Genomic DNA, 144,179 nt, shown 5'->3' with positions numbered 1-144,179 from the left:
CTTTTTGCACTGATGTAACCTTCAATCTAGCACAACTCCCAGGACAAAAATTACAATTTTAGCTGCCTGGGGTCATAACAATAATTTTCTTTCCAAACATATTTTAACCTTTGCACTCCTGAAGAAAACTGCACTGTGCTGTGATGTTTATAGAGCTTGTATTTCCCAGACTACAATATTCAAGTCTCTCTTTTTTTGTTACTCAACAGTACGTAAAGTCAGCAAAAAACTGCTGAACATTTCAGCCCATAAATCATAAACAAAAAAATCTTGCTGTGGTCAGTGAATACAAGGTGGGCAGTTCCTATCTACTCAACCAGCCAACCATCCATCTATCTGTCAGGTTTCTATTAAAAATCAAATAAATCAAAAGACACTCTGTCACGGGTAGTAACCTGTGATTTGACTCTGGGATTTTCTAGATAAAGCAAAACCTGTTAGTTCAAGATGTCAACACACACTCAACAAACTGGACTAAGGATAATGAGATGTAAATACTTTATTCAATAATTCAGAGATTCTTTTACACACCCTCCACAAGTGAGTGATAGAAAAGCTCCATCATTTTCCTTCACACATGCAATTATCTTTAGCTTCCTTAAGAAAGTGTTGTGCTGTTCATCCTGTTCAGCCAGGCACTCCTACTCCTCCATCACATCAACACTCCTGTTGCAGGTTGTGTTGCCAACCTTTTTCTTCTGAAGTCAATCATCATCTCTCTGTGGTGTTTTCCACATTGACAGGCAGATGATTCTTCCCTAACTACATCTGCTCAGGCCTTGTACTTCTCCTACTCATCACTAATGTATCCAGCCTCTCTCCACAACGGTTAAACTATTTCTGTAAGTGGCATGACCCAGAGCTGTACTGAAAGTCTGAGGTGACCAAGGTGACCAGGGATGGGAACAGCCCCATCCCCTGTGGAGCTCCTGTGGCGCACATCACCAAATCAGACAGCGAACTGTCAGGTAGTCAGTAATCCATGAGATGGTGCATGTGTTTACTGATATCTCATCAGATACACAGCCACCTGTACATCACTCTCAGTGAGATGAAGGAGATGGTGGTTAATTTTCAGAGAAAATTACTACCCATTGCAGCAAGGTTTGGATGTCGATGGTGAATATGTACAAATTTCTGGGTGATCACCTTAACACTCAACCTCTGAAAAAAAGGGCCAAAGTCAGCTCCATCTGCTGTGCAGGCCGAGGTCTTGTTGGGTGTGCAGGACATGACTGAGGAGCTTTTATGATACAGTGATAGCCTCTGCAATCCTTTTTGTGGTTGTCTGCTGGGGGATGTAGCAGTACATAAAGGGACAGGAAATGGCTTAATAGACTGGTGAAGAGAGCCAACTCTGCCCTGGCCAGTCCCTTAGACTCCATATAGAAGCTGGATGAGATGAGGAGCCTGGATAAGACCGTGGAGGCCCTGAGTAGCTCCTTCAGTAGTAGGCTGTTACAGCCACTGGGTATGATGAAGTGCTATTGCAGGTCCCTCATCCTGAAAGCAATCAAACTGTACACTAATAAATATGTAAATTATAAATAATTGCTAAAAAAATACAAGTGCATATACTATCAATCTCACTACACTTTAGGTACAAATAAAAACAATCTCTGTGACATGTCTTCTCTGTATTTTCTAGTAAATTGTATTGTATGTTGTACACAATACAAATCACTCGTATTGTTTTGTTTGTGCATTTTTAGCAATTTTGGCTTTTTGAAAACTACTTTTCTCATTTATTTCTATTTGTTTTTAATGCATCTCTAATTGATTTTTCTTCTCTTGTGGTATAGCAAATGAATTTCCCCAGTGCAGGATTAAAAGTCTTTATCTATCTGTCTAGCTATGTACACTATATTGCCAAAGGTATTAGTTCATCTGCCTTCACACGCATATGAACTTGAGTGACATCCCATTCTTAATCCACAGTGTTTAATATGATCTTGGTCCCCCCTTTGCAGCAATAACAGCTTCAGCTCTTCTGGGAAGGCTTCACACAAGGTTTAGGAGTGTCTTCCCACTAAATACTGGACGTCAGATAGACGTGCAGATCATGTCTATATTGGGTCCGTTTGGACATCTATACGATGTCCAAACTAAGTCCACAATTTGGACGTCCAACTATGACCCAACTTGGATGTCAATATAATGTTCAGCATTTGAACTTTGGACTGAGTAATTTTTCTGGACATCATGTGGACGTCTATGACAGGTGCAAGAAATGTACATGAATATAATAAATGTAATATTTTTTATTTACAAATATCAACACTGTTGTTACCAACATGATACTTATGAATACAGATTATTTATAAACAAACACAATTTATTATGTGTTAGCCTATTGGTTATTATTCAGTACATGTCTATATTTTTTGTTGTTGTTATTTTACATTTTCCTGCTTTTCTTTAACTGGTTTATTTATTTCATTTAATCAACTTATTTGTTGAAACCAGGTTAAAAAGGTCACTTATTAAAATATGTTGAAATATTAAAAACGTTGAAATCCATGTTAAAATAATAAAAAAAAATAATGGTTACAGTATTTAGAAAAGAAACTGAAATTCCTTTTAAAAGGAGTACAATGTGTTTAATAAGTTTAAAAGAGCAGTTGCCTTTTGTGAGAGGACATGAATGTGGTTATGATTGTCAGCAGGACTGAGGGAAGTTGCAGTGCAAAGTATGAGACGTTTGTGCAAGTATGTAGGTATGAACTGGACTAACTTGATCAACATTAATCAAAGAAGGTGATCCTCACCATATAACTGTACTGCAATCAAGACAGAAGCAGATGTCACAACACATTCCAAACAGAGTGGTAGCAGCAAGTACAGACTGAAACACTAACCAAATGTCTCTAGCTGGCTAACAGTGTCGTGTTCTGCTATGTCAGAGTGAATTTTGGGGGTCATATATGTGGCTAGATGTAAAAAAAAAAAGAAAGAAAAAAAAAGAAAAGCAAACTAATGTTAGCTATGTATTAGAAATTCAGAAACTATAAGAGATTTACGTAGATACCATGACATCATCTCTTAGTTTCTAAAGTCCTCTTTTGAAGCTTCAAGAGGAGCATTTTCACTGTCTCTTGGTTGCACAAACATGCTGAGGTCTGGCTGTGACCAAAAAATGAGTGACTGAGGCCATAAATACAGCAGGACAGGGTTACAAGGGTCAAGACAGAAAACCGTTTTCTCTGTAAAAGAGCATCAAATAGCAATCAAATTTTTCAGTCATTTCTGCCTTGGCTTCATTTTTTAGACCCAGAAGTAGCTATCTACTAGCTACCACAGGTTAGCATAGGTTTGCACTTTAAGTATTTGAAAACATAACAGCATTTCTGAATTAGCCATATTTCACACATATGTTGCAAAAGGTAAAATGCTTAAAACTGCAGAAATACATTAGTCTACAATGGCACTTGAATATTTTACTTAACATGAACACACTACTGCATATGCAGCCATAGTAAAGGCCATTACACACAGAACTGCTTGCAAAACAGTGACACAAAATTCCACGTTTTTTTCAGATCGAAACTTATTGTGTTATGTATAAACTTACCAAAGGGTTGCATTTTTGCGGAAAATTTGTTCTCAAAAAACTCAACATCAAGTGATAAGACAGTCCTGATTTTTCTAAACAAGAAGAGGAAGAAACTGAGATTCTGGGTTCATGTATTTCTCACAAGAAGACCGCAGCAGGCCGAATTTCATTGCCTGATCCAGGCGTTGAAGCTGTATCACGAATGCTTTCGTACATATTTCAGGATGTCAGTGGGGCAGTTTGAGCTCTTGTTGGCAGAGCTGGGACCACATCTGAGGAGGCTGAGAAATAATTTCAGAGAGCCCGTTGACCCAGAGCAGCATCTACCTGTGTGCCTGAGGTATTTATTCTTTCCATATCATTGCAAATTCATAACCGCTGTGCTATAGCGCCCTTGTTGCCAAATGTAGTGGTCTAATTGGTCAGATCGGATCCTCTGGATCTATATAAATGCTGCAAATACATCCAGTGAAATTATACTGTTGGTGGGAACAACTGCATTAAGAAAAAATGAATCTGAAAACTATTTTTAACATATGAAACATTGACATACATTTTACATGTCTGGAGTGTAAAGGTATAACGTGTCAGGACACCACAGTGTTCCTATTCCCCCACATCTTATTGCCAGTTGGCACTTTTGTCTTCTGAGATTTGTTTTACAGTTCAAAAAAGTAATTATTTCTAGGTTTTTTTGTTCAAAGTCCAGTCTACTACATGGCCGCTTTGAGACTTTTTATAGTCCTTTTTAAAGTCTTCTGAAACATTTTAAAACATGACGGGAGGGAATTGAACTGTCTCAGACTTTCACAGTTTTTTTCTTTGTGGTTCAAGCTTCAACTTCACACACAACAATCTTTTGTCAATACAGAATCAATAAACAGCAAAGAATTGTTTTCCCCTCCAGTCCACTGTGGGCCAGACTTAATTGTACTCTATATCATACTGATCAGCAAGACAACATGTGGAAGTGGGCAACTAACTATCTCCTTCTATATGAAACAAGCCAATGCAAAACCTACAGATAATAGCTGTAACACAAGCTTAGCAGCAGAAGAAAGAATATCCCAAATAACCCTTGACCTAGGATGTGCTGTGCTGGATGACAAGTCAACCAGCCCTTTCTAACTAATTTCCATATTGAGATTGGATGAAAATGTAGCCACAAATGGGCAACAGAACATTTTATTACCATGAGTAAAGTTCCACAGATCAGATGTCAGCATTCAGATAAATTCTGTTTTAAAGGATTCAAATATTAATTTAACTCTTAGTGTGTTAGTGAATTCTTGCAATAACTGTCCAAATATAAGCAAATTTGAGCAGGTGTCCATGACATCTGCTTGAGCAAGACTGAAATCAGTGAGAGTCACTTTTAAACATCTTGGCATCAAGAGAAAGGATTCTTACGAGTGTTTACAGGACTATCCATTTGAATCTTCGTCTGCAACAAGCAGCTCAGCTCAGTAGAAGAAGTAAAACCAGCTTCTCTTCTTGGATGATGAACCCAGTTCATAAAAGTTTAAATTGGTTTGCCAGCACTGCAGGTTTAAAATTTTAAGAACCTTCACACAAAACTTTTTCTGTATTTTTCTTATAATAAGTAAGTCATGAATCGGGATTTGATAAACATATTTATGTGAGTTCCTGCCCAAATCTAGTTGTGCATATGCTATGAATATTTATACAGCATTAAAATATTTTGCCAGGTCTGGAAACATGGAGTTATCTGTGCATGCGCCTATTATAAACAAGGTAATATGAACTTTTCATTATCCTTTACCATTTGGGTGCAGCTCAAAAAGTTATAAACAGAATATTGATTCGTTATCATCTTTGCCATTTTAGAAATGACAAAGTTACCTTTTCTCACGCAACATTAGTTAATTTGCAGTTGTGATTCTGGCCATCTATTCACTCTCCATTTACCTCTTTTTCAGTCACCATTTGCTTCTCTCAGAGAAAAATGTCTGGTACTTTAGATGCTAAATGATCCAGTGTGTTTAGCTTTTTGCTAGATGTGTCTGCGTGCTCTCAGTTGCTGAACAGGTAATGTACATGTAGGACCCACAGTACTGTTTGACAAATGAATAAACATTAATTTTTAATATTTTAATGCTTAAGTTTTTTTTAAATTAGTGTTTTATTCACCTGCACCCTCGTGTGCTTATTTGCAATAACAACTGTAACTCTTAGTAAGTTAGTTATGATTTCTATGATTGAACCCCGCTCTTTGGGCAGCTTAGACATCCTTTGAGTAGGATGCAGGCACACGTGTTCTTTAGTGCACAGAGACCTTGAAGAGTTTAGCCAGTTTGTATTGATCTGCTTCTGTATTTCCAAGGTTTTCTGAACCCATGCACACCTGGAAGGATCTTTGTGTCTAATAGTACAACATATGGTGGGTTAGTTTAGATTTTTACCTTGAATCATTTGCTTTCAGTTGCTTAAAACAGCCCCATGAGAGCAGCTTAAATAATAAATTTCAGGTTTGTAAAATAATAACTACTAGCTGAAATTTAATGTACTACTCTATAAAGGAACAGTAGTTATCTATTAAATTGAATTTGGTGCTTTGGGTCTCCTTTTTGACCCCTTCATTTGACTGTTTGCACTCTTGCATCATTGAAATGATCAGAAAAAGTATGAGTGAAAGTAAAAGTCCACAAGACTCAGTCATATCTAAGTACACCCTGTAAAAAACTAAGCACACCTCTTGTAGATGCACAGCAACAGCAGCAGCAGCAGCTTGAAGTAATTGTTTTCTTTATGGCTTTGTCAGTCGCTCACATCACTGGAGAGGAATTGTGGCTGTTCTGTATAACATTGCTTGAGTTCGGTTAGGTTTGAGGCATTGATTTGATAAACAGTTACAGTTGTAACTGTTTATCAGACCAGAACTGGTTTAGGTCTGGACGTCAACTGAATCATTGCAAAACAATGACAGCCATTCTGTTGTGAATTTGCTGCTGGATCATTGTCCTGGTACATGACCCAATTTTAGCAGCACTTCACCTGTTGGACAGATGTTCTCACATCTAACTATAGAAAAGATAGATAAAAAGAGGAGTTCCTGGAGGTCAGTGACTGCAAGGTGCTCAAACCAAACCCAAATCATCACCTTTCCATCACCATGCTTGTCAGTTATACGAGGTGTTTGGTAGGAAATGCCCACTCCTGGGACTATTGTGGCATTGTTAACACACACCTGAATGCTCCAGTCCAGAGTGCCAAAACTGCTTTTAGAGAGGAGAGCACATTTGCTGATAATCAGTTAATTTAATGCTTTGAGGAGTATAAGTGGCTGATACTTACACTCCTGTGGAAGCAGTAAATGCATACTTAGTTTTTCACAGGACTGCATACAGTCACAGATATTGCAGTTAAAGTCAGTGTTTGATTGTAATAAACTTTTCATTATTGTGTTGAAATTTATGTGTTTTTCCTTTTACTAGCATTTCATAAGATTGTAACTGTTTATCTACACAGTGACCTAATAGTAATAGTACTACTAGTAATTACTTACTTCTACCACACACACACACACACACACACACACACACAAATGACCACATCACTGCACTCATGCATGTAGTAAATTTGTAATTAGTGATGACCACAAATGCCGGAACAAAATGTTGATACAAATCATCCATTAGTTAATGAGATATTTAACTGTGAACCAAATTTGTGGACCAGCATGCAAACTCCTTTTGCTGCGCTCAGGCAGCTAGTACGATTACAATCTGAAGAAGTGAAGCTTTAAAGATGACATTGGTAATGTGCAGATCATCACGATTACTAACTGAAATAACAGATTAACTTTTGTGAGGGCTTGTGTGTCCTTGAGTTACATTTGCTCTTGCAGAACTTGGAACTCCTAATTTTAGGGTGCTGAAATATACTGAATCGCTTTAAGTGAGGGAGCATTGAATATTGGACATTATATGGATATTGTTAAGCAGACTGACAGTTTTCACAAAGTATTGTAGGGAGCCCAGGAGAGCCATTCACAGATCCCCAGCAAAAAGGCTTTGGCTTGATTATAATACTGTATTATGTAATTCTGCTGCTGGTTATGACTCCATTGAGAGTGAATGCATCCTGCTCTGTGTCTGCTCATGCACAAGTTTGTGCTATGGCATTTAGAAAGAGAACTAATGAAGCCTGTTCTGCAGCTCTCTTACTCTGAATGATTCTGGACAGACCGGAGCTCTGCAGCTTTGGGATCATATAACTCTCACTGTGATAGCTGTGCTTTACAGTTACATTTGTTTTAAATGCATGCATTAATGACTACATGCATCAGTTGTACATGCACAGGGATGGCTGTACTGGCAGGAGTGCTGTGAAGCTACAGTAGTACTCCTGTTATTTGTTGGGTTGGTAACTCATCTGTCATAGACGCACTGCAGCTTTAAAAGGAGGACCTATCCATAGCAGCACAGAGTGAACCACAGCAGAAGACAAACAATAACTTTATCCACTAGACCTTTAAAACAAGTAATGACAGTAAATGCAAGATCTGACTTTCCTGGCAGTGTGTTAAAATACATATATCCCTGATATCCCTGTTTTGGTGTTGTTTCTGCATCATCATCATAACAATGTTGGTGCAGGATCAGCACTGCAACTGTTGTCTGAGCAGTCAGTTAGCATTAGCTAATTAGCTAATGCAATTAAAAACGATCACCAGCAAACCAACATAAATAACCCAAATTTCGCTAAAAGGTTTTCAAACCATAACTTGGAAATATGTTTATTATGTTGTATAAATTAACAAAGATAACATCTGGAATGGGTACATTTGTTTCAGAAGAGATATTTTTTCTTTCGATGTCCTCCACATTCCAAAGCTATTACTTCAGGTGATTGATCATTACTGATCACTATGATAGCAGCAAATAGACTGGAAAACCTATTCCATGGTAATGCAGTGTTATGTGGTAATAGTAATAGTAATGAAACTGGCAGTGATTTTTTCAAATATTATTATTATTGTACATGATTTAAAGTTTTGTATAATCTTATGTTAAAGTCAGACGTTTTTCTAGATGACTGCAAATCCTGTTAATTTTCCCATTATTTCTTTTCCAGCCATTTGTTTCCCTAAATTAATTAGCTTTATTGAGGTAAATTGCCCAGCCTTAGTCACTGTGTGGTGTCTTTTGAGGAGCCATGGGCGAATGGGAAACAGGAAGGAAATTGGAAGTAAAAGCAGGCAGATAAAAAATGAACAATAGAATCCCTGAATGCAATTAAGCAAAAGAATTAGAAGTCTCTGCAGCGAAGAAGAAATGTCCTGCCTCAGTAGATCCTCTCGTTCATGCAGGGAAAAAGAACTTTGGTGTAGAGATAAAGGAAAGCCTTTCATTCCTCGGAGGTGCTCGGAGCTCCTGGTGTCCAAGAAGTGAGGAAAATTTCTGACTTAATTTTCATGCTGTGAGCTCAGTGTGCATGATATTAAGAACACCTTCTTCTCTCAGTGGTGCTATATTTTCCTCTCAAAACAGTAGGTGCTCTTTGAAAAGATGGATTTCACAAGATGTTCCACATGAATGCTACTGAATACTGACCCCTGTGTCTTTCATGTTTTTTTTGCTAAATTTGCTCATGCTGGGTTTCCATCTATAGACATCACATGAATGTCTTTTGAACTATTCCTGGAAAATGTAATCTTTGAGGAATGAGCAATTGTCAAATATGCACATGAATCAGCTCTAATACTGAAATGAGTGAGGATGTTATTATGGTAAGGCATGTAAATTGGAACAGCCCTACACAGCACAGAAAGACACAAAACCTGTCAGCGAACTGTCAGAGCAGGACAATTTTATGTCCTGTATTTATCTTGATTGCCCGACAAATTACCTCTAGAAAATGGAACTGATCACTCTTGGATGTGTTTTCAGACAGAAAAAATCTGTCATGTTGGTGTGATGGATTGATTTAAGATAAAATGTTTATAACCAGCACAGAACAGAAACATATAAGAAAACAATAACTCTCCAGACTTTTTCTTTTTAATCCCGTCATGTTTTAGCTCCTTTATTCTCAGACACAGTCAATACACAGATAAAGGACTCAAAAAGTTCCAGGTGAACTACACAAACAAGAATAAAAACAGACTTCTGGTGGCTTGCCTGCAGTGTGTTTATACAGGATTGCTGTGTACTGTTTGCTGTATGTGCTCTGTATCTGGAGGCTTTTCTAGGTCTGTGCCAAGAAAATATTTTTAATTCTGTGCTAAGTTTTTTTCTTTTATTTGTTTTGGATACTGCATAGAAAGGATAACAGTTTCCTGAGATTAATCACATGAAAAAAAAAGTTTTCACAAGACTGTGCAGTCCTGTCAAAAGCCGAGTGGGTAGGTAGCAGCCATGCGCTGCTAATCAAAGCAGTTGATTAACTGCTCTAGAGCATTCAGGTGCATGTTCCCAAGAGTGGACATACCAGGAAATTTATCAAATGTCAGACTTTGAAATCCTCAGACCACATCAAAATAGCCAAAAACTACATCTCAGACTCTACAGGCTTCAGTTAGTATGTTAAATGTTAAAGGTCATGACAGAAAAATTAGGAAAAGACTGAACAAATGTAGCTTTTTTTGGAAGGGTTGCCAGTTAAAGTCTCTTTTCTCTAAAACAGTAACAAAAAATTGCATCAGAGCAAACCAGAAGATTTCTGGAAAAATTGGACAGATGAGACTAAAGTGGAGATGTTTGACTTTAAAACACAGCACCATGAGAAAACCAAACACCTCCCACCTCCACAGTGGTGGAGGGATGATGATTTAGGCTTGCTTTGCAGTCACAGGTCTTGAGTTGGCCCAGTCAAAAACTATGCTATGGCAGGACCTTAAGTGAGTCAAGCATACTTACTGAATGCCTGCATACCTCAATAAACTGAAGCAATGTTGTAATAAAGAGTGGCCCAAAATTCCTCCACAAAAATGTGAGAGACTGATAAAGTCACACACTACACGACTACTTCAAACTATTGCTGCTTAAGCTATTGAATCATACACTTGGTTTTTCACAGGATTGCATGGGCCCTGTGAAAACTTATTTTTTCACATGAGTATTTATTGTAGCTGATGTAACCATGAACACAGAAAACAAAGGAACCTACTGTGTAATAAAAAATGCAAAATAATGTTTCAGGGCTGCAGAGTAAAAATGAGGCGTTTGGGGAGAAACAGCTTGAAATAATTTAGTTTCTAAATACAGAGCAAACAACAACAACAGCATAAAAAAAGACGTGGCCTGGGGAATGATAGTACTGTAAATAGGAAAAGGATTCACAGAGCAATCAACCGCTGCTGCAGAGGATGCTGTATGTCTGCTGACTAATTAGAAAATGTATGAGTTACATTTAATGTCAAGGTATCCTTTACAAAACGACATGCCTTTTTTTTCCACTAATCATAAACTCGAGACAAATGTTAAGCGCTGAAGGCGGCCGAGAAATAGTCTGTCTTATTCATTAAACGAAATCAAGAGAAAGTTCAAGCACAACTTCTAAAGCAAGCTTTACAAAGTTTTGAGGCGAAACCCATCGTGTCAAATTTACATCTTCGGTTTACACAGTTGCGCACCATCATTAATTCATCTTACTTTCTCTCTCACTTAGCAGATGACACATTTCAAGCAGAGAAGCAGATGTACAAGCTGATTGATGTGATTTGTAGAACAGAAGCATGCCATGCGTGGAGCATTATAGCCTACACTTTTGCATAGTTACTCAGTTGGCGTAGGACAGATGTTGTCAGGAAACAGAGGATGACTTGGCTTCTAAATGATCTCCTCTTGCCTCGCTTTCTTGGTAATTTAGAAATAATGCAAGTGTAATTTGAAAGTGTGAAACTACTGAGCATGAAAGCACCTTTAAATTAATCTCACACTGCTGGACTGCTGGATTGCATACAGTATGTGTGTAAACAAAACACCACCTTCTTTAACACCCTATTCAAACTCAATAAACAAACAGAAACTGATTGATATGCTTCTGTTAAACGCGATGTTCTGTATCTGTGTCTAGAAGTATAGACTCTTACTCTCCGACAAATCAGCTGGTTGTTTCAGGAGGAAGAGTAATTAAGTCTGTCGAGTGCACACTACTTGCTCAGATTTTTAGCCTAAATTATTTAAGAACCAAAATAAAAAAAATATATGTCTGTAGAATCTTAAAATCTTTCAGCTTTGTTATTGAAATTTAAATCTTAACAACAGACTCTTCAGTGGTTTGCCTGTAGCTGCTGCTGCTGGCATGATAAAGCCTGTAAAGCTGTGGCTAGATTAATAATAATAAAATTATCATATTGACATATTGAAGTATGCCACTTCTGATAATGTTCACACTTTAAGGCAAAAACGTTAAATGCAAAAATTTTACATGCTAAACACAGACAAGTTAGCTGTTTTAGATTATAAGCATTGGTGGTGGGTCAGCAGTGACTCACTCAGCTTTGGGCCAACCTCAAATAAAAGTTAAATAAATGTAAAAATGTATTATTCTAGAAGTCTTTAATTCCACAATCGCAGAGGTCTAGAGACCAGTTTGCGACTGACTGACATCTGTTTGTCTGTTTGTTAGCTGTCCACAGTTTTTAATATATATTATTCTCACATTTTGTGTAGATAGCAATAACAGCTCGACCTGACCTAAATTGGTGAAAATCAGGTCAAGGTCACACCAAATGTGAAACACACAACTTTTCATAGATCGTCTTCAAACTTCACAACGCTCTCTGAGTGCTGTTGTTTGAGCTTGTTTTATATCTACAGAACCTGGGCACCTTGCAGTCACTGAGTCAACCATGAACTCCTCTGTGTACCATCTGCATGACGGTTAAAGCTTGGCTGAAACTGGGTCATATGACAGGACAATAATCCCAAGCACAGCAGCAAATCTGCAATGGAATGGCTGAAAAAGAGAAGAATCAAGGTCAAAGTCCAGACCTCAACCTGATTTAAATGCTCTAGCGGGACCTCAAGAAAGCACTTTCTGCAAACCTGAAGCAATGTTGTAAAGACGAGTGGCCAACATTCCTCCACAATGATGTGCGAGACTGATAAAGTCATTTTACTTCAAGTTATTGCTGCTAAATTGAATCATGGGGTGTACTTAGTCTATTTTATTTAATTAACTATACATGCTTCTGAAATAAAATATGTTCGGTATTTAAATGTATTACTTCCCACTCACTAACACAGAAAAAATGTGACAGTTTGTGGCCTGTGAATAAGAAAAAATACATTATACTGACTGTATTAATCACTGTTCATTTTATGGAGTTGCGTATAATGAAGCTAAAGTATTCAATATTTATAAAAAAGTTATTTTCTGAGGCATAGACAACGTTCAGCACAGAATATTTTTGTTGTCATTTAATGCGATGACAAAGTGGTTACCTTTAAAGCTGATGTGTGAGATGCTCAGTGACCTTTATAGGAACAAGGAGGCACATGCACTACATACAGAGACTTGTTTTGTAAATCCTTTTCACATGCTGTGAGCAGTATGATTTGTTGATGCTTCAAGGTGAAAAGACCTTGAAATATCTCAACTCAGATGAAAATCTATTGACTATGACAGAAGATGGCAGAGCGGGATGTTATTAACGATAAATTTACTGATGTGTAATATGTTTGCAAATAGAGCATACAAAATGCTATGAGAGGCAACAACATTAAGACACTCGGGATGATGGTTGTGTAGTGGGGAGGGCTTCAAGAAGGATCTGCCATGGTTCTTAGGAACATCAGACCCCCAGGGGACCTGAGGAGAAAGGAGAGCGAAAAGGGGATGAGGGGGTGGACCACAGAAAACAAGAACAAACGGCAACGCACGTCAGGAAGTACGTCGTTGTAAGAGGAGTGGGTGAGTCTGATCTTGAGCAGCTAAATTATTACTACACAGTGATATGTTTGCTCAACTCACCAGATGCTTTCATTAAGACTATGCTATATTTATCATAAATAGGTTGTTTTATTAATTCTGCAACTCCAAACAGACTGAAAACATTTTAAGGCACTGCACTTATCTAATGAAGTATTAAAACTCTTCTCTCTCATTATTGACATAGCTCATTATATGCAGGGTAGCCACTCAGCACTGCAGGCATTATCAAGCAGAGATACAGCACAGCACTGGGCCTGATCTAGCTAAAAAATAAAAACAGTTTTCATTAAAGAACTGGTTTAGAAAGCACTTAAAAATTAAAGAAATTTCTATTAGAATATGTCCAATAAATAAATAGATGGCTCAAAAAGCCACTGTCTAATATGTCTAGATGTAAGAGCCATGCATAAGCAGTTTCAATAATGTGAGGTGTATATGCATGGATCCCCCATGTTTCCACCTCTCTCATCTATGCATACATGTGTTGGTTTATTTGTTTGTGTAGTAGTTTGAGCGCCGTGCACGACTTCCATTAACCTTTACATTTTTAAAAATCACATCCTGAGCACATCCATTCAGCACAAAGCTAAAAGGACATCCTTTGTTGAGCTTTAAAACCCTACACTTAGAGGATTAAAGGGTGTCTGTGGGCGGAGGTGCACTCAGGTAAGTGAGACCTGTGGGGTTCATAGAGGCCCACACCTGAACAAAACCCTGCCAGTCAGCCAAAGGGTACTGAGAGGTAAGACACTGCATGCACAGCCCTGGAGGAGTATCAGTGCTCGCTGCAACGTAAGACCCTGTAAGATCTGGTTTGATAGTAAAGTCAGCCCAATTCAAGGACTCAGTTTTTTACTTTGCAGTAGTGATAAATGCAGAGTGCGCTTTAATAAGAAAGAGTCAGACACTTAAACCTTCAACTAGCAATGATGTGGTGACTTCTCACATACTCTAGCTAATTTTGCGAGTACAAAAACATAAACCCTACATTAGCCAGATTTTTTTTTATTGTCCTGTCACTCCACAATTTGTCTCTTGAAATTTCTGACAAGTTTAGCTGTATAATGTTGTTTTATGGAGTACTTTTAAGAATACATGGGGTTGAAAATGTAAATAAAGTGATAATATAACAAATGCCTAAATAATATTGCAGGTTAAACATTTACAAAACTGTATCCTAGTGTTTTCCAGATACATTGTTAGCATGTTTGCAACCCAGTTCAAGATTGCAGATAATTATTTTTGTTAACTGCAATGACTCAATAGATGTTATGACATTTAAATGCCAATATAGCAATTAATAAATTTAGGCCTTGCAGTAATGAATGGCTTTCAGTAAGTAATATATCCTATATGCTGTATGAATGCATGCTGTGCCTGCAATAGCCATTTAAATGAAACAGAAATATCCTCTGCGTACCTTCTTAGCCGCCTCTACATTATAACAAAATCCTTTCCGACTGATGTACAGCTTGGTGGGTGGAGGATCTGTTTTATAATTGCTTTTGAGAAACATGTAGGGCTTAGTCCTTATCACTCTGATCTTTTTTATATTTGAATTTAAGTAATATTGTAAATCTCTGTGCAATCACCTCTCAGCAAATTAGGTTGCTGAAAGTAGCTGAAAATCCTTCTGCTTAACGGGCTCCCGTGTCCTCTCATCCTCAACAGCGTAATGGTGTTTTGTATCAGCAGTTATACATGAACATAATAGATTGTCTACTGCCCTCTACATCTGTTGCCATGTGGAGAGTGACAAGTTGATTTATGGGACTTGGAGGAAACAGAAATGAATTAATTAGTTTGATGAGATGCGCCCATCAAGGCCACTGTCCAGTGAATCCCATGCATATCCTCGCTGACTGTAAACCTGGTTAATTAATACTGAATGAGATCAGCAAGTGACCATATAAAGACCTGACAACTGCCAACATCATTATGTGTTATCCTGCTGTTTTAGTTTTATTTACAGCATTTAAAATTGCATGTCGTCTAACCGAGGCCTCAGAGGGTGGGCTTATGCCTCAATCAGCACTAGATTAAAAAGGAAACTTCCTTGTGACTCGGAAAAATTGTTAGTTGCCTGGTGATAGAATGTATTTAATTATTAATTTATTATAATTAATATTTTGTTCAATTTTATTTATTTATTATTTTTGCTGTTAGCAAGGTTGAATATCCTTAAGAACAACAGCAACACCAACAACCTTTGAGCAACCAGTTTCAATCACAGGTCAACTGCACAGGTCTTCCTAGTAGGAGGCAATCTGTCTCCAAACGACAGACAGACAAACTTTAATCACTGTCAGGGCAGATTGTCAACATATTTAAATAAGTCTGAGTCAGTCTGCACTCACAAGCACAACTGATCTGCAACATGTGCTTTGTAGCAGGGGACTCAGCTCAATTGAATGCTAACTGGTTGTATTCTGGTTTTGTTTCTATGGAAAAGGAAAGTTGTTGAGCACCCGTTCAAGGAGTTTTTGTGAGTTTTTGAGACTTCTCCATCATCAGTGTGTTTTTTGTTTCCCTGTGAAAAACCTAAATAAGTTGCACAATAGATTCGAAGAAAAACACAGTAAGAAAATGCCAGATGTAGCAAATATGATACAAATTAAAACTTGGGGGTCTGTATTAATTTTTTTATTAATTTTAAAAAATTGTCAGAAGATTCAGTATACACTAAATAAATAAACCATACCATACCTTATAACTTTAAGAGATCCTGCAGCAACTACCTCACTCTTTTGCAGAGGAATTTCAGGTCCCTTTCAGATCGACTACTCTCTGGCTGAACTTTAAATTAATTTCTGTAATTTCTGCAACAGATAAGCACATTTTTTTGCCGATTAATGTCAGTCAGTCATCATATTATTACAACTAATTTGCTGATAGTTGCCAACCCGATCATGATTGCAAACTGATAGCGGAGATCCTCTATCTTAGTGCCGTTTTATCACCATCTTAATGCCATCTTGAGTCAAGGAGTCACAGACCTGGTTTCTGTCTTTGATGCGCCAATTTCAAAGGCAACGAATCGCAAGGTCATTGCACTTGGTTGCATAAAAAGAAGAATTCAAATATTAATATAAAGTTGTGTTAAAATATTAAAACCCACCCAAAATGTTTTGGTGACACTGGAAGCAGTAGAAAGTGGTGTATCTTAACTGAAAAGCTCTTTGGAAAACAGTTCTTTGTGACGCATGTAAAAGGTACAGAGCAGCATTAGCATTCATTAGGAGTCATGTCATCGGCCACCTGGCAACTCTCCTGTTTTTGGTCCAACCCCCGGGGGAAATATCTGGCTCTTCAGCTGCTACATGTTCCTCTGTGCTCATCATCTATTTGTTAACTGTGACTGTTTGCTGTTCAGTGCTCAGCAGGTAGACTGCAGTGACTTTTTTTAGAACCTTTTTTCTCCAAACACCCGCCTGCCACCTGAGCAGTAAAGTTGCTGGAAAACCAAAAATCTTAAAGATGCTCCCTTTTGCTCACTTGCTCCATAATAGGCTTTTTAAGTTTTTACAAAAACTCTTTAAGAAAAAAACCCTTTACATATAAGTTCTTCCTGGCAGAGTTAAGACTCCCTAACTTGGAGAACAGGAGATGTTTCTTTGATATAAAAATCATCCTCCTTACTCTGTATTCCCAGAGGCTGACCTTCAAATGGTGAATCCCATTTCAGGCTGTCCTCCCCTCCCATACTTCTTCTACCTTGTGCACCTGGAAACCAGATTTAATTTAGTTTCAAAATGAATGTGTCACTTGTAGTCGCTGGCAATTTCTTCAGGTTAACAGAGGCACAAGTGACGGTGCAGCTCCCATTTATTGGTCACAGGAAACTAAGAACTTCCACTTTGCTCAGCAAAACACCTCGGCCTCTTTCCTGTGGAGCCCATTAGCTCTCTGATCAGAGGGAGTTAAGTTGGGCAGACTTTACCAAGGCTGAAGCTGTTAAATAGATCTGGCCTGCAGGTTGCAGATTCCATTCATGATGCTACTGAACGCATTCAAGCTGTGTGAGACACCCGTCGTGACCCAGCGGGGAGCTCAGGGGGAGAAACTATTTAGCCAGCTCAGCATGTATACCGAGCCGGCACCATTACATCCCACTGCAACATAGGTAGTGGGATTGGAAGCCATTTTTGGGGGGAGACAATTTAATTTCACTACACAGTATGTGTGTGGGATGAAATCAGTTAGTTTGTCTATACATGAATGCTTCGCGGCATCTCTGCTTTTCTGTTTCATCGCTTTATCTGTTTTATCCCACCATAATGAGCCAGCGGTATTTCCAGCAATTGCTCTTCTAATGTTGCTGAGAAATGGCAGCGTTTTACTAATGCATGTGTGCAATTTCAGAGCTTGATTCTTGTCTTACATTTGTTTACACAAAAAAGTTTGTCGGCATTAAATGAAATGTTCATAATCTCCACGATGAAATTAATTTGGTGGCTATGACACCTGCTACTGTCATATCTGAGGCAATTTGTGGTGCAGTCTGTGCATGTACGCTAACGATAATTACACAAAAATGCATTAGCTATAGAAAACTACACCCAAATAAGCAATCGGTGGAATCTGTCTACAAAAGGGGGTTAGGCTATGATCTGATCATTTTTTGGTAAATAGTTTCTATATATTTGTTACATCTTGTGTCCCGAGACTGCAAAGATGTTCTGAGATGAGCATGATGTTGTCTGATTGTTGTTTAATTTATTTATCAAGCATATAGCCACTGTCACTCTACTGATTCTGAATTATCTAAGAAAAACAACACACTTTATGCTTTTGTTGCATAAACCTTGGTCTCATTTGTCAAGCTCTGCACTATCTCTATCTTTTGTGCACTACAATAAAATGTTAGCATTAACATAATCCTTAACCAGAGGCAGAAATCAGCTACTTGAGCTGTGGCTTTGAGTGTAAATGTCCTGTGATTTGCAAGCCCACTGTAGTAACACTAAAGATGATTTCACCTCAAAAAATATGCAAGTCAGGAAATTAATTGTATATTTAATTATTATAGACAAAGTCGTGCATCATCCTAGTGGAGTATTTAACTTGGCTGGTATGGAGGTATGAGATCAGCGACAGATTTGCAGGTCAGTATGCAAATATAATGTTTAAATTTACCGTTCTATGCATATATTAGCGAGAGATAACACTCTGGTAATAGAGCAGGAGCCTTTTTTTCCTCTTGTGCTTTGTGACTGATAAAGAAAGGAGGCTGTTTTGACACCGCTGATGTTGCTCCAGCACAACATAAAGCTGTGACTCATGGGACCTCACAGGTTCAGGCAGCAGCTTTAGATGTCCTTGGAAACAAGATTTTGAAGTTTGCAGCAGCTTTGTTTGCCATGGTTTCACACTATAGAAATATAACACAAGGGTCTTACACAGTTTGAGGGAAAAACTAAAGACCTAAAAAGGTTTCTCTTTTCTTCCGTGTTGTCTTAAACACAGGCTGGCTACTTTCCAGCAGCAGGTGAAGTAATGCAAATTCCCATTCATCTGTAAAAAGGAAAAGTTGACTTTGAATGCTGCCTCTCAAAAAATGCATCTGACCTCATTAAAAGTTATTCACATTAAAGATTTATGTGCATGGGCATATCTATGTCACAGAGGCGATATGCTGCGTGCAAAACTTTGTGTTGTGAAGCAACTGAAAAGTAGTTCGCATGTGTTTTTGTCTTTTTTATATTATATATATTTTTATTTTATTTTAATTGCAGCGCTAGCACAGTGAATTACACAAACACCGTTATGGTCATTTGTGTTGATTTGTATGACAGCGCACAGCTTTACACACTGGCTTCATTATTGTTCAGTTAATCGTTTAGTTTCATTACAGGACCAGGACGACCACAGGATCCTGGAACAAGTTCAGCTGCGGCCGTTTTATACCCGGTACTCCTGCGTCTGTCCTGCTGTGACTTTTGAAAATGACTACTCTGAATATATTTTAATGAAATGGAATGAATAGATAAGGAAATAATACATCCAAACTCAGTACAGTTCACTCATGAATATAGAAATGTTATGTGTCCCCTCCAAAAGCATTACAAATGTCATGACATGAAAGCTTTGCTGAGATTTAAGACATGAGGTTACCGACATCTGTGGAGAACTTTCATCAATCAGGTTACAATAATAACTACTGTATGTGGTTAAAGTCAGTGGATAATAATCATGCTTCATAATAATAAACACTTTTCTGTCTGCTCTCTTTGTCCTTTTTTGGAGCAAAGAGTAGTTTCTTTGCTCTTGTCATCATTTTCTTTGATAAGTAAGGACCCAGAAAAAGAAGAAAAGAAGAAATAGAAGAAAAGAAGAAATAGAAGAAAATTACCTTTACAGAAAAAGAAATCCATCTATTCAGTTTAATAGTAAATCATATAACAATAAAATCATATTTCTTTCAATTAAATATGCAGAACTGATAACATGGTTTCCCCTTATTTTTTAAATTATTATTATCAATCTTGTTGAACCCATATGTCATGCAGTTTGAGAGCCACCTGGACTTCAAGAAGGGTTTTTCTATGAGAGATGATTACTGTACCTTTTTAAGCAAAAAATTTGCATCTCCTGGCATTTCCACTAATAGTCTCCTCCTTTCTGACATATTTTACACACGTGCCTGGATTATTCTAATTAGAGAGGGGGATCATTTACAACACTGAGTTTTTCCTCCTGAATCCAGATATAAACAGGGAAACAGGGATATCTGTGGAAAATTGGTTAAGTAATGACTACGGTTCTGTTACTCGGTGGGTTCAGATCTACAGCCATATAAATGCGTCACTGATTTAAGTGTGATCCTTCTGCCATGCAAACATGTGAAAACTAACAGTTGGGGTGATAGTGAGAACCAGCGGGTACGAACTAGTGACAAGTGTAAAAGCCCAGATTAAATTAAACTCATGCATGCTCAAGCAGGTCAGACACCTTTTCTAGAAGATTGTGTTTTTCTCTTATTACAACTCATAATTAAGACAAATGGAGCAACGTTTGCTATTTAATCTTTCTCTTGGGTCATGTAACAATCTCATATTCAAAACTTAACTCTAATTGCAATTAAAGGGGTACTGCAACATAGAAGATAGCTTATTTTTTTACAATAATAGTTACAAATACTCTGTCTTTCCCAGTTTCTTAGGAATTATCTCAAGGATGGCTTTGGCGAACAATTATCTTTTGAGCTTTCTGTCTTATCAATGTAACTTCTGCAGAACAAACATCTGTGTGCGGCTGTATGTTGAACAGTCAAGCAGTATATGGCCCCATATTGTTTGTCAGGGGGGAACAGTTTACTGTAAAATAATGGCTGATGCTGAGTTAGCAGATTAAAGAAAAAAGCCCACATCTGGCTGTAAAGCCTATTCCAAGGTTATAAAGTCTATATAAAATATAGAGTCCACCTGGATACGTGCTATTTTGTGCAGGCTCAAGTGTTTATGAGATCTGACCATGTGTTGTTTTATAGTTATATACAATATAATTGATGACTGCTATTTTGTTTTTAGCAACCTAAGATGAAGTTAGAGACAATTTTGTACACTAAGCAGCACCTCAGTGGATAGTCTGTTGTGCACAGTACTGTGCAAAAGTCTTGAGCCACCCCTGATTAATTTATGTTTTTAGGTACAGCGATTTATTAAATGTGCAAACATACATGGAAATACAGTATGTAAGACAAAAATGTAGTTTGTCTAATTCTAACAAGATTGAAACTCAATATTTGGTATGACCACCTTTATTTTTCAACACAGCCTGAACCCACTTAAGCAAGCTGTCTTGCAATGTCTTTCAGTAGCACTCAGGAATAGTTCTCCACACTTCTTGAAGGACTTCTACAGAACTTCTCTGGATGTTGGCTGCCTTTTGGTCCACTTTCTGTCAAGATGATCCCACACTGCTTCAATAATGTTGACATTCAGGCTCTAGGAAAGCCAATCCATGACTGAGAGGATTCTGTTGTGTTTGTCTATCCAGGTATACTTTTACTGCATTGGCAATTTGATTGGGATTATTGTCATGGCTCCTTGATAGCCACGCTTTCAATGAAACAAGCAAACAGTCAAAATAAAGATAATCAGAAAGCCTGGAGAACTATTGTTCAAGAAACTCTGGCAGCTTGGAAGCAAACTATAGAGAAATGATGGGTGACTTAAGACTTTTGCACAGTAGTGTAGTTATATATGAATTAACTGATGCCTGCTATTTTTAACCAATTAAAATAAGGTCAGCTAATTTTGGGAACGGCAAGTACCACCTCTGAGCTTAGTCTGTCATGTTTTACACTGACAAAGCAGGCGGTTCACCGTCGTCACAGCTGTTTTCAATAAAAAAGGAAGCTAGCAGAGGCAAAGGTTAGTTGCAACAAAGGAACCAAGGGAAAGAAACAGAAGGAACAGCATGATTGAGAAGCCAGAGATCAAGACACTAATCAAAGGCACGCCTGGATCTGTAACTTTGCAGCTGGGTGCTCTTTCCTGCTCGGAGACACACTTTAACCTGCAGTGACCAGAGGGAACAAAGAGTCACACTTTAATTGATTTTACTTTTATGTTCTGTTGCTTAATGGAAATCAAATCAAAACTCAGCCACGGGCCACTCAGTCTTTCTCTTCCTTTTCCTCCCCCCCACACACCCCTACCCTTCATCCCAATCCTGTGCCGTGCTGCTTTGAAGTGTAAATCAGATTCTACTGATGTATGAAAATAAAGTGCAGACTGTACACTAGAGACCATTTTGCAGCACTGAGGGCATGCAGGGTGTAACCAGAAGTAACTGCGTCTTTTTTACAACACTTTTAGGTCAATAATGCTTTATACTGTACAGCTCTGTGTGTGTGTGTGTGTGTGTGTGTGTCATTCACATACCTGCAGTTTGTCCTTTCATCCAGCTTCAACTGTAGAGAAAAACACAGTGACCACCAGGTGTTCAAGTGCTTCTACTGCTCTTTCTTCATCATCCTTTACCCCGATCTTTGTGTTCAGAGCTTTTTGGGGATTTTATAATAAATAGATCTTACTGCTGAGTGAAAATAAGCACATTCTATTATAACAGAGCTCTGATCTACGAATGAAAAAAGCATGCTTGATGTTGGGTTCAGTTCTTTTCATCTTGCACCCATGTGACTTTTGCTTCCTTTCATTTAAAATTCTTTCCTTGAATTTTGCAGCAATTTATTAAAGAAAGACAAAACGCTAATTACTTTTGCTTGGCTCAAACTCATCTATGTAGTCTAAGGAGCTTGGAAAGAAAAGCGTCTGGACTTCTTTGAGTTGCTTGAAGACGTTTCACCTCTCATCCGAGAAGCTTCTTCAGTTCTAAGGGTCAAATGGTGGAGAGTCCCAGATTTAAACCCAGTGGGAGTATCCCCCCAAAGAGGGACAAAAGGACCCCCTGATGATCCTCTACATGAGCCAAGGAGTGAAAGCGGGTGTGGGTCACAATCAGCCAGGGTTTCGGGTGAGCTCATTGTGAAACCTGGCCCCACCCTATCATGTGATTTCCTGAGGTCAGATGGCCCAGGATGTGAGTGGGCGTTAAGGCGTCTGGGAAGGGATCTCAAAACTGGATTATACTGTAGATGGCAGACAGTTGGTGTCGTAAACCACCGCCTCTGTTCAAAGATGGTCGCTCACAGTGGACGTAAACGGCTTCTTTCACTCCTCTTTCAAACCATCTGTCCTCTCTGTCCAAAATGTGAATATTGGCATCCTCGAAAGAGTGACCTTTATCCTTTAGATGCAGATGGACTGCTGAGTCTTGTCCCGTGGAGGTGGCTTTTCAATGTTGTGCCATGCGCTTGTGAAGTGCCTGTTTGGTCTCTCCGATGTAGAGGTCTGGGCATTCCCAGAACCGAAAGCACTGTATCGAACGGTTCAATATCGATACGAGTATTGTTGCACCCCTAATGTATACATATACATTGCTTTCTATTTAATTTAATTAATTAATTAATTTATTTATTTATTTATTTTTTCCCCTCGTTGTATATTGTTTTCTCTTCTTCTTACTTTTCCACCTTTGTGGTCCAGCTACCCAGTTTCGCTGTGCAAGAAACTGCACAATGACAATAAAAAGCTCTAAGTCTAAGTCTCTACATGTTAGATGCCATTCAGTTGTACAGCTGATGTTCATGTCCTATATTTTTCATTATGGGGTGTGTATAAAATTCAGCACTGGTTCTGTATCCAGATAATAACTTTGCAATGTTCCTGCTACAAGACTCCAAAGTTTCTGAAAATATACATTACTTTAGCAATCAGCAAAAAAAAAAAAGCATTGCTTTTAAAATAAACCGTTAAAACCTTAACGAAATTTTAGCCTAGATAAAACTTTTGCAGTAAATAAGAATAAAATGGGCCACTTTATAGGCATGAGCAGTGACCCAGACAATCAGTCAATCAGTGCTTGTGATTGAGTTCAGTTTCACGTCATTTTTATTCATAAAGCATCAAATACTAATGAAAGTCATCTCAAGACATTTTACATAGTGAGGCAAAGAACCTACATATTTATTTATATATATAAAAAACACAACCCTGTGAACCAAACACAGTGGGAAGAAAAACAAAGTCACTTTTAAGAGGAAGAAACCTTTGGCAGAACTAGGCTTAGGGAGGGCAGCCATCTGCTACGACCGGTTGGGGTTAGGGGAAAGCAAGAGAGGCAACAAACAGCAAGCAAGGCAACACACAAACTACAGGAGAGATTATGCACAAAGCTAATAACATGCAATTTGTTTATGATGCTATTTATTTAATAAGTGCAGTCATTAAATTATGTGTTACTGCTGTAAAAATTCAGTTTAGTAAACCACACACACACACACACACACACACACACACACACACACACACACACACACACACAGTGTAGTTACCAAAAGTAATACAGTAATTAACAAATTAACAAATTTCCCACCTGTGGGACTAATAAAGGCCATCTTAACAATCAACATTATCAAAAGCATCATTCTAGGTTTGGACAACAACCGCAGAGGAGACATTTATTTAAGCTTATGCTATAAACTGATACCATCTTCTACCAGAGGTCTGAAAGATTTAGCCTCACTAAAGTGGCACAAACACAACTGTGATCTCTGTGAGTATGGAGCAAAAGAGAGAAGCCTATGTGTGCATATTTTCAACATATAAGTGGCAAAAATGTTTCAGTCCTTTCCAAAAACACAAAGATAAATATTCTCTCATCTTCCCCTGACAACACAGTTCAAGTCCAAAGTTCTGGCATTATACTCGTCCTGCTCTTTCCTCTGATTTCCCTTTTGAACACCACCCTTTTACTTTTTCTGTGGTTCACAAAACATAATTTACAAAGCTACTGTGGTAACAAACTCCTCTGTTAGATTTTTGCAGACAAACACGTTGATGCACAGTTGGCACCAGCAGGTTTGCCTGAGAGTCAGCGCAGAAAGTACAAGTAATATGTATCCCAGGATGCCCCCATCCATCAAAACCTTTCAGGTGAGACACCTGCTTTTAAACTAAAGAAGTGTAAAATGGTGGAGTAAATAATTCAATAAAATGAATTCAATAAAATAAATCAGGATAGAACTATGGCTTAGACATATAGTGCAACTTTGATTGAACTCAATGATAATCTGCATGTAATTTAATGTGGGGAAAAGGTCCAATTTGATATTCATGTTCACTGGGTCCCCCCTACCTCCTGGGCCCCTGTGGTACTGGCCTGGCTGCTCCATTGCCTTTAATGAAAACCCACATTTTCACCTGAATGGCATAAAGACTCTTAATGATGTGACTGAATAAATTTAAGTCATTATTGCCTGTCTTTTATTCAGCTTTAGCTTTAGCTTGCATCGCTTTCAGTCAGCCACATAATTTTACAGTTTGAAAGACTTCATATTGACAATCAGTCGGGACATCACAGGTGAGAAATATTTATAAACTATTTCTAAACAAATTACAAGAATTAAGGAGGACAACACAAAATACATAAAGGAAAAACTGACAAATGAGATTAATATCACATTACAATGAAAACATGGGAAAAATTAAATAAACAAAAGTGTCTTGGAGTGAGTCTGGATGCAAGAACATAAAAAGATCCTTCAGGACATCTTCACAAAGTAGTTTACTAATTGAAGAATTTTGTGTGTTTTGGACACGCCCACAACTCGAGCAATAATGCAGCTTATGTGTAAGTTCAATAAGGAAGATCTGTAGTCACACATCTGTCTGCTTCCCAGGTTTTTAGTGGCTAATCTTAGCTTTACATCACTTCCACTTTCCCACACTGTCAAACTCATTGTGACGTCACTGGTCTAGTCCAGTCATCTTTCTGATCAATCATCTGTCATTTTTCCTTGCAGACGCCTTTGTGCAACCCACCTCCTCCCAATCTGCACCTTTCCCCTGTTACACAGGCTCCATCCAGGCCTCTATCTTCATCTCCATCACCATCGTCTAGACTCCTGTGTGGTCTGCTGGCATTACGTCCTACAGTGATGGGCCATCGGACTTCCATTGCCAAATACTTTTAGTGAACTCTGTTTATCAAAGAATTCTGTTCAGTTGCTTTAAATGATCTCTCCTTATTTAACTGGTGTCAGGTAAAGATAGCTATGGGAAGAACATTCAACATGACAATCCACTTTTCTTTTGAGACGATATGTTTAGGTTTGACCCAGATACACCACATGTGTTCGAAAACAAATATTTGTAGAGCATTTTATTGAAAGCAAGTAAGAAAGCGCTCACGAGAAAATGGCTCTCCTTCACTCGATGTCTGGATTAATGTAGCTTTTGATATTTATGTGATGGAAGCTGACGTTTATTTCAAGACAGGATGAGGACAAATTTTTAAAGTGCTGGCAGTCCTGGATTGAGTATGTGCAGATTTTAAATAAGCTAATAATAACTTATAATAATAATATTAATAATAATAACTTATACTTCCACCCCTAGTTGCTAAGCTACTCAAAGTTATGATAGTATTAATGTAGGTTATTTACTTTCTTAATTAGGTTTCAGGGTTTTGATTTTACATCAAATTGGTTGTACAAAAAACAACAACAAAAATGGAATTTGAAGCCAGTTTGTAGTGTCGTGATGTACCATGTGCATCGCCGGTCCCAAATAAGAACTTAAAGCAGTCAGGTCTGTGTGAAATATATAGCCATGCCTGTATCCAGCCTTAGATAACACCGCCTGGATGAGGGGTTTTGGGCATGTCCCACTGGCAGGATCCCCGGGGGCAGACCCAGGATATGCTGGGAAGATTATGTCTCTCGGCTGGTTTGGAAACACCTTGGTGTCCCCCTGGCATCTCTGCTTAGACTGCTGCCCCTGCGGATCAGTGGCAATGGATGGATGGTTCATGGTTTCAGCTCAGTACACTAGATGATCAACAAAAAATATTACTGAAGATCATCGCATACACCTCAGGGCCAACTTCAAACTTATTAACATTTCTGGTTAAACAGGCATCGAATTGTAATTGTGACCTCAGAGGTTATTTCGTTCATCCAGGAATAACACATGCATGGGCATGTTGGGTCATAACCCCTAAAAGCCTTTTTCTGACTCAAAGTGTTGAAGTCATTCTTAAGTCAGTCTCCCACAGCAAAGAGATGTCACCTTTAATATCAGTCAAACTGTGGAAAAGTGAATTTGCGGCATGATTTTCTGCTTGTTAGACCTTTACTTTAGTATTTTTAGACAAACTCAGGTTCGGTATTAAATGTTAAAGCTTGTTAGGAAATGTGAATCATTTGTGGCTTAAAGGCTTATAAACAAAAGGATTTAAGACAGATTAGTTTTTTTCTACAAAGCTCATATAATAAGGATTACACATAAACCCCCAAGGTTTACTACAATATAGAAAGGACACAGACAATTTTTCCAGAGAATGAAATGTTCAGGAGGCGTTACTTATTCATTTGCTGTGCTAATGGAAAAAGGAAGACGTTTTTGTGAATTACACTGTTAAAACAAATCTACAAAGAATATTCACTTACAAAGTGATTGGATTTAAGAAAACATCTTAATTGATTGTAAAATATTTCAAGCTCCAATGTTGCTACAAAACACTGAAGAGATTCCCTTACCTTCACTCTTGAAAAAGAAAAACATACCACGGAGGCTTTGGGATTCTTATTCTGGGCAGCATAAATATATGCATGATGTCAAATACTGCAAGCTACAAAGTTTAGCCAAAATCTTTTCATTCTTGCATGAGAGAAAAGAAAAGAAAAGAATCTGAAGCTGAAATGGAAAAAGTAGGGCAAAGAAAGGAGACTTTATGCCGGGTATTAGACTCCCCTATTGTAACGGTCAATGATGATGAGTTTATTTCAGCTCTACAGTCACCGAATAAAAGGCGGCCAGAGGTTGAAAAGCCTCTCTGAATGAAGGTTAGAAATATTCAAATGCATAAAGCTGCAAACTATCATACATAATAACACAGCAGATTCTCACTAGATGTATTTTCTGACATGTACAAAAATTCTTAGCAGTAACAAATAATTATAAGCCAAAATAGTAGCTTGAGCACACGAACAAAAAAGAAAAGAACAAAAAAAAAGAACAAAAAAGCATGCACGGCACATTTGCATTTTTTCAGCATAACAATATGATCTGTATTTCTTGGTTTCAAAAAAGAGAGCATATGACAGGACTGCTACAAGACATCAAAGTAACCTGATAACCATCTATCAGCCGTTAAACTTGGGTTAAATTAAACCATTGTGGATGTTTAACAAGTTAGAGAGCTGACAACTCCAGTGCACTTTTTACATGTCTCTTTTTATACACCTACAACAAGAAAGCACAATCACTGGGTGCCCTGGTAACCAGCTTCAAAATAGTGCATTCTTTTAATTTTATAAACCATACACACCTGCAAATTCTGTCAATTTCTTTTGAAGTGAAGCCAGGCTATGGGACTCTTTGAGGTTGGTATTAGGGATCTATAAGCCACCGAGCCAAGCAACTGTCACATTCGGTCTCAGCAAATGGGCTTGTCTGCATGTCTGATTAATTGCTGTGTGTGAGAGGTTATCCTCTAATCATCACTGCAAGTTCATACAGACAAAGACACTACCTCTGTAAGTTCTTTAACTGCGGCCACAGTAGCCATTAATTAGCACACACTCAACACATAATTATTAGGCAGTGCCAACCTGGAAATACGAAGCAGATATTTGTGATATTTTGAACCTACTTTCAAACCTTCCCTTGAAATTATGCGCTTCACTATGAATTGTCCACTTGTTTACTACATAGTATTTTGATGTGCTATTCAAAGTCTCAAGTGCAAGTTTTTGTACGTCCACTCACCGACACCATCGTGTGCTTGTCTATCTTGTCAGTGGGGGAAAAAGGAGCGATCAGATATGGAGCAAATGTGATTTTCCTACCCCCTCGAGAGCGTCTGGTGAGGATAATACTCCTCACATGTCTGGCACGGGTAAAGGCTCGTCTCAACCTCTGTCTGAATACCATGATATATATATACACATTTTCAATCATACTTTTGGAGGTGGACATAGTTAAATAAATGTACATGTTGCTACATTTGCGTTGTGTTGCCTCCAGAACTATGAGCTGTCTGTTTGTGGTGGTCAGCAAAAGAAAATAAATACCTGGGGTTGGGTGTACAGAAGCACTACAAAAATTGTATAATTGCTCAAACAGCTGTGGAATATCTAAATCTAAATCTGCATGTTGTAACATTTTAATAACAATTTTTCACGGCCTCTTTCTTTCACTTTTTTCAGTATATGCCGAGCATTTATGGACAGAGATTAACGTCTGTTCTTGAAATGATGATTACACATAAATCATTTACCCAAGAATCAGATAAATATTTGTATTTTTTAATTTTAATTCAAAATAAGCTTTTACTTCTCCATGTCTCTTTTTCTGACCTCCACCTTGTTAAAAGACTCTATTTGTAGTGGTGTAACTAGTCTTTGCTGGCAACAGCTGAAGGGCACAAATTCAGAGCAGTCTTTTTTAAATTCACGCTGAAGTGCTCTGAACATTTGTAATTTTAAACAAGCCCCATATTAATTTAAGTGGTTGTGGAGCTATATTTCCTGATGTGGACACAGGGATTGTGAGATGGGAATCACATTAAGTTCAAGCTCATTTGTTCATCACAAGTGTGTCTCAGAGGACTCCAGAGAGAGAAACTGCAAACCTATCCAGATCTCTCTAATCATACTCATGACATAACAAAATGAAGTGCTGTAATACATGATGAAACAACTGAAATGCAAGGCAACAAACAAAGCATGGAACTCAGAATAGACTCATACATCTAATCTACAAGAGGTGGACAAAATATCACAAGTGCAGCATAATTTAATTCAACAGCCCTGCTCTGAATAATAGATTTGTCAAGCTTAAAGTAATAAATTGTTTTTGTTGAGACGAGATGAGAGAAGCCGGCTCTGGAAAATTTTATTCTGTGTGTTTCGATTATTATGTTACACAGTGTTAAGCAGAGCTGGTGTGGACAAAATATAATGTCCACCTTATAATTTAATATATTTGTAGTTAGCGATTGCTGCGGGGCTCCAGAACACGATTTTATGAGGTTGCAGAGATATTGTGTTCACTCCCTGTACGTCCTGAAGTCTAGTCTTGTTTACCTGACACCGTCAACCTTTCCTCAGCACAATCAAAGCTGCATCCATCTAGTGGGATCACATTTGAAGTATAGCATCCTTTCACTACGAATAATTTGAATAGTCTCATCTCTCTGTCAGCTCTCTGAGTGTTATTAACATGCTGTGCTCTGCAGGCTGCCTGTGCAGAAACGCAGCTTTTCAAATAAAACCATCGAAATGAGAAGCCACAGGTCTCGAGGAGGTACATGGCCTTAATGGACCAAAAAGCAAAATATATGTCTTTAATTTTAGCAAGTATTTGCTAAGTAAATAGGCTCAGAAAATGGCTGAAAAGGAAAAACCAAGTACAGAAGGCCGCCATTAAAGGATACGCTTTTACTTTATCAGATGAGGCAAAACCAATTCTTCAGGTTAAATCTATGTTTTTAGAGTGTTTCTTTTTTTTTTTAATGTAGCAAAATGAAGTGATGTATCCGAAAGTGATGGCAGGGGGCTTGAGGAGAATAGATGTTTGGTTTGACAGAATATTGAAGAGAAAAGCTAGGTGAACTCACCAGGGCTTTTTAGAGGAAATAGAGTTTACTAGCTCAGTTTGGTGCCTTGAAAGAGAAGCCACAGAGCTTTCTCTGTGCAGGCAGGAAGGAATCAAGTAAGGTTATTGCAATTTTAGTCTACAGAAGTCAAAAAGAAAAGTAAGCAGAAGCACAACTTTCTCTTCACAAGCACTTATCTTCTATTATAGTCAAACACACCAAGGGGAAAGGAAAAAAAAGGATTCAAATACTGACATGATAGCCAGGTAGTTTTGATGAGCCTTGAAATACAGAATTGCTGCAGCCATACTGCTTTGGAAATAATCTTTTTGTCTAAGGAAAATTTCAAAAATGGTTTTGACTGAAAGACACATTGTTCTTTAATTGTGCTCCTCTGCAAAACAAGTAACTCAATGAGATTTCTGAAAGAAAAGAGACAAATCTCTCTTTTACTTTCATGCTGAAGGTCTTCTTGTATCATAAAACATTTCGGTAAATTAAATCATCTAGCATTGATGCTTGCTTACCCTGCCACTATGTTGTAAACCTCCTTCATCACAACTAACTGTACTGATTCATTTTATTTATTTTCCGTGTGTTATTATTTAAGTAAATTAGTATCCCAGTAGCCTCCATATTTGTGTCATTCTCAGAATCTGCAAGCCACAAAATTGAATTTACTTATGTGTAGTTCAGTCAGTACAGCTGCTTATTAAAAGAAAAAAGAAAAAATGATTAAAGCTGAAATTCTGTACTTCAGACAAATCTTGATTTGTGTATCAGTTTGGTAAATAAAAAACAAGCTTTTCAATAGGACATCTGGTAACTTAGACATTTAATTCTGAGAAGCATCTAACAGGCTGTTTAATCTCAGTGAAAGGTAATATCTCAAATTCTTATTGAAATGCGACTTCTTCGAATATTTCTGTTCCTACGTGACCTCAAGTTTTGACTATGAGGAAAAAAACCCTAAAACATTACATCAAACACTACCTTAACAAATTATGAATGAGTTAAACAAAAAAGCCATGCCTGCTTCAGGGCTGCTGCAATCACACAGTACAGACATTAGTGCTGGGTCACCAACACATGTCACCTCCAGAAGCTGCTCAGTCATGGAAACTAAGGCAATGAAGCTCCCAGTGTACAGTTTTTGTGCCGATGTTAATGTCAGAGCAGGTTTATAGCCCTGCGATTAGTGAATCAGCAGCACTCTGTCAACTTTTGTTCAACAAAATGCACCTCAGCATTCGGTGACTCGTGTGACTCATATTCATGTGGTCTGCCACTGGCTGGCTGAGCTGCTGTGTTTCCTCAACATTCAAACTTTGCAAAAACACCACTTACAGTTGATTGTGAAATACTTAGGAGGTAAAAAATGTCAAAAACTGACTTGTTGCTACTGTTGGATCTTACAGCACCCATTTTTAAATCCAGTGAGCTCTTAAGAACGACCCGTTCAATTCAATTCTGTTCAGTTTAATTCAATTGAATTCAATTTTATTTATATAGCATCAAATCACAACAACAGTTGCCTCTAGGTGCTTTATATTGTAAGGTAAAGACCCTGCAATAATACAAAGAAACAGAGAAAAACCCTGCCAATCATAGGACCCCATATGAGCAAGCACTTTGGCGACAGCGGGAACGAAATACTCCCTAAACAGGAAGAAACCTCCAGCAGAACCAGGCTCAGGGCGGGCGGCTATCTGGTGAGCGGTTGAAGAGAGGACAAAGACACTCTGTGGAAGAGAGCCAGAGATTAATAATAACTAATAATTAAATGCAGAGAGGTGTATAAACACATAGTGACTGAAAAAGACGACTGAAGAAGAATCACTCAGTGCATCATGGAAATCCCCCAGCAGCCTAGACCTGTTGCATCATAACTAAGGGAGGATTCAGGGTCAACTGATTTGCTTTACCTATATGCTTTAACAAAAAGAAAAGTTTTAAGCCTAATCTTAAAAGTAGAGACTGTGTCTGTCTTCCAAATCCAAACTGGATGCTGGTTCCACATAAGAGGGACCTGAAAGCTGAAGCTGCTGCCTCCCATTCTACCTTTAAAAACTCTAGCAACAACAAGTAAGCCTGCACTGGGAGAGCAAATTGCTCTGATGGTGTGATACGGTACTATAAGGTCATTAGGAAAAGATGAGGTCTGATTATTCAAGGCCTTGTGTGTAAAGAGCATGATTTTAGTCCTACTTTGAAGTCTGGATGATGTTTAGTATTTAACATTTTCTAGCCAAAACATATAAAATCATGGAGTTCAGCTGATAGAGAACTAAAGGAAACAATATGCACAATTGAACTGTCAGTTTTAATGTTCAGCTGAAAAATACACTGATAAAAACGTGAATGTCATTATCAAACGTAAATGAATGTTTTCATTACCTGATCAATAAAGATTTATAGCCGGTGTCATAATTGTAAAGCACATCTTATACACAACATTTTAAACTTTTATCATGGACCTCAATTTACAGTCTAACTTAAAAGGTGCAAAGACTGCAAACAGAGTATTGACTTTCTGGAGAATCTAATGGTTTGGGATAAGTAGAAACAATGGGAAAAGCAAGAATTTTTTTTTTCATCAGATCCTTGTAACTAGAGAATAGGAACACCCTTCACATATTGCAAACTAAAACAAATCTACCTTTTGGCAGTCTGGCAGGTCTGTTAGCTGAGATGAATGGGCAGCATGCTCCTGCATTGATCATCTCACAGCCATAAATGGCTGCTGCTGCTGAGAAGACAGGACAGAGGCAGTGGTGGTCTTTTATAGAGGTGTCAGAAGCTCTGAAACAACGGACAGTGATATTAAATATGTAACAGTAAGAATAATAAACATGATTTTACAAAGCAAAGATAATTATGCGCTAACCTATGTTCTGAAAGACAATGCAAGTTAAAGAGGAACTGAGTTGCAGCACGGCTGAGCAACTGAATCTAATTGCAGCAACGCTTCACTAAGTGACGCTGACAGGGAATAGATACTGCCTAACCAAACCAATAAGATAGGAAAAGAACCAGAATAATGAAAATCAACTACAAAACACACTGTTCAGAAAGTTCATTACTATTATTTTTTTAAATAACAAAATAGGTAGCATTTGTGCATTATCTCCTAAGCTCTTTCTTAAGCAGACTGTCTGGGTACAGTCTAGGGCCCAGATGTAGAAAATTAACACTATTCAGCTGTCTAATCTTTTGTTCCAAAGGCAGGCAATCTGCCAATCGAACAGGAAATCAGTAAAAGAACAGCATCATTCACAGTTAGTTCCGTAAGTTTTTTGGGGAAAACTACACAATTTTTGTCATTTTTGTCCAACAACACAGTAGATTTTAAAACAGACAATCAAGATGGGAATGAAGTGCAGACTTTCTGCTTTAATTCAAGGGTTTTAACAAAAGCACTGAATTAACTTTTTAGGAAGTACAGCCGTATTTATTCATAGTCCCCCATTTTCAGACGCTCAAAAGTAATTGGACAACTGCCTGGCATATAGTTTCATGGCCAGGTGAGGACTGGTCCCTCATTATTCTGTGACAAATTGAGCAGATGAAAGATCTCGAGTTGACTGATTCTGATTCCAGTGGAACCGGGTCATTAGTGTTTATTGATGATGTGGCTGCTGATAGAAGAAGCATGATGAATTCTGAAGTGTACAGGCTACACTCTCTGCCCAGAAATAACCACATCCTGCAAAACCGATGGACTCGCTCTTCACAGTTCAAATGGATAGTGACCCAAAGCATACGGCAAAAGCAACCCAAGAGTTTCTCATGGGAAAGAAATTTGATATTTTTCAATGGTAAAGTCATTCACCTGATATCAACCCAATACTTTTTAGTTATTAAATAGAAAACGGAAGGCAGAGAGACCCACAAACTAGCACTAATTAAAGGAGGCAGCAATAAAGACCCGGCAGAGCATCTAAAAGCTCTAGAACCCAAGGACATCACCCAATGTCCTTGGGTTCAGACCGTCTTTGACTGCAAAGAATTTTCATCCAAAAAAATCCCCATATTTCAAATTGTGTTACTTAATCCAGTTACATTTGAGCCTCTGAAAATGCAATATTCCTAAACAGTTAATATCTGCACTCAATTTTGCACTTCAATCACATCTTGACTGTTCAATTTAAAACCAACTGTGGTGGTGTACAGTGGCAAAATTACAAAAAATGTGTCCCTGTCCAAAAACTTATGGACCTGAGCAGAACTTCTGTGTTTACAGTTCCAATAAAGAACCGCATATGATTCATTTAAGTACGGGCGTCAAAACTAATAAACTGAAAATGCAAACTCAAGCACTGGCAGTGTTTAATTCTATGAAAGCTGTCCTTTAACATTTTATACCAAAGTGTGGGTCAAATTACTGTGAAGCTGAGTGGGAATGACATTACTCAGTGATAATGGCTGCTAGTGTGACCATCACAGATGAAGCACAAATCGGGTAACAGTGGTGATCTTTGACTGTCAAAATAAATTAAAAGTGATTGAATTTCAAATAATAAGGCTTTTAGATTTGTTTTTCAAATGGCCGCATGTTCCCAGTTGTCAGTTCAATTGACCAAATTCCTGGTTTCCCCGTCTGTAATCATAGTGTACGACAGCGGCCAAGCACAAAGAAGACATTTCACGTTTTGCTCTGTAAAGTTAGAGAATGGGATAAAACTGCAAACAAAGGAATCTGTCAGCATTTTCTCTGCTTTTCTATCCTATCTTACTTCACTAACATGCTTCAGTCACTCAGGAAAATGTGGAGGAACGAAGTATCACATTTAACGCTGTTTATCCCATTTGAAAAAATATGCCTATATCATATTGATGTAACTTTTATTTTTCATTACTGAATATAATAGCTTCACCCTGACAAGCTGCTGTGCTGTTGCTGTCTGGAAGATTGGATGACAAAGGCTTTTTACTAGCAAATAATCATCTGGTGGAGATGATACTGGAAAATGCTGTCAAAACATAATCAAGAACTGAAGTGGGGGGAGAAAAATACAGTCAACGACGTCTGACATTCACTCAGACAATAAAATTATACTGCAGACAAATACTGTGTGCTCTTTATATAAAATAAAAACATTCTGATCTGCTTAAAGGGAAAAGGAAATGCCGTATGCTTTGGATACACCGAAAAGGAAAATCACTAAGTGACAGATCTGCGTAAACCTGGGGCTCTGCTGCATACATGAGTATTGGTGCACTATACTTGGGAAAAATCTTCTACACAACGGCAACATTTAAAGCTGTTTGTTATCGCTATGTGTCATTTACTGACTCCTTTAATGAAATGTCAATAAAGAGAGGGTGCAATTAGGCCCAGACACAAAAGTCCATAATTTAAAATTCAGTCATCACCCAATCACTCAAAAAGGGGACCTTCAAAGAAGCAACCTCAGTTCCACTTGCCTCGAAGTAGATGGTGATAATTTTAAAAAATGAAGTTCACGATTTAGCCCAGAAAATAGATTTTAATCCATCTTCGCTGTATTATCTCCCCCGCTCCCTCTTCTCTGCATTGATAAGGCGATTCACAGACCTATAACATGACCCCACGCCTCGATTTCACCGTGAAACCCCGTTGTCTCTATCTCGTGGTTTGATCCAGTATTGCAGCAGGTAGGCTGTGGATTTCATAGCTCTTGCATCAAAAGTGTGTTCTACATGCACGGGACAATTAAGAAAAATAGAAAGAAAGAAAGAAACCAACGTGTCCGAGGAGAGAAATCAGACACGCATGCTGGAAATATCTCGCTGTGTAAATAAAATAACGCCTTGCTACTTTGTGTCCTTTAATGTGCGAACAGTCCTGACAGATCCACTTTCACAGTGAATCAGTGCGCAGTGTGAGGACGCGTGCAGCGGGCAGACTGTCAGTCCTCTCCACCCTCCCATTGGCTGCAGGATGCTCGGTGTCTCTCCAGTTTCCTTAATTCTCAAAAGCTACTGGAGCTGACGGAGGTTTACGATGGATCGCGAGAGGGGGCTTCACCTGTAGATATTTCATATTAACCTGTGATTCAAAATTGAGAGAGGGGGATTTAAAAAAAACTAACACCTCTTTGGAAGTAAATGTTTTTCTATTGGATTTTGCGTTGCTGAACAGTTGCTGGAAATAACTTCACTATCACAGTTTTGCGGGCGGGCTGTCGCCTCCTGCTCCGGTTTAACGGGATACCGTAAGCTGTATGGAGGGATGTCGGCATGGCTTGCACCAGGAGAACCAAAACTTTGGTGTCCACATGCGTGATACTGAGCGGTATGACCAACATTGTTTGCCTGCTCTATGTCGGATGGGTTACTAACTACATCGCCAACATTTACATCAAGGTCCCGATGCCTTTACCGGAGAGAAAGTTAGAAGGGGACAAGCGAGGTGACACTCTCCGGATCATGGAGAGGCTCGATCGGCTGGAGAATGTGGTCAACCAGCACATTCATGGTAAAAACCTGTTATTTTAACGCGCTTCTGGATGAACTAATCCTTCTGTTTTACATATAGTATCCGAGATATCTGCACTCAACCATGTGAAAGTTTCATTTTTGTCACATAAAGGTGTGTGGTATTTGAAAGTGCGTTGTGCCTGGGGGAATAGATAGAGCAGGAACTTCTTTTGTCTGTTCACGATCAGGTTATTTAGAGGGTGTAATAAAGGACAAAGAAAAGCTGCAGGTTTGCAAAGGAGTGCAGCGAGGCTCTAACCTATATGACAGTAATACAGCACATATACACACCATCTAAATAGCTGCATGTATGGGAATTTCATTGTAATAAACAGATAGAATACAATAAAGTCTGATCAGCATCTTCTCCTTTTTTGCGCACAGAGAGTGAATCTTCATTAATACTGTCAAACACGGGATTGTATTTTTTTTCCATTTATTTAGGTGTTGTTTATTCTGTACAACGCGGAATGTTAATAAAACGTTTCTTATAGAGAGCCAAAATCCAATAAAACGTTGAGCGCTGCCAGCGTTAAAATACAACAGCACGACAGGATATTTCACATCTGCATTAAGTCTGATTATGTGCATAAGAAACTTGCAAAGAGAATTTCTGGATCTGCTCTTTTATTCTTTGTCTGAATGAAACGGAGTTAAACATTAAACAGTTGAAACAAAAAGTAAGTCTTTTCTCCTGAATCACGTTTGACTTGAACTTGACCTGTTCCTACACTTATAGGAATGCCGGGAATCCTTTTGGTCAGATTCCTTGCTGGCATGCAGTTTCTTTATGCTTGATCGCACATGGTTAATTTTCGTCCTCTCCCTGTCTTTAAAAGAGCTATTCTTGTCGTCACAAGGGGGGCTCGTTTTGGTCAGGTCCCAATTTGAAATGGCACAGAGCTGCTGCAGAACTGAAATGCAGACAGAAATCTACTCATGCTTCTTTGAGCAATAAGGCTCTGTGCTAAGCTTGGGTAAACATTCCTCCTGGAGGCAGGTCTCCATTTCAGCTTGGCACCCATAGGCATCTGCAGGAGCTTTGTTGAGTTGCCCCCGGTGACTTGCCTCCAAAGTACACGTTTCAACTATTTCTGTTACTCTGACTGAAAAAGATAATATGTGACATTGCCACTGCTGCTGCGATTCTGCTTCTTATTAACCTTATCACCCAACCTATATAAATTATGCTGCTTACACGGAAAAAGACTCGGTCTCTAGAATCGCCCGTACTTTATTTTAAGCTGCTTTTTGACAGAACGCACACGCAACATCTCAGTTCTTGGACTTTTTCCAGCTTTAACACACAGTTTGGCATATGGGGAAATGTGCTTATTCACCGTATTGCATTTGGTCAGATGAAAAGATCGCAAACCCTCCCATCTCGTTTCTGTTTGGTAATAAAGCTAAGCTGCAAGAGTGCCAACAGGGAAAAAGCTCACCTTGCTTTGTCCAAAGATTAAAAAAAATATATCTGCCTGCAGCCCCTTTGAGGCTCACTAATTAACTTGTTATATATTGCTGAAATTACTGCACCCAGACCAATTCCCATGCACAACCCTCCATAAACCATAGCTTGTTTTCCTTCACTTTGGCAAGAAGTATGATGGTATTTGGAGGTATTCCGGGGTGCTGGTTGTTCAATTCTTTTTTTAACATTTGGACAAAGGCTTCCTGTTCGGATTTCTCTAAGTCAACGTGGCTTCTGGCTGTAACAGAAACAGGGGTATAGCTCCCTAAATGGATACTCCCTTTAAAAACAGGCTGTGGTTCATGTTCTTCTTACTGTCTTTTTGTGCTACTTTTAAAACTAGGACAATCATCCTGTAATTAGTTTTAAAGAAAACGTCATGCATATCAAACATTTTCACTTCTCCATTGTTTCACTAGCTCCTGCACAGTCAGCCAGCATTATTATTGTCTGCTTTGGGGTTTTTTTTTAGTTTTTGAACCTGTTTCCAGGCCCTTGTCATAAACTGCAGAGACAAGACAGAGATAACTTTAATAGCAACAGTAAGTCTCAGTGCTTGTCATTTTTTAAGAGTTCGGGACCAGAGTGTTGTTGTTGGAAGCAAAAATCTGTTGGGGCTAATGCTGGGGGAGCCTGTTGAAGCTGACTCAGTCAGAGCACATTTGCAACAGTAAAAACTGTAACAGCAAAATGACCCATCATTCTAAGTGCAAGCCATATTGTCTGGATTTCCCCGATAATTGCTTTGAATGGATCTGCAGCAAATGTAGACCCATAATCTGAGTGCATATGTGGCCAACAGCGTCCTCAGAAAAAGAGCCAGAGAGTCATTAGTGCACTTTTGACATCTCTAAAAATACATTTCCTTTCTGTACGATGATTTGAGACAAATGCAGAAATGGTATATTTTCACTCTTACACTCTTCAGTTTAGTGCTGCGACTTGAGTCATTGTACACTAGTCACACAGCCACCAACTGTATATGCACTTAGTTTCAGTGCAGCGGAGGCCGACATGAGCCCTCACACCAGAGAGCATTACCGCATCCGAGAATGAAACATTTATTGCAGCTGACTCACTGCGGACAGTCAAGAGAGATGTCTCTGGTGTCAGCTTCGCTCTCAGGGATGAGACAGAAATATTCCAATATGTGATGAAGTTAAGTGGCCTGTTACCAAGATAAAGCATCATGGAAACAGCATGTTAAGCGGCTGAACTCTTTCTTTTATTAAGTAGAGTCAGCCGAGGAGAGTTTTTCCGAATGGCTGGACCGAGCACGTTCACACGTCTGCCATGAGAGCTGTTCGCTGCACTCTTTCCTTTACGCTACCAAACCCAAAACTCAAGGGCAAATGCTGCAGCTCCATGTGTGACAGTTCACAGAGCATTTTGTCAAGTCGTGCTACAAAATGTCTGATAAACCTTTGGAATATACAGTTAATGGAGCACTCCACTAGGTGTAATAATAAAGCTTTTTTTGCTCTGTGTACATTTACATATATTTGTAATTCTTTATTAAAATAGGAGGCATCAGAATTCCACATATTTTTATTTGAAATAGTGCTCATCACCTCATTTTGTCTTATTTTTTTGCTGCTTTTTGTTGTTGATCTGGGTGACAAAATGTTGCATTGTTATCATAGCGGGGAAAAAATAGCACTGAATAGCACTGCAGCTAAGAATTATATTCTTGAAATCATTTTGGTTCTTTGTTAAACCATTAATGAATTGTTAAAAAAAAAACAGAAAGAGAAAAAAAAACAATTTCTAAGAATCAATGGGTGACATCTTCCAGTTTCCTGTAATTTGGGTTTTGTTGTTTAGTTTTTTTTTGGTATAAACAAAACAATGAGGCCAATTATCACAACTAAACAAACATAAATGCATGAGTGCATACCATAAAAGCTGTGCTGTTTTAACAAACTGCTGTTTTATTGCGACGGTGATTATGAAAAGATAGCCGGTTTCATAGCTTCATTTGACCTCTGAGGACGTACATTCGTCTGATTGAACAGTCACGGAGCCTCTGTGAGCGAGGCATTAACGTAGTGGTGATTTAGCTGCAAATGATTGTGACAGCTCCCATGATGGCTTCAAGCAAATACTGTACACCCGTCAACTCAATTGAGAAGCTCAGTAAAAGAGCGTTTCAGTTGATGCTCAGAGGACAGTTATAGCTGGGTGTTTATCTGATGTGATTTTCTCTGGGGAAAGTCGGTGCAGGCTGGAATAAACGAGTGAGGGTGAAAACTGAGAAAGGTGGGTGCATGTTTGTCTGCATGTGTCCAGGTGCTCTTGTGCTTGCTTGTGCAGGCTACGGCATGCAGCCCCGGCAAGAACAAGCTGCACTCACACATACTTGTGGATTCTCAGGACTTAAGGGCCAGTGAAAGAAAGCCTTGTTTCTTACAGAAGTTATGATAAAATATAATGACTGTGTTTGCATCATAAACAACAAGAAGACAGAAACATTTCTGTATTACTAAAAGAATACATATATATATATGTGTGTGTATATGTGTGTGTGTGTGTGTGTGTGTGTGTGTGTGTGTGTGTGTGTGTGTGAAAACCTCCCTTTCTGGCTCACGTTGCAGAAACCTGTTGAAGATTGGTCTGTTTCTCTTTACCATTTAACTTCTTCTGAATCTGACTCACATTCATTTGGCAGCTCTGAGAGCTTGTTACTTCAGCAGAGACTAGTGAGGCAAACTACACAAATGGTGCGGCTGTTATGGTGGAGTGCAAAGCAGCTTATTTTCCTTATGGATATAGCACAATTTGAAACATTTTTATAGGTTGTGATGATTTTTTCCCAACATGTCATATACCGAAAGACAGATTAATGTACAAGCACCACTAGTACTACTACTACTATTAGTAGTTCATGTACCTTGACATATTGCAATCTGGCAGATAACTAGAGTTAGTGGGCATAAACTGAGTGGCTAATTAAGGTAATTGAGGGCAGGTGCTGGCAGGTTGAGGGGATTAGGACAGCGGGAACAGCTGAAGACTGCTGCTGGGTGGAGAGACTATTCGGCATCTGAAGTGGCAGGACAGGTTCAGACTGGCAGAGAATCATGATGAGCATTAGCGTTCAGAACCATTAAGGATGAAGATGGCGTTTTTGGAATTAGTAGAACTGTTGCAAACTAATGTGCCATCCATGATGAACAAAAACAGAAACAAAAAATTTGATTTTATTATAATATTTTTGCAAGACAATGTCAGTGTTGTTTTACCCATTGTTCTCAAGCACTGTCTTTGCAATATACTGAAGAAACACTGCTTGTAATTACTGTAGCAGGCTATTAAAGGGATCACATTTTTCTTTCTAATATTGTCTTTTTTTCATTGGCTCCCTGTAAAATCTGGAATTTAATATGAAATCCTTCTCTTCACATGCAAAGTCTTGGATAATCAGACCTATCTTAAAGACCTCATAGTACCTTATTATCCTGATAGGGCACTTTTCTCATAAACTGTAGGCTTATGTGTCCTTCTTAGTTTCCAGAAGTAGAATGGGAGGCGTTTGCTCTCTGGTTTCTTTCTTGTAGAAAGAACTTCCTCTTGTATTGAATTCAAGAGACCAACGCCCTCCTTAGGCTTAAAATTTGACTTTTTTGTTCAAGCTTGTAGTTTGGGATAGATCAGGTGATTCTGAGCCCTCCCCTGCTGTTGCTGCTATAGGATTAGGCTGCTGGGGAATTTTCATGATACACACCACCTCTTCATGACACTGAAATTAAGGAAATAAACAATGCAAAACACCTTAGACAAAGCAATGCTTTGAATGAAATGTTAACACAATAAGAATGCTGGCAGGCTCATGTTTAACAGGTGCAACACCTACTGCAATTGCCATGTTCATTTCATATAAGACAAAGGAATATATTTTCAAATGGTCCCCTTGAGGAAATTGGTCCATTGCATTAAGCCCAGTGTAGGTATTCTGATCAGGTTCAAATCCAGGACCGTTTTGCTGTGCATTGACTGTGGAAACTACAGAGCCACCGTGCTGCCTTAGCATGCCAAAAATCACTAATTAGCACTATAGTACCCTGCAGCTAAGGCTGAATGTCATAAATTTTTCAGGTATTTGTATCATGAACCACAGTAAATTAACTCAAAGGGATGGGAGTGAATAAATGTGACTGCACTCCAAACTGTACTTCCATAATAACTGGTTAAGATTCAGACTCTTTTCATTTCTATATTTCCAATACATAGAATTCAGCTGGGAAATAAACATGCCAGTGTGTTCCATTAAGTAATCTGCAGTATGTTGGATACTGCTTCAAAATTACTGCTAATGTATCTCAGGTGTGGAGTGTGTGCATGGCATGTGCATGTTTTCCCTGTGCCTGTGTGCGTTCTCTCGGGTACTCCGGTTTCCTGCCACGGCAGCCCTGCACTGCATGTTAGGTTAATTGGTGGCCGCAGGTGAGAATGTGAGCGTGAATGGTTGTTTGTCTCTCCGTGTTGGACCGGAGACCTTGCTAAGGTGCACCCCTCCTCTTGCCCAATGACAGATGGGATAGGCTCCAGCCCCCACCCATGACCCTGAATTGGATAAGCAGTTAAGAAAATGGATGGATGGTGTCTTGGGTGTTTCTGTAGTTAGTCATACCTTTTGTGCAAAGTCAATAGATCTGTGACGAGCTAATATCGGTCTGGCGCTGCTGTAAAGATTTTGTGATTTAAAAGAATATTTGTTTGGGGAATATTGCAGTCTTGGTAGGCTGGCAACATTTCATGATTTTTTTTTTTAAGTAAGCAGCCAGGTAGGACACTCGGCACATTTAGAGAGACATGAAAATGCAAGTGCTTATAGTAGCTCCAGCCCTTTCAATATGTTTTTTTTTTCTTTTTATGAATAGATCATGAAGCAGAGATGGTGCTTCTTAGACTTCACCATCTGTTAAAATATAGCAAAGAGGATTTTACTGCATGACTTTATCTTAATGCACAGAGCTTAACAGTGCTTCATATTGTACTGTAATGTAACTGTGGCTCTAAACATTCTGCTGTAGATTTATTACAAGTCTGATTCATCTGTCAGCACTTGCTGTTCGCAGCCTGTAGGCAGGGCTGCAGACAGTGTGTGAGAGCGAGATGTGTGAGGAGTGGGAATATAAAACAGGAGAATATTCTGGGTGGTAATTCCAATAAATCGAGACGCTATTGAAACACAGGGATATTAATCCACTGGAGAGTCTTTGGTAATGAAAACAATTAATTATTTTGAATCCAGAGGGCTAATATGTTAAAGTAAGTAAAGCCCTCTTACAAAAAAGGTCATCCCTTGACAATTTATCCTAAATTGATCAGTTCACTTTTGCAAATGTTCTCAGTGTTGTTTTTTCCCCGCTGAATTTGAAGTCGCAGCTAAATATGAAAACAATCCATGTAAGTCAGATGGAAATCTGATTTAGCTCTGACTGCATGGGATTTACGTATCAGCCCCAGCTGACAGTAACCAGTTTATCTTTATATATTGATATACAATGATTTATTGATAAGAACCTCCTTCCCTGGAGCTTGTTATGTAAACATAATAAATATTCTCACAGGATAAACATAAAGATGCATTGTGTGATTTCTAGAACGATGTGCAATAAAAGTCTTTTCTCCGGAACACATTTCTGATAACCAGATGTTGTCGTCCTACAGTCAGTGGAGTAGTTATTTGCTGTCAGCAGAATGAAGCCCTAGATTAGCACGCTAGATGTGATCCTCAAAGTTGTCAACACCACATTTATAAGAATTTAATTAGCAAAAATAAACACAGGGTGTTTTGTGAGAACATGCATGGACATAACAGAAATGTATCTGTGTTAAAGCATCTGCAAAATGCTCAGGGCAAAAGACGATGAGAGCATCAGCAAAGCATTCAAAGTCAATCCATGGACTGGAAAGCATCAGCTGTTTCATGGTTATGTTTAGGCAACCCAGACCTCTTATATAAATCTGGGCCCTGGCATCACATTGAGGTGAGACTCTTTATTTTGCAGAATAATCATAAATCAGTATTTGTGGTACAAGAAAGTGGTACAAGAATGCACCATCTGGGTTTGTCCTCAAAGTATCTTCTAATCCACTGTAAATGCTTCAGACCTCCGTGCTTCACATTCAGCGTATATCAGCAAAGGCAGCAACAGCGGAGAACAAATTGAAGTGTTTTGTTGCACTATGCATTCAAGATTTGTCAGCAGTCATTTTTTTTCTCACTCCTCTGCACTTTTTCATAATTAATGGCACTAAGTGAGGAAGTATGCGTTTCCAACACAGCTATGCCATTATGCACGGAATGTTTTCATCTGCTATATAAACAAGATCTGTCATTTTCTCATGTAGTGTCTCTTCGACTCCTTTTTGTTAGATTTAATCTGAAAGCATATATCTTAAGATTTCTGAAATTATCCATATCCGTGCTTTTATGTTTGCCTAGCTTTGGTATGAGACTGCCGACATTCAGATGATACTTTTGGGTTTATATTAAAGTCAAAATACGAACGCTTTCATCAGAGCTAAAACAGACAATCAAATACATAAATCTCTGTCTGTTTTAGCTCTCGTCCCTTTAAACCAAATTTCTTTTGACAGACAAAGTTCTGTGAAAAAGTATTTGCCTCCTATCTGATTTTTTTATTTATCTTTATTACATGTAAATGTTCAAGATTCAATCAATTTCAATACTAGTGAAACATAACCCATAAGTAAATACAAAATGCCATTTTGAAATGATTTTATTTATTAAGGGGGGGGGGGGAATTTGTAAAATAAATAAATAATTGAACTTTATGTTTGTGTCCTGCTATATCTGGCATAAAACTAACACAGCATTTCATAGAAAGTCATACCAAGAACACGGTGGTAAAATATGAAATATTAATTGATCATTTTAATAATAATGTCATCTCTGCACACAGTCGTACAAAAGAAGGGCAGATTGTGAAGAAAATTGGTTTGAGCTGCTGGTGCTGCTGGTGCATACAGCGTCTGGCTTGTGTTCACCCACCAACACCCATCTGCCAGCTGCCTGGATTTGCTTTTATGAACCATGTGGACCTGCATGCAGTGTGTGGCCTCCATGGCAAATCTATAATATGCTGGCCATGTGTGCACTCAGTACACAAAGCCAATCTGCTCACACCTCGACTGAAACTTAGATTAAAGTTCCGTTAGCCAAATTTAAATAGTGTTAAATATTTTTCGTGTGTTATAAATATGCATTTTTTTCTCCACTCAGCACATCTTTGCCCTACATGTTAGTGGACTGTATCTGTCAGTATTTGATTTCTCTTTATTGGGTCAGCTGATGTTGCTGATGTGAGACAATGACGGGGACGGTGTAGATGGATTATAGGGTGAGACTCGAGAAGATAGAAGTGAATTACTGTGGCCTCAGAAAGAGATTCATCATCGGCTCACTATAATTGAGATCCTCTATCAGAATACATTTTCCCAGGCTTCACTCACCATTAATCCATCACTGATACAGACAAATTTGAAACTGTAGTTGTCCACCACATAGCGCCACACTGATGGAACAAACAGTTCTCTAAATATCAAATGGACATGATCATTTTTTCTTAAAATGTTCCATTTTTTGTTCCAAAATACATCCTTTAAAACTCCAGCAAAGTGCTGAACAAGAAAGACTCTTTCCTGCTATTTCTAATAATCATTAAAAATAGTCACTGCAAATCTTTTGTAATCTCAAAGTGTCAAGGCTGGATGATTCTAAAATGGCATTCAGCTGTAATACCAATGACACTTGAGTCCATCTAGAGTTTTTATGTCTCTAATAGTTCATGCACCACTCTAAATTCCAAACAGAAAATGTGGAAATTGATGTAGAAAGCTTAATCTAAATGTGTTTGTTTCCACTATTAATTTGGAGAACAATGAGCATCCTTATCATTCCACCCAGATCTGATATTTTCTGTCTCAGTTCATTTGTTATACACATTCATACCCCTACACTAACTTCTGCTCACCTCTCCTGATCACTTCATTCCCCTCACATAAACTCTCATCACATCTCTCCATCTCGTCATTCACTCCCTGGTGTAAATATATTTTGTCCACTTCCAATTACCCTCTGCCAAATTGCCTGTGATGCTTTTCAAGTTGTAGCTTTCATGTCTTTTTTTGTCTTTGGCATCCTGACAGTCTTTTGGACTCTGCCTTTTGCCCGTTAATGCTTTTGGTCTCTTGATATTTTAGCCTGCCTGCTGACTTTGCCCCTTGCCCCTTGCCCCCATATCCTGCTTGTGCATGCATTACTTTTCACAAAGGTGAAGCATCTGAACTTTTGGAGTCCCTCGTTCTCTGAGCTGTCAGTTTTTGAGGGGTTTTCCCCTTCTGTCATAAATGTTCATCTCCTCAATAGATTTAGAAGTCCCATCGCTTCATGTGGGCTTATAGCATGAGATTTCTGCTGAGTCACTTCCATCATATTGTATTCTGTTTTTCAATCTCTGCCAAGAGGCAATGTTGAGTTTGTTCATTAAATTGACAGCATTTGTAAATGCAGTCATGGCTGTCATCTTCACAGTCTTTCTAAAAATGACATTGTGACATAAAATAATAACAGAAAAGACAGAGAAGATACTTAGTAAAATCCAATCATTAATCACATGAGATCTCCACCTTGAGTTGACCTTAAGGTAGATATACTTTATCAGTTTTAATTAGACAGATCCTAACACCAGTACCATCACACTGGCCTTTCCCATTTCCACTTAAAACATCCGATCTGGTTTGAAACATGACTTAAAAAAATACCAATATTTCAAAATATCATTAATAAAAGTTTTGATTTGAAAAATAGAAAGGGCTGTAGTTTTATATTTCCAGTTGTTGCTCTGAAAACTGGGCATGAATTGCAGAGAGATATAAATTAGTGTACAGCTGTGTATAGAAAAATGGAGAGAAAATATCACATTTGTGAAGCTATTAAGTATATTTTTCTGCTGTGATATCTCTGCTACCTGTGCTTTTGCTGTTGTCTTGCAGTATGTCTTGACATAGTTGTTACACTGTTAACATCTGAAGTGAGATCCACCTCCTGTTCTGAAGCTTTTATGTCTCTGTTGAGGCTTAAATCACTGACAGAAACTTCACATTATGCCCCACAGAGATGAAGAGGTTGTAAATGTGCTTTACGTCAACATTTTTCATGCCACTCACCTTTTCCACATATCAGTTCACCCATTTTCTTAACTTCTTATTTGGTTCAGGGTTGTGGGGTTGCTGGAGTCAAAATCCCAGCTGACACTGGGTGAGAGAAAGTTTACACTCTGTCCAGGTCATCGGTCTATCATAAGGTTAACATAGAGACATAGTTATTCACTCTGTTATCTATTCTTACTTTAGTCTATGAGAGGAAGCCAGAGAAAATACAAGCAGGCACAGTGAGAACATCCAAACACAGAAAAGCCTGAGATGACCAGCATGTTCTTCTTATTTAAGTGTAAATTACTGCAAAAAATAGAAACACATTTGTCCCATGTAAGATTGAAACTATAATCTGTTAACACTGTAAATCCCAGAAAATTAAAATAATTGCCAAAAAATATGTGTTTTTTTTATTCAGCTGGAGTGTACAGAACCTTTTGACAGTTAAAATAATAACAATAAATTCAATATTAATTTGCATATATAAGTTTTAATTTGTATCATTTTCATTACATCAAGTTTATTGAGGAAAAAAAGTCCCACTGATGATCATGAATCAAATCAAAGTATTAATTTGTTTAAAGTACTTCAGTTCATGTTGTGAGACTCTTTTGGTGAAAATGAGACAAAATGCAGAAATTGTGAAAATGACTTAATCATATTAGTTATTTTTTTTTTATCAATCTAGCTTTATTCATAATGCATTAAATGACAGCAAGAGTCGCAAGGTAAAGAGTACTGTAAGGTAAAGACCCTGCATCATTCTGGAGAAAACCACAACAATCAAACAACCACCTATGAATAAGCACTGGTGCTGGTGGGAAGGAAAAACTCACTTTTAAGAGGAAGAAACCTCGGGCAGAACCAGGCTCAGAGAGGGGTGCAACGTTGTGGGAGGAGAGGGAAAACGATGAGATGAGATGACATCACATGGCACATGAATTTCTTTGGATTTTGAGCTGTTCTTTCCAGAATGATTTTAAACGGATCATTCTTAGCTCTGCCTCTTATTTCTTTCATTTAAATTATTGTGTGATATTTTATTGACCTTACAATTAAGGGATTGTCAGTCAATATAATAATTATTTGCAGTCTGAGTGTAATTGTTCTAGTCAGATTATTTTTTACTCTTAATGCTATGAATACTGTTTTTCTACAGCCTTTTTCAAATACATACTTAAGTGCATAGTTTAATCTTAAGCATAATGTAAGTGAATAAATTAGTTTTTCCATTAGTCTTTAGAAAAGAAAATTACTTAAGCAATTGCATTCACTAACATTCAATATTACTGCCTGATGTGTATAGGAACAGTTTTACCTACATATACACAAAAGACTCAAAAGTAAACAAAAGATTGTTTACTCCCCTTCTGTATAAAGCTTTAAACAGGATAAACAGTGAAGACACACACACTCACTAATTCCCCCTCTGAAATAAACAATACAGAAGCAGATTTGGTCACGTTATGAGGCAATTGAAGGCCTGAAGCTCTGTACCAGCTTCCCTTGCCTGTCTGAGTGTCTTCCTGGCGCAAGTGCAAGCTATCAAATGCACACAAATGCCTCCTGAATGCTAATGCTTTACATAAAAGTAGAACTGATGCTGTTCAAGGTGGTAAATATCATTTTTATTTACCACCTTTAAACATGTATGGAAATGAAGTCATTAGAATCAGAATCAGAGTCATCTTTATTTGGCCAAGTGTGCACACAAACAAGAAATGTGACTCCTCAGCTTCGCTTTGCATTTCTTTTTTTTGCATACAAAAAAAGAAATGTTTTTTAAAAAGCAATATACTGTATACACAAGGAGAACATAAATATGAGGAGAAGATAAAAAGTAAGAAAAGTCTTAAGAAACTACGCAACTTTTTGGAACATATTGTTGTTTGTTGTTCGTTTTACAGGATGTCCCAGCTGCACTGTAGCCTGAGAAGATTTAAAGTTACTTGCATAACAAATCTGGGACCACTTCTTTATAGGACCTTCAGTTATGGGTGGCAGTGATTAGCACTGTTGCCTTAAAGGAAGAAGGACCTGGGTTTGAACTTCACAAACGACTGAGGCCTTTGTGCGGAGTTTGCGTGCCTCCCTGTGCCCACACAGGTTTTCTCTGGCAGCTCTGGTTTGTCCCACAGTCATGAGATATGCTCTTTAGACTAAACTGTGATTTCAAATTGACTGTGAGACCTGTTGTCTGTCTGTATGATGTCCTTGTCCAAGGTGTATCCACCTTTCACCCTACAACAGCCCATCCACCCGAAAATGGGTGCATGGCCCATCAGTTATCATCATCACTTTCTGTATGTTCATCTAATGTGGAAGGTATGGAGAACATATGGTCACAGAAAAAGAAAATGTCTTCATTTATTAGTCACGTTTTCTAGGAAGAGCACTGAAAGCCATGTTAAAAAATAAAAAAGCTATCTTGCCTTGCAGGGTGTAAATGCTGATAAAACTAACTCTGCTTTTTTGTCCCACTTCTTTTACAATCGTTCTTGGGAAGCTTTTAGATCTTCTGACACAACATGACAGGGCATTCGGCTGTCAGGCAGAGTACAGAGGCCAGCAGCTGCCATCAACAACAAACCAGCATCCTGTCTGTCTGGCCTGAGGTGCAAACCAGCACTTTGCAAAAAAAAAACAAAAAAAAAAACTGCCATGTGCTTTTGTGTGGCATCTGCTCTGTGGTGATAAGGACTGAAGTCAGTTGTTTCACTTTTTGCTTCAAAGCACATAGTTTTAGAGCTAATTATATCTCTCATTGTATTGTTGCTGGAATTAATGTTTAACCTATATGTTCTGCAGAAGAGTTATGACTCTTGATAGTGTGAGTGTGAGGCAGAATGTAAGGCTTTATTCAAAGTGATGTGTGAAATGCAGGAGCACATCTGCTCCCCTGCGATTACAGAATTGAAACACAAAGCACCTATGTTCATATTTTTTTTCTTCTTTCTTTTTTTTTTTTACCGAGAGCTGACTTTGGCAGCTCTGCTGTATCTGCAGCCTCAGGTTGAACATATGGACTTGCTGGACTTCTCAGTGATCGCTGTCATTTTGCAGGCTGAAACGCTGCCTTTGTGGCTCCTGTGAAGAACATTTAGGCCACTACAGTTAGTTGGCTGGTGGGTTTAACAGAAGCAGCTACATCTGTCCATTGCCTGAAGTTGCAAACAGCCAAAATATTTTGCTAACCCAAACCCAAGCATAGTGTATTTTTTGGTGCATTTAAGTATCTGAGAAGCATTGTGCATGCATTTTATTTTTATGCATTTATGTACTTGCTGAAAAAGAAAAACATAACTTCCACATGGTGTGTGGAGATATAACATGCATTACCACCATACAGTGCAACTAATAATGCCAGCACTCAGTGTCTGAAACTGTGTTATTTCCTTTCAATTTTTTAATTTATGCAAAAAAAGCTTCAGTGTTATATTAACTTACAGTATCCTAATTTATAGTATTACTTAGATTAGATTAGATGTATTTCTCCCTCTAATAACACCGAACATATTCACAGTCCATGAGATATTGTTGCAGCTTTAGTCATTTTTCACTAGCAGCCTTTTCCACTAAAGGTTTGATAAACCTCATTATTGGCCTTTACCTTGTTTCTTCACCCTTAACGAGAGATATGAAAGGTGCAACTCATATAGCCAGCTGGTTCTGCAAAAAGACAGCCCGAGGCCATTTCTTCATGAATAAGCATGCCAGTTCATACTTGCGTCTGGACAGTGACGCTTTATGTGAGGTTAATGACTCTTATGATTATGCATGCATTACACTGGGTGCCAAATCTGACTCCATTTTCCCTTTTGACCTATGTTTTGCTCCTTCTGGGCATTTTAAAGGTGGATAGACTACAAGCAACACAGTTAAAGTAATATTTGTATTTTAAAGTCAATAACATGAATGCAGCACAGCTGAATCCTGTAGCAATCATTTTGTCCTCTCTATTTTTTATTTTCCAGCCTCTGTGTCACCTTTCTTCAATAACAAATCAACAGTTGATTGCTGTACAGACATTGTCATATTCATCAATAGGGGAGTATTGTTGTAAAGTTGTTCTCAACCAAGTATGATAAAGGCCTGACAGCACTGAAATAGGGTTGTTTTGGTTTTTTTGCCAATCACTGCGCCATCTGATTTATTGACCTCAGTCACAAAACATAACAAGCAACGGTTTATTGTTCAGCTTTGATAGAAAACACTTCATTTCACACTTTGTGTTCCACCCCTGCCACCCTTAAAACATTTAAACACTATGCTGTTGTCAAAAAAATCCAGTTAAATTCTTAATTTCCAATGATTTTTGTGTTTCTGAACCATCAGTCCAAGTTTTTGTCCTGAATTTTGTTGAAGGATTGCATTTTTATTACAAGCCGTAGCTCTAAAATTGAGGCGTGGGGAGAAATTAAGAAATATATATACAGAGATATGAGATAAAAAAGAAACCTCATGGGGATCTTTAAATATTCTCTCCAATAAAGGCAAGGGCAAACAACAAATAAGGGCACTGAGTGAAGTGAAAACCAAGGGTGGGAGAAGTCGACAAGGAGAAACATGTTTGATTCAGTCTCTATAAAACTGCAAAATGATATAAAATTAAAGTATATCAAAGCTGAAGTGCTTTTATGTTTCACTTCACATAAAAGTGGTTAGAAATAAGTGACAATTTGAAAGTTGTTCTTTAAGATAAACATCTGAGTCTTCATGTTGTTTGTGTCTGGCTGGTGAAAATATCACAGAGGATCTAAGGCACAAAGCAAAGAAATTCATTTAAAAAGCCTAAATAGTGGTGCAATAAAAACTTGGCTGTATTTAGCTTTCAGTTAAAACAGTCCAGCGGGGATTCGAATGATCAGTTTCTCCATCATCAAAGAGTAGATTTTAGAAACACAGTCCTATACTACAGTTACAGTAGGGAAAACAGTGGTTGGAGAGCATGGTGCAACCAAAGTTTTTGCAACCTTGTGAACTTACAATCTTGTTTATTTTGAAGTGGTTGCTTCAAAGACGTGGAGTCAGTTCTGGGACTACTTGCAGTCAGTCTCAAAGCAGCTGTGATGTGTCAGTGTACGAAACTCTACAGTGAAGTTGTTTCCACATTTGCGTGGAGAGTGACAGGTCTTTGTTTCCAGCTGCAGACACAAATCCACTTTTGGGCTGAAGCTAGCAATTGCATGCAATCTGTTTGTGATAATCGGATGATTAGCTGTGATAGATTCCAAAATGAAAAATCTGTTGCTGTCTATGCACATGCAAAGTCTCTTAAAACAGAAATTCAAATAAACTACTTAGATTCAGAGTCCAGCAGAAACTCATAGATATGAAACTGAAATTCCTCCACAAATAGTGACATTGTTGCTGCAGGATAGCAATTTAACCACAAAATGCCACATGCAGTCAGTAGCCTTGCTTTTATATAAGAATATAATCACAGTACAACCATCTGGCAACGAGCTGAGTCAAGCCTCATATGCGAAAGAGACATGTCACAAGTGAGTTTCACTTGTTTCACAACCAATTGGTTGATTGTTGGCACTCTGTTGGTGTTTGTCCAGCAAGTCCAGCAAGTCCATTTGTTCAACCTGAGGCTGCAGATACAGCAGAAATGCCAATTTATCTGTGTCTGAGGGGAATTATTTGCAAACGTTTGATAATCTGTCTGAGAGTGCAGTTAGTCCTAATCAGACAGTGATTGCTTGGCGATAGTTTGCCTCTCACCATGCAACCTGTGCAGTCGCCTTATGATCAAAAAACTGGGCACTGCAACTACCTGCTATCTGTGACTGAATGCAAAAAACTTCAATGCAACAACTGATTTCTCCTAATCATAAGCAGGTTGGTTTTCAATGTTATTTGACATTAGCAAATTATTTAACCACATTACTCAATGAGGAAATTAGAAGGGAGTAACAAAATTAATTGTGTAGCTTTCTGGTGACATTTGGGGGCTCCTGGGTTTGACAACATTATTTTAGTCTGTTTTTATCCCTCATCTGCAGGTAGCTCCTGCAGTTTGACCTCAGGTCTTTTTTCCTTTTCCAAAAAGAAATGGAGAAAGCCTTGACTGATCGTTTTCCAATCCTTCAGCTTACTTGCAGAAGCTGATAATGGATAATTAGTTATCAAAGCTTGGGAGCTTTAGCCAGTCTAACCCATGAGCACATTTTCTTTTGATATTTGTCTCAATACAACATTGCCTCACATTCATAGACAGGAATGTCCTTCTCCAGCTTTCACTTCCCAGAGATGCACTTTATCCACTCTGCATGTAAAGATGCACAACAGTGAAGATGCAAGGAGCAGAGATAGTGGAGCTGGATGAGTTTAAATCCCCGGGGGTCAACCATCTAAAGCCTCGGACAGTGCACAAGAGAGGTGAAGAAGAGAGGGCAAGCAGGGTGGAGTGGGTGGAGATGAGTGTCAGGGGTGATTTGTGACAGAAGGATAACAGCAAGAGTGAAAGGGAAGATTTACAAGATGGCAGTGAGGCCTGCTATGATGTATGGTTTAGAGACAGTTGCATTAACAAAAAGACAGGAGGACGAGCTGGAGGTGGTAGAGCTGAAGATGATAAGATTTTCATTGGGAGTGAGTAGAATGTGCAAGAGTGAAAATGAGTATGTCAGAGGGATGGCTCAGGTTGAGCAGTTTGGAGTCAAAGTTAGAGAGGCAAGGCTGAGATGGTACTGGATGTGCAGAGGAGGGATTGTGGATATATTGGACAAAGAATGTTAACAATGGAGCTGCCAGTCAGGAAGAAAAAAGGAAGAGTTCAGAGGAGGTTCATGGATGCAGTGAAGGACATGCAGAGGGTTGGTGTGACAAAGGGGGATGAGGGATATCATCAACACATATGGAAAATATGGAGTGATGATCAATTGTTCTTGCTGGTGTGTTGGAAGCTGAAGTGGTGACATAGAGCTGCAGATGCACTAACATATCAGAGGGAGAGAAGGGTGATTTGCAACTTAAATAGAAAACTAAATTAGGACTTGTGCACTTGTGCAGGCTCTGCATTAAAATTGTGCACATCAATGTTCAGATGGTAGGGTGATCTATCTATAATGCTCAAATAATCTCAAACTGGTCTCTTGAACATAACAACAAGTTCACTGTCCTCAAGATGACCTCCACAGTCACCAGATCTCATTCCAATAGAGCACGTTTGGGATGTGGTGAAATTGGAGAGTCTCATCATGGATGTGACTCTCTGCAGCAACTGTCTGGTGCTATCGTATCAATATGGACCAAAGTCTCTTAGGAATGTTTTAGCACCTTGTTGAATCTATGCCACAAAGAATTAAGGCAGGTCCGAAGGCCTAAAGTAGTCTAACCTGGTTTCAGAAAGGTGTACCTAATAAAGATTCTAGTGAGTGTGTATCTGGCAGAGCTATCATCACAGACACTAGGTTTCAAAAATCAGATTACAATAGAAGGCCAGATATATTCTTTTTAATCTTTTGTATGTAAACACTTGGCACTAGAGCAGCTCAGTATTTTTCCCAGACTAAAGGACAAAAAAAAAAAATGCAACAATAGAAACTCAAGCAGATGTTTTCTTGTTCAGTTCCTGATCGTGGAGGTATGAAGAGTGTCAATGGTATGCTTTTGTGTGCCATCATTTCATTCGAGTATAATCAGAAATAAAACCTCAAAACAAACCTCAGGAGATGAACAGCTTTTTGAATAGTGACTCGCATCAGTAGCTCCAGCTGTTAGGTGACCTGTTCCATATTTCTATCAAAATTCCCCAAGTGAAAAATCAAGGAGCTCTCTACCTGAATAATTGATAAATACCCCTCACCAGTCGTCAACATGGGGCATGATCAAAAAATAAAACATGAAATAACGATGTCTGTATCTGCTGTCTAAATCCATGTAGACTTCATTGAATATAGAGCAGATATTTCTCTTTCTACATGCGGTCATTAAGAAAAAGACTACCTCTGTACTCTCAGTACAGTGTTTTAAATATTCTGTTGCTAGTGTGTCACAGTCCTCCACATTTCCCAAGATCTTTCTGCATTCATTAAAAGAAAGTTTTTCACTGATTTGTGCTGGTGTAGTTGAACATTTTGGTACAGCTCTGCTGGAATTAGTTTTATTGCTTGAAAGATATTAAACGGTAAAATACTAAAAGAAGAAATTCTCTGAGAGTCGCTGACACACTGACATATGATGATTTATTGCTCAGCTATGTCAGTCCTTTGAGAAATAAAGTAATGAAAAAACAAAAAGTACGTAATAAAATTATGGTTGGTTGGTTGTAGATAGATTTTTTGGTTTTTGACAAATACAAAATACACCGCTTTTGGTTTTTAGCCACACTTATAGCACTGCTGCCAATGTCAGTCAATGATTTGACTTTTTTTGTCTCCACACTTAAAAAGTTAAACAACTGTTGGATAGATAGCTCTGAAATACGTGCTAGATGAAGTGTACTTAGTTGGATTGCCAACTGGCTTTTCCTCTCTTGAGCCTTTTGAGTGAAAGGTATTAGTGTAATGACCAATTTTCCTGTAGAATTTGAGTTTGGTTGAAAGCATACCCCGACAGTTTCCGTGGTTTCAGCAGAGTGTTGGAAAAACAGTGTTGGAATATTTCAGTCTGGTGGAGTGCATCGTGTTACTTTAAAGAGTCAAATTTCCAGTTAAGGATCAATTTATATCGTTAATGAAGCAACTTTAAAAAATAAAAAGTAAAACAAAAGTTAAAAATAAAATCAGACAGGAGTACACAACATTAAAGAACAATGACAGGTCTCCCCTACTAACCTTCATATTTAACATTTATTTTAACACTTATTTTAAATTAAGTAATTCACATAATTTCAGAATAATCAGAAAATTTCATTACAATTTTTAAATCTGGTAAAATTCACATGACTGAATTTAGGTGTGCTTCAATAACTCATGCATTTGAGCTCATTCTCAGTTCTTTTTATATGTTGCAGGTTTAAATGTCATGTGTTCTTTTGTTCATACTTTCCATATATATTTATTCAAAGCATCCTTTCTGGGGTTAGTGTTTGGGACAGGAACATTTCCTGATTGTTCCTGTTTAAAAAACACACCTTGTAGAGGGGGTTTCTTTTCTGTTCTTTGTTTTATGAGTTATGAAGTCATTTTCCAAGATTATTTGTCTTCATAGGGAGATCTTTAGTTATGTAAATGAGCTAGCGAGTCTGTGGGTATTATTTGATTCTCTGATGTCACTTTTGCTTTGTAGATTTACTGGCTTGATCTATTAGTACTGGTTAAACAAATTAGGGGTGCAGACAGCTAACACATCATAGAAAGTAAATACATAGCTTATCTTGGGGAACTCATAATATATGCTAAGTGGGGGGACTTGAGGGACTTTTAATGACTTGCTAAAGAAAAACACTTCTAGGAGTAAGGAAAGTAGCAATAACAATTATTTGCTGTTTTTTCTGTTGCCTCTAAGAGCAAATTTCACCAACAGCTTATTCTTTACATTTCAACACTTGTGTCTCTGCTATAGTGTTGTAGCAAATTGGGTTAATAGTAAATTATAAGAAAATTAGGTCTTAAAGAAAAAAAGTGTTTTGTTATACTTTAAAACTTCATTACCAGTGAATAGTTGGTATTGGCTTAAAAAGACAGATGTGCTTTCTGAGAGATAAATGGAATACTTCACCCTATATTTTTCCACGCCTTGGGCTACATCAGTTTATTTTTCTGCTCCCAATGCTCTGAAATATTTTCAGATTTATATCCTACAACGATGAGTGCTTTTCTGAGAAGAGGCTACAGCCGAGACTCAGGGAAAACAACCCCTCCCCATAAAGGACGAATGGTGTTAAATGCAGGGCACAGATAAAAATTGCAAGATAGAAAATGAAAAGATACTGTGAAGAAGTTTCTTTTTTCCACACGCTCATTGCTGAGGAAGTCAAATCTGATACGAGGTTATAGAAAAGGCATCTCAGATGACTGAATTTAATGGAATGGCAAATCCAGCTTTTCAAGTTGAGCAGTGAGAATGAGAAATGTGGCTGAGAAGCAAAATGTCCAGAGCTTGACATCAAATAACGCCAGCAGTGTCTCATGATATCTGCTGTTCTTCAAAAGAAGGAAAATATTAGGAGTTACTTTGCTCTGATGTTTTTGGTGTTAATGACATACAATTTTTAGAGGAGACTTCTTCTTCTAAAGGATGAAAAAGCAAAAACAAAGCATCTGTGGACCTCTGAAGGGCATGGGTGATTTCAGGGCTTTAATGAGGAGAAATGAACAAAAGGAGTAGAGATGACAAAGGCCGCTGCAAGTAAACATGACCCTCCTAAATTCTGTCCCTGCATATCCCCTCTTGGGAGTAAACAATGAAAAAGCTGCACACCCCTCTCCTCTTTCAAGAGGAAAATGTCAGTGTGACGTGCCAGCTCCTGATGCGTCCTAATGAGAGACTCCCACCGCCGCTACCACCCTCCCCCCAAGTCAGAGATGCCTATACAGCATCTATACAGTGGCCGACTTAGCCTTTCTGCCAGTTAGTAGACTAATTGGTTATTAGCTGTATTTATTGCCAGAAGAGGGGTGAGGAAGGAGTGACAATAAAAGCTGTAACTGGTCTATAAACATGAAAAGCTGATCACACTCAACGTGTTCTGCCATAGTGTGCATCTTCTTAAGGGTGAACTTACATGACTGCACAGGTTTATCACTTTATTTTACAAGTAATTCACATAGTTTTGAGGATTTTTTCGCACCTATCATTTGTTTACTTACTCATCAGTTGATAAGTAAGTCAACTTTCCCCTGGTTTAAGTTCTTTTCACACAGAGAAAAATCCAAGTGAACTCCAAACAAACTAAGATTTGCCATTGCAAACCACAGGAGAACGTTCAGTCCGCTTATTGGTTAGATGTGTCGAGGGATCCTCAACGAACTGAAGCAACACTGTGGGCCAAAATTCATCCCCAGCAATGTAAGACAGTGATGAACGATTTCTCATTTTTGCTAACGGTGGTTCTATAAGCCACTGAATCACGGGGCGTAGTTAGTTTTTCACAGGACTTTATTCCTCTTAAACTCAGGCAAACTACAGATTCAGGTTATTATTCTATGGAAGTTTGTGATTATAAGTCACAGCTTTTTATGTGACGATATACTTCAGAGATGGTGTTAATAGACAGAAGTTGATTAGTACAGCTTTAAACTCATGTAACATGGTTTACAATTAAATAAATGATGTCACAAAGATGGTGTTATTTTGTAAAGTTGAATTTTGCCAGATGCTTTACAGACCACAGGTCTTGGCTCCAAATCAAATACTGCTAAGGCAAGTTAGTATTGATCACCCCCCCAAAAGACAAGTGTTTTAGTTACCATTTCTTTCTAAATGCAGACATTCTCCATGTCCTTTTGACAAAACCAATTTAGTTGTTTGTATCGACTAATCCTGCATTCATAATTTGACATTTAAAGCACAAACTGCAGCCCACTGATTGGAGTAAATAATAAAACCTCTGCTTCTACACCAGTGCTGATTTCAGGTAGATCATTGAATCTTCTCTCTGTCTTCCTGCTCATATTTTTTTGCTCACACCCTGTTAACATGCGAATTAAAGATAGTGTGACAATAACAATAATTGCTACATATATTGATTAACAGCAGTTGCATGAATTCCACATTTAGTCTCGATTCTGGATGAGTCGTGAGGTAATTTACAGAGGATCTAAGACTCTTGTGGCCTGGCTCTTTGGGGAGGAGGGGCGGGGTTGTGAAATGGTTTTGAAACAGGCGATGCCAGAATCAATTAAATCTTTGAACTTCTTCTAAACCTCGGAGAGAAACAGGGGAAAGGCGATAAAACTGGATTGATATGTCATTTAGCTTCTGTTAAGCGTCTACCAGCAATATTTCCTGCTACCTGCAGCTAAAATGGCAAGGGAAGGCAGAGAAAAAAGTTAATTTATAATGAAATCAAAGCATCGGTGACCTTCTTCACATCACTGTCAGATAAGAGCAGTCTTATTTTAACCAGATTTCTGAAAGCCGTTGAACTTGTCTCTTCATGCGCTTCCACATCAAGTTAAAATTAAAAACGAGTCATTCTTTGAAGCTACACATTTAGACAAAAGGCGCAAAGGAACAGTGTCAGTCTGTAAAAAAAAAAAATGCAAATTACTGTGTTTTTCTTTGAACGACTCTTATGTGAGTGCTTATGTGTTAAAGTGGAGCAGTGTTACCGTGACTTGCTGTTGGAAACAAAGTAAAAGCAGATAAGATAAGACAGTCAACAGCAAATTATTTATTTAAAGAATCTGTTTCTCTTGCACCCCTCACACTGACTTGAATGTGACCACTGAGTTGCAACCCTGAGGTGCCAACAGAGTTTTAGTGTGAAAAATTTAAACGGTACTCAGCAAAGTCTGATGCCACCTCACACAGTTCTGATTTGGCAAAGTGAACATATGCAAGACCACTTTTACTTTCTAACATGGATGCAGTATTTCTACTGTTCAGTCTGCAGTGGTCAGAGGGAAAGATAAGTACAGGGACTGGTCCACTGCTAACCTCTTATAGTGCAACTCATCCTCCTTTTAGTGTGGGAAAGTCAATTACTGAAAATGGACTTCCTGCATTATGTTTTATTGTGTCTGTGGCTGTTTGTGAAGGATAATGCTGCAGCATTAATGGATTTATTTATTTATATTCCAAATATCCATTCAACCTTGCCATGCCTGGGTGGTAACACGGTGGTTAGCATCACTGCCTCACAGCGAGAAGGTACAGGGTTTGAGGCCACAGACCAGCTGGAGCCTTTCTCTGTGGAGTTTGAATGCTCTCCTTGTGCCTGCTATGGTTCTCAGATTGTACTCCAGCTTCCTCCCACAGTTCAAAGACATGGATCTTAGGTTAATTAGTTAATAGTTGGTCTGAGTATGAGCATGATTAGTTGTGCCCGTGTTAGCTCCATGACTGGTGACGTGGCCTGGATGCACCCTCCTCTCACCCTATGACAGCTGGGATAGGCTCCATCGCCACCTGCAATCGTGAACTGGATAAGTGGTTAAGAAAATAGATGTACAGATAGATGGATGGACTCGGTGTATGAAGAGACATGGAAAGGCTTTTTGTCAGTACATACTGTATGAAACAAGCAGTTTTTGACTTGTTTTTAATCTATTAGTTGTCTAGCATGTTTTTACAGGATGGGATGATGTGTTGTCTTTCATTTGGGTTTATGGTTCCAGCTTATTTTACAATCCTGGCTCAGACTCAGATTTTTTGTTTTATAACTAAAAAAGGGAAATGTTTGGAGAGTGGACCAAAGAGTGGACCCCAATTCCTCCACAGGGGTGTGAAGGACTTATTGCTGCCAAGGGTGACACAACCACTTATTATGTTAAAGGAGTAGTTACTTTTTCACATGGGGGCAAGCTGGTTTGGATCAGTTTTTATATTAATACATTAAATCATTTCAAAATTTAAAAACTGCATTTTGTATTTAGTGGGGTTGTCTTTGTCCAATATGAAAAATATTTCAGATCATCAAACAAGTTAAGTGTGACAAATATAATATAAAACTAGGAAAGCAGGAGGGAGGCAAATACTTTTTCACAACATGTGTGTTTAGAGTTGGGCAATATAGATCAATACCACAATATCAAAGAGTAATTTAACCTATAATCAGTGTGTGTGTGTGTGTGTTCAACTGCAATGTAATATATATCACAAAGCTTTTTAAATGCATAAAACAAGTTCCTCTGTTCTTCGTCTTTAACAAGGTATGAATTTGATTTTCCACATAAGCAGAACAAGATTCTTAAAATCAAAATGCAATATTTAGGCTCATAAACTTAGGATTTTAATGAAAGCAGCTAGCAAATGTTATTGAATCATCATTCATTTAATAGCTTAAATATGTGTGTTTGTGTGTGTGTGTTGGGGGGGGTGTTCTTGCTCTATGTCATCATTACTTTTTTTCCACACCATTGTCAAAATGGCCTTGAACAGTACATTTTTTAAAATAAATTCTCAGTCTCTTTCAGCTGGCAGCTTATTCACTATCTAGTTTTATAGAAACCGTGTGCCTGAAATCTTCATGTGACGAGACCTGCCTTTTCGTAAGACTGTAATCGATGTTGAAGGTCCTCTCCCTGCTCACAGTCCGAATGAATATACAATGAATATATTGATTGCGTAACGGTGTTTGATGTCTTGGCTTCATACTCCACTCTCATTATGTTGGATGTTAAAATGACAAAATGACAGGATAGGATGAATTGCAGACTGTCTGTTTTAATTGGAAGGTATTTTCTAGACAGTGAAATCACAAGAAGAGACACGAGACCTTTTGAAAGGCTTGTCTCATGTCTTGGTCAAACAGGGATCATTCACTGATTAAAGCAAAATGTGCTCATCAATTTTAGTTTGTAGTAAAACACATTTGAGTTCCTCAGCACCTGCATTAAGGGTTTTGATGCATAGATCTCAGTGAGAGTTACATAAAATAGTTTCAAAATAACAGAACTAAAACCCAGACGTTCATAAATCTGATTTTCATTTGGTTTTTCCCAAAAAATTCTACTTAAGATTAAAATAATAGACGGAAACTGAAGCAATAACAATATATCCTGAATAATAAGCTGTGAAAATATGATGACTATAAAGTAGGTTCTTAATATCAACCATGTTTTTGATATTTTCTGACTGGACCTGTGGAGGTTATAATAAAAATGGTAAAACAAGGCTACCAACCTACTATACTATCCCTCGAGACTGCTTGGCAAGCATGTGGCAACCATTGGTCACTAGGGAAAAATTAGTATTGTCCAACTAGTTTCTAGCAGACTGTATGGCAGTTGCTGATTTGTCACTCACTAACTGCTTGCTAAGAGGTCATGAAACTGTGAAAATTGCTGTGCTGAAAATTGCTGTGCAAACCATTGTTTTTCTTCAAGGCAAAAGTGGTATGTAAGCCTAGAATGGAATCGAATAAAACAGAATAGCCTTTCATTGTCATTGTACATGCAAATGATGACTGTGGAAATCTACTTGCAATGAAAGCAAGCAACTTTCTTCAGCTATTCACCAACCATTCAGGGAAATACTGGTGCTCTTTAGTTGTTGTTGTTGTTGTTGTTGTTGTTTTAAATGCCCCCAACACTGATGCTTAGCAACCATTTACGCAGCAACCTCCACCAGCCAATTGCTGGTTGGGGAACTGGTTCAATAACATTTTCTAACCGCTTCACTGAAATCATTTCAATGAAATCATAAGGATATTGTGTTATGGCTTTTTAAACTTCTGTTCTGCTCATTAATTATTAATAATGATTTAGATTTTAAAATCTAAATCATAAACTGATAAAGATGACAGAAGATTTTACTGACAATCTCGAGTAACCACTCATACAGGTAGGGAGTATACATTTTTCCCTAGCGACCAGCGGTTGCCAGGGTGTTACCAATGGATCTCTAGGCCTATGTGACTGAGGCCCAATATATGACCTCTGCCTCTCATATCGATAACACATCTGTTGGACCTCGTCTGATATTTTTATCTTAACAAAGTGGAATAGAGTGTCTATAAGGAAGCTCTTCCCCCTCAGTAAACCATAATTACTGTCAGAAATACAAACAGGGATAGCATCCTCAGGGAAGCTCTTGGATGACTATTTATGAATATGATGATGATTATCTGTCCCAATTTAAGCCTACTGTCATGTATTAAATAAAGAAAGGATCAAGGGTAACCAGTGGTGTCATCTCTGTAGATGGTAACCATTATTATCATTACTATAAGAGCTAAAAAAAAAAAAAAAAGAAGATTAATTTGCTCATTTTTATATATATAATAAATAATATAAATAATTAATTTTTTTCTGACTTGAGTTGTCTGGACTGGTGTCACACCTAGCATGAGCTTGGTGTTGGCCAGTCTGCTACTTAAAGTGAACAAAAAAGGTCCCCAAAACCCTGAGAAATATGCACCATATATTCATCACAAAACAAAGCTTTTCATCAGTTAAGTTATTTTAGGACTATATAAGGTTAATGAGAATATTCTCCATCCATCCACTCTTGTCCATTTGACAGTTTGCAGGGTCTTATATATACTAAGGATCTCTTAAAGGACATTTTATTATCTTATTGATTTGCATTAAATAGTTTCAACAGCCTCGCCTTTCTAACCGAGTGTACTGTGTACCTTAGGGTTTGAAGGCGCAGGTAAAAAGCTCCCATTGTCTGCAAGAGCTTTATCAGAGGTCTACATCTGTACCACTGTGAGTAAGCACTGCACAGAAGGGATTTCTCAAAAATGAGAATGCTTTGTGTTTGACATTCAAAACATTTTCCCTTCACAAGCATGGGGCCATGAGTAAATATAATTTGATAAAATCTTTGTGCATTGTGGGGTGGTTTCATCACTTTGAACTATCTTTAATGGGATCAAATTGAATAATTTAACACGTACTGCTTTTCCTCCCAAAAATTAGACCATGCAGGACCTGGAGGTTTGTTGTTCTCTTTCAGTGACGTCTTTGTTAACCGTTATCTGTTCCCTAACAATTTTTTTTCTTCTGTTAATGATGAGTGTGTTTTGGTTGTATGTGCATATCTTTTTTCCTGCATCTCTCCTCTGTGACTGTGGGAGACAGCCGTAACTCAGTTGCCTTGCTGTGCACGCATTGAAAGCACACTTAGTGTTGCACTCCACACAGGGCTGGAGTGCTTCTGGGAAGCTTAGGGAATACTTTCCCAGTCTACACGCACTATGCACGTGCCCTACTCTTTGCCTCAGGTGTTTGGCTGTGCTTTACTTGAATTAGCAGCAGTGTTTGTTGACAGAATGTGTGCTCAAGAGGAAACCACTCTCCAAACACAAGGTTAAAGTGAGTCACATGATCTGCTTGATAGAAGAGTCATGTGACACACTTTTAATTGCTTTGGTCTTTGTTTGAACCACTGCAGTAATTGTATTGTGCTATCATATTTGTCAGATGTGATTATGTAGATGTGCTAAAAAACACCAAGTTGCCAAACTCACTCTGTCTAAACAACACCAACCTGCCCTAACAGCTACTTCTGGGATTCACCGCAAAGGAAATCATCTCTGTAGGCTTAATTAATCACCACCACAAGCAGTCAGATGAATGGGCCTTCAGGCATGCTTGCCCAGATTGAAAGACTTGGAGAAGTTTTATGCAGGCCTTAGCCTAATCACAGAGTTCTCTTATCGAGAGCTGAGACACTTCCTCTGTGCTTCACAGCAGTGAAACAACTGTGGGTTGTATGTAAGTTTCACTGCCTCGGGCTTGTATCGTTTTCTGTCTTCTCTCAGCTTGGATGTTGGCTGGCTTTTTGATTTGTAAATGTTTCACTGAGCATTTTTATAAAATACAGCTATGCCACTGTGATGTATCAAAGATAAATAACTTTGTGTACAATACTGCACCACATTTGATAAATGCAGGAGACATGCAGTCAGCTGGTAGCTTTCTGTGCAGCAAGACAAATACATTCAATCATCAGCTCGTGCTTCAGTGCAATCTATTCCTTGTTACTGCGCATAGTATTTAAAGCATTTAAAGCTCACAGTCTAGTTGGTACATGTATAGACTATACAACTAGACTCAAAAGAGTGTTAAGTAAATTATTGGCTGTATGTCCTGCATTGACAACAGTGCTATGCAAGTTCACCTTTAAAATAGAGTAAATATTAAAATGACCTACAGGTAATTCCACCTGGACTCAGTGCCTCATTTACATTTATAATTTGCATGTTAGAATTTTTAACCTAAAAGTGAAATTTCCTCCATATTTCTCTGCAGTAATTTTGCCTTCTTGAGCACAGCACAGAGTAATTTTCAGAACAAGATTGACACACTGCATTATCACATTTACATGCTGTATTTGTTAGCAAACAGTACATTTACACACCAGGAATTACACAAAACAAGATAATTCATTTGGAATTGTATTTCTTGCCAAGTGATGAATATATATGAGTGTAATGTTCGCTTTGTTCATCTCTAATTCTGTGTCTATCCTCCAAATTCTCCAATGTTTACTAGCTTGTCAGCCTTGTCTGCACTGCCTGCTGTTTGTTGTTGGGCTAACACACCATGTGTTTGTAGAGTTTTAAAATTTATTATTTGTAAAAAGAAATATTAAGTTGAAACAGAAATATTCAGTGAAGGCCTGCATCACAAGATGCCCAGAGGCTATTTAAAGAAATTTTTTAAGAGACCATTTTAAGGTCAGACTCAGGGTTGAGGTACAAAACTATGATTATGTCCTCATAATAACCAAATGTGTACAGGATAGAAACTGTGTTTTAATTTAACGGGGTATAAACTTTGTAGTTTTCTTTTCCTTTCAAAGCACAGTAGTATAATCTCCTGCCTTTTCAGAAGAAGTTTTTCGTTCTGTTCATAATGTAATCCTGTTACACCTGCTTCCCTTTCATATTGTTGTATTTAATCTGCTCATGAATATTAACCTTTCCCAATCTGCTTAAAACACACAGTGCATACACACACACACACACACACACACACACACACACACACACACACACACACACACACGTGTCTGTAACCTGTCTTTTGTATGCAGTCTCAGTGAGGAGTCAAACCCTCACTTCTCTTTGGGTCTTTGAGAGTTCTCAGTTTGTTTTGCTCACGTTTTGTTGGTAAAAAATAAAAAATAGTCTTCAGTTAATAGAATACTGTAGCTGTATTAAAACAGCTTAAAAATGAATAAATCTGAACTTTGAAAAGTTAATTAAATGAAGAAATTATTTTTGTCACTCTTCTACGAAACAGCTTTTATAATAACCATACATAAATGTTTACGTATGGTAGGATGTGAATTATCCCTGATAGCTGCAGTCTGTCAGCAGGGAGCTGAAATACTGAAGGTTTATAATGAAATTTGTCTCTCTTTTTTATTGTTCTATAGTTTCACTATGCTGCAGGGCACTGATGCCTTCTCTTAATGAAATTATTAACACATGATACGCCAGAACCTCTTTTCATTAGATTTCATTTCCTGCTGATGAGGCCATTTTAATTTACAATATGTTATTATTAACCATGACACAGAGGTAATTTTTTATGACATTAATTATTTTCGGACTATTTTTTTCTCGCCTCTAGAGTCCCTCTGTTTGCAATCACGTTTTTTTAATATTACTAACAGCCTCAGTTTTCAGACCCGTTGCACACTATTCACTGAAATGAAAAAAAAAGTGTTGTATTAATAAACATCACAGAAAATATTGTGGGATTAGGTATTGCAAGTATAATTGTAAGTGTTGTAAGTATTGCAAGTATAGCTTGAAAACTTTTACTGTGTCTCTTTTGAGATTACATCACTTCATTTTAAAAAAAATTTATGTGCTTTATTTGCTGTATTTTTGGTGATCGACCCTCTTATGGATAAATCACACTCACACTGTTAAACACACTCAAAAGTTTACCTCTAAAGTGCATTAATGTCTCTTGGAAGCTGTACAAAAGGTTTAAAGGATGCTACCAGTGCTTTATGGAGTCTGGTCATGAAGTGAGTCTATCATCACGGACCACAAGCTGTAATGTCTGTGTGACTGTGTTGAATTTTTCTGCTGTCAGCCTTTTAAACACAGTCCTTTTACAGTCTTATGTAGTGTAAGAACACAGTCGGATCACATTTTCCAAGAAGGATCACACAATACCAAGTGATTAACTATGAAAGAAAGGTAAAAAGTGTACTGGGCACAAGTAAAAAGGTGCCGACTCCCTCCAGCAGCAAAGGAACACAACGTTCCTTTAAACGACACCGCCCTGAAGACTCACCGTAGCCAGCTTCTCCACAGTACAGCAACATTGTTGACATTTTGGCGTCCACTGTTTAAAAAAAACTGTCTAGCTTAGATGTAAGCCCGGCCCTCCTGGAAATCCTGCATAAAGATTTTCAGGCACTGTGTGAGTCGGTGGAGTTCAGCCAGCAGCAGGTGGAAACACTGGCTGCTGAAAATGCCACCCTCAAAGAGTTGGTGAAATCCTAATTGAAGAAATGACCCAACTCTCAGAAGAAAAGAAAAAAAAATCAAGGAAACTGTCATCAGGTTCCAGGCCTGCAGGATTCGGGACAACTTGGTGTTTTCAGGAATACCGGAGAAGGCAGAAGAAGACCCGGAAACAACAGTGAGTCATTACTTCCAGACTCACCTGAAACCTGGAAGATGTAGTTAAAAACATCAGCTTCCCTCGTGTCCATTGTTTGGGATATCGATGAGCTGATCGTTCTTGGCCAAATTTGAACACTTTAAACAAAAAGAACTGGTGAAGAGCCACGGCCAGCAGCTGAGAGGACTTCAGGGTCAACAACCAGTTTTCCAAAGACATCCTGGAGTGACACAAGGTTCTGTTAGAGATCTGAAAGAAATTCATCCAAGAAGGCTCTCGAGCTTTCATCGCTGTTGATAAACTGCATGTCAACGGCCAGCTTTATTGCGATCAAAACACCACGCCATGACTGTATTGAGTCAGGTGACCTCGATCTACACAAACGCCACTTTCTGCTTTTCCCTTCTCACTCTCCTTTCCCACTAATAGACATGTCTACATAGAACAAATATTGCTGGTTTAATCATCTTAGCCTGTTTTTTTTCTTTTTTTTGTCATTATGTGTTAGCCCTGCGACAGACTGGCAACCTGTCCAGGGTGTACCCTGCCTCTCGCCTTAAGACAGCTGGGATAGGCTCCAGCCTACCCTGCGACTCTAGCAAGGATAGATCCATGGTTGGTTGGTTCTTGGGTGGCTGCACTTCCTTATTTCCCTTGTCACCATTCATATCTTTTCTCGTCTCCCTTTGCACTCAGCATTATGTATGCTTTGCCTGAATGCTGGAATTTTTCTGCTATATCAGAATATAAAATAAATATTTAGAAATATTGTTATTTTTATTGAGCCAGTAGTGGTAGCAATCTGACAAAATATAGATATCAAAAGAGTTCAAATTGATATACAGACCATAAGATAAGCCTGTATGCCGATGATATATTACTTTTCCTTAGGAACTCACAAACCTCTCTCATAAAGACGATCACACTTATAGATAAGTTCTTATCCATATCATACTATTCCATCAACTGGGGTAAATCAGCAGTTTTGCCTCTGAATTTCAATTTTAAAAACACCACCACCACTTCACTACAGTCAGGTAACATTAGATATCTAGGTATATATGTTTCTGCCAGGCGCCTCTCAGTTGCCACCATGAAAATTATGATTTTGCCAAAAATAAACTACTTTTTTCTCAGTTATCTCTAATAAATCCCCTTGACTTGGTTTTAATCACTAGACTCTGTGGAAATTTGCCTTTCATAAGCTCCAGTATTAAGCATCAAACTGCTTTAAAAGCCTTAACATAAACATCTTTCTGACCGCCTGGTGGGACATCTTAAAAATAACTAAATCTTCATTTTTCCCATGTAAACTAACATACATTTGGAACAATCCAGATATCTGTCAGGAAAAAAAAAACACTAAAGTTTGCATTGTGGCATGAGAAAGGGATAAAAAAATCTAGAACATGTTATATGGGAAATCTTATGGGTCTTAAACACTCAAACATATGCACCCACTGCAAAGAGAACTCTGCTGAGAACTGTATGCATGATATATGGTCCTACACGCTTGTCCAGAGGTTCTGGCAGAGGCAGGAAAGCTCGCTTCTTCTGGGTGGGTCCAGGTGCAGGGCCTGGGGCCCCGGGATTGTAGGTAGCAGACAGCTGGTGCAGCAAGCCATCCCCTCTGTTCAAGCATGATCGTTTACAGTGGACACATTGGGTGACGCTGGGGAGCCCATGGCACATCCATGTTTTTGTCTGTAGAAACCCTCACTGTATTTAAAATATGTGGTGGTAAGGCAGAGGTCTAACAGTGGGCAAATCTGATCAGGGGCAAAGCTGGTTCTGTCTTCTAAGGAGCTGTCTTGCTGTAGTCGTTTTCTGACAGTCTCCTCTGCCTCAGTTGTATATCTGCAAGTAAAGAGTGAAACCACATAAAAGGACACTATGGTTTCTTCTGGATCCAGTGTAAACCACATAGCAAGCCGGTCTGGCCCGGATCTGGTATCAAGCCAGCACTGCTGGCTGACTTCTGGCATGATAAGACGTATGTCATCCAGATATGGGCCAGGCCTGGCATAGATGGTGCTGTCTATGTAATGGCATGCCATATCTGGTTCGATTGTGGTTTGGTTTATGTGGCCCAGGTCCATAGAAAACAGGTCTGGCCCGGATCTGGCATCAAGCTGGCACTATTTATATTCCTGTTTTCCTATTTTAGTTAGAAGACCCAAATGGCATGTTGCAATACTGTACTGCTATGGTAGCCAACGTTTCAAATGCAGGTTTGACAGGTTTGTGAGTGTACACTTTATCCAAAACCTAGTGATGTTTACTCATCTTTGCCAGTGGATGGCTGTAGCTCAGGAGGTAGAGCAGGTCACCTACTGATCAGAAGGTTAGCGGTTCAATCCCTGGCTCCTCCAGTCTGCATGTCAAGAGTGTGAATGTGTATGAATGTAGTTAGGAAGCACTCAGTTTAGAGAAAGTGTGTAAATGTGGCATGTTGTATAGAGCACTTTGAGTAATCCGGGACACTAGAAAAGCACTGTATAAGAATCAGTCCATTCACTGTCCAAATGGAGTTTCGTCATGTTACTTTTGCATGTTCTGGCACATGTTGTTATTACATGGCTGGATTAAGGTACACATTAGGCTGACATCTGGGGCCAGAGCTGAAACTGTTCTGGGCCAGCACAGGGCCAGCAGTGTGTCTACAACTGGCCCGTGGCTGCACACAACTTACACATGGCCCACATACCGGAAAGAATGACGACCCTTTGGTGGCCAGAGGTAGTTCACACATGGGCCAGCACAGGACCACCAGTGTGTCTGCAACTGGCCTTGTGCTGGCCCATGTATGGGCTAGATCCGGGCCATACAATTTTGCTATGTGGAAATTTCTGGACCTTGTTGGTGAAGTGAGTGGAGTTTTTGATGTGATGGGGTGCGTTCCCCAGAAGGGGAGCTAGGATGGTGGCGAGGTGCTTGGAAATGTTGTAGGTAGCTGAATTTATACTGCTAACTGTTTATACTGCCTGAGTGGGACTCCATCTTGGCGGATCTTCGGAGGTCCCACCCACACACTTAACACCCACTCACATCTTGCGTAATTTGATCTCAAAAAGTCACATGATAGAGTGAGGCAAGGTCTCACGGTAGTTTCACCCGAAACCTTCTGCTGATAATGACCCACACCCTTTTTCAACCCTTGGCTCATGTGATGATGCACATGATAAATAGTGGGTCAGTGAACCTCCTAAGGGACAACTCCTACTAGGGCTTAAATACCTGGGACTTTCCACCATTTGGTCTCAGAACTGAAAGGTGAAACATCTTCAAGAAACTTAAAGAAGTCCAGTCACCTTTCTTTGCAAGCTCCTTAGATTACTGTGACCTGGATGACTTAGAACCTACACAGACATTGTTGCTTTATGTACCTGTGCATTTTCGAATGTTTGCGTCCCAGGTGTTGTATGTTTTTTTGTTTTTTTTACAGGTGCAGCAGTTGGCAATACATTGTGCATTTCTAGTTGTACTTCATCCTTTCATTATGTCTTCCCCAAACTCTCCTCTTTTTTTGCCTGTCCTGCCTTAAACATTGTCATACTGTATACCACCTATAATGTAATAACTGAAATAACTTATAAAAAATTTATAAAGCTGATCTTGGAAAAGCAAAATGTGTTTTGCACAGCAGTGCATTCAGATTATAATTCTGATTGATAAAGCTGCCAGACAGGACAGGATTTAAAAGCAAAGGGGAAAAAAACTATGAAAGAAAGGTTGTGTCTGTTGCTGTAGGCAAATTGGTTTCACTTTGTCCTGTCTGTGTAGGTCAAACAGCAAAGTCAGCTACAGTGCAGCTCAGCGACTGCCGGGACGAACTGAATCTTTTTCTCGTGTTCAAGGACATGAGAGAGCTTCTCATCATCAGCATGAACTCCAGCATTTCTGTTGAAGGACACTCAGCCAGTCTCTTTAAATAACAGTTCACCCCCACCTGCAAACATATATTACAACACAAGGAAAACAACATTTATCATAGGGATTATATTAGCTTATCGTTTTTCACTATTCCTTAAATATCCAATTATGCAATCCTCACAGGTAGGTTGACAAGTTGGAGGGGAGTAGACAAATATTTATATTATTTGTCTTTCTATCCCTCATAGAGACTCCAGGGAAGGACGACGATGGTCAGCCGGATACATCATTCTCTGACTCGTCACTGTTTGCTCACTGGGGTCAAGAGCTCAGTCCAGACAACCGGCGAGTGGCTCTGAAGCAGTTCCAGTACTATGGATATAATGCCTACCTCAGTGATCGTCTCTCTTTAGACAGGCCAATAGCAGACCTCAGGCCTGATGGGTAAGACTGGTACAAAAATGTGTAAACACTGCCTACGTGCTAGATTCCTAGATTATATGCTGACTTTAGATGTAAAGTGTTGCTTTTAGTTTAATTCTATCCTACCATCTTTTTTTTAAACAACCAGAATTGCAGTTGGAGAGTGAGGCGTGTGTGCATATTTAATGTTGGAAATGTGGTCGTTTAATTCTATGTCTCTCCAACTGCAATGAGATGCACTGAATTAGATATGGTATGCAATAACATACTGTATTAAAAAAATATGTATGTATGTATGTATGTATGTATGTATGATACACATTTTACATGTATCACCGATGAAGGCAACTTATCACATTAAGGAGCATGGGTGCAGACTAATATTCTGCATGCTAAATGCAGAATCCATGCTAAATACTAATATTTCCATGGCACCATATTCACAAATTACAATAGTAATATGTATATGCGTTTGTTTATCATGCTTTACTCTTAATTTTGCATTTTAGCATTATAACATTTTTCAGTTTCAGTGGTATTTGGTCATACATGGAAACATTCTCGTAGGCTTCATTTGAGCACTGGGGGGGCACACAATGTAGATCCTGGGGGTTTCTTTATTTATACAAAGGGAAGCACAAAATCCAGGTGACAGGTTCTTGAGACAGGTACATTTATCCTAAAATGTAATGCAGTGAGTTTTTCTCACTAATTCTTTGCAACTTTTCACATGTAACATTGTTCCTGCTTAATCAACGCACACACAGTTATGATTCATATTTACCGGTCACTTTAGTAGGTACACCTTGCTAATACTGGGTTGGACCATTTTTTGCCATAAGAACTGGCTTAATTCTTTATGGCATTCCACCACATTCCACACATTACAGTGAACTCACTGTCATGTTCAAGAAACTAATTTGAATTCATTTGAACTGAACATGGTTTGCGTTCCTGCTGGAAGCAGCCATCACAAAACTGTACTGTGGTCACACTGTGGTCATAAAGAGATAGATGTGGTCAGCAACAATACTCAGGCTGTGGAGTTTAAATGATTCTCAGTTGATGCTAAGGGGCCCTAAGTGTGCCAAGAAAATATCTTCCACATTATTACACCACCAAAATCAGCCTGAAGGCAGAATGGATCTATGCCTTCATGTTTTTATGCCAAATTCTGACTCTATCGTGCAAATGTCATATGAGTCAGCCTTTTTTTTATCTTCTGTTGTCCAGTTGTAGTGAGCTTGGGTATGTTGTAGCCTCACTTTCCTGCTTTTAGCTGACAAGAGTGGCTCTCTTTATGGTCTCTGCTGCTGTAGAACATCTGCTTCAATGTTAGACATGTGCATTCAGAGATGCTCTTCTGCAGATCTTGGTTTTAAATTAATGTTTTTTTGAATTATTGTTGTGTTCTCTTTTTTAGCTACAGATACAGGGTTTAATTAAGCTATTAGCAAAAGAATTAGACTCCAATGACTCATCATAGCAGAACAGAATCCTAGCAGTGATAGAAATTCGGACAGGACCAGACCTGGTGGCATCGAAGGTGAGGGTAGGAGACAGAGATGGGGAGGAGTCTGAACGGTAGAATGACAAAAGAGCACTAAGATTTAAAGCAGAATAGAGGCTGATTGGCAGTGATGTTGATGATTTGGTTAATTAACCAAACAAAAGATATGTTTACATGTGTGCATGATGGCTATAAATGTGTACATGCATTTATTTTAATACATGAAATGTAATAGCTTAGAGCTATTTGTGACAGATTACTGCTCATATGTAAAACTTCACATTCAAAACAGTTCCCACATACAGGAATCCCTTTTGTGGGATAAATTTTTGGAATTCTATTTTAGCTTTGTTATTAAAACTGAATGAAAACAAGAAGTACAGGCAATGTCATCTTAAAATTAATTTAAAAACTACAAAAAACACTTCCAAATTTAAGAAACACGATCAAAGTGCTCGCAACTTGCATATTGACCGATTATCTGGTAATTGTAGTGCAGCTTAATGAAGAGACTAATAAAATACTAGAATTTCAATCATCAAAACTGGAGCGCAGATGTCTTGGACAGGTTGTACCACAGAGTAGATACAACACCACAAACACAGAGGTCAAATTCACCCATCAGTCAAAGCAGTCAGAATACCTACACCCCTATCTTGAAGCCTTAATATTAATACTACTTAATCGCTTAATATTAATATAAATTTTAATATTAAGTGAACTAAAATGTTCCCTTTGATACTTTCATAGTTGTTATGAAAGTGTGAAGGGGAAAATTAAAACCCCATTTTCTTCAGGCAGTTATTTTTACTTTGAAGTTGGGGATTTCAACATTGGAGTTTTTTGGGATTGATTCATATTTAGAAACTTTGAAGGAGCTTAAATTAGCACTTTGTCTTTAGCTTGCTTTATAAGCCCTGGAGGTTGCAGCTTGGCAGTGAAAAGTAAAGTCAGCTGGAGTCATCCTGTTGGGACCATGAACATCCGTTCTAAATTTGACCAAACAAAAAAAAAAAAATTCTGAACTGGCAAATATTGTTCTTCAATTTTTTATTTTCTATTTTCTATCTGGAAAACTGCATTTTCACAATTCACCCACTAAACTATAAAATATCACAAAACTATGCAATGTTAAAAAATATATAACAGAATCAAATATTTGTTATTTGTGTTAAAAAAAAACATTAAACATTTTTAAAATCTAATACTGATGATAAACTGATGATTAACTAAAAATTATCTGATGCTTTTTGTCTCTAATATCACTGTAAACATCCATGTACTGGCTAAAGAAACCCACACTGGCATTGTGTTCTGATTTTTAGCTCTAATGAAAAATCACTTTGAAGTGACAAAGAATTTATAAGGTCACATGGAAAAACAATGCCTGAGTAATTGAAACCCAATGAAGAGTTTACTTTTGCCTGAAGCGTGCAACACCACTCACCACCTGCTGATGAGTGAATTATGTTATAGATGCAAGAAAAATGTAGTTTGCACTGGGGTTGTCAAGGGGCAATTCTTACTCTACAAATATCTGTCACAAATCGCCCATTTAAAGGTGCTGGGGCAGCTGTAAAGCATATTTATCCCAACAGTCAAAGGTAAAGACTACTATTCTGGAGAAAACCCCAACAATCAAGAAATCCCCTTATGAGCAAGCACTTAAATGGACACAACACAAGAAATTTCAAGGTCTTTGTGTATTGAAGGCACATTAAGTCCTGAGCAACAAGCACTAACTCTCTGCAGATCAAAACAGCAACATCTTTGCAAGGCGACTCAGTCTTCAGAATATCATTCACATCACCAAACATGACTGTGCACCTTCTTAGCAATGACAATTTAATGAAGGCCACTCTACAGTCCAAAAAATGTGATCACACAAGTCATTCCAAACAAAAATCAGGGAAAGAATTACATCACATCATCACGTTTGGGACCAGACATATGTAGATGGCTCCATGGTGGAGAATAAATGGTGATATAGTGCTAAAGTTTACACAGCTTAAAGAACTTTTGGACATTTTCTTCTCCAAACTCCATTCAGAACATTCATTCCCACTAACACTGGCTCTGCACACTCATCTGAGACAGTTCCAGGGGAGACATTAATCACACATGTTTTGTGTCTCTGTTTCACAGTTCCCAAACATTATGCCTGAGACATGGCTTTCTGTAGATACAAAAGGAAGGGAGAGCATGATGAACATGGACAGCAATGGGGTTTTGTTGAATTTTTCTGAGGGGTATAGAAACAAATAAAATAACACAGTCCTAACCCAATTCTCTTCTTTTAAATTAAATTAAATGTTCATTTCTAGAGGATATTATGGGGAGGTTTTAACTAATTTTGCTGCTGTTCCACTGCTGTTATTGAGGTAGTAGTTGTGTGAACACAGGAACCATAGAACCAAACAGATAAACACCTGGGTCATTTAAAAACACCTCTGTTCAGACTGAAAGCAATTTTTCCTGGACTTTTATGGGCATTTTGTGCAGCTTTCTCTTTCTGCAAATCTTGGAAACAGACATTTAGTTTCCTCTCAGGAGAAGAAGCTGGACTCATTATTCACAATGCAAATGTCAACATGTGGTGACAGAAAACAGTGGTTTGAAAGAGAAAGAGAGGAGCGGGAGATTAATGACAGACCTTACCACTTTTCTTTTCTTTTGTTTTCCCTCTGCATTGCAGAGCACCACCAGTGCACTAGCACTCGTATTTGTTAGATTAACCATAAACCAGTGACAACATTTATACGTTGATAATCGGATATAAGGTTCTGATAGTCTGCCAAGAAGACTGTTTGGCAAGAAACCTGACAATATCTCACTCTTAAGCGGGATAGTGTCAAACGTGTCTGTTAATCCTTTAGACAAGCTGAAGGTCTAAACGTTGCCTCTTATTTGTTATTTTTCCTCCACAGGTGCAGAAACATTACTTATCCCTTGAACCTCCCTCAAGTGAGCATTGTGTTCATTTTTGTGAACGAAGCCTTGTCTGTCATCCTGCGGTCTATTCACTCTGCCGTCAACAGGACACCTTCCCACCTGCTGAAAGAGATAATCCTGGTGGACGACAACAGCAATAACAGTAAGTACCCACATTTTATGTAACAGAAATTGACTGTTTGTCTAGCTGTAGCTCAGCAGCCGCAAACAGGCAATAGATGCCTTTCCAGCTAGATTGAAGTAATAGGCATGGATTTGCAATTAGGGTGACACTTTGCCTACTATGCATTTCTAAGAGTTTTATGTGGTTTGATCACAAGCGCAAGAGTGAGTAAGCAGTGTGTTAATCTACCTTTCCCTAAGCTTCCATCTGATAATTATCTTGTCACATGCAATTACTCCCAAGGTAATGGAGAACATCATCAGATAAAGATATTGTTTTGTTGGGTTACAGGTTATGTAAAAACCATGTGGAAGCCCATCCTGGATGCTATCAGAGTAATCCTTCAGTGTCTCTCTCTCCTTCTCTGCCTTTATTGGTTTTGGGGGGAACCTGAGCAATTCCAACCAAAGTTGTTCAAAATTACTTTCAACAAAATCTTTGATAGTTTTCAGTCTGAGTGGCCTTCTCTTCTAATGTGCATAAGCGAGAGCACAGCGTAAACTGCCACTGATACACTGAGTTATGCTTCAATACAATTGCAATAATGCTTCTTGTCAAAGTTTCAAAATGCATACATTCAACCCTAAAGCTCAGCTCCCAAAGTATCCTCAATAAAATGGCCAATTAGTGAAGAGTTCACAAAAACACAGAGCATACATAAGAATGCAAAGCTGGAAAAGCCAATGTAGTTTAAATATCGGTGTTTGCTTGCAGTCAGTATCTGTATTATATGCACCGCTCCTCTGAGGGCCTTCAAACTCCTTTAATGTTAATTAGGAGCTGTGTACACTGGGTTTAACTGATAGATGAATAACACTAATTAGCTGCAAAGCCAGGAAATTTGCCCCGAGGCAGATAACAATCCAGCAAGGTGATGAAGTGTTTGTACATATCTTGTCTGCATTTGCAAACCTAATTCTTACATCTGCATTCATTGGATGTTGAGTAAACACTGTCAGGTCAAAAAGACATTTAATATATGCGTGTAACTGCTGAGCTCTGTTCCTTCTGTGCTGCTATCACTGACATGACTGATGTGTGAGATCACTGACAGGTGACTTTAGTCTGCTTTGCAGAGCACAAGATATAGACTTGAAGTCACCTGTGAAAGTGGACCTGATAATTTACAGCAGAAGACTTTAACTACATCACAAAGGCAGAAAGCAGACTATAAAAAGGTAATGATACTGTGCCAAGGTCATTTATAGGCTTTTCACTTTTAAATAGGCTCTGCACCTTGTAACAAGAACTGAGACAACCATTACGGGCCAATCAACAGGGGAAATACCGGCACTGAGAGGAATATGTTTACCAGAGTCAATAATGCACAACATGGAGCATTGCCTGTAGCCTGCTGGAGCAAAACATAGATCACTGTGGTATGTCTTGATAACTTACCTCAACTCGACTGAATAAGAATGATCTCTCTCCTTCTGGCTGTTACTGGCCATAAAGTTGGATATATCCAAATGTATCATATAAAAAAATGCAAAACCCAGAAGTCTCGTCCCAAATTACAACTAATATTCATTCATATTTCATCAGGTAATTGAGAGCTGGAGAGTAGTTGCCTTCAGCGCCTTCAGAGACCCAAGTCACGCGTTGACATTTTGCTGATGGCATTTCGCCCTGTTTGCTTGAGCACTCCGTCACAGTGCGTATGATAGGCCTGGTGTTATCATTATCACCATGACTGTGAATCTTATCTGTGCTAAATGTCGTTAGCCTGTTGACCTGTGATGCTGCTGATAGTGCTGAAAGGGTCATCATCCAGAGCTTACCTCTGAGGCACCCACAGCCTTGCATTAGTCATCGGCCGCTGTCACAGCTCACCTCCGAGAGGCATTAGCATGCAGGAGAACGTGTAGCCATCAAGGGAGAGAAGGGCAAATTGACCTAGCTGATTCCTCCTTAATTGGATAATGTCCCAAGCTGTGGGCCGCGAAAGACTTGTCCGTGTAAAAGTAGGGTTTTGAGAGGGTATCGCTTATTAGACAGGCTCAGAGGACTTATGATCCATTCTTTACCCTAAAATGTAATATGTTAGGGTGTAGAGTTCTATGATGAGACCTGAACCTGAAAGAAAACGGACAGTAGAAAGAAAAAATCATGCTTATAGTAATGTAAAATTGTTGAAGACGACTGTCTCTGCAGCATCAATCTAGAAATTCAAAGGCTAGCCTGCTGATTAGCCTCTGTAGGCAACATGCAATCTTTTGCCAAGGTTTCCTGTTCACTCATTTAAGTAAGGAGATAGAGATAGCTAATAAAAAGCCTAAATTTCATTAGAAGATAGTTTTAAGATTGTATTTTAGCTGATATAATGTTCTGCCACGCAGACTATTTATGCAAACTTTTCTCAAAAGTGGTTAAAAAACATGAAAATAATTTAAGCATGCTTAAGCATTCAGAAATGTCCTCCCTTGCCTTCATGTAAAAATAGTCATAGGCAGAGGTTACTATGGACTTTAACAGTTGTCAAAAACTGCCTGAATATTCTGATATATGATAGAGTCTAATGTTTTTGTTGGCTAATTAATCCTTTAGTCACACAAGTTAAATGTAAAGTGCTCAGAAAATAGTGAGCTAACCATAATAGTCTCAGCTCCTTTAAAAACAGAAAAAGATTCAGTTTGCTAAAGAACTATCTGGCATGTTTTATGACAATTTGTTACTGACCAGTAACCACTGACTTAGTGTGGAATGGTTCAGCCCCTCATGTGTGCAAAAAGGTTCCAGCAGCTGTTGGAAACCACTGAGATATCCATCAAGCGGTTACTAAAGGTCCAGCCAGTGAAAGCTGGAGGCTACACAAAAGTTATGATATGATCAAAAATAAAAGATTGTATTAGTGTTCAAATTGCTGTTAATATGTACTGCCAAGAACATGTCCAGATATTTTCCTGTTTTTTGACAATGCTTACTGAAACGTCCGTACCAGAAAAGTCCTCATCAACGTCTAGAGTATGATAAACAGGCAGTGCCAATTTGTGATAGAACTGTTAGCAATGTACTCAATGTTCACCATGTTTTGGTTTTTTTAGCTTTTTTATTTCTTTTTTTTTTAAACAAACTGCCTTTGGACTTTTTGGCTTGATTGTGGAGGAAGAGCAGTTCTCAGTTGGATATTTTAAACACTGATTTTCACTACCACTGAGTTGTGCAGTGAGAAATTGCCAAGTGATGCTGTGCAAACTACTCATCAACTGCGAGACCTGTATCCATGACGATTTGCCATCTGCTGTGCAAGCAGTAACTCCTGCTTGCTGATAAATGGTGTTTAGTTTGAACATGCATGAAAGAAACATATAATATTCAAGGCATAGTCAGATAGGCTCAGTTCATAGAAACATTTATGTAAGTTATGATGAAAGACAGATGAGGAAGGAAACAATTACTAAAATCCCATTCATCAAATATCCTTTGCCTGGTTGTGCACGCAATGATATATATGACACAGTCACAGCTAATTCTCTGTGCAGCTAGGAGAAAATCTGAACAAGAGGATTTTAAGCCCTGTAGCCACATGGAAAGCTTTCAAGGTTTGTGCATTCAGGAAATCCTCTTCTATAACTGTGTCACATCTGACTGAGAATAGGCTAGAGGTGAGCTAAATGGCAGGTTCTTCTATTTTGCCACTCACCATTAGATTTGCTATTCATTCTCTGAGTGAGAAAAACCTTGAATTTTCTTTGATGCTTGTAAATTATGTACTGGAATTAGTGCACGGCTGCACAGTGATGTTATAACCTGTTTTGCTTGTTGTTCGAGTCCAACTCTATCCCAAAGCCCATTGCTTTCCAGCAGAGCCTCAGCCGGATATTGGTCCTGAAAGATTGATGAGCGTTGGCTATCAGCTATTCCTGGTGTAATGAAGTGTGTTTTATTAGGATTTGTTACGAGGAATAAGAGCATCATTCTTATTTTCAGTGCACACACACATTAGTATGTCTTAATTATTGATGGATTAAAACTTATAGATCTGTTGCAGCTGCTCATATGATTGGCTTTATTGGCTTTAGCCAAAGTAAATGGAATTATATAGCTAATCTCTCTACTAAATGCCTTTAAACTTGAATTAGTACAAAAATTACTCTGCTTTGAGTTCGAGAAATCTCATTAGGGGCAAATTCACATCTCAGTTGTTAGCTGATTGCAGTTAATCAGGAGGTATAGAAACCGACTGTTACTGACTCCTCTTGCTACTGTAATACTCAACATACAGGACATGTAATATACCACAGAGTTTCATGTGGCATGTACTGCATGTTCATTACTGTGAGAATTACTGTGCTTTTGAATTATTTATTACCTGTTGGGAAATGGCAGCCGTCCACTGGAATAAATAAAACACACTCTGACTCTTTTCTGTCGAAGCACTCCTGTTTCCACGTGTGGTCTGCTTGTAGTCCGATTTTGGTTGCATGCAGATAAACAGTGTGAATGGAGAGCACAAGATAGATGGCATTCCCTAAATGCAATCTCGAAACCAACAGATTGCTTTATAAGAACTTCTTAAAATGTATCTGTATTTGTAAACAATGATTAGTGTGAGAAACAACTATACCCATCATCCAAAAGTTGGCTGTTGCCTCCAAAGCATAAGTCAACAAACTAGTGATATATTCCAGAATTGACCACGTAAATCTTTTCGTTTTGTTTTTTACTTTTGTTGCTCGATGACATGTTGTGTCTGGAAAGTGTGAGTGTGCACAAACTGAAATAAGTGTCATCTCCTGTGCTCACATTTATAGGTGGGATATCTTATCTATATTATCACTCTTCATAGAGTTTGTTGACATTATATAATTCAGACTCAAGGGTGAAGGCAGGATAGCAGACATTTTATAGAACAGCTTCACGTACCTGTGTATCCCACAGGCCAACTGGAACTATGATCAAGATGCAAGAAGGTCAACCGTAGCCAAATACATCCAGAAAGTAAGACAGGTGCTGAGAAGCCAGCTGAATGGTAGGAATAGGATCTGAGCCATCAATAAATAAGCCCTATGAGTCATCAGATACTCACCTGGAATACTAAGCTGGCCACAGGAGACATAGATGCCACTGATGTCAAGATGCAAAAACTCCTCACAATTCATTGAGGTTTTAACCCGGAGTCCAGCACTCTGAGGCTCTATGAGCACCAGAAAGAGAGAGGGTGAAGATTTATTAGCATCATAACCTGAATCCTTGAAAAAACACAGAGCATCTATGAATACATCTGGAAGATAGTCCCCTGAGATGAGTGCCTCAGGCACTCAGACACTCAATGATGAGGAACAGAAGGAGGAACTGTGCCATCAGATAGAGGAAGGGGCTGACAAGACATCCTACCAGTGGCTAGAAAAGGCCAGCATAAAGGCCAGCACAGACACAGAGTGTATGAGGAGTATACCACAGTCATGAGGACCCAAGCTGCAGAATGTCCAAATTTACCCCAGAGACTATCCATCACAAAGTAAGAGGAAATAAGATGCAGAGGAGGGAGAACCAAGTAGCTGGGATAGTGTATGGGATCATCTATGTTCTTTATAGACTAGTCTCCAACTCCTGATAGGAGACACCAACAAAGGTGGTTGGGAACAGCCGGTCCTGTAGGAAGTTCCAGACAGACAAGTAGCTGCTGGCCAATCAATGGTGGTGGTTAACAAGGAGCAGAAGTCTGATGTAGTGATGGATCTGGCAATCCCAGTAGACAACATCAGAAAGAATGATTGTTAATAAAAAGAATAGGACCGGGGGCTGAAGGAACAGCTGCAGCAGATGTGGAAGGTTAAAGGTCAAAGTGCTCCCAGTGGTAATAGGAGCATAAGAAGCTTTAAAGCTCAACATCAGAGGTCTCCTGATGGTGTCTCCCAGGTGTCTCGTAGAGGACCCGAGCTTGAGGAACACATACATCACCACCCCAAGTTCAGCAAGAGGGAGATTTCTTTTTTTTTTATAAAACAAGACCCCTTATCAACTTGACCTTGGGTGGCAATGTAGTATGCTAGGAATTATGTGATGTCAGCAGACTCTAGTGTGTCCAGTCAGTGTATAAGCATGTGTGTGTATAAGAACCTATGCAATTCTTTGGCTTTGGCAATCATGTTGCTTTACTGTGAATATCAATGAAAAGAAAGAAATAATCAAATTTTCATACTCCACATATGGAAGAGATGAAGATAATTACTGCTTTGGCAACCCTTGAAAGGATTCCAAAAGAAAAGATGAGCTCTTAGCACTCATTTCTGCTCTTTCTATAGGAATTCAATGCTGTGGATCACTGGGTCATATGGTGTGAGACTTGTTTACTAACAGTTGTCAAAATTAACTATTAAGCCAGAAGCCAGCAGAAAATAAGGCTGAAAAATATTTGATTTAAAGATCACATATTGGTTTACTGAATGCATTGTAGGACTGTGGGGAATCTTTACATTCCAAGAAAATATGCTGCCTTTATTATCTTTGTAGAGTTGATGAGGACTGGACTGTACAACTTTTGAATAACAGAAACTTTCTTTAACAGAACTTCTTGCTAGCATTATTCGTTTAGAAAATCAAACTTATTTTTTCAGATTTCTAAAGCACCTCACACTGCCTCTAATAAAGCCAGCACAGCATGATTTCACGGTAGCCACTTTTTGTCTTCTCGCAGCTGCTTCTCACTCTCTTCAAACTGAAAAGATGGTTAAAACAGTGGGAACACAGCCTCGGGTGATTTATGTAAGGAATGATGAAACACAGTACTGATAAAACTTTTATTTTTTTCCCCAGCTTTATCTGGTTGATAGTACAGTATAGAGCTATGATGTAATTTTGCCTTATCACACGGGTCTATGCTGATATTTTACAGCAGACTCAGAAGCTTGGCCTTTTTGAAAGAATTAGTTTCCGTCTCAGTCTGTTTCCTAGCCTTGGCATTTTTCTAGTCGAAGCACAAGGTGAACGTGTCAATGTGCTGTTGTAATTTATTGGATTTTTGAGAAAATTACCAAAAATGTGGCTCTCTCAAAACCTTGAAGTAAAATACATATTTATTTGTCATGTAAGCAGCAATGAGTCATGAGTCTCCATGGCGTGATTCATCACACAGTATACAGCTCAGGTAATAATGGAGGTAAACTTTGAATCCAAACATCAAACCACAGACATTTCATCTCTTCCTTCCATGTTTTGAAAAGCATTGCAGGCTGAGTTCTCAATATTGCAATATCCCGTTATGACTGGTAAGCCCCATGGAGGTCTGCAGTGCTGGCTCAAGCTGCTGCCTGTTTGGTCCAGTGATCAAAGCAGTGAAGCAGAAGTGCTGCTGGCCTCCGACCAGTGAAATACTGCCCACTGGAGGAGGACATGATGTGTTCTTGTGGGTGGAAGTTTACTTATAATTAGCTCTCACTTTTCTTACCCTTTTCAAATGATATCTTCAGATACTGATATGCATTTGTTTGTTTCTTGCAGATGAGCTAAAGGAGAAACTTCAGGATTTTGTGTCTGAGACTAACAGCCAACGTCCAGGATTCATAAAGATGGTGCGGCACGACAAGCAGGAGGGTTTGATCCGGTCCCGAGTGAGTGGGTGGAGGGTTGCTACCGCCCCAGTCGTTGCCCTCTTTGATGCCCACGTTGAGTTCAGTGTCGGATGGTGAGTAACTCACAAGTGCAGCATGAGAAAAGCTCAGCTTAACAGCGCAAGAGCGCCGCTTCTTGAGTCATATTGCTCTGTGAGGGTTGATCGTTTCTTTTCTTTTTTCAATTGAACCATCAAACTTCCTTTATATAAATGGTAGGTTAGCGCAGGTTCCAAAAAAGTACGAACAGATTCAGCTGAAAAAGATTAAATCATATTTAAAGCTAGATAAAATAAATTAACAAGATATTGTAAAATAAAAATATAATGTACACATACACAATGTGCATTACAAGCAAGTGGATAAAAATTAAGTTACGCTACTGTAGATTAACTACAATAAAAAGACAAAAAATTGTAACAAAACTGCAAATTCACTTAAATCAAATTTTAGAAATGTATTCTGTATATATTACTTTAAAAGAAAGAAAATTGCTATGTCTGTATAATGAACTAAGTAAATAAAAAATACAGTACATGATATTCAAACATCAAAAAGCTCAGCTGAGTAGTTTTATGTTTACGACTGAATAAACAGCACTTCGGGCTCTTCTCAGGACTCACTCACTCGCACTCAGAGTGGGCTAGAGCATAAAAAGCTGCATCCCTCCCCAAAGATTTTTGTTCCGCACTTTGAAACAACTGACTTGTGCTAAAGAATGTGAAGACCCTTAGTAATTCACGCAATATATACATTTACATGTACGTCAAGCCAGACCATAAACTGTTGTTCTATCGGCGACAATAATTTGTATCTTTGTATGACAAGATCACTGAAACACATCAACTAACAGTTAAAAATACAGAGTCCAATATTAAATATGAATTCAAAGATGCAGGGGTTCTTTGTCACATTTCAAACCAACATGTAAGACCCACTCATGTATTTAGATGTGAAGCATAAAGACCTCACATCCCTTTGGTCAAAATCACATCAAAAGTAAAGAATATGATTTTTTTAGGGGAAAAAAAAATGTGCTTTAATAAAAATAAAATAACAGTTATATTCAAATTTTCCACAATCTTTGAAGGGCACACACATGCATACATGGGAATTTAGACGTATAGTGATTGTATAAGTGGAGTTTATTGTAATGTATTCATTATAGCAGATCCAACCTCTGTTATGGCTCATAATATAACTTTCAATTTTTTATGTGTGTGTGTGTGTGTGTGTGTGTGTGTTCCTGTTATTGTGTATTGTGTTAGTTTTCCATGAATTGCATTTTTTGAAAAACTGTTTGGAAAAGAAAAAATGTGTAATTGTGTGTAAACAAATCTTATCTCTTCATATTTTGATTAAAAAAAATAATTTCCATAAAGTTTTGAGATGAGCAATGAACTGAATAAAATTGTTTACTGAACAAATACCCTAACCTGACAAGTGTGGTCATAGAGTCGATGGAGAAAGCACGCAACAACACATACTGACACTGAAATATCTTTCTCTCTCCATATTTACAGGGCTGAACCTATTCTGCAGAGAATTAAAGAAGACAGAACGCGGATAATCTCCCCGTCTTTTGATAACATCAAATATGACACATTTGAGATTGAAGAGTATCCGCTGTCTGCACAGGGCTTTGATTGGGAGCTGTGGTGTCGCTACCTCAACCCACCCAAGTCCTGGTGGCACAAGGGCAACAAGACTGCACCAATTCAGTAAGAAAACAACATAATTATGTTTTTAGCCTAAATAAAATAAAATGATTAAAGTATTCAAAAACACATGTAAATCCTGCTAAAAATGGAATTTATGCACAGCCATGAACGTTTTACACGTTCTTGGGTCACACATCTTTTCCTGCCTTCTGTTACTATAGCAACTGTGTCACGCTAACATTATATGTGCAGAGGATAGCAACTGATAAAATAAAAAAAAAAAAGCTCATCTTCATCCCCTTAAATCCTTCAGGAGCCCAGCTCTGATTGGCTGCTTTGTGGTGGATAGGCTGTACTTTGAGGAGATTGGCCTGCTCGATGAAGGGATGGAGGTGTATGGGGGTGAAAACGTGGAGCTGGGCATCAGGGTGAGTAATGATGTCACTCCTCTAGCTATGGGCCATTGTTCATCCAGGTAATGTGTGGAAAATTAACTATGATAATGAAACTTAATGGTTGTTAGGAGCAAGGTCGCAGAGGTCTTCACTCACTGGTTCATATGTAAAATGCTAAACTCATAAGCCTTACCTGGGAAAGTGTAATTTGGCTTCAAGCAATGGTCTCTGTGCATTTAAAAATAGTGTGGGGGAAAGAAATATGAAGCAGCCTTTGGGGTTATGTAGAATATCCATTATACAAACTGTCAACACGGTGTCTTTTTGCTGAATGCTACTGTTTTTAATCTTAAAACTAGAGAACTGTAAAATAAGGCTGGCACTTCAAATTACTGCTGATCAAAACATTCTTTGGAAAGTTCTTAGAAATATACAACTCACAAAATAATCTCCCTTCATGGCACACATATTAGTAGTAGTAGTATCACACTGCCCAATAAGTACAGCAAGTGATACTGAGTGTTAAAAACAATGACCGTCTTTATTTTAATATTATTTATTTGATCTTTGATCATTTTTTGGGCTTCTGCTTCAGTGGTGAACTACACTGTCACTCGTTCACAGACGTGCAATCGGGATTTTGGAGAACTGCACAGGAGCATCCCTCTCCAATCACTGTCCAACCATAAAAATGTATTCTGATGGACACATTTGCGGGACCATAAATTGTGCTTTTCTCGTGTTGGTAGGTGTACAGTTGGCCATGTAACCTACTGTACATCTATCTCTGAATGCACCGACTCTAGCTCATGGCATAGTGAGTTGGTGGCATCTTCTCCAACACGTGAGCAGCAACAAGCTCATGAATTTCAATCGGCGTGACATCTGAGTTAAAAGTGTTCTGGAGCTGCTGTGCTCTGCTTGCAGGTGCCTCTTGACATGTGAAGTAGAGCTCTTCGGCTGATAAACATTTATCATCAGCCAGGCACAGTTTCAGTGTTGCCAACTTGGCGACTTTGTCGCTATATTTAGCGAGTTTTCAGACCCCTTAGCGACTTTTTTTTTCTAAAAAGCGACTAGCGACAAATCTGGCGACTGGTGTTATTGGAAACTTATTTATGACGACTTTTTGACGTGAAAACGCGTATCGCTCTTACTCTCAACAAGCAGCGGTGCTGCCATGGGCACCTCACCCGTGCCAAAGCACTCACAGGCGGAAGATAGTCCTCCCCCAGCTGCTATCAGGGCAAGAGATGTTCACACCTATGCCTCCAAACGGCAAATGAATCGCGCATGAGCGAAGCCGCTGCTCCCGCACTGACTGTAACGCAGTCAGTTCTTCTTTTACTGTTATGTTGTTTTGTGGATCACAAGGTTTAAAACTACTTATAAACACACACTCACACACACAAAGTAACTCCACCAGAGTGCCAATTTCGGGTCACTTTTGCCGGTCCAAACCCGGATAAAGGAGCAGGGTTGGAATTGTGACATTAAAAAACAATAATTACTAAAAGAAATTTAATTTGTAGTTCTAAATAAATTCTAACTGCATTTAGGACGTTTTTTATTCACTTTATGTCTCTTCCACGATGTTATTTCTCTCTCCAACAACGTAGGTTACAATTACATTAGCGTGACCAATTATGCAAATTAGGCGACGACGTCATTTTAGGACAGCCAATAGCGATTTTCCTTACTGAGGAGTTGGCAACACTGCACAGTTTGCATTTTACTGTGATGTACTTCTTGTCTTTTTCACCCACAAAATGTAAAGGCTATCTATTCTCCCATCTCACAAGCAGACTGTCTCAGGACTATATGCATTACTATCCTTATAAGAGAAGGATAGAAAGTGAAACCAAGCATATTTTTGAAGAATATGTTTTGTTTTTAAGGAACAGGGAAAATGTGGGAAAATATTAATATTGGCATGTTGCTTATTTGGAAAATTAAACTGCAAAACTAACATTTTACTTCTCCCACTACAATAAAAAAAAAAAAAAACCACGAACACTGGCCTAGACGTAGCTTGGCTCGAATTAGCTGCTTTGTTTTTTATTCTTACCTTATCAAGGCACAGAGATCATTTCTGGTCATGTATAACAATACATCATAAAACAAGCGACATCTAAACAAACAAAAAATCTAAATCTTTTATTTATAAAATACAATTCTCTTCCTTTTTTACATAAATTTACATCAAGAAAAATAGTAGAAAAACAGGGAGGCCATGCACTGCAAATGCTGAGATGATCTGACTGGAACAAGTGACTCGAGCAGAGGGAATTATCCCTTTTTTCCTACTGTACCTGGAATGCACTGTGACATATTCCCTCATGTAGATTTAGCTAGAACAAATGATCACTACTAATGAATTCTGAAGTCTGAATGATCACCTTCATGCCCTGGCGATCCCTCTGAAGCACATGTGAGACTGTGATAGCAACCGTGTGTGAACAGAATGCTGACATTGTTTAGAGCAGAGAGATGCACCGTGTCTGCCGTTGAGTTGCGTCCTTCTAACAGTGCTTTAATTAATTTGTACACCCTCATCAGCTTTGTCTGGGAGCTGAAAATCGCTTTTGTGTGCATTCACTTCAGCAGAACCAAAAGCAGATGGGCCAGAGCTAGAAGTACCCTGTAGCTGATGATAGCACACATGTACTATACCAAGATCATTAATGCAGCTATCAGCCTGTTTATTAAAAGCAAGAAACGAGGGACAGCTCCTCCTCAACTTTTTTTTTTGTGAGCAGGAAATGGAGACAAGTTTATGACAGTATGCTGAATGTTGAAATATCCATGCTCACTAATGACAGAGATGCAATCATCAGTAAAGAAGGGAGATTAGTCCTGCAAGTCATTACATGCTTTTAGAATTCCCGAGTCCAATAATAGCTCCAGTGCCTGATTTATAGCTGAACACATTGATGATTTTATCACATATATTATAACCCATCACTTTGCCTTCTTGCTTTATTATCTTAGCTTTGAGTTCAGTCTTTGTCCACCATGTTGTTTACTTCCGTGGTTATAATTGACTGAAGGAACTTGCCCTTGCTGGGAGTTAAATGCAGTTTATAGTTCTGCAGCATTTTTGAAACAGAGGGTGAGACAATGAGCTTAGAGCTACAAGTCTGAAGGACCCTGGCTTGGCCCCAGATTAACAGTCCCATAGAGCCCCAACAGGGTCTGTTTGTCTGTCTGCCTGTCTGTCTGTAGCGTATTGGTCATGCCTCCAGACCACCTGCCAGCATGCAGACTGGCTGCTGACGAATCCTCAGAGACACAGTCAGGCCAGGCCAAAAACTGCAGGCTTTGGCTGGGGCTTTAAAGGGCTTGTGCTCTGTAGAGTGAGGGTTGAATGAACTGCTGCTCTATGATCACATTTGATCACAATGCAGAAGCATAATATTTGACTATCTGCATGTGTTGTTTTCATAAATGGCATCTTATGTGTATAACTGAAGGGGGATGCATGTCATTGTGCCTACGAACAGTTGATTATACATTTCTGTCATATGTGAAAAAATCCAGCCTCATGTTCTTCATATAATGTTTTTATTTTATGCAATTTAATGTAAGAGCTAGATTCTTTTTTTCTGGTACACGTTAGAATAAAAAAAACTGTTTGATTAAATCCAGTACCAGTCAAATATTGGGACACACTTGAGGGCTCTTCTCTTTATCTGACACAAGTTTACAACTGTGATGCATAGTGCATATAAAAGAGTATTTGACTATTATACACAGTGAGCAGTCAGTGCGCTAAATCCATCGTAACTGTATTTTGTCAAATGTAAATTTATTGCAATTTGTTCTGAATATGTAAAATTCATAACATAGAATATCAGGGATGTTTAGAAGTAAGACATTTTACAGGGAAATCTCTAAATAACCCAGATCATTTTTTGGTTCAAGATGACTCTCGGGTTTAGTTTTCCTCTCACCTGGCTGTTGATGATTTACCCCAAATAAGGATTTACCAAAGTAAGCTAGGAACAAAATATACACATCTTTAGTAGAATGCACAATTGTCTGTTATGAATCAGTTTAAAGTTATTTAAAGCAGTTTTAAGCCAATGTTTTGCAGAAACTCCAACAAAACAAAAAGGTAATCCAGATTCAGAAGTCAAACAGAGCAGGAGAACAGATAATCTTATTTATACTAAATATCTTCATATATCTTTTCGACTTTACCAAATCCCCAGTAAAAACTTGAATTCACATTTTGAGTGCCAATCAAAGACTGAACAGAGACCACTTTTACAAATTCACATTTTCATTACATTATATATGTATATGTAACCAGCATCATATAATGCATTGCAGTTTCTAATTGCCATCTAATGCTGCCTGTAGGAAGCTAATGCTAGTGCTTTATCTTTCTTTTTAAGGGGTCTTTACAGATTTTAAAACTATTGACCGCAAATTAGCTACTGATTTACACGTGATAGAAGGGCCAATGACAGTCTCTGGAAATTCAGGGAATGTATCTGTATGTGTTGGAGTTGAAACCAGTGAATTAGAATCAAAAGTCTTTTTGAATGTGATCTATCTATGTTGTCTTTTGCATTAAAATGCTGAAGGATTGTCTTAGGGAGTCTGAGTCATGTCCACAATAAAACACAAAGCATCGTTAGATCTGTAACACAAATCTGACCCGTTTCTAACAGGGCTGGTTCTCTGTTTGAGCTTCAAGGAACACTGGGATGATTTGTTTTTTGAAAACTGAAGGTGGATGCGTTAAAAAAAACCCTAAGATATCATTTATTTTTTTGAGGTTATCCTTCAAGTCAGACTGTACGGTGGAATGCACAGCAAATTGCCACAGGACCATGAAACAAAATTATAATACAAATGATTTCCCCAAACACCTGTGAATACTGGGTACCGCGCCAGTGAAGTCAGCCTAGGACAATGCATCATAAGAAGACCAAAGCAGACATCATCATTCTAACAGTGCCAGGACGGTTGTGTTGAGAAATGAGAATCATTGAGGGCTATGAAAAACAATTATGCAGCAGCCTTTGTGCACAGTATTTATGGAAGTGGCAATAAAGCATCATTACTGTCATCATAATGATTTACACAGTAGATTTCAGCCAAATATTCACCAAGCAATTTAATTCGCTATAAAAAAAAAGTGTAATCTGTTTGAGCTTTACAAAAAAAACAATGTAAAACGCATAAATAGGACGTCGAATCACTCAAACTCTATCTAAACAAAATATTAAGGCCAGTTATCAAACTGAACTATTTTTCTGTGATAATGTTTAAAATGATAGTTGTCATTAATCAAACTTGCAGTTTGATCAGTTACCAAGCATCAGGATTTTTTGTTATGTATCTGTTGAAGAAATACTTCATGTGCTGCACATGTAATAGACATGAGGTACAATACATATAGTAAGTTTAAGTATTCAAATACAGCAAATTAGTTGTTTAGATTCAGCATATACAAAATCAAACAGCAATGTCACGCAAATTTAAATATATACTCATCAGCCATGTTATTAGGCACAGGTCCTGGCCTGTTTGGTGCCCTGGGCAAACTCTCCTGCAATCCCCAAAATGCGCTGTCATGATGTCGGGGCAGTGTGGGTGCGAGCAACTTTTTTTTGCTGATGCCATGATGCCGCCCCGACGACGATGCCGCCCTGGGTAACTGCCCATGTCGCCCATATCAAAAACCGCTACTGGGCACACCTGTAGACATGCTCAAGATTACCTGCTGAATGGGAGAGAAAGATTTAAGATGTGTTGTGGTTGTGGATACCAGATGGTGGTTTGACTATTTCACAAAGTACTGATCCTGACCCAGCGCTACGGTTTGCAGAGAATGATCAGAAAAAGAAAATATCCAGGGAGTGGCAGCAGTAATTCAAACAAGCACTTATTAGAACCAAGGTATGCAGGAGAGCATCTCTGAATAAACAAAATGTTGAACGCTGAAGGACATGGGCTTCAGCTGCAGAAGATAACACATGCAACTGAGATCTACAGCAAATGTGTGATGCTATCATGTCAATATGGAATGTTTCCAGCAATAAGAATTAGGGCAGTTCTGGAGGCAAAAGAAGGTCTAACCCAGAACTAGCAGGGTGTACCTAATAATGTGTATGAATATACAAACTTTGTGTCTTGTAAAAGACATTCACATTCACAAAATGTTTCCCACATGTCGTTATTTTAGTCTTAAACTCAATATTTGGGGTATCAATTGCAGGTGAGTGAATCTGAAACAAAAGCCACATTCACATTAGCAGTACCTGTGAATAAATTACCAGCTCAATTTTGTGTTCAGTATTCAGACTGCATAATGCTGTTTTGAAGTTCTCCACCATATAAAATTTTAAAAAGATTTGGCTCTCTGTAATCATATACGAACGAATAACAAAACATTGTAACATAAAGACCGAGTCTGTAATTGTAAGACAGCGCTGATTGAGTTCCATGACCCCTGTTCTGCTGAAAATCTATTGAACCCCACTGCGTAATCTCAGACCAACAGGACAATCAATGAGCAAGTCTTTCCTCTAACAGGGGTAATGGGAACAGCATTGCAGCCGTCTTGTATAAAAATGAGAAATGTTGCAGTTTCATGGATACGATGATCCTTGTTATACGGTAATGCTATATGAGCCACAGTTAAATCCTATAAATGGCAGGGTTTGCAGTAAACAGCTGGACACTTGTAACATTACAATAGTTTTATAGTGTACTGAGACAAATGCAGAAACGCTGTTTTAATCGGAGCCATATTAACAGAATTAAATTCAATGATTCCCAACAAACACCAGTCTGTTCACATAACTCAGACTGGCTTCTCTACTTTGGCCTGCCCATATAAAGTAATTTCAGTAGGAGTAACATTATAAGACCATACTACTCTCACTGGGTTTAATTTTTATCCTGAAATTGTTATTAGTGTTTCACAGCATTTCATAAGCCATCTTTCCACTTACCAAAAAACATTGCTGGTTTCCTTTTTCCTAAGAAAAATATTAGATTTAAGTATAAGCACTCTTAGCTACGTTTGCTCTAGGAGCTTCACTTTGTTCTTGGCTTTTGGCATTACAACAGCTATATCACTGTGAAGATAAATGTGCTTGATTATTATGTTAAAACCTTCACCCAGTGCACCAAAATGTCTGTGTAAAATTTTGAGTGAGAAGGAAACTACTTGGATTTAAAGAAAAAAGACTCGAAGGATTCGGTATCGACTCTATACAGAAGAACTGTGCTCATCAGGGTTCAGACTGCAGGCTTTTATTTTGTAAAAGCACCTCTGAGTGGTGGGAATTTCCCAGTGCAAACACACCAGGAGATGCTCATAATACAGACTGCTGAATTAAATTCTTTCTGGTGTTGTTTCTGGAGGTAAAATAAGTCTACAGCAACATTTTAAAGAAAAACACTGTTTTCTTCTGTGAGGACTCAGACAAAGAGATTTAAAGTACTGTGAAAAAGTCTTGATTCATCCCTTATTCCTTTCAGTTTTGCTTCCAAGAACCTTTTAAGGTAATTTTTATAGAGTGGTCTTGAGCAATAGTTCTTCAAGCTTTCCGAAGGTCTTTCAGGGGTTTTTCTTTTTAGACATTGGCCTTGGTTTTCCCTCATTTTCCACCCAGTCCTTGTACTTTTTTAGAGTAATGCTGTATTCATGTTTTTTTCTTCCTCTTTTTTTTAATTTGTTTATCAAGAGATTATACAAACTTATATACATTCATGTTTGTTTCTTTCCGTATTTTTGGTTTGTTTGGTTGGTCATGAAGCCACTAAACAATGACGATGATTTAATTAAAAATTTAAAGAAGACACCTGATTTAACAGATGAACCAGTGTAGTATCTACCTAAATAATTTTTAATCGTATCTTTAGGCACTTTTTACCATCAGCCTGTTGCAAAATTTCCTAATATTTTCCCATTTCTTTAGGTTGCCAATGCCAAATATAGCAGTTTGACAGGAATAAAATAGTATTTTTGCACCAGCAACATGATGGCCAAAGAGCTATTAACTGAAAACTTGGTATATCTCAGAATTGTGCGGAGTATGTCCTTAAAGACCAAAGAACATGTTTCCTAAAAATAAAACCTGCAGCAGTTGAATAGTATCTGAAGGTTCTGCCCCTAAAAACTAGAAGAAGATCCAGCAAAAAACACACAAGACCCGACTGATACATCTGACCCTTCGGTTGATCTACTGCTCATCGGAAATGTTCTCAACACAGTGGTGGCTCTCAATAAGCCAGTCTTCAGTAAAGGAAACAGCACACAGAAAATCAGTATTAATAGGTCTCATGAAGCAATGACATCAACTTTGAATATTTGGTTCAAATTGTTCTCGGTGTGTATGGAGGAGGCGAGGAGAGAGGTACAACAGTGAGTATGTACAGTAAAAATGTAAAACACGGTGGAGCATCTGTGATGATTTGGGGCTGCATTTCAGCCAGTGGTGTTGGAGTTCTGGTCAGATCCACCATGTCATCTAAAAAGCCTCTGATTAGTTTGTCATCATGACAATGATCACAGACACACTGCTGAAGCATACCTACATAGAGTTCTATTTTGTGTTTTTCTGTCACTCAACTCTGGGATCATGTTGGCAGAGAATGGACCAAATGGCAGCTACTATCCAGAGAAGTAATGACTTCATTCCTGGCAAACAACTGACAAACTTCACAGCACCTGTAACATAAAACTGCATGTTTTAATTAATAATTCAAGGCTAAGAATCGTCACATGCCACCTGTATGAATTACTTCATCCCTGTCTCCTAGGAAGTTGCATTTATATGCATTTATTCCTTATTAGCTTTTTGAGGGGTTTTTTTTCCAAGGGCAACATTCAGACCTCAGTTAGGGTCAGCAAAAATCTTGAGTAGATAACATGATGGATGCACATTTAAAGTTAGCATGTTTGTAGTCTTCAAATGAAAAAAAAGTAGTTTTACCTTTAAAATATCACTATTTCTCTTAGGTAGACTTGTGCAAAGTTTTTCAAAGTGCTTGGCAGTAAGTTGTTTTGAGTATCTTGGGGATCTTGCCACAGTTCTCCTGTGGATGTAGACTGTCTCCATGTCTTTGGTCTCTTAGTGTAATCCCAGAAGGACCCGTACCATCTGCTGCAGGACAGTTCTTTATATTTCCCACTGTGCTTAAAATATCTATAGAATAGTGTAGATATTATTATTTTTCTAGCCATTGTCAAGTCAATAACTTGTTTAATAAGTCGATCAGATGTCCTTAAAAATGTCAGAAAACATTTTAGAAATATTACAGTATAACAATGAAAGTAAGATTTGCTTGTTTGGCCTAATAAAAACAAAAATATGTAGGTTCTACGCTTTCTAGAATATATCAAACAGTGCTCATGTGAAGTGCAGGATTCTAGGTCTCTATAAGACACTAAAAATTTAATAAAAATCTGTTTCTCCAGCTTTAGCTAACTGACAATATTCAGGCATGGGATTCATGCAGGCATGAGTACATGTGTATTTTGTATATTAGCCATTCTGTACTAAATATGTAAATCTGAAAGAACGCTTGCTGATACACTAGTTCTCATAGTTTAACAATATTTTGCACGCAGTGTGCGACAGGGACTGATAGCACTGAGAATAAATTATGTGAAAGTGAAGAGAGTTCTCCCCACACGCTGTATGAGTGGGTTTTAAAACTTATGTTGTATTTGACTGACTGTTTATCTCTGAGCTTTAATTAATGACCACAGTGAGCAAGAGGGACCTTCACACCGTCTTCTCACTACACTAATCAAGGCTGGAAGATCCCCTAATAATTTTCTCTTCAGTGTCACCATTTATTAGGTAGAATATAGAATTTAGTTGCTCGTTTTATCGCCTACACTCTGACAGCATTAGCATATCCACATCCATTAGTAAGTTTGCTGTAGGAGATATTCCAGGAACGGAAAAAACTGCTGCTTAGTTTTACAGTTATTCAGAGGATAGCTTAATGCGACACCACCTTGTGAGGTTTTGCAGTTGTCACGACTGAGAACAGGCAGCGAAATCGTTGAAGAGGTTCTTGCTTTGGCTAAAATTCTGCATTTCTCACATAAATTAAACACCTGTTAGACTGTACAGAGTTTAACATTTATATGCATCACTACATCTGAACGTGGATTTTGACTTTTTAATTCAACGAGCAGTGAAACATCAGTCTAAGGTAAAATGATAGAGATGCTTCTCTTCTGAGTGATCCGAGTCAAACCCCACTGAAATTTTGGGTCAAGCCCAAATTAAAGTCTAATTTGCTTCAGATATGAGTTTTACGTAATATTTAACATTTAAAGAAACCATTATTATGTTTTTGAGTTGTATCCCTGTGACTTTTATTCAAATTCAAAACGAACATGAGAAACTGCCAACACATTAACATAATGAAGTGAGTGTCTGAACCTGGCTTAAATTAACATAATCTTTTTTATTGTGCCATACACAAACACATAATAAGACTGATTTGGTCAATTAGAAATACTTTGCCTGGTGTGTTTAGGATTGTCTGCAAATGGTTCGGCATTTCTGCGGTGAAGACGGGGAAATGTGCTTTGCTTTTCAAACAACAAAGAGTGCAAGCTGATACACGTTCAGTGGAAACTCTTTACCAATTGTCTGCACTGCTTTAACTCTGCGCTCTGGGCAGGAAAAGAGGAAGTCAAGCTTTACCTTTAAAGTAAGTCTGCGCTTTGATGTGAAGGGTTTTATTATCACAAAATACTGAGGAAATGTGAAATGAATGCAGTGGGAAATATTAGGGAGTTTATTTAAAAGCCAGTTAAGGTTTCTGGAGGGACAGGAGAGGTTGTGCAGGAAGATGAAAGCAGATACCTTCAGATACGCAGACAAGCATGAAGTGAAAAACAGTAGAATTCCTAAAGTAGCATATATGAAATCACAGGACTTTATGGTGCTTCAGAAGCATCATTTCAGTCATAAACAAGCTGTCACATCAAGGTGTTCATGTTAGAATTACATCATCTGTGTCATTGTATAGGATAATTCACTCATTTGCATAAGCAAGAGTCCAATTTTCACACCATTTTCCATTCAGTTGTTGTTTTCTTTTAAGTGCAAATGGCAAAAATAATCTCTAGAACTTTCCCTGCGATATCCTGCTGAAAATCTATTCAAAGATAGATATATATCATAGTTTTACATCTATTGGCATTCAAATGCATGCCAGCTTTTATTAAAGTGCATGGTATTTAACAGAAAAACGCACCCCATTTCATTTGCACACCTCCAGGATGCAGCTATAGCAAGACTGATACATGAACTTATGAACTCCAAATCCAAGTCTTCCCAGCTAGAAACACGGCTATATCATTTTTTTTTAATCCTGTTCCCGACCTCAAGCAGACATAATATCCCATAATGCTCACAATTCAAAAAACAAGTCAAAATATACTGTATGTTTCTCATAACTCATTGTATGCAGATGCTGTAGATTCAAGATTAATTTCACAGTGTAAAAAATGCACAGTAAAATTCTGTGCACTAACAAGAATACCTATTATACATAAAGAATATGTATAATATGCATAGAAAAGACAGATTAGTGTGCTTATTCATCAAAACACAAACACATGCGTGCAGTTCCAGACATTCCTGTATGCTTAAGAGAGTTTTTAAAAAATGGCACCAGTAGTTTTATAAAAGTATTGCACTTTATGCATTAAAGAGTAAATAGCAAAATATAGTATTGCACCAGGTATTGATAGATTTATTTATTGATAATGTTTGTGATTTCAGAGCAGATTTCAGTGTGATGATGATTCTGGGATAAAAACTGTTGTTTAATCGTGTAGTAGATGCTTTGATGGAGCTATAACTTTGACCTGTAATGACAATTTGTGATTTTATTTTTGAATGATGCATAACATTAACGTAAAATGTGTTTATCTGTCAGTTAAACATCGAGTAACAAAGACAATACTGTTCTTATATCCGGAGCACACTTGGAAGCAGAGAAATACTTTATGCCAAAAAAGTGCTTTGAGGTGTTTCATGTGCATCTTCATCTTTTGCCTGTGAAAATGCTGAAATCAGTTGTACGAACACAACTTCAAGTAGCTGCTGTTCTCAGTGAAGAAGAAAAACACAAACATTTTACATGCTGCCTTTTAAGCCTGGAGGGAGTGAATATTTGACACTAAAGATTTTGGGTGGAGTACTTTAAAGCTGCAAACTATGTGCAAACCAGAAGTTGACAAAGTTCATGAAATGATTAAGTAGATAAGCCTGCATATATGTAATTTGATTAGGACTTTGGCTGCACCGTAAAGCTCTTTGCCGGCATGCTTCATATCCTCAAAGATTTTTGCAAAGTAACCTTGTGGCTACTCTCATCAAAATCCACTTTAAACCACTGCACAATCTGTTTGGTAAGTGGCACCACCACACAGAAAAATGAATGAAGCACTTCCACTCACATTACATTTACATTAAAGGTATTTAGCTCTTGCTCTTATCCAAAGCAAATTATGATGAGGGCAGCAGTAAAATTAGCTTAGGCTCAGACTGATGGTGCCCTGGTAATAGATCTAAGCAAACACAGCTGTAATGTGAGACAGGCTCTCTGGCTGAAAAGTTCTACAAAAAGAAATTAAGAGGAAGAGCACCTAGATGGTGAGGAAGAGGATATTTAAACATGAGTATATTTGCAAGAGGATCTGGAAGGAAGGGGTTTGATACGAGAGGGAGCGGGTGACGTGAGTTATTTCTTGAGGAGGTGAGTTTTAAGCTTACAAGAAAAGGCAGAGGTTGTGCAGCTCTGCCTGAGATTGTTCTATCATCAGGAGTCAGGGAGACTAGGAAGAGTGAGGACCTGACTCTTAATAACACAAAGTAGGCTCATGGACTGTAAGTGGTGGAGTAGTGATTTATTTGTATCACAGTGTGGGTGAACAGTCCCGCCACCCGTAATGACAAGGCCCAATTAAGTGTCGCGATTAGGTTTATAAAACTCCTGTTTGACAGCATGGAGATTGAGAGCAGTTTCTCATCCAACATTGTGCCAACTCCTCGGAGTAAAGTGTGGTGTAATTGTTTGCTGCAGTAGCTGCATAGCTGTGCTTTTTGCTTCGGCGACACACTGGAAAACAGATTGTATGAATGAACATGCAAATTAGGTGGTGGGTTTGATCATTCAAGGGGAAGGGTAACCGTATAAGGCTTTGTATTTTGAAAAGAATAACAATATAGGCATGCATAATAATGGTAGGCTCAGACTTCTGTCCTGACAGTAATGGCCTGTTTCTTGAAATGAATTTAGAAACAGGCTGCTGGAAATTAGTGGTTAACAGCAGGGCTTTAACAAAGGGAAAAACTGAGTTATTTATTTTTTTTCCATTGTCAGAAGAAAAAGTTGACACTAAACAATGGAGAATGCTGCTGCATAGAAGCCCTAATTGACCATGTTTTATATAAAGTCCTAGCACAAATTGGTGTAATATTGAAACTACCACCAAAGTAATATGTTATCTAGTGATCTCTTAACTTTTACCAGCTGACCAGTCCACAATTTGGGCTCAGACCAAAATAACTAACAACTGTTTGTTGAATTTCAATTAATTTTATTAAAGATATCTCAACAGATATCATTGAGCTCCACATCATGACATTCAAACATTCATAACAATAATGGTAAACATTTCAGTTTGTTGTTTATTTGTAAACAAATATATCATAAAAACAAATATTAGTATAGTCAGACTCTGCTGATCTTTGGGTTACAGTCTAATTAGGAAACGTTATAATGCTGGCCTGCTAAGATTGTTAATGATTTTCAGCATTTTATCATTCCAGTGTCGGCATTTGCTTGGTCACAGATGCAAACTGTGCATTTAATGCCTTTTTCTAAGCTGTTATAGATAGATAAACTCTACAAATATATCACTTTTGTAGGTTGTTGCTTTCCAATACAATATTTAACGCTAGCTTATTAATTCTATAACTTGGTTATTTTAGCTGTTATTAAGTATATCTGATACATAAGAACCTTCAAGGACCTAGAATCCACCTATTTGCTCATTTGCTCAGCTCAAGACATAATAAACACACAAATTAAAACAGCAAAATACAAAGGATTTAAAATTCTGGTCAGTTTCTCTTTTGTATGTTTGTTTGTTTTTGTATTAGTGTGCTAATCTGTTTGCATATGTGCACTTGACTAGATTTTAAGCTTTGAAAAAAAAAAGTTATGCCACTTATCTGCTTTTGGAAACTGCATGAATAAGAATATTAGTCTTTAATCTGGTGTTTTAGTTTTCTTCTGGGACACAGAAGAATTGAGCAACTGCTGCTACAACTGAGCAGTTTCTTTTGGGCGTTAACAACCACATGAACCAGTGACTTGGTATTACTTGTGGAAATCTGCTAAACCTGATCTGCACCTTAAAATACACAATAAATAAACCAAGGTGATCCTCAGGGGGTTTTGTGGCCTGAACTTTTAAATAGATCAGCTGCTTTCCAGCTGCTTTCACCAAGGACCCATTAAATGCATTATCATGTACATAATCGTCAGCTCATTACCAGCCATGAATTTGAATTACTTGTTTTGAATTTGATTTCTTTTTTAAAAGAAAATAAAGAAAAACACTGACAAGTAAAGGCACGACCAGATCTGCTTGACGATTTAACTCATCTGCAGAAATTGTGTCAATTTTACCCCAATTGTATCCAGAGCGTATGCCACAGCTCATGTTTGTTCTCTATGCTGGATGATGCTTATTTGCAGCAAATGCTTTTTGTGTTTTCTTCGGGTTGATGAAAATGATGAAAATAACAGGAAGGATGTCAGCTGTGCTATTTGGTCCTCACATAAGAGCACAGTGTGATCGTTTAAAGCTTATTCACACTGAAGCATTGGGTGTTCTGAGATAATGCTGAGTTCAACACATTTAAGTGATTTCTTAGCATCCTCCACAGGCTCTGTTAGTGACATCTCCTGTGACAAACCCACACAAATGTGAGCATGTACGCAGAAGAACACATCTTCATTGCTTTGTTGAAGTCTTTGGAAGATTTGAGAGGCCATTCACATTCTTCAGATAGCAATCAGCAGAACTGTACAGCCCAATTTATTTTCTAATTCATATCCCTCCAAGATTGAAGTCTCATTTCATTCCACTCAAAGTTTCTTTTTTCTTACTCTGAAATTCATAATCTTTTTGATGTACTAATGCACTAATTAAATTAAAATTGAAATTGTTCCTATTTCTGATTGGGTTGTTGAAGAATATGGGGAAATTGTAAATGTTAATATAAATCAAGTGTGTTTTTTATAATAACCGCAGTCACTGAACCAATCATTTTACGTGTCATTTCATGTCGATTAAAAAGTTTTTCCCAAAACAGAAATCCATTAAGAAGTGTTTTTATACATTATACAAATGTATTGTATTTAGCAAAACTTCCCTTCAGTCAGCATTCTGCGTTCATTAACGGTCTCCATTTTCTTGGATGGGATTATTACAGTTGGGAAAAGTTTTTAGAAAGTCCTGCAACAGGGCATTGAGTCTCCCAGAGGTCTTCATTATATGAGGACTTAGTGCCACTAGCTTTTAGAGTCAAAGAGTCAAGCTTTTCCTCCTGGGCACTAGGACTATCCACATTCTCCACCACGGGCACTCCTTCTTCACAGTCAAGGATACAGCAGGCAGCAGAGATAATGAAGGCCCTGTGCTTGTTAGCCACTACGTGCTTTAAGCAGTCTCGATGTCATCATGGCCCACTGCACTGACTGTGAAGTTTCCAAAAACTGTTTTCGCACTTGAGTAACAGTCTGCTTTTCAGGTATGATGTAAACATCAGAAGAGAGCTAAGAAGGAAACTTCCTTTTCTTTGTAAAACAACAATGTGCTCAAAATGTTCCTCAGAGAGTCTTGACATGATAGCATCAAACAGTTGCTGGATGGGTGGAACAATGCTCAGTTGGTACCAAGGGGCCCAAAGTGTACCAAGAAAACATCCACCACGCCGCGAAACCACCAGCAGTCATAAGTACTGATACAAAGCAGGATGGATCCATAATTTCGTGTTGTTCAGAACAAATTCTGACTCCACCATCATCATGTCGTAGCAGAAATCGAGATTCATCACCCGAAACAACGTTTATCTAATCTTCTACTGTCCAGTTTTATGAGTCTGTATGAACTGGTGTGGTCTTCTGCAGCAGACATGATTTTCTGCCTAATGAGTTTTTGTTTGAGTTATTGTTGGCTTCCTATCAGCTTAAAGCAGTGTGGCCATTCTCCTCGAATCTCTGGCATCAGCAAGGCATCTGCACTCTGAGAACTGCTGCTTTCTGGATATTTCCTCTATGAACCCTAAAGATGGTCGTGTGTGAGAAATTTTAATGGATCAACAGTTTCTGAAATACTCAGTCCAGCGTATCTGGCACCAACAGCGATGCCATGTTCAAAGTCCCTTAAATTAACTTTCTTCCCTATTCTGATGCCCACTTTGAACTTCAGCAGGTCGTTTTGACCATGTCTACATGGTCAAATACATTAAGTTGCTGGGTTGTCATTGGCTGATTATACTGGCATTTTTAATGAGATAAAGTGGCCTGTGAGTGTAAAAAAAACACAACAGAAAATGGGTCAAGGGTCTTCACAGAAAAAAAATTTTCCTGTCTATTGTCAGTTCTGGAAGCACAGCACAGCTTTATTGAAACTCGCCCCTTTCTAAAGTATACTTAAGACACTTTCAGTGCTCCATAGAGGGCCTGCTTGCTAGCGTGAGCATCAGGTACAAGGCCCTAGAGTGTGTAACAGCAACATCTGTGCAGCCTTTGGTGCAGCTGTGTTCTCAAAGTCTTCTGGGGTATCTGTCTGTTTTGTGACTTAATTGCTGGAAGAATACAATTGAATATTTCAAGATAAACTTTTAAACAGCACAACAATAACTTGGGTTGTTATTGTGAAAAACTAACAGAACTTTCTTTTCTTTGTATTTGGAATACTTAAATCCAGGTGTGGCAGTGTGGAGGCAGCATCGAAGTCCTGCCTTGTGCTCGCATCGCCCACATAGAGCGTGCTCATAAACCCTACACCGAGGACCTGACATCGCACGTACGTCGAAACGCCCTGAGAGTTGCAGAAGTTTGGATGGATGAGTTTAAAAGCCACGTCTACATGGCCTGGAATATTCCACTGGAGGTCAGTGACCATGTTAATGACAACAAGTGCAAGTCACACGTGGATTTTAGGTTGGGGAATGTTAGCTTACAGCTTGTCAGTGGTGCAATGTGCAATGAAAAAAGTTAATCCCTTGGAATTTGTTGTGATTTTTTTTACACGATTGGACTGCTGATACTTTAGATGTGTGCATACAAGGAAAATAAACACCTCATCTTTAGTTGCATTCATCCACTATTCAGAAAGAGTCTTCAAAGAATGATGGTTCTTTTCCAAAACCCTAAAAATAACATCAAAACAAGAACTTCATAATTTCTCACAGCATGATTCACTGTTTTCCTTTTGTGTCATAATCCAAAGGGAGTATTTATAAAGTCAGATGTGCAAACCCACAAATAAAAGAGATCATATCAGAGAAAAGCACCATAAATTTCAGAACGATCAGGCTCAGTCCAGTCTTCAGCTACCTAATCTAAATGTTGAGGGTTGAGTGTCATCTGTTATCAGCTGCTCTCCTCCCATCGCAGATGCTTAGTTGAACGAGGCCCCTGACACCTCCTGAAGGCTCAAATGAAATGATTTTCTTGTCACTTGCAGACTGGCCTGAATTAAATACGTGCCACTGAATAAATAAATGCTTAATATGATTCAAGAAAATGGTTTAAATGAGGACATTAGCATTTAGAAAATCCATTGTAAAGGCTGACAATAATAATTTAAAAGATTAATTAAAGAAAGTAACCGGATTATAGCTGTGACTTGGGAGTGAAATAATGAATAATACAGAAAGAACAAAATTAAATGCAAAGACAGGAGCTGTACGTCATTTATTCAATATGTTGGAGCAGAAACGTCGCTGATTTACTCTTTTCAGTCTCTTCATTTCGGGCATTTGAGGCTATACTCACATATACTTACGTAACATTTTCAGCGTGTTTTCACAGTTGTATTAGTGTCAAATTTCAAGGATTTCATAAAAAAATGATTTTTATTTGATCTTGGATTTGGTCAATCAAAATAAATATGCACGCCGTGTCATCTTATGTTAAATGTAGCATCCCTCAAAGGCAAAGTCAAATGTTTGTTCACTGAATCTTTTTTCTTGTCCTGAATAATCTGTTTGAATATGTAAATCCATGTTATGAATAGATGAACATCTGCAGGCAATTCATTCAGTCAATAATGAGGCGTTTAACAGAGCCTGTACTCAAGAAGCATGAAATTTAGCCCCAGCTTTAGCCCCATGAATTAACTACACAGTGAAATCATCAGTGTTAATTTACCTCTGAGAGCCTCAAAATGAGCATGGTGCTCATCCGAAGTTTGCATCCATCTGAGTTCACTTTTGTGGATGTTTTTGAACCACGGAGAGTCACATCAGCAACATTTGCAACCTCTTCATCTTAATTGAGAGAGGCGTTGGTGGTGCTAGAGGAGATGCATAGGACAACATGCAGCAGATGGTAACTGTGGTGGAAGAAGTTTCCAAGCCCTGGACTTAAGTAAACTAGAGGTGACACATAAACAACTCAATCTTAAATCCAAGAAATTCGCTTAAACAACTGAAATGAATGCTGTACTTTTAAATATACACTTAATCTAATGTTATTTTTCACCACTAGTAATATAAGGCAGGCTCTGGGTATTGAAATTTGAAGTGGCAGCTGGCTAGTAAAGATGGATTTTAAGTCAAAACAGAAAAGACATTAAAACTTTATAGGGGCTGTTCAAATGCACAACAAACAGCTGCACAATGCACGTCAATGGCACATTATTTGAGTCCTCTTTTTACAAACTACAGGTAATCAATTCTGTACTCTGCGTGAGCATCTCTGAGTTGTCCTGTGTGTTGCTGTTTTCCTTAATGCAGGACTCAGGGATTGATATTGGCGATGTGTCTGGGAGGAAGGCTCTGAGGAAGAGGCTGCAGTGTAAAACCTTCCGCTGGTACCTGGTCAACATCTACCCTGATATGAGGATGTACAGCGACACCATCGCATACGGAGTAGTAAGCTGCCGACTCTCTCTTCATCCTAAATTCAGTTCGGTGTCTGCAAATGCCAACGCAGGGCTAAACCGTGCCTGAGCAAATCATTTTAATCCTTGTGCTGGGATACGGATGGCTGCAGTCAGGAACACAAACAGTTCACCTAGACCAGGTTGCTTCAGCAACTTCCTACACTCTTAATAAGTTAGTGAAGCTGAAGTATTTATTATTTTTTTGATTCTTATCATTTTTCTTATAAACTTCAGTAAGGTTAATTAAAAGATACCTGTAGCATATTCTTCTAGAGAGCGCTACGGCACAGTTTTCAGTCAGAGATGCCAGAAAACATAACACCCAATTGGCATGCTGGCAGTGCTTCTATTTGCCCATTCCTAGGTGTTCTCAAACAGCTGCATTTCCACGGTCCTCCCACGCCACATCACTACGATCCACCCTAATCCACTGTGACACACAGGCCACACTATTATCACACTCATTTCTATCCTTTTTTCCCCCCACATTAACTGACGGTGGATAGTGGATGGATACAGAGAAGGGAATAGATGGGTCTCATTACATTAATTTCCCAGAATTAGTTGACCTAATTACCCTGTATTTCTGCCATGCATTCACGGGTTACTCAGTTGTGGTGTCATGTGGGTTCATTACATGCAACAGATTGTCAGCCTTGTTTAATGAAAACAACAAAATACAAAGGCAAGGCGGCAGTGTCAAACTAATTTTTCAGTATTATTTATGCTAAAGATAGGTGTTTATCTTTGTCCTCCATGTGTGTGGGCGCAAAAGAAAGAATGCGAGAAATTGTTTATTTAGATCTTGTGGATGTATACAATCAAATGTGATTTAGGATGATTAGTTAACCCAGCCCAGCAGATTTAATTTGATTTGAGTCCCCCTAAGGTATACACTCTTTCACATGCATAACAAATACACTACTAAAGAGATAAAGAAAGCTGATATTTGATGTGACATTGCCGTGCCATATGCAATGCACTAACATAAGCAATTACACTTTACAGCTAGCTTATGAATTATAGCTAATGGTGTGTATTTGCATCTTTACCTATAAAGTTGCCAAGGAACTGCCAGTGCCTCTACTTTTACTTCTAGTAATGCACCTAACTGAGTAGCCCCATTCATCATGCATAATTACCAGCCACACCCATTAAAAGTAACTCTCCCCTTAATGATCTGTGCACTTTTAAATTGCTAAGTTTTTACTTTACTGGCCACAAAAATAGGCCCCAAGGATCTGTTCTTTTTATAGGCTAGTATAGCCCCTAAGTACACAAGATATTGCCTTTATTGTAATATGAACAATTTAAAAGATGATGGCCACAGTTTAGCCTTCAACACCAAATTGATTATTTATTCAAGCAATTGGAGGGGGGCAAGGTATACAGTTCAGTCAGATGACAGAACACATCATAAAATCCAGTTTGTATAGCCTGTTCCTACCCAAAGGTCTTTCTGAGCTTCCTACTCGAAAATGACATGGCCAAAATGAATGGAGTATTTCTCTGCAATTACAAACTCTCTGTAAACAATCTTGGTATCAAAATAAAGCTAATACCCCTTTAAAAAGAGCCCATGAGTATGCCATTCCCCTGGTGGAATGAGCTCTCACTCCCTGAGGCAAAGCGAGACCCTTGGTGCTGTACGCCAGTGAGATAGCTTCTATAAACCAGTGCACACACTGGACAAAGACATTGCATCCTCCTCTGCTTTTCAGCTGCAAAAGGAGGGGAGCAACTCAAACTCCATTGAGCTATAAGATGCATGATGCAGGCATGATCTTGGGAAAATATGCAGCATTCGGACGCAATACAACCTTGTGGCCATCAGCAGAGAACTGTGTGCAGAAGGGATGCACATACAGAGCATGAAGGTCACCCACTCGCTTTGCAAAAGCCAAAGCGAGAAGCAATGCAGTCTTATATGAGAGAAATTATATATCCACAGACTCAATGGGTTCAAAAGGGGAGCCACAAAGGGCCTCCAGCACCAAAGACAAGTCACGCGAACCCCTTTTAAAAAAATGTATGGCGAGGGGATGTGCACCTGGTGCCACCCTTCCAGAACCAATATGACAAGCAGATACAGCTGCTAAATAAACCTTAATTGTAGAAAATGAAAGGCCCTTATCCAGCAGCTCCTGCAGGAATGTCAAAACATCCACAATAGAGCACTGGAATGGGAGAGTGTGGTGGTCCTGGCACCATTGCTTGAAGCCTCTAGTGGATGAGGCCCTAACGCTCTGAATTTTTGCCACCACACTAGGTGGCAGGCCCCTAGCAACCAAGTTTGACCTTTCGGCAGGTAAGCATATAGGTGCCACAGATCTGGGCTCTGATGAACCACTTCTCCTCCCGCCTAGGAGAGGAGGTCCCTGCGGAGAGGAAGCTGCCAAGGACTCGCTGCTAGCAGGTCTGGTCTGCATACCACGACCTTGTGGGCCAACAAGGGGCCACTAGAATCAGAGAGAGAGAGACTGCCAACGCACTCTCTCTAGAACCGGAGATATTATTTCCACAGGGGGAAATGCATACAGGAGCACATCTGGCCATTGGTGCGCTAGCCCGTCCATGCCCAAGGGTGCATCGTGGTTGATTTTGGAGAAGAACAGTGCTTTGGGGTCCTTAGGGACTAGTAAAGCGCTATACAAATACAGGCCATTTACCATTTTATTTCCAAAATGAGGAACGAAATCTGCTGACTTGGGATTGGCGAGCTCTTTTGAAAGTTCACAGAGAAACCCAGTGTGTGAATACGTGACAGAACCAGTGACAGCTGTGTCACCGCTTGTTGTCTGGAGGAAGCTACGAGCCCAGTCGCCTAGATAGGCTAAGATGCAGATTCCTCTCTCTCTGAGGAGTGTCAGCGCTGCCTAATTGCGGGGACATCAACAGGATACTCCTCGTCTTTGGATTCGGATGAAGCCGGGGCCCCAGACTTGGAGAGGAGAGTGTCATGTCTTGCAACAGCCGTACATCCTCGCACTTTCTCCACAAACGTCACCCATCTTTCCAGGGTCGAGCACCAGAGCTGGTGACAAAATGCAGAGGCTTCAGGCTCCGTCAGTGCTCTACTAGCATGGGCAATCCCCAGGCAGACAGGGCAGGCATCGTGCTGGTCTCTGTTGTGCACAGAGAAACCACACCACTGAGGACAGGGGCGGACAGAAGATTTCTGCTTTGCTCGCTTAGGTTTGGAGTCCACTCCAAAACGCAAAGCAAAACGCTGCACAAGAAAAGTCGAAGTTAGCGCTCCAACTGCGTCAAGTCGGCAGACAACGGAGCTAACTAGCAGCAGCTAGCTAGCCCAAATCAGCAGAGGTATTCTCAGCGAGGTGAAGAGCATAACTGAGGGATGACTGTGATGACAGGGGGTATATGTGCAGGGGGGGCTGTGAGCATGTCATCACAGGTCATCCACCTTAAAGGCGTGAATAAAGGTTTCTTCAGCCATGACACGCGTCATACTTATGTGTTGTACTGAGTGAATTGACTTAAAGGGAACTTGAAGTCATTGAGGGTTGCATACCTCTTGAGCATTGGGCCTCAAGAAGATATATCAGTTCAAAAATCATGTAGACTAATCATAAGATCATAAGAGCTCATGGGCTGTATATTTGCTACTGACTGTAGGAGAGAAAGGACAGAGCATTGTTGTGCCGTATTTACTGTTTTTATGTCTGTCTGTATATTAAAATCTCACTGACTTTCTGTTCACAACATCATTACACTTCACCTAATCAGATTCACTATGGAATGCTTACTTTTAATCATTTCATTACATCTGTTCATTTTACATACCATTTCAAACAAAATTACAGTTAGCACAATCATATGTATATAATCTCCGGGCCACGGACAAGTCGTTTGGTACGCAAGAGTTGAAGCTCAGGTGTCAAATTTATGGTTTTCAGGGTTTTTATCAGTTTTTATCGTTATTTTTTTTAATCATTTTTATCGTTAACTCAGTTTCCCTGGGTCTTTTCCCATGTATTATGAATAAATCTTTTTTTTTGGTAGTGGTACTGGTTTTATTTTGTTGTATTTATCCGCAACACCTTAAAGGCCGGTCTGTGAAAATATTGTCGCACATAAACCGGTCCGTGGCACAAAAAAGGTTGGGGACCGCTGCTTTATTTGGTGTATGAAGCTGTGGGAGTCACAAACTTTTTAACAATAAATAAAAGTGTAAATCCCGATGTTTATTAGGTGTAATGTTTATCACATTCACTATGTTAGCCCAACTAATGTTAGCCTAATGTTCGCTAATCTGCCCTAACACAAAGTCAAAAGTGCAATGAATGAAAATTTTAGTTTTCACAGGTATTTGGTCATAAAAGAAAGGACTGGATAAACTGATGATCTGAGGAATTACCTCTGGCTGTATAACCCAGTATCAGGCCAAAATGGGTAATAGGCACACCAGCCCACTGTGTCCATTTCCATGCAGTCACAATAAGTTGCAGTAAGCTGCAGTACCAGCAGAGGGAGACATTTTATTTTAAGCCAACATGAAAATAATCACGGGAAAAAATTTAAACAGACATTATTAACACATTAGCGTCTACATATTAGCCGCCTATCTTAATTGTTTGCAGTGATTAAGGACCCTGGAATGTATTTCATACCTTCCTTGCTCATTAGTGACTTCTTGGCTGTATTATCTCCGCCTGCTGGTATTGCAACTTCTGCATGCGTGTCCATTTCACACTTTCGAGAAGCAAAGCGTAAAATGCAAACGGTGGACCAGTATTTCTGTTACACGCTTTGCAGTGATATCGGGTTGGGTTGTAGGCTATTTTTTTAATTGTTGTCATGTTGTGGCATTAATTAACAGAAACAAGATGTTGCTCAATCATGCACGTATAAGACACATCTCTAGTGTTTTAAACCTCTTAGCATGGGTTCATAGTCTTGACCAAAGTGGTAAGCTGATCATTTTTATTTCGACAGCCAAAAATGTCCTCACATTTTCAATTCACGTGTTTCAGGTCTATTTATTTCTCCCTCATTTTGTACAGCTTTGTATCTCGTTCCTGCTCCTATCCAGCTTTGTATTTGCTGTGCACACATTAGAGCAGTCCAATCAAACCTGAAGGATTTCAGTTTTAAATCTCTCTTGTAACAATACTCCACCCACATATTTTCTGACACATGTTTCATACATCATATTTCAAAAGCTAAAGGTCCTGATGGTTCAACGTGACTGTTTTCCCATAGGTGTCACTTCCTGTTACATATTTATTGTTTTTATAGCTTTAGAATAGTTTAGACCTGTGCTGTTGATGTGGCCATGCGCTGCCTGTGGATCTACTGATTATCAGATACGAGTAGACATCCCCGGAGCAACTGTGTTCTTCTGATCTCACATCTTTGCCTAATTCACTCCTTGCTCAAACCACTATCCCTGAGCTCCCTGCGGTGCACTTTGTATCTTGCAATCTTGCCGACCTTTGTCATGACGCACATGAATAACCCTCTGGGCCTCAAAATCTGAGTCATGTTCATGAAGCGTAACAGTTCGGATTTACATTTTTATAAAGTAAAAATTAGTTTAAGAGGATTCAGAATATGATTCATGTTTAGATCTTTCGACCCACTCACGTCCATTTTCCTCTGTATTTTTTGTAATTATGCTTTAAACCTCATATTCTGTGAGTTTCAGTGAAGGTGTATGATTGATGTTGGTATTAGATGGTTTCTGTGGGATGTAAACCTCTCTGGCCTCTTAATTAGTTACATCTCGCTTGTACTGGGTTGGATCACCTTTTGCCTTCAGAACTGCATTAATTATACGTGGCATAGATTCAAAAAGGTGCTAGAAACATTCCTCAGATGTACACTTGGTACTAAGGAGCCTGAATTTTGCCAAGAAATTTCCCACACACTATCAAACCAGCCTGAATCATTGATACAAGGCAGGTTGGATCCATGCTTTCATGTTGTTCAGAACAAATTCTGACCCTACCAGCTGACTGATCCAGCACAAATTGAGATTCATCAAACCAGGCAATGTTTTTCCAACCTTCGATTGTTCGATTTTGGTTATTTTCAAGTTATACAATCATGTTTCATGTTTTTAGCTTCCTGTTAACAGGTATACTCAATAAAGTGGCAAGTGAGGGTAATTCTTATTTGTCTTTCTGGGTTTTTAGCTCCAAGCTTACACAGTTTTGTAGAAGTATTTTCAAAGCAAAAGCTAGCAATGCATCAGGAAGTACTAACTGTCTGGGTAATAATTTCCTCCCTTATGGAAGAAGAAATAATGCAGTTCAGAGTTGAACAGAGCTTCCTCGCTCTGTTCCAGGACTGTTTTTGTCTTATTGATCAAACATGTAGTACTCTGACATGTCCATCTGCATCTAAAGGACAAAGGTCACTCTTTCGAGGATGCCAATGTTCACATTTTGGAAAGAGAAGCCAGATAGTTTGAAAGAGGAGTGAAAGAAGCCATCTGTCCACTGTGAATAACCATCTTTGAACAGAGGCAGTGGCTCTACAATCCAGTTTTGAGATCCCTTCCCAGACACCTTAATGCCCACTCACATCCTGGACCATTTGACCTCAGGAAATCACATGATAGGGTGGGGCTAGGTTTCACAGTGAGCTCACCCAAAACCTGGGCTGATTGTGACCTACACCCTTTTTCACACCTTGGCTCATGTGAGTAGGTAGAGGATCATCAGGGGGTCCATTGTCCCTCTTGGGGGGGAAACTCCCACAGGGCTTAAATCTGGGACTCTCCACCATTTGACCCCAGAACTGAAGAAGCTTCTCGGATGAGAGGTGAAACGTCTTCAAGCAAGTTAAAGGAGTCCAGACGCTTTTCTTTCCAAGCTCCTTAGACTCTGACATGTAGTACTTTGGAGTACAAAAGCATGATAATCATTGCATACTCCAGCATAACAAATAAAACTGACCATGCATGCAAAACAGTGCAGAAAATATCATTGTCTTGTAGCAGCGTCCTCCGTACACCATTTTTCACACATTTGGAGTAACAAATTGAAGAACTAACAGGACTTCTCCCAGACAAAGAAAAGACACTTGTGCTGCAGCAAGCGTTATAAAATGGTACCAGGATCAATCGACGGAGTAATAAAGTGACATGTAATTTACCACCTTAAATAATTGCCTTTTTTTGTTCAGTTAGTTAAACTTAAGGTTGGTCAAGAATTCTCCCTCTGAGTACAATTGTAATTCAGCAGGACAGAAAAATCTTTTTTTTTTCTCCCTTGTTTCTTTTCAGTTTTCTTTGTAGCTACTTCAATAAATTAAGTGAGGTGACTAAATCAGGCTGTACTAGAAAAGAGCGCATCGAGTTGTCTTTTAATTGTGACAGGCTTGAATGGAAGCTCGGCACTTCGCTGTGTGAGCCTTGTAGAAATTAGATACTACTGTTGATGGAAGCACATATTTCTAAAGGATATAAAGGTAACATAACAAACTTCATTTAGTTTATAGTGTTACCTGCTTGTGCCACATGTAAACACAGTCATATTACTGACTTTAAAAAATAAATTTTGTTTCTTGGTGCATTTCCCCAGTTGAAAAATTCTCTGAAGACGGATCTGTGTCTGGACCAGGGGCCTGACAATGACAACATGCCCATCCTGTATCTCTGCCACGGGATGACACCACAGGTTAGTGCTCTCCTATACAACCTCTGTCTCTGCTTCACTTCAGCATGGAGCAAATACTAAAACTGAATATAATGCCTATATATCTTGGGTTGTCTTACCCAAACTTGTTTTATCTTAGGAAAATAACTCGAGCAACAGTCCCCGATGTTTTTAAATACATATTAAACCTGTCTCTACTTGCAATACACCTCAATTTAGCTGTGAACCTTCCTGAAGGAATCCAGCTCAGAATAAAATTCCCCATCATCAACAAAACAAGTTGCAAAGACCATGTTTTCGATTACATTATTTTGTACCTTAATCTTTGTCTCCAGCTTTCTTTTTACACTCTTTTTGTTTTTAATCAGTTTTTATTTGCTGTTTGTCTGAACTGCTTATTCAGGATATATGTCAGCTCAAATAGGAGGGAGTTTGTGTCTTCAAATGTTAGTACAGCATGATTATCATTTGCTTTCTCCAGTCTCTCCCAGCATATCGATCCCTCCATCCTATTACATCTGAGCAGATTGTTTTCAGACTGTTTAACCTTGCTGTGATTGTTGTAAACTTGTCTCATAGAGTGTGGTTTGATCTGACATTATCCCTCTCCATTTAAATGAAACTACTGGATGTGCTTCACACTCAGTGTGGCCTGTGTTGATGTTTACACCACTGTACAATTTATCGCAGAGAAATCTTCGGTGATATATATTTGTAAGCTTTAGGAATGTTAATAATTATTATTACCATATTCTGCTTAAACAGCTCTTTTTTCAGACCTAAATAACTTAAAACTTGTTAATTATAAATCTGTTTTGAGCTATAAATCCAGGCATATCAAACAAAGGATTGGAGTAGCACCAGCATTTCTAATGAGATTAGGGATCTCTGCTGCAAGACAAATCTAGTCTGCTCTATTTTTATGTTTCAGTGCTACATCATCGGGAGGAATTAGTCCCTGGATTGCTTTTATATTGGTACAGATACAATGACTGTTGCAAATGCATGCTCTAGTCGGTCAGAATGAGTCATTTTAAGCATCAGCTACTTTCCGCAGATGTTGCTTTTATAGACTTTGTGTCCAAAGTGCTGTGGTAAAAGCAGTACATAAATGTGCTAAAAGAAAACTGCCAAGGTACACATGAAAGAAAGAGTAATACAAAGCTTACACTCCCACAGTAGAGCATGTTGTCAGCAAACATACAGCCCTCCAGCTCGCTCGAGCAGTAATAAAACATACCGACTTAAGCACAGCAACAACAGAAGCCACTGCCACAAAGGCCTGGCAGCTTGCACATTTCCAAAAGTGAGCAGCACAGATAATTTTTTTTTTTTTGTAAATCACACTTATCAGATTTTTTAATGCCTGGTGCAAAAGATGCGGGAAGTAATTTGGGAATTAAGAGACAAATATGATTAGAGTAAAAGTAATACAATCTAACTCTGTGATTTTAATAAAACTTTAATAAAAGAAAGTATTTTGAGTATCTTTGACTGATAATAGGGGGGATGAGGAGGGTAATCTGTACCCCAGATCCACATAGTTCCTGTGTAATTGTCTGCTTCAAGCTCAGTTTAACTCTGGTGACTTCACTACTTCATTGATGTTTGCACCTCTTTATCATTTAAATTCTGCTACCCAATTAATGTGTTCACCTTTGAGCTTTGTTTTTATCCCTTTGTTTTAAGCTGCCAGTATACGTACCCGGATCCTTTACTTTTGTAAGTCTACTAGTAAACAACGTGAAAATACTAGAGTCACAGTTCTGCTCATGTAAAACCACAGCGCTGACAGCACAACGTGTAACGCTGTATTCGCTCTGCATACAAAGGGGTCTAGTCAGACACTTGATACTGATCCATTGATGTGTAAGTAGCATTTTATTCTTATTTTTATGGCTGGTCGAGGTGGAGGCGTGGAGCTAATTTTAACTGTTTTCTGGACTACACAGTTAGATACTGTGGCAGCCAATGTGGGCGTTGTGCCCCTCCAGTGGGTCACTAGATAAATCTGGTGAGTTGATTAGTGGGAGAGGGGGAAAAAAAGAAAACAAAGCGACATTAATTTCGTTTTATTGCTTTAGGCGTCCAGCTGCATTTTGCTTTTTTGTTAAAGGTCATATAGTTTTATCTTTTTGAAATATCTCTGGTAAAAAAAAAACGAGTGCTAACATAACATGTTTTTATTTTTAAAAAATGTAATTAATTAATCAAAGAGTTTGGAGTTTACTTATTTACCTTCCACCCCTGCACGAATGAGCACATTCATAATATCGGTACCCAGCATAGCACATTATGTTTGTTCAAGACGTCGTGTTTTTCACTCTGTGTGCTCTTCACCAAACCAAAGCAAGTTTTGTGTCAGTGAATACATAACTCGTTCTTTTGCTTCCTTCTTGCAAATGATTTACAGCTTTGTCAGCTTAATATGAGCAAACATTTGCCCTTGAAAAAAGCTGTTGGGAAGGTTTCCATCAGAGAAAGCACAATTATTTCTCTCCCCCCAATTCTTGAATTAACAATGAGCTTCTTTTGTTGCCTCGCCTGGTCTATCTTTTAGCCTGTGTTCAGTCAGGAAAGCAGTATAAATATGCATCTTTAATGCATGTAAATCAGCCTCACAGATCTCTCTTTCATACTGAAAGAAAACCCAAGAGCAAGCCTCATTTGCTGCATAGTTTAATACCTGTATAGCATATACAGCTGGAGAAGGGCCATTATCTAAATGTCAACAACGCCCGTCTGAACATGCACAGTAAAGGAGCATGCAGTTTGCTTATAGCAGGGTTTTGTGTTCATTTCAGAATGTTTACTACACCAGTGCTCAGCGGCTCCACATCGGGCTCCTCAGTCCCACCGTTGATGACGATGACAACAAGTGCCTGGTGGATGTGAATAGCAGACCCCGCCTCATTGAGTGCAGCTATGCTGCAGAAAAGCGCATGAAACTCCACTGGCTCTTCACTCAGGTAAAAAACCCACAGCACAGATCTCCAGAAAAAGCCTTAAATAGCTCTTCCAAACACTTCGTGGAAAACTCATTATCATATTATTACCATCCATCATTTTAGCACCAAATTTTCACTGAAAGTATAAATTGTGGCTGTTGTTCATTCATTTTGCAACACATAGCAGTGACAATTCTGTGGTAAACACCGAGGTTTCAGTAAATCCCCTCAAACAATAGAAAGTGCCTGAGAAGAAAGTCAAAGAAACTTCACTAAAAAATTTTAAAAAACCCAGAATAAATGAAGCTTAATCTCACCTTCCTTGTTGGTCAGGCCATCAGACTTTATTCACATCCATGAGATGTTTTTCTCAAACCTGTGAAAGAGAGGTTTGTTTATAGTTTTGTAAAAAGGGTGTCATAGTAAAAAAAAAAAGGGCATTCACACACTTGGTTTGGTTTAAGGTACAAGTGTTAATGGTGTCCTGGTTCCAGGGCCGTGCGCTGTCTCTGAGTGCTGAATCATTAGTTTATATATGTGAGTTTGGGTTTTCTATATTCTAGTATTTAAAGCAGGGGTCCCCAACTCCAAGCCTCGAGGGCCGGTGTCCTGCAGTTTTTAGACGTGTCCGTGATCCAACACAGCTGATTTAAATGGCTAAATTACCTCCTCAACATGTCTTGAAGTTCTCCAGAGGCCTGGTAATGAACTAATCATTTGATTCAGGTGTGTTGACCCTACATCCAAGATCTAAAACCTGCAGGACACCGGCCCTCAAGGCCTGGAGTTGGGGACCCCTAATTTAAAGTTTTGACTCATCTGTTTTGGGGTTTGGATTCTTGTAACGGTTTTATTTTGAAATCCCTGCCTTGGTTTCATTATTGCTGTATTACTTTTCAGTTTTGGGATATTATTACCTTTTTTCTCTTAGTCTATCACTTTGGCCTCCTCAGCGTTTTCTTTGTTCAGTGTTATTTTTCTTGTCTAAGTATTTAGTAGGGTCCTTTTGTTATTTCCCATTTTGTTTTTATAGTTTGTGGACTCATCCTGGTTGTTTCCTGTCAAAATTGGGGGTGTTTTCTTCCTACTGTGGCCACATACCTGCCTCACATGCTATGATCTGATTGTTGGGGTTTTCACTGTATTATTGTAGGGTCTTTACTTTACAAAATAAAGCACCATAAGGCTACTGTCATTGTGATTTGGTGCTATATAAATAAAACTGAATTGAAAAATAATCAAGGGAGCACTTAAAATCTCACATTCCATTTAAAGTACATAGTCCTGTCTTCCACTTGTCCTTTGTCATGTCATTTTCTAAGTTCAGTGTGTGTTCCTGCCTTGTTTCTGTGCTCGGATTGCTTTTCTCTTTGTGTTTTTTGGATGTGGTTCCCACCATAAAAGGCTCGCTTCTCTGTCTCCTGCGTTATGCATCTTGGATCCCCTAAAATCTACAGTCCACACAGTCAGCTGTTTGGTTTTAGACTCCAAGCATCAGTTTAAGCATTCAGAAAAAGATTATAATCATGTAGGTGGTTAAGTTACAATTTAAGTTCTCTTCAGCTCATTTGGACACAAAGACTCACTGAAAATTAATGATTGTCTCACTTCATTAGTAGCTCAGTGGTATTTCAATAGAACTGGGGGAATTTTGATTTACTTTGTGCTTTCATTTGGCTCCACATACTCTCTGCTTTGCTGTCAGAGTACGATCAGATTCGTGTTCTCTTTTTCATTTTTATGTATAAAATCCCAAAATAGTTCTTTTTAAGGGGCTTGGTGTAACAAGAACAGCACTGTTTTCACTCCAGTGCCTCTAGACCTGTGTCTGTTTGGTTTGGCATAACAGACACACGCTCAAGATCATATGTCACACATTCCCTTGTTGATCTTTACGTGGCAGTTTTAGTTAACTTTGTATAATTTAGTAAGTGGAATGAGGGCATATCAGCAAGGCTGCAGCATACGTCTCTGAAATGTGGCATCAATTATTGACACAGTTTTAGCTGCACAAGGAGTCAAACTTCAGCAGAAATAGATTGCCTTGATGCAGCTACTCCAACTCTGAAAGAAGGAGTGTTCTGCAAATAAGAGGAAAAAAACTTTGATTTATCTTAATTTGAATGCTGCACTGTTCTGCACAAAACCTGGTTAGATAAAGATATTTTTAATCTCTTTCTAATGAAACGTGGAAAATTGCCTCACCTCCTTTACTCACTCTAAAAGCCTCTCATTAGCCACAGTGTGATTTCCATTGTCCTCAGTTTGAAAAATAAATGAATTGTTTGCTTTCATGTAAAGATTACTCACATGGTGGTAGATTAAAAAGAAAACCTAAATGGTAGAGTTTGGTTTGGTTGTATAATTTGTGGGTGATGCATTTTTTTTTTAATCACTGTTACAATTCAAGTAACAGCTGCCCTGTCTATGATATGTATCCACACATTTTAAGAAAGCGTACCAAGATTTCATGTAGACAAGTTGGCTGATTAAAACCCAGAGTTTCTACTTTTATCACCCAGTGTTACAGATTTACAGTGATTCTGGCTTTTACAATGGCCATGTTCCAGCTCTGTGAATCATTACCCAGGTCTTCGGTTTGTTCAGCTATTCCGATAAGTCTTGCATTGTGTTTATTGATGTCTGTTTCCCCAGTTTGCAAATCAATGGGACAATTGTTTTGCAGGCAGGATTGAAAATAAAGATGTCATCCCTCAATGCAAGAGTCAGAAAAATAGCTGCATCCCCGGATTAAGTTACAAATGTACTTATATAATTATCCAAAAAAGACATTTATGAAGGTATGAACATGCCCTAAGTTTTATCATTATTTTATCTTATTTTTTAACACACTGTAAATCTGGAGTTTGCATGTTTTCTTCCGGTACTATTTAGGCCAAAGACATGCATGTTAAGTTAATTCAGTGGTTCCCAAACTTTTTTGTTTTACAAGAAACTTAGTTTTTTTTTATTCATACCACTTTTTTTAGCCTTAGCTAGTTCAATAAAAATTAAAACTCCAGCTGGAGATAATGGGCATGAAGGTCATTATCAACTTTCTCTGTTAAACCCTGTTTAGTGATTCAAGCTCTGAGTTTCACATGTCATTTGATGTTTCAAAAAGATGCTGATGATAAAGTGGTCATTAAAAAAAAACAGTATAATGCAACACTTATGCAAATAGGATAATGCTGCAGAAAATCGTTGATCTTGCAAATATTACACAGCAGTATAATAAGCATTTTATTTCAAGTTTTATAATTTGTGTGTGTTCTCAGTTAAGAGACTTAAGACCAGATTAGAATGAAATATAACAACATTTATGATATCTGCATCACCACTCCTATGACATTGTTATGCACATTTTGCGCTTCATTCAGTGGTTTTAGTAGCCCTGGTGTTGGGAGGATAGTAGAATGCTCCCAAACAGGTTATGTGTTCAGCATTAGTTACCATGGTGATTCAGCCAGGTAAAAAGAGAGACATTTTTCATGGCCTAGCATCCTGAGCAGCAACCTCGCTTCATAATACACCCCTCAGCTCTTCTGCATAATTTATGGTGTCCATTTGTAAATGGATTTCCATATAGTTAGCTAAGAGAGAGGTATTTTCCTGCACCTTGCTGAATGTGGATGATGCTGTCTATTGTTGAATTCTGATTGGTTGACAAGTGGGCCGGAATAGGAAAGAGAGTGAAGCATGACTAAAAAAAAAAATATAAAAAATCAAAAAATACAGCATGACAAATGCAGACAGTGACTACAGTGCAAACTTTTCACTGCTTTTTATATTTTATTTCACTTCAGCTTCTTATATGTTATAACCTCGCTCTTCTCCAAGGCTGCCTGATGGACCAACAACAGCAAAAGCAAGAATAGGCGACAGACCAATTGTGTCACATACTTTGTGCATGATTGACACCAAACACTCTCTGGAGGAAGACGGGCCGTCCACAGACTGCCTGTGGACTGGAAGCATGTTGTACTTTCAGCCTTACAGATGTACAACCCAGGAGGATGGGCTTTAATCCCAGCTTTCATTTCAAAAATCAGAGAAGGTGCAACATTTATAAACAAACCTCAAATAGTCTGATGTTCAGAATGACACAAACGTAACCTGAAAAAATAAAAATAAATGAAAAGGGAAAAGTGTTTTGGGGGGTTGTATTGCTACTGCACACCCCCTCAATGCAGTCAGCCCAGGGGAAATACCAAATTATTTGTTGCAATATTCTTCTACATCGTATCACAGCTACAGCTGTCGCTATATGTGCTTATGGAGAAGACATGTGTGCCCCTCTGGTACCCTTCACCTCATCCAATAGCTGTGCCTCATGTTTAACGCCCCCCGCTCCTGTGAAAAAAATCCTCCTCTTCTTGGTTAGGGAAACCTGACAGTTTGAAGGTGTCTGCTCTAAATAGAGCAGCCATTGTTCTCTATATTTGAAGTCTAAGCGTATTAGACATTAACTGTTCTGTAAGCAATGAGAATTTAGGATACTGTGGGTGAGTTAGTGTAATGGCTGGTTACACTAAAACAAAGGCACCTTATTTAAATAATAGCAATAATCATATCTCAGTGTAGGTCCTGTTTACTGGGGTTCTAGCACCCTGACGAAGAGCACAGGGCTGAAACTGTGGAAGTAATAGAGCTTATTTTCCATTTTTTGGTTCTGTAGTCAGATTTCATTATGAGATTTGACCTTGCAAACCATATCTTAACAGTATCTTAAATGAATAGCAGGCTGTTGTCATATAAAATATTCTGTTTCTATATCAGGAATGGGCATCTGTGCCTATACAGCTCGAATCTTTTAGGTTGTTTACTTCACTGTGCCACACAGAGCCCCATCGGGTGGTGCATGTCTTAATGGTCTTTAAATGTCCACTCCCAGAGTTACTGCAAATCTGTTATCTATAAAAATGTCTCTTGGACTTCACACATAGGCCAAAACTCGTGAAGACATAGAAAGAATAATTTAGCACCAGGCCTGTACAGCCTGTCCAATCCTTGGGTCTTTTTCCTCCCACATCCCTTTGCATTCCTCTCATAGCACTGAAAAGAGCTCTCCCCACACAGCCCTCTCCACACTGTATTGACTGTTGAAGGCCTCCTCTTCAGTCACTTGCCCTTTGTCAGCCCTGACACTGTAATGAGAAAATCCTGCCTCATTTCATGAAGACATGCTTCAATATTTTTACTGAGCTGATGGTCTCATTCTGTTCAGACTCTGGCAGCAGCTGTCATATTAAAGTTTATAAATTGCTGGACCTTAGTTTTTGCTCTTCCTCCATATGTCCCATCCTCCAATAAATCAAAGACTTCTTGTCTATTAAATGAAGGGTTTTTTTTTAAAACAATATTGTAATAGCTCTGAAACCTAATATGAGGTGTTTGTGTCCTTCATGCCCTGGTTTCAATTTCTCTTCCTGTTTGTCTGGGATGTGTGTTGTTGTGTTTGTGTCCCGTTTTCCTCTTTTGATTCAAGCCTTTTTTATCCAGAGCCTTGCTAGGAAAAAAGCTAATGACAAAGCTGGTAATCACTATGCTGTTTTTGCCCTTAACCATGTTGATGCTATCTGGTGGCCCAGTGAGGATGGTGTGAATCAGCCAAAAAAAAACCCAGCTTAGGGCTCCTCAGCAGCTTACATCTATAACCATTCACAGCAGTGTGGGTTTAAAAGGATGCAGGTTATATTGTGCACACATTTTTTTTCTCTTCTGGATTCTGGCACAATTTTAACCAGCCTGCTTTTATCTTTTCAGGGAGGATCCATTCAAAACAGGAAATCAAAGAGATGCCTAGAGCTTGTAGCAAGCAGTGACAATGAGTTTGGCTACCAACTGGCTCTGCAGAAATGCACCGGACAGAAATGGTTCATCACAAACGTGCTGTTTAGCAGCTCCCTATGACTGACTGCCGAAGGAAACACTGGAGTCAATAGCAACTGGACTGAATGAAGTCATCTCTTTTGTGTGCATTTGTGTATGCAAGTGTGAGTCTCTGTGTGTGAAAGTCTAGGAAGCGGGAGCACTCATTTTGAGAGCCACGATGTCTTCTAAAGAGCCGGTCGACATCACATCATAAATGTTAAACATTTTATTTTGCCTAAAGGAACAGCCATAGTTGGCAGATATTTTTCAGATCTGACAATGTAGTATATTTAGTATATTTTGTGGTAAATACAGTACAGTCAGACTTTCGTTGACTTCAAATATGTAATGGGTACTTGTTAGTATTTGCTACTGTGTAGCAAGCTTTCTGAATCTGTCCCTGCTGTAATTATTTTTTATTTTAGTGTCTCAGGTTTGTAGGTTTATTATGCGATTGAGCTGTACAGTTGTGGAAAATATTGGAATAAATCTGAAATTGATATTTTCTAAATGTAAATATTTTTGAATATTTGTAATATAACATTGGAATAACGCTCAATAATTATAGAATGCAGTGCCTTTTTTTTTTCCAAGGTAAGTATTTGAAATAACAGGTCAATAGCAGTAATTATCAGCTGAAAGGATTCAAGCTTACAATCAAATCAACAAACACATTTCACCATACACACAGGGCCTTGGGTGGCCGGTGCATTACCCAGAGGCTGGGGTGTCCCCCCCCCCCATCCTGTACATTCCATGACACACCCACCCAATATAGTACCTTCAAAAATGAGTTGTGTTGCTGCTGCTTCGGGGTGGTGCCTGGGGCCCTGGGACTTTATTCTTGACTCGCACCAGGGTGGCTGGCCTCTAGCTGGCCGCAGATGATGCGGTTGTCCTGGGTCCATCTCTGTCTGCCTCTGGCTCCTGGTGGGCATTCTTGTGGGTTTCCACCGTCATTATTAAGTACATTTGTGATAAAGACACAGGCATTCTAACACACTCTCTCTCACATACACTCATACTACAAGAAGACTGTTGATTTATGTATCTGTATATTTTCTGATTTATGTGTTCCAGGAGCTGTGCGTTTGGCTTTTTTTCTTACAGCAACAGCAGTTGGCGATACACTGTGCACTCCTATTTGTGCTTTATCATTTTATTATATCTCCCCCATCCCACCCTCTGCTTCTTTTTTTCCTGCCTGTCCTGCCTTAGACATCGACGTACAACATATAATGTAATAACTGAAATAACACAAATAGAAATGACTAAATAAACAGATAAAAGATTCACATGAACAACAGGAGCCTATAGAGATTTTATATAGCTGTTCTTGCTGAAGCAAAGTGTGTTTGGCACCAAAGTGCATTTAGATCACAATTCTGATTGCAAAAGCTGGCAGACAGGACAGGATTTTAAAAATCAAAAAAGACTGTTTACACACTGTGCTACAAAGCTCAACACACCCAGGATAACTTTCCATTATTGGCTTCAATTGCTCTAACTTGTCAGTCAGGCTAAGCAGTTACACAAAGGCGGTTATCAGCTTGATAATTTAACCCAGAGTTTTTCGATCTAGCTACAAGTGCACTCACATGGAAGGGGTTAGCGTTGGCATCACCTGACTTATTAGAAAAATGGTAAAGTCCACAGGCAGAAGTGTGATTGATCTTAAACAGGAAGATAAAACTATGATATTAGAAAAACATCAAGAGGTTAAACGCTTTCATTACACAGCTAGTACTGTGTCATGAGGAAAAGCACTGTACAGTTATTTACCGTTAAAAGTGCTGCATGAATGTGTGCAATCCAAACAATTTTGGTGTTAAGACTGGAAGAGACCTACTTAATTAATAACATTGTCTATTTGAAGCCAGGAGGGAAAGTTGGACAAAATGCTGTAGAAGTTAAGAGTAGCAATACTTTGTCATTAAATCACAGGAGAATCTGATGGAGTTATTCATTAAGCTGATATTTGGATGAGCATAAGATGTTATGCCCATCGTAATATCAGTTGTAGTTTTCAGTCTGGTGATTAACATAGTGTACATCCAAAATTTGATAGATGGTTTACAAGTACAAATGGATACTTTACTTTTTGACCATATAGTAATGCATAAAGAGCAATAAAATGATTGGAATGAAATTAAAATAAAAAAGTTTTTTTGAGCAAACAGGAAACGAAATCAAAGAAGAGTTGTGTTTATCTTCTCTAAACATCTTACTGCTGCTCATCCGGGAAATACAAAGACTTTAGATGATGTTAAAACACTTTAGACCTTCCTTTTATCTGTGCACAGAAGTCTGAGGGACTTCCAGGAATGGTAACAGGATTTGGTTTTTTTAGCTCTAATTGTTCAGCAAGTGGTAATTTTCTATCTGTTAATCTAGGAACATGACCTGCTTTGGAGCAGGTTAGGCCGGCAACATAAGTTACCATGGTGACAATAAGGAAAACCCAGGGTTAACCCTGAAGTTGTCTGGGTAAGTCCAAATCCTCTTTCATAATGCCCTGTTGGATTTAGAAATCACAAATACAGAAATACTGCAAGTGGCACAGAACCAGTACAGATAACAGAGATAACTGTTGGGAGTTCAAACAGACTCGAAACCATCTGGGAGACAGAGGAGGACAAGGCAAGACAGACAATGTGGACAATGTTTAACTACAAGTTTTTGTATAAATTTCCTCAGAGCACAGGGTGGCATCACAAAAACCGAAAAATCTTTCTTCAGATGAAATTGTATATACAAATGCAGCAAAAATTCACAGTTGCCACTTTTTAAACATGCAAATGGGCTCCACTTCATTTCAGTAATTCCAGCTTTAGGCTGTTGGTTGGAAAAAGCAAGCACTGTGATGGTGTCGCTTTGAACTCTGAGACCATTTTCTGAATTTTTTGCAAATCACTTTCTTTCAGGAAATGGTTTGCTAATGGTTTTGTTTAGGTTTCAGACACCTGCTGAAACCATGTTGGGGCTTTCACTTGGGGATGTAAAAATTGCAGTTTAGTTGTTTAAAAATGTATTTTTGCTACCTGTCAACAACAAGGAAGATTAAACATTAAAGAAGCCACTCAGCAAACTGACCCACTTAGATGTAGCACAAACTTTTTGAACTCTAGAGCATCATCAGTTGCCTGACAGCAAACCTACCAAAACACAAAACCATGGTCTGGTCCAATCTACCACTAACACTTGGAGTTGCTGCGACACTGCGACACTTTACTTGTTATTTGGGGTAATGCTGGTTTTAAATCTTCCTAAATCTATACTTTAAAATATTTGCAGTGTGTTTTATGTGTATATATGATATATTTGCAAGTAGCCTCACTCTAATGTTTCTATATAAGAACACAAGTTTACCTGGAGGTTAAGATGAGACAGTGGTGACGATGTAAGAGAGAAAGCTGCACTGCTAAGGAAAAAAATTAAATAAGAGCGTCCGAGCTTTCCAAAGAAGGACCGGTTAAAAACTAAAATTAAAAAGCAACAAGATGCTGAGGCTGAAATTTTGCTCTATGTTGAGATTTGACCTTCAAAGAGACCTTTTATTTAACTAAAGGTAAAACACACACATAGAACATTTAAAAGGTACAGAGCTACGGCAGTGATGTTGTCAGTTTGTACTGACAAATGCTGGGGCAGAAGCTGAGAAATGGGGCAGCTATCTAGTCTGACTGTATGCACCTGGGGACGAGGCGAGTGGCACAGACTGTTTCCAACATGCCAGTCCTCGTTACTATTCACATTCAAGCAGAGCTCAGCAAACCATGGCATTAAATATACATGGAAACCCACTTTCATCAAAAGGACTTCCCCACTAACACGTCCTAATATATGCAATAAGAGCGCCTCGGCACGCTTTAATTTTTGAATGAAAGAACTCCAAAACAGTGCTCCCATGCACATTACTTTTATCGTCTTTTAGCAGAGCTCTTGTCCTGATTGCCCGCTGATGCACTCTGTAAACCTTCCTTTCACCTTTAAGCTGGGCATGTCTGTTAATGGGGGATCTTTGTTTGGATATTTGCTTGAAATTCATTGTATTTAATGCATATTTCACCCTTGTTGATTTAGCACATAATCGTGTGCCTCAGAATAACTCGATAAAGGGTTTACAAAGTACACAGCAGAGAATTAAATTCCTGTAAATGTGGAGACACAGCTACATCTAAATGTATCCCACAGAGATGGAGCTGTGGAGCAGCTCTTGTCTGAGAATCAATGAGTCACATTCAGTTTCTCAGAAAAGCGCTGGCCTGATTCTGATGAAGCCACAGTGATAATATGCCTGTCTTCCCTTTGAGAGATAGCATTTGCAAAATTACAGTCACTTCTCGTGCTATGGGAATTAAAAACTGACTTTTAACACGTGCAAAAATTGACTTTTAACATGTTTTTTTTTCTGGTGTTCCTCATAGGGAGAAAAGTTTTCTTCAATTTAAACTTAGCAGCTCTGATTTTATCTTGTACAAGCATATATCAGAAATGTTTAATAACTAACATGTACCAAAGGGCACTGAAGGAAATGTGTTTACAGTTGAGTAAATGAAGTGGCTCTCTAGGTGAAAATGTGTCCAGAAAAAAAGTTTTGAGTTCCTGACTCCCCACCGTTTTTCTCCCTGCTTTACTGATTTAATTGATTTTTTTTCCTGCCACTCAGTTCAGACCTGAAGTCCGACATAAAAATGCTGCTGAAACCCTTGTTTATGTTGTGGGACATTTTTTGTAGAGGTTAATGAATAACGATTTTACTCTGTGTTTAAGAAGAAAATAACAATTAAGTATTTTTTATGTGTTATAAAAGAGAGGACAGCAAAGATAAATGCAAATATGAAGCTGAGCATCATTAACAAAGATTACTAAATTCAACAAATGTTATAATAAAGTCTACAAAAACAAACACTAAGTGAGCATAAAATAGCATGAGGGACAAAGGCGAGAAGCACAGACGTGGAACACGGGTAATGGTTACAGACGACCTGACAAAGACCAAAGAAAACGCATGAGCTAATTAAGGCAGGAGGGCAAGGTAACAAGGAACAGGTGAAACTAATCGGGACCGATCAGGCAATCACAAAGGCAGCTCAGGGAAGGAAACCAATTTAAAAACAAATAAAAATTTAAAAAGCCGTAGGAGAAAGGGAAAGAAATGTTTGCACATTAGCAGAAAAAAGCGCTGTAACTATAACCCTGTAAACTTTACCCAATCCCAACATGGTGACAGCTGCTAATGGTTAACCACAAAACCCTGCTGAAACCCTGTGTTATAACTTAACGCTGTAACCTGACATTTACCTCACTGGAAATTACCTGCATGTCACATCAACGCAGTTCACAGCAACTGTTCCGGCAGTTCCTTATATGCTGCCATTAATCGACTGTAAGTGAATGGATCCAGTCAAAGAGAGAAACTCCACCACCAGCTAGTGTTTTCACAGAGACTTGTTTAATACTTCATGTTCATTGTTCTTCTGTAAATTATGGACCCCATCAGTGTTCAGAAGGAAGATAAACAAAAGCCTGCTTTAGGGTTTGCCCACATTGTCACTGACAGGTCAATACTATATGAACATGCAATGCACTATACAGAACAGGACTTTGAAAACTGATGGGTTATTTAACAGTTGCTAGTCATCTTTAATATACAATCTTTCAGTAAAACAGAACAATTATGTGAACTTCAATCAAATTAAGCTCTGATTATATTATTCATTTTGACACGTAATTAGCAAAAACTGCTGCTGAATATAAGTTGCATCTGATCCTGTGCAAGTATGTGATAAGTTCCTGGTAATTTACACATATTTGAAGTGTAATCTATTTCTTGAGTCATCTTATTTCTTGCACGTCTTTCTTCAATTTAGTTCAGTGTGTGATTTTTTTTTTTAACACAACAGTTGATCTTTTGAGGAAAAGAAAAATATCTATTTGCACACTTGTTACTCAGAGTCAGAAGTTGGTTACTGCTTTCATGTCATAGAACTTATTGTAGCATGAAGATTGGACGCAGAGGGGAACAGAAAACTCCAGAGCATTTCAAAGGTAACAAAATCCATCCATCCCATTTTACAGGGGTTTGTGGGTCAAATTATTTCTGAGCTTTCTGAGCTGAGAGTTTGAGCCAGAGTGTCACTGGTCAATGACACGAAACACTGAAAATCACGGTGTCAAAATTAATTTGGGTCACTTGAATACAGTACTGTATTCACAGTACTGTATTCACTGCTCAGAAAGGTTCAGTGCTTACAAAACCACGCCAGACACAGGTTTTTTGCCCCAGTGTTAATTTTATTTTATTTTTGTCCATTTATTATTATTATGCTTTTGTTATTACCCATATCTAAAATATTGTAATAGGGAAAAATCATTATCGCTTCCATAGCTTCTTTAAACTAAACTATCAGTTATTATTACTCAGTGCAGATAAACTATGACTCCTGTGTAGTTTTGCTTTTTGTTATTATGTCCTTTAGTTATCCAGATTTTAGTCTCTGTAAGACCTAAAATTCCCCTTTTCCAGAGTAACATAGTCAATATGGCAGCATATTTCCAATAAATAAAAGGAAAGACACAAATTTAAACATCACAAACTAATGTAATATTTGCATTTGTGTGTTTAAGGTTAAATCTGAACTTTAACCTCAGTCCCAACCACCATATTTTAAGTGGGGTAAGAAACACAGATAAAAAAAAAATGTGTAGAAACAACCAATTCAGTAACAACTGGTACAGTATAAGTGCTGTACTGACTGTGAGTGATTTTAGCCAATGATTTCTAGTATGCACAGCACTAAACTGTAGAGATATGCAGATGGTATGAACTTGTTCTAACTCAACAAAAAAGCAAATAGACACATTTCCCAAAATGCCAAACCATTTCTTAAAATAAAATCTGAGCGCGCCTCCTCTTTTCTCTTTTCCCTCGATATCTCTGTCTCTTTCTACGTCTAACATTCATCTTTTTGCTTCTTAAGGGAGCACGCTCTGAGAGACAACCTATCACATCTTGTCATTATTTTCTGCCCTCGACACAGAAGCATGAAACATTGAGGAATATATTCCTGGCACAAGTCAAGATGTGATCGGGGGATTCAACTGAGTTTAGAATACCATATGGCAAAAGGAAGCAGCTTGTCAGAAGTGAGACTATCTGAACACCCCCTAGGATTGAGACAGAAAGTTTTCTCTGTTGTCTCTCCTGTAGGTGAGCCACAGGTAGCTGAGGGGAAGCTGTCAGTACTGCAGGGTGTGTGGGACATCACACACACAGAGAGAGAAGCAGAAACAGGGAAAAGCCAAAGCAGCCACTTTTGCGTTAAAAATAAACATAAACCCTGCCAAAGATGAAACGAATCTTCCCCTGCAATGTACTGCAAGCCAGAAATGTAATGGAGAATGTTTAAGCAGAAAAACAGATTCACCAGAACAATGCACGTGGGCGTTAAATTTGTGTTCACCACGCAGCCAAAATGTTTCACATGTGGATAAATGTCACTGTTAATTGTTTTCTGTGAGAATGAATCTGTGTTGTAACTGCGTTTCCATGGCTACAACTCCTAAGCTGCATATTCTCAGATATCCCCAAGAACCAGACCATAGGTGAGCGTATTAACTGAAGAGACCTGACAGGATGTAATTGCATTCAGATACAGATGCACCTTTAATCTTTGCCCTTTTAATCCTGCACTGGAATGACCTATGCAAATTAACGAATCTGTTTGTTTTTGTGCATATCTTTGTGCGCTGCGCGCAAAGTAAAACACCATAATGAGGGTGAAAGATTTGCCGCAGCAGACTTGAAGTTCCCCACTTGGATAAAACCAAGAGGAAGAATCAGCTGATATTTGACCAACCAGGAGATTTTTAACTGATGCCAGCAGGGCTTTCACATAATAACACATACAGTAACACTAGCCAAAAGAATTAATGATATTATCACAATGTGTGTAAAAAGAAAAAAAAATTAAAATAACAATGATATCAATAGTGCTTACAGATATTTTTTTTTCTATTTATGGCAAAAACACTCAAAATATGAGTATAAAAAGGTGAAAGGTAAGTCTGTAACCATAACTGTTTAAAAGCAAGCAAAAAGAGCACTAATGGATGGTGAAAAGGCATCCATTGCATCTAATAAACAACTGATCCTAACCTGTGCCATCAAACTAATGACAACTGAAACAAAAAGCTGAGAGCGCAGGTAGGAATTTGATTTTTAAAGTGGCACAACTTGTATAATTCCATGTATAATGACATAAAATTAGATAGCATTAGATACAACAGTGAATAATGAATGCACTACTCTTTAGTGTACTATAATTTTTTTTTCAGATGCAGTAGAAAGTGTAGACATTAATAACCTTATTGTAAAAACTGACTCATGAGTACTGACAGAAAATGAGTTGTGCAGTTTTCTTATGTGTGCCTACTTTTTGATGTTTTTAGGATGATACCATTAAAAATTAACAGGTAATCCTGGTAGACTGGCGAACAAACTATGGCTCAAAACTATGAACAGCTTTAGGATTCTTGGACTCGATATTATAAGGTACCTGTCATGATCCACCCTAGTAAAGGAAACTCAGTAAGTATTATGCTTATGAGGGAAACTAAAGAAAGCTGTGTTCTGGCACCAAGTTACTGCTAACGTGTACAGATAAACAACAGAAAGCATCCAAACTTAAAAGAGCCCCAAATAGTATGGAGTGTGGACAGCCCGGTACCAGAAGGCTCTGCAGCAGGTGATTAAAACTGCCCAGAACATCATTAGCACCCATGCACTTATAATTGACATTTGTGTGCTGTCTGTGCACAGCCCAAAGGATACTAAGAGACAATACTTACTCAACCCAAAGTATCTCCCGCCATACCACCAGACTTCGGAGGAGTTTCTTTCCTCGGGCTCTGAGACTAATGAACTCATTGTCTTCACTTCACCAAGAAGAATCGGTTTAGGTTTTAGGACCTAACGCTTTATTCAGTCATTTACATTTTTCTTCTTTCTGTATGTTGGCAGCAAAAATGGACTGCAAAAGTATGCTGCTTGTTGCTATGAAATGAAATAAAGCTGAAATTCTCAGCAACAACTTTCACCTTCCACATAATTCAAACTTGTGAAAACACTGATTAGTGCAGTTCTGAAATCTTTACATGTGTGCTCTTTTTCCCCAGTTTAGAACTGTGGGTCATTAATTTCCACATTGTTTTCACGAGTTGAAACAATTTCTTTCTGTGTCTGCCAGTCAGTTGAGCCATTAACGCATATGTTTAAACGGCTCATTGTACTGCTCTTGTTCCACTCAGTATGTGTTAACAAGTGAAAGGATGTAGATATGGTGACATTTTATTCATTACAGTTTAACTGGATGTTGACAGTGATGGATGAGGTTCCATTCAGAAGCCCATAAATCAGATTAAACTGTGAAAATGAGTATTGACTGTGATGTCTGCATTCTGTTTGCTTTTACATTTTAGTAACTTCATACTGGAGCCAAATGTGTCTTCATGGAAAGATTGTCTGCATTTTTCTTTTTTCTTTTTTGTCATCTTTAAAATCTATCGGCTGCCCTTCAACAAATTACTGATCATAATCTTGTATTACTGAGTTTAAGGAATTTAAGGAGTCAAACGTCCTGAACAAAACTAAACTGGAAGAACCCACCTGAGCTCCGGATACCACCTGTGTAGCTGAAATGTTAGACTGTGCATGCAATTCACGGCAGTTCCCCATTAAATACTTCGAAAATTAAAAGAATGTTGAAAAAAATTAGAACTACTTTAATAATTTAATAACAAATATGCAAATATTTAACTAAATATTAATTAATATGTAATGATAACAGCTGTTTTAAGCAATCAAATATTTCGCATAGAGAAAGGTAGCAGGTTAAATGAGCTATAAATGATAAAAATCCCAATTTTTTAAATCTATTTGACTCTTGAGCCACGATCGCCACGATCGTGGCTCAATGGTAAGCTACATTGAGTAGCTTACCATTGAGTTAGGAGTTCGCCTTGTAATCGGAAGGTTGCCGGTTCGAGCCCTGGCTTGGACAGCTTCGGTCATTGTGTCCTTGGGCAAGACACTTCACCCGTTGCCTACTGGTGGTGGTCAGAGGGCCGGTGGCGCCAGTGTCCGGCAGCCTCGCCTCTGTCAGTGCGCCCCAGGGTGGCTGTGGCTACAATGTAGCTTACCATCACCAGTGTGTGAATGGGTGGGTGACTGGATGTGTAAAGCGCTTTGGGGTCCTTAGGGACTAGTAAAGCGCTATACAAATACAGGCCATTTACCATTCTCTCTCTCTCCCTATACACACACATATATACACACACACACACACACACATATACACATACACATACACACATATACATATACACACATATACACATATATATATGCTTCAGTTAAAATGATTATATATGTAAAACACAGTTTTCAAGATGTGTTTATGGAACTAGTGTGAAATTTTGGGAAATGGATTATTTACAATGCAACTGAAAGTTAGACGTGATGACTTTCCTCCCTCGCATTTGGCAATAAATGTAAAGTTGCTGCCAGAAACTGCTCCAGTTACCTCGGTACAGATTGAAAATAGAAAGAGCAAAGCGTGTCCAAAGCAAAGAGTCACGCCAGTTCTTAAATCTTGAGTGACCAAACCAAAAAAGTGTTCTTAATACTGTCTAAACTGTAAGTTTGTGCTTTGACACTTATGAATAAATCCAGGCTGTTTCTGGTCTTTATGCTAAGCTAAGATAACTAGATCATAGTTATAGTAGGTAATCCTAATCTTCTCATCTATCCCTTTCCACATCTGATTTTTGCAACCACTTTTTTAAAGAAGGCCCTTCAAATATTAACCAGAGCAGGAAATCCTCTTCTGAAGAAAGAAGTTATGGCGTTTTGCCTCAGTGAAGCCCTGCCTGTCAAATCACACAGGAACAAGGAACATCTGAGACAGCTTGGGTTAATCAAAATTTAATCACAACTCAAAGGCTGATTCAGTCTGAGGCTGTCATACATAGAGTGCATTAGGTTAGATCAGACACATATCTATAGTTCCTCTTTCTTATACAACAATCTGACTTCAGACTGATTACTGAAAATACCCTTTGACACCCCTGACCTGAAAAATTCTCAGACAGCGCATTCATCTGAAGAAGGGGAAAAGGCTTATACTCATGAAGTCACGTCCTAGACGCTCTAATCACTTCAATCTGGATTTAGACTCTCCCCCTCCACTCCCACATCAATGTTGAAAAAGACATCTTGTGAGTACTGGAGCAAAACTCCATTTCTATTCTTGTTTCCCAGCGCACAGATCCCCCAACCCTCCAAACAGAAAAACGCATCACAATGGATATCCAGGTTCTGTTCTTCCACTGGATGAGCTTGTTGAAAGACTTCACTTTGTCATTGTGAACACAAAAAGCCGTGTGGTTTCATGTTATTGACAGCTGAGTTAATGTGTCATCTTTGGAGTCACGCAACTCCTAAACACTATGCTGTTCTGAGATGGTACCGAATGGTAACACAGAGGAGATACGAGCTTCTCTGCACCTGCCTCACACAGTGTATCTCTGGTTACTTTGTCCATGGTCTTATCTGTAAGGGATGGAAAACAATTACACAGAGCAAGCGAAGTAGTGCTCTTCAATAGAAACTGGGGTACTTGAGTACTGCCATTCAGCTTCTTCAGAGCGTTTCAGCTGGAAAAACTACACTCATCACTCGTTATTTTTCAGGATATTTTATATTTAAAAAAAACATTTTGCAAACCACAATTTTAGTAATGGCTAATTAAAATATACATATTATACACTGGCCTGATACATAAATACTAAACTACAGGTTACAACTCTGGGCTGGCATTTCAAATGCAGTGCACCATGTTGTTCCTAATAACACGCTGAAAACTGCAGCAAATTAAATGGAAAAATCTGTATGATGTGTGTCTGAATATCCAGCAGCACAGCTACAGATAAAGCTAAAGAGCAATACTAATTTGATCTGTAACAGTGGCTCAATTAAGTTAGAAGACATCCTTCTCATCTTTCATTTGCATCCTTTTTGGATTTCATTTTCATGTTATCATTTGTTTGATGTTCAAAGCTCCAAACAAATGTTCTGACCTAGATGCAAAATTAATCATTTCTTGCAAACAGCATCTGTCAAGCAGATGGAGAGCACTGATCTAATGGTATGTGCTGCAGAAAGAGAGAAGCTCATTTCTATGACCACCTGACTCTGAACTTATCCAGGGTACACACACCACACAACAAGCTATAATCCCCTGTATATTGCAGGAGAAAATCCATCAATAGCCTTTTTCTGAATGTCCTTACAGAACTCAATTAGATGAGGTCTGGGAAAAACAGATTGCTTGCCATGTTGAAACTCTGAAATAGGCTTCTATCTGACAACTTTGTGGTATTTACTTTTTGAACCACTTCTCGGTTCAGTCCATGTAATCATAAAACAGTACCGCCTTACCAGTTGTTACAATCTTGTCAAAGCCACCCTCTTTTCACAAACTAACAAAGAAACAAAGGTTGCATTTTTTTATTAAGAGTAAAAAGAGAAAATACTTTTACTCTTAGATAGATATAGACAGAAGCATGTATAAGCTGGGATGCTTCCTAGCTGATGCTCAATTGCACGAACTAGAAAGACACTCTGATGTGACTAGTTGTTGCACTGTTAGCCAAATACAACCACTCAAACCGACCAAATATCTAAGGTAGACAGAGGAAGAGTGAGGAACCTTCAGTGAATCTGTCCCCACCATATCCACAATCACAATATTTTTTTGTTTAAAAAGTTTGCTTGCAGTTCAAGCTAAGTAGCAATGCACCGATTTTCTTGACCGTTTCTGATTTTCCTTCTAACAACAAAAACTGACAACATATAAAAACAAAAATCTATTTTGTTTCAATGTAACATACATCAGCAGATACATACATAAGATACATAAGATTGTGACCACTGAAAGGTGAAGTGAATAACCCTGTTTCATCCATGGCAACATGCATTAGAAGTAGGGAAAATGGTCAAGCAAGGATCTACACCAGGGGTGTCCAAACTTTTTTCGCTGAGGGCCACATACATAAAAATATAGGAGGGGCTGGGCCACTTACTAGAAATTAGGTATATAACCTTAACTGTAGTGTATTAAAAATCACTTAAAAGTGGTCAAATGTGTTATATTGTTGAATTAAAGACAAAACTGCCTTCATCACAGCTTTTCATAAATGGATCTTTATTAATTTATTCAGAAAAAGCTTTGGTAGCTCATTCTCAGAACAGCAGCAGATTTCTTCTTGGACAGAAGATTTACAGCACAGAGAAAAAACAATAAAGGGGAAAATGGGACGGGGACATTTCAAGCTTGTTATTTAAGTTCTTAGGCTTAGCAACACACCTATTAACGTTCGTTTGAAACGGTTATCAACATTAACAGACTGCACTGGACTTAATAACAGGAGTCCATATAATTTTAGTAAATTATTCTGGAGTATCAGCTGCGCTGGGTATGTAAATCGGGCCATCCAGCTGCGGTGCTGGTCCGACGCCACTCGTGGCAAAAATCCGGACAAATGTCACTTGATCAAGGAGCAGATCTGCATCAGATGAGATCAGCTGACTTTGCGTGTGCGTGCGCTGTGCACAGCGGTGTGTACTCTGTGTGTTAACAAGAAAAACGCATATAAGAAAGTGGTGCGCAAAAGCAGGGTAGTGACAGAATTGATGCGCATTATTGATATTTGAAGCATGTGTACCTGCACATTAACACACGGGTACTGTGGAATATATTTTTACTCACCTAAAGCGCTCGTGCTCTCGTCCACTCCCCGCAAAACAATTAGCAGCTGTGCGGCGTCTGTGGCATCGGTGCTCTCATCGCATGCGATGGAGTAAAAATCAAAAGCACAGCTTTATCAGACAGTTGCAGTTTAATGTTGGCTGGCGAGTCTTCAGTGCGTGGCACAACTGTATTTCTGGACATGCTGACGTTGTTGAAGTCCTGCACTTTTTCCGGGCACATTATTTCGGTGACTTTAACGAGGCAGCGTTTTATGAGGTCTCCATCTGAAAAAGGCTTGCCATGTCTTGCCATGAGTTGGGCGACCTCATAGCTGCTATTGGAGCCTTTTCCTGGACAATTTGAGCACGAAAAAAAATATACTGTTGCTGACCCTGCAGGAGAGCTACCCTTTGCTTTACTTTCTGCTCTCGCTCAGCACCAGTGTAGGATGCATAGGCCTGATGTTTGGTTTCATAATGACGTCGTACATTATACTCTTTCATAACTGCCACAGTTTCAGTGCAGATAAAACAGACACACGTCCCCTTGAATTCTTTGAAGAAATATTCACTCTCCCAAATTTTCTGCATTCACTCAACCTTTGGCTTCTTTGGTTCTGCCATGTTTAGTAACTTGGGGGTAAATTTCTTCTGTGATTGTCCTTTTTGGTGGAGCAACTGCCTTGATCAGCAGCAGCTCCCCCTGGTGTTAAAACTAAGAAGTGCAATACACTCAAGCAAAAGTTGAAGTGCGGGCCATACTCTATTCTATTTATAAGATTACTTGCGGGCCAATTAAAACTGGACCGCGGGCCGCAGTTGGCCCGCGGGCCGGACTTTGGACACGCCTGATCTACACAGATTTGAAAAAGACCAAATTGTGATGCGAGACGGTTGAGTCAAAGAATCTCCAAAACTGCAGCTCTTGTTGGGTGATCTGTGCTAACCCCGGTCCAAAAATCACTAATAATTCTGATGAATCCCATCACATGGATGGCCAGGTGTGTACACTGCTTACCTGGGGAACACGTGGCACCAGGATGCACTATGGGAAAAGAGAGAAAATTGTGGCAGTAGTGTGAGCCATGTGAATGTTAGCTTGACTTGTACCCCCTATATAAGCATTGTTATGGACTGTGTACACTCTGTAATCGAAAAGACATTCCCTGGTGGCTGTGGCCTCTTTCAGCAGGATAATGAATCTAAAGGAAAATGGTTCAGGAATAGTTTGAAGAGCACAACAAAGAGTTCGAGATGTTGGCTTGCCCTCCAAATTCCCCAGAGCTCAATCCATCTATTTGGATGTGCTGGACAAAAAACGTCCACTCCACTTCGCAACTTACAAGACTTAAAGGATCTGTTGCTAACATCATATTGCCAGATACCACAGCACATTTTCAAGAGATAACAGGACAACAACCCTTTTCTCTTTTACATTTATCTCCATAATTTTCCTCCAAAGTGCCTTGATCCTTTGCTCATACCGAAGATGATGTGTTATCCCCAACCCTGATAGCTTTAGCTCTAGCCACTTCTTGTTAGCGTCTAATGTAATGTTTTTGCATCTTTCCCTGCAACATTTGTCTCTTCACTCACTTCTATGCTAACATCGCAGCATCTGGCTGTGAGCATGTGCTATTGTGCACGAATATCATGCACATGGAATGGACTACCTTGGCCAGTCCTGAGATCAATGGAGTCTAGTTCAATTTGTAAATGTGTAAAAGTAAGATTTTCTCATGCTAAATGTAGATAAAAGTGCATACAAAAATAGAACTGAAACACTCTGTTGTTTAAACAAACCCTCAGACTATTTTCTGAATCTTTCCAACCATTCCTTTCAAGTGGATACAGACAGCTGTTAAAATGCTTTCAATTAGAGGTGCAAAATTACAATTCCAAATTTTTTTAACCTACAAGAGCAAAGCAGTGTGACCCTTAAACACCACTGTGATATTTGTAGTCTTAGCAGAACGGAGAGTTCCTCTGCCCGATCCAATTTTGCACCAACTATAAATCTTGGGTGGGCCAGTAAATTACTAGCGTCTCTGATGGTTGCCAGGCAACTGTACATAATTCACAGAAACACCACAATGTTTTGTTTTTGCTCATTGATTTTTGTAAACATTAAACAAACAAGATACAACATGTTAATTTGTGAGACCTACAGGTGCTCATAGGCAGATGGATTTAGCTCTAGACAGACAGGTTGTGACTTTGTACAAAGATATTAGAGCTGTATCAGTTTAAGTATATATAAAAACAAAAATGTCAAATTATCCCCATATTTGGTTAAACCCTGTTGTATTTGACTGAAATCAGTACACTGCCAGCTCACTCAGCAGGCAACTTGTATGTGACAGTTCTCCAGTATGAAGAGTGACAATACATTAGCCTAAATTTGTAAAACACAGAGGAGAATAAAACAGCAATTTCTTCCTAATCTAAGTTTCTTATAGCTGTTGTTCTAATTCTCTGATAAATAGGAGTCCACTCAGTTCTAATTCCTCGATTTAATTTGACCTGATTCAGTCCACCCACTGCTTTCACTCACTAAATGCGCAAAGAGGCTAGTTATAAATAATCAATAACACTTCAATGAATTGCCAATACAACTCCAACAGAATGAATTTGAATGCTGTCTTGATGCATGCTAATTCATCCAGGTAAGTAAATACAAAAAGGATGATTCTGTTCATCTGGACGTAGCGTTTTCAGTGGGAGAAACGTTTCGTCACTCATCCAAGCGATTTCTTCAGTACTCATGGTACTCATGGCTTTTGATCAAGGGGCTTTGATCAGTTGTTATTGATCAATGGTCATGACAATGTGCGTATTAATGATCAAGGAATTGACCTCACAACCCATTGACAACTCATTCAGTTTCCTAGATTCAGTCATTGTGCAAATATACTGTTTATAATATTGGGGAAACCTGAAGTCAGCTGAGACTGAAGGAGTCACTTGGATGAGAGACAAAACATTTCTCCCACTGAAAACGCTACGTCTAGTTGAACAGAATTCCTTTTGGAATTTGAATGTTGAACATGAAATCGACTGTTCACAGATTTACTTTAACCCATGACTATGCCACACCATTTTGGCTCTTTCATCTATTTTTATGTGACATCCCCTGGTGAGTAATAGGCGAACAGGACTTCCTTTCCTGTGTTGCTGTTTAGACTCAAATCGGTTTAATGTTTAATGGCCCGCAGTGACGAAATAATAACTTCCACAAAAACAGCCAAGGTGTACTCTCAGTGGCAGGGGAACAATATGGGAACAGCACCACCAAGGCTGGAGACAGAGCAATACTGGAAGAGCATATGGAAGAAGGACCCAACCCATAATGGCGATGCTCAGTGGCTAGTGGATCTGAGGGCAGACCCCAGCAACCTCCCTGAACAGGGTCCATTAACCATCACAGTGGCAGACATCTAAGAAAGTGTCTCCAGTATGAAGAGTTGGACAGCACCAGGCCCCGACATGGTTCACCCCTACTGGCTGAAGAAGCTGACTGCACTCCACAAGCGCCTGGCAGCACAAATGAACCAGCTGCTAGTTAACGAGAGACACACTGGATGGCTGACCTAAGGCCGGACAGTCCTGATCCTCAAGGACCCCCAGAAGGCACCGGTCCCATCCAACTACCGACCAATAAGCTGCCTCAGTACCATGGGGAAGCTCCTGTCATAGTGGCTAAGATAAAGAGGCACCCTCCTGACCATGCATGGAGGGTTTCAGCCCAAGTCCAGCACCCTGAGGCTGTATGCTATGCGGAAGGTAGGAGGCCACGGACTGGTAAGTGTCAGCACCACAGTCCAGGATGAGACAATGAACATAAAACAGAAAGAAATGATTTGCAAGTTTCAGAACATCAAAAAACACAACAAAGGCTTGCAAGTAAAGCTTGAGGAAGCTCTGGAAAAAAATAAAGAAAAAGAACAACAGGACATAAAGCATAGAGACATGCATGTGCAAACTCCAAGGCATGGAGAGAAAATACTGGGGGCTGCAGGTAAGCCTTGATGAAACACTTCACAAAAATCAAGAGTTGCTTCAAGAGAAAAAGCAACAGGACATAAAACAGAAAGAAATGGATTGCAAGCTTGAAGACACGGAGGAAAGGTACAGAGTGCTCCAAATAAGGCTTGATGAAACACTGCAAGAAAACAAAGAATTTCTTCAAGAGAAAGAGCAACAGGAGATAAAACAGAAAGAAGAAAAACTTCTTCTTCTCCAGGACTTTGGGAGGAAAAATCAAAAAATGCAAGAATTTTAAAATACAATGAAGTACAAAGCAACTGAACTGGAAGAAGAAAAGGAAAAACTGGAAAACCAATGCTCAGAGATGAAAAGTAAGATCAATGAAATGCTGAGAAAAAACACACAACTTGAGGAAATTTCTAACAACTTCAACTTCAAGAGAAGACACATGAAGACCTGCAGTGTAAGCTTCAAGAAATTCAGAGAAGAAGTCAGCAGTTAGAAGAAAATTACCCAGGGTGGCATTGTCATTTTATTTATTTTTTTATGTAACTCCTTTTGCATTTTGTTACATGTGGAAATAAATTGCAAGAGACCTTCCTACACAAAGAACAATGCCATATTTCAGCAATTTACCAATAAATAAAGTTGTGGTCCAGATCCAAAACTATTTAATGGGTTTTTCTTTTACCAATGTGTTCTCCACAATTTAATGAAATTCATTCATTTTTGTCATTTTGCTGGCAGACAGAAGAACAGTGCTGAAGATGTACTGCCTTGGCAAAGTGGCAAAATGCTATTACAAATCAGGAATGCAGAATTCAGACAAACTTCAGAAAAATTCATTTTAAATCTTTTTTTTTTTCTTCTGTGCAAAAATAATGGGTGAGTTGACTCAGAAAGTAAATTTGGGGGACTCTCTGGGACCATTTAAAACGGTGCCAAAGATTTAAACAAGCCCTTGTTTAATATGCTTCTCATTGTGCCATCCTCAATGAAAACAAATGACCTGAGCAGCATGAGACATGGGGTTAGCAACTCTGATCTTGTTATCCCAAAAGAAGTGATGTGACAGATTTTTAGATGCTTCAGCTTTTTGAAATGCTAATGGAGTAAATTAAAAAACACAAGGGGAACACCCATGAATGCCCATAAGCATATGTAAAGTATTCAAGCCTCACAGGCACACACAAACACATGCAAAGACAAAGTACTGCGGCAGCAAGTACAGTATTTGTTACTGCGGTGATTCCACTGAGAAAGGCTGCACTTTAATGTCCTGCACAATCAACACTGCATCTGAGCACTGCTCTTCTCATTTTGGTTGTACAGTATTTGACAGAGCAAGCAGGGTCATCAAGGTGACACAGATGAGTATGAGAAGAACTGTGGGATTGACAGCCATGGTGTAACAATTTTGCTACCCGAGCAATCTGCACTTTGGTCTCAGACCTTGCTAGTAAGGAAGACCTAAGCCACAAATCAAAGCTTTGGATCTTACTGCCCAATCCTTGTCAAGACCAAGGCCTGCAACTGTTACACTACCTGAAAACAGGGGGGAAAGAATCACAAGAGTGATTTTCAGTTGCTTCTCTCATGCAGTAGTTTAATGCAATCAAAGATGAACATTAAGTATTTTACATTCCGTACTCCTCAATGTCACACAGTGGAAGAAAGAGCTAATTAATAAACCAAAATAATAATGAAGTTCTTACTATTTGTATTTGAACATGTTTCCTTACGAAATGGATGATAATAGACACATTTTTAGTTCCTCCCATTAGCTTAACAGCCATTATATAGTACGCAACTGAGGCGCATAACAGCTATGTCTAACTACTTGAAACTATAATAAAATGCTTCTAAAGCTCACAAGACAATGAAGGATTACCTATAGCAGGGGTGTCCAACTCCAGTCCTTGAGGGCCGGTGTCCCTGCAGGTTTTAGATCTCACCCTGGGTCAACACACCTGAATCAAATGATTAGTTCATTACCAGGCCTCTGGAGAACTTCAAGACATGTTGAGGAGGTAATTTAGCCATTTAAATCAGCTGTGTTGGATCAAGGACACATCTAAAACCTGCAGGACACCGGCCCTCGAGGCCTGGAGTTGGACACCCCCTGACATGTTTGATCACCATTACCTGAAAACAGAGGAAAGAATCACAAGAGTGATTTTCAGTTGCTTCTCTCGTGCACTAGTATAGTGCAATGAGGAGAATGGGCGAAAGCCCCCTAGTGGAGGATGGAGCCACTACCAATCGATCCCAGTAAAGGCTAACTAGCTGATCAGTAATTTACAGATCGCAGTTCTCTTGAATAAAATGACAACCATTAATGCAACATGAAAAATAATAGATTAATAACAATTTTCTTACATTGTTTTTATGCTTATGTCGACTAATATGAATAAGTATTTACTGTTACTTACTACCAAGTGTCATTTCTTTATATTTTAAAGAAAGTACTGTGCAAAAGTCTTGAGCAATCCCCCATTTCTTTATATTTTACTATGGGAAATGGGAAAGAGGTGCAATGATTTCTTAAAATATGTTGAAACATATATGGAAATACAATATATAGAGCAAAAACAGAGTTCGTACAATTTAAACAAGCCCAAAAGTCAGTATTTGGTATGACCACCTTTATTCTTCAACACAGCCTGATCTCTCTTAAGCAGCTTTCTAGTCTTAAGTAGTCTTCAAAGCTCCTCTCTGGATATTGTGTGCTTTCAGTTTTCTGATCCCACTCTGCTTCAATAATGTTGAAGTTTGGGCTCTGGGGAGGTCAATCCATGACCAACCGTGTCCCATTGTGTGTTTTTCTGTCCAGGTATGCTTTTATTGCAATGGCACTGAGGTTACTGTCATACTGAAAAATAAACTCAGTGCTAATCTGACACTTTTCAGAAAGTACTGCATGGTGGGTAAAAATCTAGGGATACTTTCTATGCTCATGATTACATCAATTCTGAGAAGATTGCCACCTATATATATTTGTGGTGTGTAAAAAAAACATAACTTCTTATTTTTTCTTCACTCATTGCAGATAAACATCTGTTTTATATTCTTATTTCTAATTAACTGTATACAATTTAATAGCACATAAAAGACATTTTGTCACATGAGTGGGTGATGCTGAACCAGTGTTGAGATTGAGGGCTAAGTTTTTGACCTAACGTCATTCAAGTGTTATGGAGAAGTTAAATGAAAATTGCCTTAGTGGAAAAAACTGCCAACTCAGCATGCACCCTAAAATCTTTAACTCATATAAACTCAAAAGCTTTCTTAGAGGCCAAAGCAGTGTTTATGTTGGTTGGCTCTTTGTTTATTTGGTGTTTTATTTATTACAAAATGGGATCCAACACATTGCAATAAATATTTATAAGTCAAGTTTTGCAAGCAGTTAGGACTTTGTTTGGACCAGGTTGTAATAAATATGGAATTCAAGTAAAAGGTTCAGGAGAGATAGATGGACGGCATAAGTCATCACTTTATTTACTTCTTGAGCACATTTTTTATTTGAATGAATTCTTTACTTTTGGTTTCAACAAACTGTAGTTTTGTTGCTGCACACTTTATGCTTGGCAGTTTGTTGCAGAATAAAAGGAGATAATGGAAGACGACACTTTAACCCCTAATATTTTTTATTTATTGCATTGCTACTCTACACATCATGGAAATTCCTGTGGAATGTGAAAAAGAATGAAACGGTAATGAAGTAACTGACATGGTTTATTTACACTTCAATAAAAATAAAAAAATAAAAATAAAACTTTTTAAAAATGTCCAAACATCATCAGTTTTTGTAAAAAAAAAAAAAAAAAAAAAAAAAAGTCTCATGACCAAAATGTTTGCTGGAATGATTTCACTGGAAGCACCTCTCAGTGTTTTAAAGAACCTATAATCTCACAGAAAATCACAGCACTATATAAAAACACATTCACAGTGCAACAAGAGAGCGCTGAGAAGAAATAAAGTCGACAGGAATGGCTCACAGTTATGTTTAGCAAAGCAAAGGATGACAATGAAAAAGAACAAAGGAGGCATTTCTTCACACCGTTTTTCACCAGGAGAGGTGGGTGTGCGTGTGCTGTCCAAATGTGAAGCGTTGGTCACACACTTTGCACCTCCAGCAAAATGTTTGCATTCCATAGCTTCTGTTACATTACTTTCCCTGTGCTGTAAAAAGGGTTTGAATATCCATGAGCCAAAGTATCCCAGTAGATTTACGCCCCTCCTCATGAGCAAGCTTCAACACCAACAGAGGGGGGCGAGTGTAGAGTCTATTTTAAAACCATGCATAT

At 38.6% G+C, this 144,179-nt stretch overlaps 1 protein-coding gene and 2 long non-coding RNA genes across 3 annotated transcripts; 1 reads left to right on the top strand and 2 right to left on the bottom strand.

Annotated features, from left to right (window-relative positions):
* Window positions 1-36,288: 36,288 nt before the first annotated feature.
* Window positions 36,289-122,634, top strand: galnt18b (UDP-N-acetyl-alpha-D-galactosamine:polypeptide N-acetylgalactosaminyltransferase 18b). Its single transcript, XM_003442373.5, has 11 exons — window positions 36,289-37,085; window positions 72,025-72,220; window positions 76,637-76,803; window positions 84,268-84,451; window positions 85,901-86,098; window positions 86,352-86,466; window positions 103,442-103,627; window positions 105,477-105,614; window positions 113,176-113,271; window positions 116,055-116,219; window positions 121,965-122,634. The coding sequence occupies exons 1-11, from the start codon at window positions 36,848-36,850 to the stop codon at window positions 122,109-122,111; spliced, it is 1,830 nt and encodes a 609-aa protein (XP_003442421.1). The 5' UTR covers window positions 36,289-36,847; the 3' UTR covers window positions 122,112-122,634.
* LOC102080358 (uncharacterized) lies at window positions 113,285-116,819 on the bottom strand. The gene is made up of 3 exons (XR_268977.4): window positions 116,648-116,819; window positions 116,516-116,574; window positions 113,285-116,178 (listed from the first exon to the last, which is right to left on the bottom strand). It is a non-coding gene; the product is annotated as an uncharacterized LOC102080358 (long non-coding RNA).
* Window positions 122,635-135,634: 13,000 nt separating the features above from the next.
* On the bottom strand, window positions 135,635-135,936 carry LOC112846650 (uncharacterized). The gene is made up of 2 exons (XR_003219838.1): window positions 135,905-135,936; window positions 135,635-135,762 (listed from the first exon to the last, which is right to left on the bottom strand). It is a non-coding gene; the product is annotated as an uncharacterized LOC112846650 (long non-coding RNA).
* Window positions 135,937-144,179: the final 8,243 nt, after the last annotated feature.

Source organism: Oreochromis niloticus, linkage group LG1, assembly GCF_001858045.2.
Source record: "Oreochromis niloticus isolate F11D_XX linkage group LG1, O_niloticus_UMD_NMBU, whole genome shotgun sequence".
In the NCBI taxonomy this organism is placed as follows: Eukaryota; Metazoa; Chordata; class Actinopteri; order Cichliformes; family Cichlidae; genus Oreochromis; species Oreochromis niloticus.
This window is presented reverse-complemented; position numbering and strand designations above follow the sequence as displayed.

Bases quoted from the DNA above. Each gene is read 5' to 3' on its own strand.
- galnt18b (XM_003442373.5), top strand. From the start codon at position 36,848: ATGGCTTGCACCAGGAGAACCAAAACTTTGGTGTCCACATGCGTGATA. The intron at 37,086-72,024 runs GTAAAAACCTGT...TATCCCTCATAG, and splicing joins GGTCAACCAGCACATTCATG to AGACTCCAGGGAAGGACGAC. The intron at 116,220-121,964 runs GTAAAAAACCCA...TTATCTTTTCAG, and splicing joins TCCACTGGCTCTTCACTCAG to GGAGGATCCATTCAAAACAG.